General features: G+C 42.2%; 1 long non-coding RNA gene across 1 annotated transcript; it reads right to left on the bottom strand.

Moving 5' to 3' along the window:
- Positions 1–32,953: 32,953 nt before the first annotated feature.
- LOC147229268 (uncharacterized) lies at positions 32,954–87,379 on the bottom strand. Its single transcript, XR_015106771.1, has 3 exons — positions 87,346–87,379; positions 35,392–35,486; positions 32,954–32,973 (listed from the first exon to the last, which is right to left on the bottom strand). It is a non-coding gene; the product is annotated as an uncharacterized LOC147229268 (long non-coding RNA).
- Positions 87,380–113,571: the final 26,192 nt, after the last annotated feature.

Consider the following 113,571-nt stretch of genomic DNA (forward strand, 5'->3'; position numbering starts at 1 on the left):
TGCAGGAAAGGGGACTTTTCGGGATCTAAGACTTTTTTAAATTGAAAAAAATAATTCTTTTTTTTTTTTTTTAGATCTAACAATGCCAGCGCAATTATCTGTCATAAGTCATTTTCTCAAAAATACACACACACACAAATGCACAAAAGAAACAGGCACACATACAAACACAAAATGTGTTCTAAAACCAAAAAAAAAAACTGCATGTTGATGTTATTGGCACAGTTAAAACCTCAAGTTAGAATATCATTTGTCAGTATGCCTGATGTCGTTGCCTCTCTAAGCCTTTTTGAGGGTGTGGTGCATCTGATACGATCATTCTAAATAACTCAATAAAAATCCAGGGTTATTGTGCAGTGTGTGATTATCCTCAAGGCTCGCTCATGAACATCATCATAGATTCAAAAGTTGTCTGAAACTAATGTCTGTTCCACCCCGAAAGTTTCAGATAAGTTGCCGGTCTCAGACAGTGCGTTGGGCACAATGGTTGCCTTGTAGGTGGGTTGGAGCCGCTGCTGGAATACTGCTGATGCTCAAACGGTCTGCAGGAGTCCACAGTTTACACTAATCAACTGACATACATTTATTACTCCAGAAATCAGAGGCGGGCACAACCAGCAAGTGAATTACCGCTTTTTGGTAGCTATTTGCTTACAGCTGGCAAATAGTTACCAGGTAACCCTGCTCGCTATGGTTCATTCCAAGATAATAGCTGGTGATTGGCCCTGTATGCATGAAACTGTTAAAGCAAATGAGTGGGGAGGCAAAATGAATCTGCACAGTTTGAAAGAGGAAAAAAAAAGGAAAGAAATTGAAGTCATTTGGTTGCCAAGATACCACATGGTCCTATTTTATTTAAAAAGAAAAAAAAAAAAAATCAAAAAAGCAGAAGCTTTCCAGTTCTTGATTTGACTGAGACTATAGGTTTACCTGAGCAATAGCAGATCTTTTGAATACTGATCAAACCTCAAACAATGTCTGTTTACATACTGAATAGGTTGCGAATCTGGTGGAAGTTGAATTAGTTTATCTATTGTTTCTATATTACAAAAAAATAATGGACGATGAGCAACCCCCGGGTGTTGTTGTTTGTTTTTTGCTGAATATGAGCAAATGCTATTAATACCAAGTAGAACAATACTTTTCCGAGTGATTAACAAACCTTAGCCCGCAGAGCTCCATTTTGACGAAGAATTGTGTGTTTAAAACATTGTGTGGAAATGGCTTCAGGCATATTTTTTTTTGCAAAATTCCTTCCCTGTGCCAAATTACTGACCAAAGACAAACTGTTGCCACATGGCAGATGCTGATAACATAAGGACTGCTTGGTTTATTAACTGTAATGGACACAGACGCATAACTGCAGGGAAGGTTTAAGTGTAACGTACAAAACATTAACAAACCTGAACCAAAGGAGGCTAAGCATAAACACCTGAACAGTAACAGATAGTTAAATATTGGGGAGATTTTTTTTTTACACAACAATATGCAGTACACAGTGTACACAGTATACACAGTATACAGTATAAGACGTGCTGAAAAAATGGCTGTCATGGTGAGTTTTACCCCCCCAGACTGTTTGCTACCCCGCTGTCTGCAAATTGTGTTACCTCTTCCTGAATCGACACCACGTGACTGCGCTACCAGCGCATTTTCTTCCACGGCAAGCCCCACCCAGGCTCCAACATCCGGCACCCAGAACCCCCACAATCCACCCCACTACCCTGCTTCTCCTTTGTTAAGCCAAGCTCAGAGTGCCATAGACACAGATGAAGGCGTGGAGAAAACACATGCCAAAAAGGCCCCCCTGCCACTCTCACTCTAGCACAGCGACAATGATAGGCTGTCATCAACCAGCGATCAGCACTGTCACCCACAACATTGCCATGCACAAACACGCACACGCATATAGAAATGCACATATACACACATGCACACACAATATAAACAGGCATACAGGCATATACACACACACACACACGCACACACACACACACACACACAGGACCCACGGCTGTGAAAATCTGCACCAGCCTCAACAACACTGACAACCAAGTCACTGCTGTCACTTCAGTTATTTTTACACTGGGGCCTGACAACACATCAAAAATCCCTCTCGCTATGGGAACAACATGAGACCACTGCATCAAGCCCATTAGACGCCACGTGTCACATCAAATATCTAATTATCTGCTATTCAATATTCCCAATTAAGTTAGAGATGTTCTCCATACACATTCACACAATAATTAACAACAGAACTATGCATAAAAATTGAGATGATAAGGCCAGCTTGTCTGAAAGGAAAAAGAAAGAAAACTTGCTCTACTGCTGTACTGCAACCCTTGTATCATCGGGGAAGCTGAGGTTGGTCCAGGAAAGAGTGATCACTTTCTGTGGCTCAGTTCTGCAGAAAAAAAAAAAAAAAAATCTGACCAAAAAAGAAAGAGGAAGGAAGACTTTGAGAGAAACAGTTATTCCAGTATTTCTGTCAAGGCTGGAGCTGGAAGAGTTAACTTTTTTGGCCCGGGCCGCTGTTCGCTAGCAGAAGGCAGCTATGTGATGAGTCTGACTGGCGGCCGATGGCGGCAAGATCAGTGGCAGGGCTGTGCGATGGATGCCATCTTGGCCGGCTTGTGATGTGCAGTTTGTCGCCTGGGCTTCACGAGGAAGGAAAGCCTTGAAAATACTGCTGGCTGTCACTCAAAGAAAAATGTGGTGTCGTTCCAAAAAAAAAAAAACCCTTCACCAACTATCTTTTGTGTTTGCTTTCTTTTCCTTCTGCAGCCAATCCTACCGGCAGTATTATAACTTCAATATGAATAATACAAATATAATTTTGATCATTTTACCTCAAATTGCCTTGAAAAGACTTGCTTTTGATTAATTTAAAGCTACCACCAAAAAAAAAAACAAAAAAAAAAAAACTTAAAAATAATTCTAAAAAGCTTAAAATCAACTAAAAACAAATTGCATTTTCTGGGGAATTAATGTAATTGAGTAAGTTTTTAAACTAAAAAGTCTAAAAAGTGACTAAAAAGTTGTAGCATGTAACAGTCATAAAAGTCAGTAGTCATAAGTCTAACTCAGTAAAAGCGCTATTTATTAACAAAATCTATACCACTACTGGCCAGACTCTGCTCTCAGATTTATTCACAACCTTAAAATACCATATTTTACAATACCATACCAATACCAATCTCAAAAACATGCCAGGTGCAGCATGTTGGTCAAACAATATTAAAAATGTTAAACCCTGCCTCTGTTTTTGCCTCACTTGGTTGTAAAAGGCTGTCTAATTGAAATATGTAATTTATTTATTTTTTTTACGCTCAATAAAATCTTCTGGTTGTGGTCCTTTTTCCCAAGTATATTACTTGAGTTGGAAATTAAATGTTTTTATCGCCGTGATATCATCACATGGTTGTCCAGAGAAAACAGATTTTTGTTGAAACCACCAGGCAACTGACTTTCCACACTTCTGGGGAAAAACCATGTTCAACAACACCCTCCTCACCCCTAACTCTTTCACCCCCATTTTCCCCATTAGCCCTGTGTTTGTCACAACAAAGTGGGATTAAACACAGTGTAAAATGTTACACTTCTGAGGAGTTCCCCATTTACATTTCGCTACAAAACACGCAAATTGGGCCTTTGCCCCGTAAAGCCATCCCTCCCCACCCTTCCATCCATTCTCCCCCTTATATGTTCATAGCCCGAAGCAAAGATTGCAGATTCATCGCAGACAGTCGGAGGAGGACGGCAGGGTCAGCTCTGCCTGCAGGCACCAGGCCCCATGTAGGCACAGCAGCCGCTCATTTCAACCCTCAACTGACATCTATGAGAACAGAAGCCCTCTCTGCACCTTCTGACCAGGAAGTAACGCAGTGTCTTCATAAAAGCAAAACAGATAAATGAGGGACCAGTGCCTTGCAGAATGAGAGCCACTAACCTAAGATTGTACAGAGCAGACACTCTCTCTCTCCCTCTCTCTCTCTCTCTCACACACACACACACACACACACACACACCACACGTATAATTTCATGTTATATACTTTCTTCACGCTATAATTATTCGACAAGGGGCATATTTATATGACTGCGGTCCTTAATGAGGCTGGTGCTGGCTTTTAAAAAACTAAGACCAGGTCCTGATCAGACACTTTCCCCCTTGGGATTGTCACCCTTTGTGGAGTATGTTTCCACGTAAGAGAGATTTTCCTGACATAAAGGCATCTCTCGTCTATCTGCAAAGCTTCTTCAAGTGTTTATCCACCAGAACTGACAGAGAGCTGACTTTAATTAGCACCGTCTCCCTTTTTACCCCCACTCAGCCCCGCAACACACAAATACACACGGACGCACACACACACACACACACACACATATTCCACATGCACAGATGCATACACACATGTGCGCTTGTCAGATTGCATAACTTCGAAGTCAATGAATATCACGCTATTAGGTATTTTCTGGGATATTTTTGAAGGAACAATTCAAAGAAAGGGAGTGTGAGCCGGCTGCTGTATTCATTTATGGCACATAATTAAAACCAAATGACAATTCCACTCTGCCATTTAATTAACCACTTAGATAATGTAAACACACATAGAATATGCTACAGAACTGTATATATACACATTACACGCACTCGCAGAAAAACAAGCGTGCACAGCAACGGCAAGCACATCCAAAAGGCATACACAAGCCACAGAAGGAGGTCACACACCCCCAAAGTCTTATTAAACCCCATAATATTTCAATCTAGGGCTTTGCAGACTTTGATAACATTCAGAAGGGAAAACTGCCCCTCCTTGACGCTCTTTTGGGGGAGGGGATGTCAGTCAACTTGACACCCTGTAAATACTCTTTTGAGCTCCTGTTTCAGCTATTCCCCCCTCTGTCCAATCATTTGTGAGGTTTTCTCAGTGTTAATGATGAAGGGTTTAATTCATCATAACTGTATTCGCACAACCTCTAATTAGCGGCAACACTCGTACAACAATGCCAGTGTTATCTCCTAATGCAAATGAGCTCTCAGTCTGTTGCTTTTGCTAATTTTATGAAACGGCAGGGCGATAACTACACAGCCTGTGCTAATCTTCCCTGCGTTTAACCCTGGTTTTCTTTTTAATCCGCCATCCATAACAAACAAACAACAAACAATAATCCTATTATCAGCTTGATGATTCTTCTTCTTTTTACTTTTTTAAAAATGTTACTCCAATTTAATCTCAATTATGGGCTGAGAAGAAACACTGACAGACAAGTGCTTTTTCTCCGTTTACCCGAGCTTATTGAGCTCATAAAGTCCCCCCATAGAGGTCTAATCGCATTCACATAATATCATGTCAGAGAAAATGAATGGTTAATTATTTGCCGTGTTGTGCCTTATATCACCGCAGAGCCTTGAGTAAAATGAAGAAATTAATAAATCAGCACATATTCTTACAATTTTGTCAGATACTGGGAAATTATTTTTCCGAAAATGAATGGATGTCATTGCGTGCGGACATGAGATGTGCACGGGTGTGTGGTGTTTAGTGGTGAGGGCCTGCTTATTAAGGCCCTGGGCTCACTAAACTCGCCCAAAATTGACAACTGCTTGCAGCAACCGCAACTCTATTGTATCCTTGATGCTAGATCAGTAAGAGAATGGCATTGGCCGCTCGAGTGTGAGTGTGTATGTAAATACATGCATGTGTGTCTCTGTGTGTGTTAATTTGTGTGCTGTTGCACATTACATATTGTGATTGTAGGAGATATTATCTGATATTGTCTAATTTACCTCTGCTACAGTAATGACACTTTCGGTGTCTGTGGTCGTTTCTAGTCTAATTTGGCCATTCAAACACAAATGCAGGCACAGTGGGATACCTTCAGTTAGATTTTAAAACATCTCTTAGTCATACTCGATAGACATCTCAATTTGTTGCCAGTTGTGCATGTAAATGGTTGTGTATCAAGGCCTTGTTTAACACAAGCACTCTTCTGATGGGTTATAGCGCAGTTTTCACCAATCTTCTTTGTAAATTAAACACATGTAAACTCAGAATTAGGCAAAAAAAAAAAAAACGGAGAATTTAATATTCAAACTTTGCTACTTTTGAGCTGAAGCAAACAAGGATACCAGAAATTCACAAATCAAGCCATAACAGACAAAACTTCAGACACAGTTGTTTAAAGTCAGAACAGAGTAAGTAAATTTACTGTATGTAACAGGCCATTAGACTCATTCTGAACCCCACATTTGTATGGATTTCTGAACTGTGCTTGTTCAATGCTATATAGTATTAAGCGAATACACATAGTATAGTGTGGTAAGGATCATTAATTCTTTCACTGTCCCACCGGTTACCCAGGGCCAGGAAATCAAGCCAAATGTTCCCGTCCACAGCAATGCTCTTTAGCACTTCTTGCTGGACCCCCAGGTGATCCCAGGCTAGACAAAATTCAGTATATATTCTCTACAGCATGTTCTAGGTTGACACTTTCTAAGTGGACGCCCGCTGAACAGCTCTTATGGGAGGCATCCGGCCAGCGTCCTTACCGAATGTCTGAGCCACCTCGACAGACTCCTAAGGAGCATTGGCTCCACTCCAGCCCCCCCTTGATGCCTGCACTACTCAACTTACACCTCTACGGCTAAGTTCAGCCATCCAGCTAGCCACATGGCCTCTGACTGGAGGTCCCAATGGCTTTGCGCTCAGCCATATAACACTTCAGTGCCTGCTGAAGGTTTAGCCATGTTGCAGACAGGACAACATCATCTGCAAAAAGCAGAGGAAGAGTCCTTAAATGTCAAAATTGGACATAATTATCCCTATGACTATGGTGAGAAATTCTGTCCTGGAAGATCACAAACAGAATCCTGACAGAGGGTAACCCTGGTGGAGCCCGATGCCCATTTGAAATGGACCTAAAATCCATGCCTTGGACAAAAATCAATGTCAAAACACCATGTGGGTATAGATTGGACAGGCTGTAGCTCATAGTCACCCTCCTCTCTTTGTCCAAGTGAGTATTGAAGTCTACCAGCGGAACTATGGAATCACTGAGTTGCTCCATCCAAGAAACCCTCCAGTGACTCCAAGAAGGCTAGATACTCTGAACTGAGTATTTGGCGCCCAAAAGCAAACGCCTGTCCAAGATCCCCTTTTCTTCACAGGTAATCATAAGTACGCCACCCTCTCCTTGACCAAACAGTGAGTATCTCTGCAGCTGGCAAACTCCCCTCCCGAACCTGGCTTCAGGAAGCCGCTTGATCTGAAGAAGTTGCCTTGTTGCCTGCTTTTGTTGCTCCTCTTATCATTCTTAGTTTGAACTACTAACCGGGACCAGGTAGCATTTGGGAAACTGTACCAGGGGTCAATGTCACTCAGCTCCTCATAGGGACATGCAAATTCCTCCTGTGTGATAAAGTGAAGATTCCTGGGGGAATTGTGAAGATCGGGATACTACGAATATTCAATATTTTGCAATTGTTACTTGTTCTTTAAACATATCGGCAAATCCATTGACTGAATGTGCGCAATTTTCACTTCAATTCGAATTAATAATAATATTCAAATGTTTAATCACAAAGACACCAGTCACATGATTTCCATTATTAGACACACTCAGCATCCTTGTCTTTTGAGGTAAGGCCTTGAGATGACTTGTCAAAGCGTTGGTGTGTGTTTGCCTAACTGGGTCACACAAGATAATTATAGAGCTTTAGGGTGCTGGTGTGAAGGGTGAGATGCTAAAGAGTGGAGTGATCCTTGGGGGAAGGGGATGGTGGGTACGGGGTAGGGCATCTAATAGATAGAGCATGTATTGATACAGCCTCTGTCAACAGCCTTCCTTTTTCTGAGCCCACCAGCCATTCTGTTTAAGATGTAATGACGTCTCATTATTAGCATAATGTTCCAACTTGTGTACTGCTTTTAGCTATCATATTGCAAATGTCTGAGCCCAGCCAATTACAGCAGCAGTGTGAGTGAAGTGTATTTGTCGGTGTGTTTATAGACGGCATAAGAAAAAGTAAAAAAAAAAAATCAGGCGAGTCTTGACTTCCTTTTACCAACAATTGGAGAATAAGAGCTCAGTTTTTGCACACGGGCAGTTATTTAACTGATGTTGGCATCACGTCTGAGAAGGTTGTCACTCATTGATGTCATGGTCAATCATTAAATCTCATTGGGTCAACTTGGTTTCCTTCCTTAATCCGAGAGGCCTTTTCGGAGGAAAAACTTTCAGATGATAGGTGAAACGTTTTTGTATACGTCCATATATATAGCGTATACGTATGCATAATGCTCATACAGAACACCTTTTAAGATTAATTCAGATAACTGCTTTGATAACATCATGTCAAATATAGATTTATACGGATAAGCTGCAAGTGTGACCACTTGGTTGAAGTTGAAACCTTGAATGTGATTGTCATCATGTTAGTTTCACACAGTTCGGGGTGATTAGACCCAGTATTTGGATTAGACTTCATCATGACGTATGTGAAAGCCTCAAAATGTGTTCATGTCACAGATATCTGCCATAGCAACAAAACCTGAAGCATTTCCCGCTTTTTATTTTCTTTCCAAGTAGCATTTTGTTCTTGGATTTCCATAAAGTGCCATGGAAGAAATACTTGTTGAATTCTTCATGGATAAGTCACCTGTTAAGATCATTTAAATGTTGGTTATTTGTAAGACTCAGAGTTGTTTCATATCATCGGCCCTCTTTTGTGATGTAGTTTGTTTAATAGATGTTTGTCTACTTTAACTGGATGGGGCAAAACTGTTTCTCCCTTTAGCTGCGAGTGCTATTCTCATTTTGCATTCTTCATTTCCTTTAATGGCAGCAGTATAAACTCAGTATGTTCTTTGGGACATATTGTAAATGGATGTTGCGCCCCCCCCCCCCCCAAAAAAAAAAAGTCTTTCAACATTTGCACTGCTTAGTATCTCAGGAAGAAAATCCATTTGTTGCTCTAGTTCCATTTGAAATAATGTGTAGAAATTAAATCAAAGTTGTTTATTCCCGCACTCAAGATTGTGCTTTGATCAAATACCTCTGTACTGAATAACTACAATTTAATATAATCTAATACATCAGATTGTTATGACGTATTTTCCGACTACCACGCTTATACAGAGACAGCCGCTTGTCAGGGTGTTAAATAAACCTGCATCCAAAGTGTCATACACTAAATCCGCTCCATTTATCTGACTTTTTTTAATCCATCTCTATATTATTCCTGCACTCTCCCCCATACATCCAAGTCACGGCAGCCTTATATATAATGTATCCTAACAGAAAAGAAATGGATGTGACAGAGTCAGTAGTTACTATGATCAAATATCGTAGCTGGAGGCTAACTGGGCATCAGGGCCCACTGACAGACACAATCCAGAGGGAATGGAGGGATTGGGAGAGAGAGAGAAAGAAAAAGAGAGAGAGAGAGAGAAATAGGATGTCTGTAGTATAAGGTAAAGGATGGCTGTGTGTCGGTATAAATCACCATTACAGAGGCTAATCTCTCAGGGTCTCTGGCAGGATAAATACTTTGCTTATATATCCAACACGCCTCAGTCTCCGACACTCATTGGGCACGCTCAGTAGGCACAAGGCCTCCATGGGCATGGTGTTGGCTTTCCCCTTTAAATCATCTTTCATTCTCATCTTTTTTCACTCCCTTCTTTCAACATTCAGAGACTGGGTGGGTGACTGGAAGAAGAATAAGAGCAATATCGGTCCCATTTCTCTTTATTTCACTCCTCCTCACAGAAAATAGGGAAAGTCTATCTCAGTTAAGTCTTTTAATATCATATCTGATCTGAAAGGCTTAGTTTACTCAAACTGGAGGACAATGGGAAAAAAGGGAAAGCATAATCTTTGCAATTTTAACCGTCACACATTTTCTTTTGTTGCAAACAAACCATAATACACTATAGATAGAACAGAATATGCACAATTCACTATCTGGATCTGAAAAAAAAAAAGGAAAAATAAGTGGTCACGCCTCATTCGTAGTTTCTTTAATTTTTTATTTTTTCATTTCAAGCTCTCCCCGAATGGACACGTTGAATATTTTGCAACGTACCGGTCGTTCTAACTCTTTTGTCACTGGTAACGGTGAATGAAATTAATCCCGCCCTAATGTTTCCGCTGTGACGGGAGGCATTTTCTCATTTCCAACACAGTTCTCTCTATTGTTCAAACCCTTACATTTGCAACCAGCTTGCGCCTGATTTTGTAAATTTTGTATTTGCATGTCCCCTGCTTCACCCCTTCCAACTCATTGACGGTAAGGTAAAGACATTCTCCCCCTAACCACCTCGACTGTCTCTTCATCTCCACCACCCCCTTCATCCCTCCCTTGTTCCCCTCTCCCGGTAATCTGGCCCTGTCTGTAACAGTGGAGGTGCAGCCTGATTGAAACAAACGGCTGCTGATTGCTGATCAGCCAGCTGTAAAGCCTGGCAAGGATATGAGCTAATGAAAAATTGGACCTGATTTGAGAGGCACCGAGCGCCGCTCACCCTGCTAGCCTTTCTGTCCCCTGCTGTTACCCTCTATTCCCCCATTCCTCCCTCACCGTCCCGTCCCCTCCGCCCCCATCTCACCTGATCTACTCATCATTGTCAGCTATCTTTAGTGGGCGAAAGAGAAACGGAGACGGATGCAAAAGGCCCACTGAGACATGTAGATGTGGAAAAAAAAAAAAACTACAGAGGATCGACCTCAAAGAGTAAAGATGTGACTTCAAATTGCCTCTCTGTGTACGTATAGTACACAGTGTGTGCTCTTCAATTCCCACCCTCTGTGGTCTTAATGTACTCCTGATGTCATGTTTACAAAGATGACTACTTTAAAAAAAATCAGGACGGTCCAGCCTATCTTCAGTTGGATTGAGGAAAAACTAGCTGAGAAATACCTGGGAGTGTATCAGAATCATAATAATCATTTAAATAAAATGAATTAGAAACAGCCTATGGTCTGCTCAGAGTACAGTACAGTAGTTGATGTTTTTTTTGTTTTTTTTTTCGATTTTTTTTTTATATTACTTTAATATCCAACAAGTGTATGTTTACATTTGCTATAAGGGTGGGTGTGTGTATCAATGACCACAATGAACATCTTGTGTTCGTTTTTGCACATTGTGATCGTTTCCTTCTTTCTTCCAATTTTGCTGCATACAAAGGCACAGAGTAACACATCATGACCTCCTCATCGTGCAGGGTCAGCACTAAAGTGGGTGATAATTGCCAGTGGCATGTCATTAGAACTGGTGATTTGGTGCGAGTAAAGTGGAAAAATAAGCTAAACACACAAATTTACACTTGTAGAGTTTGCACACATTCTAAAACTAGCATGATCACGTACGCACAAATCTGCAGCATGTGTGTGTGTATGTGTGTGTGTGTCAAGACAATAAAGAAATCTTCATGACTGCGTGTACTCAAAATTAGCCACAGGGCCAACAGACCTGCATTAGAGCAGTGCATGGTAACAGAGAAGAACTCTAATTGGGGGTCATTATTTAAGCTGTGTGAGGGAAAAGTCTGAAGACTCTCATTTTCACTCCCTGTTTCTCCTTCTTTTTTATTTGACAGGTGCAGTAAATTAAGAAAGTGGTGATATTTAATAGCTTTTAACCTCCCTTAGACAGTTTCTGATCAATTACCAGAGCAGGCTGTAATTGTTAGCCTGGATAATGATTCCATATTTGAGAGAGCGGTGCTAAGATGAACCCTGAGTGCAATTACCTTAAACCCTTCAAGTGTACTGGTGTCTGGAGAGGACATTATGGAAAAAGAGATTTAGTAAGACAGGCGAAGAAATCGGAGAAAGAACAGTCACATGAAGTAGAAGATGATGTGTGATCATCTTAATGTGTGGTGTTAATACCCGCACATATACAGGTGTGTGTAAGAGTTTATACATACATGCATAAATATGATCAAGCCAGTTTGCTTGTATGTTCTTGCAGGCTTTTTTTTTTTATTCATTATTGTGTGGCGTAATGTGTTCATTGAGGATTATTGAGAAAAAAGATCGCCAACATCACAGTATAACATACAGCGTTAGCGTTGTTAATGTTGATTAAGGTGCTTCATGTGTTAGAATTCCTGAAAACATACCTAAGACCTCAAGAAGTATGTAAAGGTATTTACTTTCATTTTGAATTAACACAGCTTTATCTCACATTGAAAATATGGATGTTTTTGGATAAAACATCCCGTTTCGTCAAGATTCAGTGAAATCTAGATTCTACTTTTGGTGTGCTGGTGAGTGTCAGTAGCAGCATGTCCAACAACACCTGCTCAAGAACTCCAAGGGGGGACATTTTGAGCCACACACACACACACACACACACACACACACACACACACACACACACACACACACGTTTCACTGAGGACAGAAAAGTCAATTCAAATCTTTACATTTGCCAAAGATACCATGCCATCTGTAGAAATGAGACGAACCAGAAAGAAATATTAGAGTAGACGTCTGGTATCGAGATGGCAACTTTTACAATAATATTAGCAAATCTTATCAACCTTTGCAGTATTTAAAGCGCTTAACAATACTTGCCTCTTGCTTCCTTTTGCACACATACAAACTGAGGACGACTGGCAAGGCTGGCTGCTGTGCTAGTTGCCAGCTCCTGGCCATTAAGTGGCCCGCTATCTTGCTCAAAGACACATCGGGATCAAACTAATAACCCTTCAGTGGCCGATTGACTGTTGGCGCCATTTTTGAAGAAATGCCACCTCAGTGTAAAATTTGCTGTGACCTTGCTTCGAACTGTAATTCTCACCATGTGTTTAAAGGGGTAGCGAGTATCTCTTCTTCTCGTGCAGGTCAATGAATCGTGTTCAAACACTAAAAATCTAGAGCATTTATAGCTGCACCCAAAAAAGAATGCTGACATGATACATAACTTACTGCCAGTGGCCCCCGTGTAACCATAAAACACTCCGGAGAGTTGTGAAAGGAGCCAAACATACTACTGGCAGTGAACTTTGAATCTGTCCGGGATACTTTCCGCAGTGTTGTGGGAGTTGTGTGGCCCCGATTCGACCAGCGTGCACGCCGGAGGTGGGTGCGCTGTTGTGGATGGGTGTGTCTGAGCACAGCGACTCTCTCTAAAAAAGAAAGTTTGGTTTGCGAGCAGGAGTCTGGTTGTTTGTCCTCCAGGACAGCCATGTTATATGTCGGTGTGTGTGAGCTGATGATGGTGCTGAAGCATTAGATCCAAAACCAGCAGGCTAAAGATTGCTTTCTTCCAACTGGCCATCAAGCCTCTGAACACTTTATAAATCATCTTCCTCGGGCCTCCTCTACCCCCACTTACTTGGCCTCTCACTTACTGAGAGTTAAGGGTTGCTGAAGGACATATCACCCCTCACACTCATCATTTCTGTGCATGTTCATCTTATTTTCATGGAAACCTATACTTTGGTTTCAGATGTTTCTTTTTTTCTAATGCACATTGTGCTGCTGCTCCAATAATTTGTTCAACATTTATTTGGCTTTTTAGAGCATACCGTTGACAAAATTCGGAGTTTCTGAGACTCACTTACAAGCTGCGTTTCAATGTACATCCGGCAAATGATGAATAAACAAAATAGCCAGTTGTTTCTCTCCATCATTCAAAGGTACGGTTACCTGCAATGGCAACGCTTAATACCCAGGCTACCTTTAAATCACCCGATTGTGTAAATAGAGACCGGTGAATGCAGTTCATATAATTTTCATGAAATTGGATCTAGTGATTGACGTATAAAGACTCAACTGCCTTTTGTGACAAATGTGTTTTTGCATTTCAAAGCAACATAATTAAATGTTTAAGATATTCCAATAATGTTAATGGCAGGTGAAGAGAGAGAACTGTAACTGGAGTGAAGGGTATAATTACACGGTATCATACGTGGGCTCTGACACCACTCTCCCACAACAAAGCTTTGTTTCAGCAAAACAACCAATGCTTCCAACATGGCTTCAATACGAAAATCAATTTGTGTCAATTGGATTCACATTTGTGATAAGTGTGTTATCAAAAAGACCCAAAAGAGGACGTACTTTCTACGTCAGTCCGGGAAGGTCAGACGGCCTCAGAAGATGCTGATCAAGCTCTACCGCGCAGTCGTCCAGTCTGGTTTATGCAACTCTTCGATCCTCTGGTTTGGTTTAGCAACCAAATAGGATCGGGGACAATCGGGACTGCAAAGAGAATAGTAGGTTACAAAGTGTCCTGTATTCCTCTATTTAGGATTTACACTCTTTCAGACGCAGGAACCGGGCAATAAATATCACTGCTGACCCTTCACATCCTGGACGCAACCTATTCTCCCTTCTTCCCTCAGGTTGGAGGTACAGATCTCTGTTCACCACCACTACCAAAACACAGGAACAGCGTTTTCCGCACAAGTCATCACTCGACTAAACACAAAAATCCCAGACGCACCATGTCATTCACCAACAATAACATCTGTACCTGATCACCACATCCTCAATATCAAAATCAAAATGCAGACTTTTTACCGTCTTGTGTCACAACTCTTCCAATAACTGCTACTCATTGCACACATACTGTGCATCATTTTCCATATTTTATTTTCTCCGTGCACTGCCTTACTGAAACACTTTACATGTGTGGGATGCTACTTAATTACTGAACAACATTGCCAGTGATACCATATTGATGTGTATTGAGTTTATTTTCTTTTGTTCAAGGTTTGTTTAGCTTTGTGTCAGTACAATGTAAACCACAGCATCATTCCATGTTTGTGTGAACATACTTGACCGATAAAGTTGATTCTGATTCATTTGATTCAAAATAACCTCAAGGTGCTTGCCAGTGCAACACTATTATATAAGGGAAATCATTTCTAATTACATTTTCAAAGAAAAATACACAAAATTATGCAAACACTTCATCCCCGTACACAAACACACTCACTTAGACAAACAAGCAAACATGCACTTTCTTAAATTTTGTTAGTTTGTAAAAAGATAGAAAGGATTTCTGTTTTGCAGCAATCCTGAACAGGATTGACATTTTAAAAGATGAGGCAAAAGATCAAAGAAAAGTGGAATATCATCTTGACCAGTGAAAAATGGTCTGAATTGTATTATTATTATTGGGTTTATCAAAATTATTTACAAAGTGGTGTTTGAGCTCAGATCCATCCCTGTTTAAAATGTAGACTACTGTATTAAATCGATGGCTTCCTATCTCTGTAATATTATATGATTCCATGGAAAAATAAAAACTGGGCTACAGCAGTGCAAGCATAAATTATCATATTTCATGAAATTTACATGATAGAGCTTGATAAATTTCTGAGCCTCAATTTTTTTTTTCTTTTTTTTTTTTTTACTGCCCACCCTTGAACCGCACTCCACTGTTGTGCATAAAGTGCCAGGTTTATCAAGGGAGGTGGAAAGAATGTGGACAAACAGAGAAATTTCAAACAAACAGAATGCTTGATTTCTTCAAATATTGAACAGTTGGTGGTGTTATCTGGCTCGGTGACCCAGCACTCACAGCAGGCAGAACGGAGTGGCATGACCTGACCTCCTGTCTGCACCGAGGCTGGCTGGTGGCTGAGGAGAGCAGAAAGAGAGAGGCAGAAAGGGAGAAGAGACAGGCAGAAAAGGACGAGGGCAAATAAAATACCAGACGCCCGCACAAGAAACACACACAAACTAAACTCGCATGAACCTGCTGCCATACGCTCCCCCCACATCAAATATGTTAAGGCCATCTGTTTTTTTTTTACACAAGTAAACACCAATGCACTGTCAATACCAAAGGGGTTGGGCGGGTGCACTTGTTTAATATTGAAAGAAAAGAAATTACTGTTGTTGTAGAAGTTAAAGGTCCCAGATTTTTTGAATGATAGCCTTTCAGCTTGTTTTCTTGCAGGAGATTTTAATTTAACACATTTTCTGAAAAGGAACCACATTCTCTCCTCACCTCTCCCCGCCGCAATTTATTTTAATGTCACTTAAGAGGAGAAACATTTTGCCATCAAACTTACATGTTTTCTTCCTCTTCCTTTCTTCAAAATTTCAAGAAGGTTTTACACTTTACAAAACAGCTCATAAAAAGTACTCTACTGTTGTCAGAGCAATATAAAGCAACAACACCCAACTTCAAGCATATATACGTGGTTTATCACACATAACTCAAAAACAAACACGAAAACCTTTCTTTAAAACTTCATTAACTTTCGATGGCGTTTAAGCAGCCTGAATTGTTGTGCATTTTTGCATATGTGCTAAATCTGAAATGAATTAGTGATGAACAGCCATGGGTAAATGTCACAGTCACTGTCTAAATGACAAGGTGTGCGGTTGATAAACCACCAGACCGCTGTGTATGCTACAACTCTGACCAGCCTTCTCTGCTCAGGGGACGGTTCCAATCTCCTCCAGTTCCCGTCCCGCTGGCCGGAAAGCCAACCGGTTCCCTCGTGTTCGGAGTTATGCTTGGAAACGGTACCTCCAAGTGACCTCTCAGACATTCACTTCAGCATCTTTTGCTTTGCATGTGCAAAAGTCAAGTCAAACTCTGGCCCGCTCCGCGTTTTCCCGGCAGCTAATGATTAGAAACAGTTTTGCTTAACTCCATTTCTCACATTATTCACACACAATGTTGAATATTAAAGTTAACCTTTCTGGACAACGTGTGATTCTGTCCATGATGCACTGTAATTATTTTGATTTCCGTTTCAATCTGGAAAAAAAATGGGATGGTAATTACTTTTGTTTATCATTAAAAAAGTTAGAAATGATTGAGCCTCAGTCAGAATTGTTTCCCAGGAGAAATTGACTAATGAGTTTGGATAAAGTAACCGGAGAGCAGTTTTCACAAGGTCATTTCAACAAACAAAGTGTTAAACATGCAACATTTGTGGTAAGGGAGCCAGATGCAGAGATGGAGGTTTTTAAAGGAGATTCTAGTAATAGCTTCTCAGCTGGCAGAACCCGACAAAATAAAATAATATTCACTTGTTTGTTTTTGTCAACATTTTAGTGTACGATATTTTATGCGTCTCATGTTATGTTTGAAAAGAGCTTTAGAAGACTTGAGTACTGATGCGGCGCAACTGTGGGTTTGTAATTATTGAATCTAAATAAAACACATTTTAAACACATTTCAATATTTGACACAGGAAAAAAGAAGTTTAAGTTTGAATGACGACTATATCGATTTTCCCCAGCTTAAACTTTAAAAAATCTTGTTTATTTCTCCAGTCATTACTGTCACTCTTCTACCTGACCTGCTTTACTACTCTTCCATCCTCATACAGCAGCTGGATTTGTTTTGACAATGATTTCTGAATGGCAAAACTAATATTACTCACATGTTTGCTTGTTCCGATGTGTTGGGTGTTGAGGAGATGCTCCGGTGATACGCAAACTCCTTTTGGCATTAAGTGCAAAGAAAATCAGTTTTGTTTATACATCCATCCAAAAGCTTCTGGAAATTAGATTTCCCCCCAACCAGCATAGTCTCTTGGGCCTTGTCTGTCAAGCTATCGCACCGTTCGTCGGTAAAATTGTTCCCCCTGGAACTTGCGCACTGAGAAAAGTTCCAGAGTGCAAATTAGAACACGATTAAAATAGGTTAATTTTCTTAAACACATTGATTAATTCAATTAACTTCATTAAAAGTTCCAGCCCTGGAAGAATGACATTGAAAAAGTACTGGAGACATTTAGAATTTTTCTCTCCGGTCAACAAAAAGTCAAAAGATCTAGCAAATATGGGATAGCTTGGATTTGATATTATATATATAGCAAATTATTTTCAACACGACTTAAAAGTAGTCGCTCTCATTCTCAAATGATGGAATAAAACCTGGACAGCTGCCATGAGAATTGTTATATGCACTGCTTTTTGACATGGGAAACCTTTGCAAAGACAAACCATTCCTGCAGTGCATTGGTTTTCATGTGATTGAGCGTTTTTTTAATCTGATGAAATTCTATTACAAAAAAACCAACAACACCCAAAAAAAAAAAAAATCCAACAAATATATGTTCTTATTTGATTTTCTGAAGTGTTTGTAAAATGTATTATAACAGTCGAGTGACAGCTGGCTGGTGTAAGAGATTGAATTATGAAATAGCGCTGTAATCATAATGATATAGTTTGAGAAGAAGAGGAAAGACCTTGATTTTGTTACAGTCAGTTATATAGAGAGCATGATATCAGCAGTGCCACAACACCCCTAATTTACTTGACCATAATCCAATATATTTGACTTTGACTATGACAATGATTTAGGATGGCTTGAGACGCAGCATGAAGGGTGCACGCCGTGTTCTTTCATTTATTATGACCCTCTGAGGATGCCATAAACATTGCAAGGACCCTTCCTGGAAAAAGACCCTTCAGACAACAAACACACCACAATATAATTTTCATGTGCATCATGTGCTCCACAACCTAATTATTGGGCTGAAAAAAAAAAAAGCCTAACCTGAATACCTTTTGGTTAATTTTATTTTATTTTATTTTATTTTATGAAACAAAGTAAGTTATGGTCTGTGTGGACCCGATACCTTATGGATGAATTTGCTCGTCAAATAAACTTTATTTAGCTATTTTTAAGAAATGTGCTACTGATCAAGCAAGACAGTCTGCATCTGTTTGCAAAAGTGTGCTTTTTCCAATATCACTGATATCAACTAGGAACTTAAAAGGTGCATCAAAGTTGCAACTGTACAACTCAGGTTTAAATGCCAACATGCCCCCCCTCCCCACTTCCCCCCTCCAAATTCCTCTATAAAACTTGATATTTTGCTTGAGGAATCCAATGCCCTAAAAGCAGCGAAAGTACTGCTCTCCTTTGACAATCTATATGTCTGCTATGTTTTGTAACTCTCTTTCAGGGCTTTCTGGTAACGGAAGAATAAAAGAGAAGAGCATTACACATCCTCATCAAATCTGATGCCCAAGGTAAGTTACTCGACCTTTTACAAATTTATTTCTTGATTTATTTCACAAGCAACACTGCCTTTTGTAATGAACCTGCCTTTTGTTGTTTTGTTCTAGAACTGTCACAATGCCAGCAGGTCCTCCTCCTATAGGTCACAGGGATAAGATCATATTGTTGTTATATGTTACGGCTAAACTCAGCTCTTATTCATTAGGCTTGGAAACATGAATAAATGATAACACCATGCGACAGTATTAACCTATTTGGGCACCTTGTATCGAAATCCCACAAGTCTAACGATGAATCCTGTGGTATCCTAGGGGAAAGTGTGGACTCCCGCTGAGCCGGCAAATGTGCAGTCCACTAATTCCCAAATGATGTCAGAGCAACTTGTGTTCCTAACTGCCTTTACCCTAAAAACAAGTCCAATCTCCCATTCTCCGAGACATTGATTGCCGCATACTTTTAACAAGATGCGTGTTCGAGAACTCCTCGGGACAGGAATAAGCCTGTCGCGAAGCCATCTGATTATCTCCACTCTGTCGATCAGTGGCTAGACAAATAAGGGTCTCCACTTTCACAGCACACCGGTCTGCGGAGCCATGTTTGCGCTTTTCTCATAATTAGCTGCTAACTGTCCAAGCTGGCTTTTACTGGGGTTCTGTTTCTGCTCCACGATCAATAGTGTCAAGTTACCTCTGGCACCTGATTCACATCATGCCATTTCGTGAACAATAAACCGAGTGTAAGTTCTCTGGCCGAGACACTCCTGCAGCCTATACGTTTGCCAGATACCGCCTCCAGCATTACCTGCAGAATTTGTGCATGTTTTTGTCTGTGGCAGATGAGCAAAGCTTTAGGATATAACCCCTCCGTGATAGAAGTCTGGATAACATCAGCAGAAAGAATAATGAATGGGTCCCATCACTTGGTCATTGTCACACGTCTGTACCGGGCCATGAACACCACTGGAGCTGGAGCAATGTGAAATTTGATTCCCGCAAATAAATTGTATAATAGAACAGAAGCATAAGCGCCTCTAAAGCTGTAAACAGGCACAAATATCACCCCAGCCACAGTTTCAGGTAAATCAATAGCACCAGTTATCATGACAGACTGGCTTGATGCTTTTTCTCTGATCATAATAACATGAATCTATGCAACACTTTCTTCCACACCAACAGGCACGTCAAGTACATTACTTACAAATGTCCAAAGAGCTCAACATGCTACAGCATAAAAATGCTAACTTATATCGCCCATATGATAAAGGTGATAATATGCTTAAAAAAATGTTCATCTGTAAAGACAAGCCTTGATAATTGAGCAAAAAGCTATTTTACATATGCATTATTCCACTGTTAATGTGCCGGGGAGGAGTCACATAGTCTGTCAGGCCCACAGGACAGCTGCTTTCAGGCATTTGTGAGTGTGAGCTGGGAATCTGCAGTTGTGCAACACACACTCACCTGCTGAAAGAGTAGCTGTTTCATCTCTTACAGATACAGTACGTTAATGCTCCAATCGTAAGCTAGTGTTGTGACACATCCTGCAGGTCAGTTTATTACGATGTCAAACTGACTGAGCCTACTTCTCATGCAGAAGTTAGTTACAATTAAAATGGGGGTTAATGCGTTTAATGCTATTTTAAACAATTGAGACTGAATTCTTGTAAATTCTATGGTGATTCCACACACACTATCTATCTATCTATCTATCTATCTATCTATCTATCTATCTATCTATCTATCTATCTATCTATCTATCTATCTATCTATCTATCTATCTATCTATCTATCTATCTATCTATCTATCTATCTATCTATCTATCTATCTATATTGTTAATATTTCGATCAAATTAAGAGAATTATTGCTCATCATGATAGAATACTTGATGTTGTTTTAATACATTTGAGATGTATCTTTTTTATTTGCATTAATCTTTCACTTGTAGAAAATGAGGGTTAAGAAGCTTCTTTGTGTGAAATCCCAAGCTCAAATCTCAATGTTGTAAAATAAGATAATGTAGCAGAAACTGATACGGCGCGATGAGTTTTTGCCCTGTATTTCAATTCAATAAAGGGCCTCTGCAACAAGGATAATAAAAATTATAGTCAACGCATTTTATTTAAAGGCGCCTTACTCGACACACAGGGACACCATACACAAAAAAATAAAGATTTAACAGAAACAATGAGAATAAAAACGGTAAAAGTGATAAAGTGGTAAAAAAAAAGGACGACAAAAAAACATTATTGTTGCCTGAGTTCTTGATCAGTGCACCATATGTATCGGTCACATGAACTCAAACATAAATGGACAACAGTTCGCAGCTGTCTCGGCTGAAAAGTGAAGTGTCAGTGTCAGAAACAAGTCGGTGAACAAATACTTAACGTTCGATGGAGTCGAAGTCCCTTGACTCTCCTGACTTTAATAGAAACAGACGAGGATGATTTACCTTCACAGCCACTGAGATGATCCACACAGCAGATGTTTTACACTTTCTGACCATTTATTTGTGGAGCAGGAAAAGGAGGGGGATCGGGAGGGGTATAATTAGGATTTATGGAGTGAATCTGCAGAGTTGCAAAGGCGACTGATGAGCCCTCCTGTAAGAAGTGTCTTTGTCTGCTAGGTGAGGGATAACGGACGGCGCCATGTTGACAAGGGCAAGGACAAGAAGCTAGATGTTTTAACGTTGCGCACCATGGTCCCATGGCTTAGCTCAGATGAACACAGAGATGTGTGCAAATGCCCCCCCGCCTCCTCCCAGCAAGCACACAACACACATTGGTGTCGCTACATTCACGCGGATGTGTTCTAAACATGCACCGCTGTACCGGTATCGGCCAAAGACACACATACAGATCAGGGTTCAAAATCACATGATTGAATCTACGAACCGACATTGCGAGATATGCGGGATAGCCTGCGTGTTTTTAGACCCGAAGACACCCGACACCCCGGGTTTCGGCCCGCCACCGAGCGCGGCGACGCTCCACATTTGAGTAGGAAGTCTTTCTTGTGTGATATGTTTTTGCAGTGAGTTTCACGATAGTGCACGAGCTTGCCTCCAAAGCACCTCTGCTCAATTCGCCTAATGTGGAGTCAACCAGATGACTCCCATTTGTATTTCTGTTTCTCTCCCAGAGCCTCTGGCCTGCAGCCCGATATTTGCTAGCAGTCATTAAATTAGTTATTTACAGTAAACAGCACTATAATCCTATGACAACCGCTCGCCTTTCCTTCTGTAAAATCTCTGCCAATGTTTGATGGTGAGAGCAGCAAGTGTTAAATGATTATTCAAGTGACGTTATCTGAATTTCTTTTTTTTTTTTTTTTTCCTCTCCAGTGAATGTGGAGCAGGGTTTGTTTGTCTAAATGTTAGCACTTTGGAAGAGCTCCACAGCTGTGGGCGCCTAGATCACATTGGAGGTTTCACTTCACAAACACAGGCAGGCTCACATGCGCATACATACACACACAGAGTGCTCACTCACACTCTGACAGGCAGCCATGTTGGGCTGGCAGCTCAACAACACAAAGCTTTTATCTGTCAGTGGTCAAGCCTGACTGAACCCCAGCTACATTATGGGCACTCTGACACACGAATAGACTCTCTCTCTCTCTCTCTCTCTCTCTCTCTCTCTCTCTCTCCCAAACACACACTCGCACATGCACTTTGAAAAAGTGCCATTCCTATTTTTTTCTCTTTAAAACCTGGCTCAAATCTGCTCTTTTCCGGAAATTAGCCATCTGTGCCGTCCGTGAGTGACAGAATGTTCATATCAATCCTTCCAGGAGATGATGAGCACCCCGTCTGCACAGGCAACACACACACACACACACACACGCACACAAGGATGCGCGCGCACACACTAACACGCGCTAACACGCACTTGCACACATTTCCAGGAGCAAGGCATTTGTGAATTTGTTTCTATTATGGATAACAGCATAAAGTGAACCTTCCCTTTGAGACAGATGAATTTTGTATTGATTCCCATGGCCACTCACACAAATACACCACAGCCTCACTAAATATGACCGCATGCCAAACAAGACATAGTGTGTATGGGAGAGAAACCGGGAACAGACAAACACGCTTCCAGGATTCCTGCAGGACAAAGATGGCTGGTGGTTAATGAATCTTAGTTAACACCATTAGATTGAAAGATGAGGGCTGTCCGAATGTGCTTTCCTGTGTATTTTTTTTTAATTTGTCTCTCTCTTTCTGTCTCTTCCTCTCTTCCTCTATTTTTTCCGCTTCAATTTCAATGAATGGCTTTCATCAGCTAAGCACATCTCATTAGCAGCGATGATGCGCCGTATGTTGATCATCATCATTTGTGAGTGGACTGATGAGCGATGAATGTCAGCTGAAATGGAGGCGACAACGCCGCATCCCGTAAACCCACGGCAACACACTCACGCTAATTATTCCATATAGCACCGTTACCAGCAACAAAATGACTGCAGTGGCACCAGCAGGAACAGAACTGAAAATGACAATCATAATGAACCATATCAGGTGCATCAGTTCACTAAATGCAAGCTGTGTCTCATAATAAAGAAAAAAAATTGCCGCATAACATTTTGTGGAAACAAAGTGGAGAAGCGGAAATATTAAAAGTACGAGACATTTGCGCACAATTACAATTGCAGGTCAATGGCCTATATACATAGAAAGGAAGTTTTTTTTCGCCAAATTTTCTTTGTCGAACTCAGACACGTTTTTATGAAGCCACACATTCAGTACACCGCCATTCAAGTCACTTTGAAATATTATGCAAATGATTTGATGATTGAAGAACATAAAAAGCTATTCTTATTTGAGTAATAGCAACTTTCATTTTCAGTGTATCCTACACGAGTTCAAAAAACACAATCTGTGTATCTGTGGCATCAAAACCGCGTAAAACCTTCTTCAATGCTAGCCCATTTGTGTTGATGTCAGACACAAAGAGATAGATTGAGTCAGTAAATGGGTCACATACTAGCTCTTGCAACATGTATTCATCTCTTCTTTTCACGACGGCGAACGACCAATTCTTTGTTTACAACTGATTCTTGACAATGTAATGCTCACTGTAGTTTTTCATTTGAAGCAAGCTGTCACCTTTAACAATGCCTATCACTATAAAAGGTTTAGGCACAAAAAGCAAACGTGTGTGGCGACGCTGCGAGGGGCTTATTAAGATATGTATGGCCTTATATTAAAATTAATTGTCTACATACAGGGTCTCATGCAAACGGAAAAAGGCAGGTTGCATTTTTATATGACGAGGGCTACGACGAGTCGACGCCGCTTCATATAAAGGATGAAAGCGATGCATTTAAAGGTGCTATAGACAGTCGCGGTTAACCGTTCTTGATTTAAAACGGCTCACATAATGGATCATTTTTTTCCCAACAAAGCGATTTTTCAGCAGAGTTAGTTTGATCTGAACCTGAAACATAATTTTCAAAGTATGCAACCTTTTCTTACACCATTCAGGGTGTTTTCAATGGCTCTATGTTTGCATGAGGACATAGAAAGGAAACTAGATGTTAACGCAGTAAATCGAGACAGAGATTTCTTTTTTTTTTCAGATGGGAGCAAAGCAAACATTTTTGTAAAATTAAATGAGTCAAACCGTTGACGCATATTGTTGTAAAGGTATAAATTGAAAACAAAATCTAATTATTCAAGAGGCAAACAACTTCACAAATATGTCTCAGTTAAAGCGAAATCCTAAACACAGTTTTTTCACTATTGATTAACAATAAATAATATTTCAAAGTGGAAAAGCAAGCATCAAATCAATTTTACTCAATTAGCCATTTTTAAGTATACAGTTAACCTATAGATTTTATGGTTAAAGAGAGGACATTTTAATCTTTTAATTTTTAAAGCTAACTTATGAATTGCCACCGCAGCTCCGTCACATGTCCGTGTGGATGTCATGCAGGTGTCTCTTGTCACACGCTGCAGCAGACGACCAAAATTGCAGTATAGCTTGTGATTTTTCTGCCATTTGGCGATGCTGAACTTCATGCTGACCTGCAAATTATTGTGTGCCGGGTTAACAATAGCATGTGACTCCTGTGTCCTCCCACCACATCATTTGCTGCCGCTGATCCTGTGATTTCTGCCGAAATCCACTTTGTCTGTCTGGCAGCGAGCAAAGCCACCGTATCGAAAACACCATCACAGCTCTCGAACCCACACCGGTGGTCAAGATGGAAGCTGTGGGAGATTTTGGCAGAACAACTGTTAAGCAACTTCTAGGCGTGTGTTTAGGTGCGCTTTTCAGTGGTGTGTCCGTCTTTGTTCCGTCAGTGTTGTTATAGTAGCGAGTCAATATTGTGTTTGATCATTTTAATAAACTGACTAAACCACAAAGACGGAAAAAAAAAAAAACTGAGAAAATGAATCACTCCATTGACTGTGATTTATGAGCAGAAAGCTTCTCTGGAATTTCATATGCCGGAATCTCGGGATGTATTTTTCGTCTGTCTTTGTCGGAGCTCGTACTGTTTTGCACTGAAGGCGAACAATAAAAATTAGCTATTTCCAACAACATTCCTTTGTTCCTCACATGTGTGCTCGCCACGGTCAGCCGGCCTTTCTGGTGTTGTTTTGTTTAACCTGAAGTCTGCAACTTCTGTGAGAAAGAGTGTTGGAAAGAAAGAGTGTGTACCTCCGCTCCAGTTTGGGGAGATTTATGAGTGGACCAAACCAAAGAGTGTGAGATTGTATACTCAGAGAGAGTTTGGGAGGAGAGATTTACGATCCGCCGTTTGGGTCATAATTCAAAGTTCATGCTCACATATATCACATTTTGAATCACATAGATTATGAGGGAGAACAGATTTATCATACACACAGGTAGCACATGTGCAGGCTGAGAAAAGCAAAAACAACATGCTCACAAACTCATCCGCCAGATGGTTCTTCATTCTAAAGGCAAAATAATCCTTATTTCAGAACATGTGAAGTAATCTTGAAATACTGCCTGTCAGTAACTAGGGATGAGTATCATTGGATTTGATCATAAATCCTAAAGTCAGCGGTAACTTATTACTATTCAGTGAAACCAATAGAAAAGCAGTCTTTAGCACACAACTCCGGTCACAATGTTGCGACATTTGAAATCTTTGATCGGACCAACATTGAAATGGAAGCATTTTTTTCAGATTTTCATTGAATATTTAGGGGAAGAGAAAAGGGGGAGAACAACGTCCATGTCTCACCCGGTCGAGTGGTACCCTTTTAACAAGTCTATCCTGATGTAAACTTTACTTTTCTATTTCCTATGATTTACTGTTTGGAGTGTGTTAAATGTTTCATGCACCACAGAGGCCACTCTGCTGAAACCTATTCAGCTCTGAACACACAAGCCATCTATTTCTGGTCTTGTTTGTTAAATATTAACCACACATTCCCACTGTCTTATCCACTGTGGATAGCTGTGAGTGTGTGCGTGTGTGTGTGTGTGTGTGTGTGTGTGTGTGTGTGTTCAGGACATCGGAGAGCTATGTGTGTGACCTTTCTGTTTGTGCGTAGATACATGTGTGCATCAAGAGTTTTTGGGAGTGTGTTTGACCTGTCAGAGTGTATTACTTTCTGTAATAGTGAAGCCGACTTTAGTTCAGGCAAATTTTGTGACTTTTCAGTCCTTCTTATGTTCCCGTGTAACTTAACCAAGCAGGATCTCCATTTTAACGGTAAAGCCAAGAGGTCTCGTTAGATTATTTAAGCATTATAGTGCAAGAAATTCCAATTCATTTTTGAAATATGTCTAACCTACATCAGAACAAAAGGTATGATCGATAAAACAAAAATATCTTTCTGCACCAGCTGTACTGCAATATTCAGTGAGTCGGAGGCAAACATATACAATAATACATTCATTCCTTCATTCAGTCATTGTCTGTTGCTTATCTGTTGCAAACAAACGATAACAAACAAACAAAAAAAGAGGTTGAAAAAATGTTTTTACCCCAGAGTGGTCATCGCACTAAATTCAGCCCAACCGTGAACACTTGAATCTTACATACAGTGCAGCACAGTGCAATAAACACTTTTTTTTTCCCATTTTTCACTTTTTTTTCCTACATATTTATCTATTTATTCTTTTAGATATCATTTATATATTTTTTTGTCTTGTATGTTTTTCTGTCCTATAGCTGCTATTGTTGTATTGTGTTGTTGTATCCTGCCTCTTAAGGTTGTTTGTGTCTGTTTTTGATTACACTGAACCTGAGGGCTGCTATCTCTAAATTTCCTTGCACTCTGTGTAACGACAATAAAAATCTTGAATCCTTGAATCCTGCACACAAGGTTGCCAGGGGCTGGATCCTGTCCCCGGTGGCAGTAGGTGAAGGGCAGGGTTCAGTATTGACATATTGAACCCAGCAACCATTCACTCTCTCATTCACATGTCATTTAGAGACATTAAACCATTACCTCTCCTATTCAGGGGTGGGCAATTATTTTGGCTGGAGGGCCACATTTCTTATTTATTTTTTATGCGTGAGCCAATTAGCTATTATGTAAATTGAACAAAATTTTTTTCATTTAAATTTTTTGGCATTTTATTTCAATTTTAAAATCATTAATGATCATATATATGTACCAACATTATTTTGTATGTAGTCATCCATACAAAATCAAACCAAAGGAAAAAAAATAAGGAGTCTCCAAATTCAATATTGATTAAAAAAATACTTCTTAAAATGTTCAAAGAAAATAGTTGGCGGGCCAGACAAAAAAGCAAAACGGGTCGGGTGCGGCCCGTAAAATGTCCAGGTCTGCTCCTATTCATATGTCTGGGCAATTTAGAGTCTCCAGTTGATCTATTGCATGTTCTGGATTGTTAGAAGAAGGGAGCACATGCAAAGTCCATGCAGAAAAGCCCGCTGTCGGAATCTAACCAACAACGTTTTTGCTGCGAGGAGGAAGCGCTAACAGGGGTGCGACCCGTCTGCCCTGCAAACAAATCATTGAACTTCTTTGTGAAGTGAAGGGATTTGAAAGGGACTCTTAAGTTAACTTATTGCATTTACTTAAACCACTTGTTAATATATTTTAATATCGCCGGATAACCTGCCAGAGACAAATATGCCAAGGTTAGCTACATTTACTCTGCTTTATTCTGCATTCATTAATATGTCACCCTGGAGATGCTCATTGAAAAAAGGGTTATCAGGCCAAGTCATTGGCTCACCTCTTTGCAAAATGAAGAAAAAGCTCCCCCTTGCAATATCAAAGTCATGTGAGTGCTTCAAGTTATTTGGAAAAATCATGACAGTTTATGTTAGTGAATCAACAGGAATGTTGAATGTGCTGGAGGAATATGTTGAGACAGGTGAAACCATTTAATGATATGGCAGAAGAAGTTAAGCAGTCAAAGGGCCCGTCGCGTTCTACTCAGCATTACAGCAAATCCAATGAAAACGCACTTTGACGTTTTCATTTTCAATGAGATTTCAGGAGATGATGACATGAAAAAAAAAAAAAGCATGGTTAGATTTCATAAACAACATGGATCTCACGGAAGGGGTACTATCAGCTAATCTCAAACAACTGGAAGGGTTAAACCGGGGTTACGTTGCCACGGTGACACTAATTGCGTAATTGCTACTGAATGAGACAAGGATTCATCCGAGACACACGTCTCCAATTCCAGCTCATTACTTATTCAGACACGTGAAGCAAACAATGTGATTGTTAACTTACTCGTAAATAACGTTTCCCAATAGGATGACTTTACCTCCATCTGTAACGCTGACCAAAAAAAATTTAAAAAGGCAATGAGGAGTTGTCAAATATATTCCTGAAAATTGCCTTTGCCTTTGCCCACTCAGGCCTCTGAATAGTCTGTCAAAACTGTTTTCTTTTTCATTGTTAACAAAAGAAAAACATTGGTTATATACACTTCCCCTGATTTAGATCCAAAATTGAACGGGTTCTTCATTCAGCCACGATCCACCACTGCACCAAGTTTTGTGAAATTCTCCTTGTTATCCGACAATGCCGGTGAAAGACAAATGGCACTGAAAACATTACCTCCTTTAGGGAGGTAATAATAAGGTACACAACCTCAGTCTGGAAAGTAAAATATTGTTACCATTATAAATATTGTCAGATGTCTTTGTATGGTCTGTTGCATGAATGTGTTTGCAGCGTATAATTCAGACTGCCTGCCATTCAGTAAGGGGGAAAAAGCTCTTTATTCCAGCAGTTGAGCTTGTCTCAGGTAGAAGAAAACACTGAGAATCCCCATTTTGATGATGCAATGTTACTTTTTGTCTGAACCTCTTGCCGGCCTGCGTCAGACAATTAATGAGCGTGTTTTGTTTTCTGGAGGCACAGTTCTTGTAAAAGTCAGTATGATGAAGCTCTTGTTTTTTATCTTGACCTTGCTGGAGCCTCCATCACCCTTCCAAATTAATATTCAAAAGCCCTTAATTAAAAAAACCCGCCACCCCATCCTCTTTTGGAGCAGGATAAACAAATCTGGGGCTGTGTTTGTTCCCTTCTGGCCCATCCTATACTCTATTTTAATGATTTCACTTCAACCCCAGAAAAAAAGGGAGAAAAAAAAAAAAAAATGCAAGATGGCACGAAGCGGCAGAATGTGACATAAAAAGATGAAGACAAGACATAGCTGGGGGTGAGTGAGGAGAGAAGTGGCGGTGGCAATGGGGGGTGTACTGTATCTCAGAGTCAGAGTTAATTACAAAAAGCATTAATGTTTTATTAACCCCTTATCAGCAATTAATCAGAGGTCTTTGATGTAAAGTTGAGCTTACAAAAGCACCAAGAATAAAAAAAAAAATAAAAAAAAACCCTCATCCATATTAGCCCATTAGGCAGGCTGGTATGGACCAGTCTTGCTAACTGCAGAGTGCAGGACAGCCTCCACAGGCATTAAAGCATTTGTTTTGACAGCGCTGTTTGTTTTCTACTCCCAGAAGCCATTGCAGTGCACCTCCAACTCCCACTAGTCTCTCACCAAAAGAGCCAGTTTGCATTTCAAATATGATGGAGCTATTGCATATCGTGCACAAAATTATACTTTTCCCCCAACATTTCATCATGTTCCTGTATATAACATGTCACACCTGACTGGCAAACTAAAATCTTTTTTTTTTTTTTCTAATGCGATGCTGCATCGAGAACTCTTTCCACAATAACTTACCATATGTTATGCACAAAGATTGAGATTTACGGCGCAGTAATTTCGATTTAATCCCAGAAAAATCACAGTTTATTGCTTGGGAGGCGTTTGGCAATTAAATAAGTAGTTACGTGTCAGGAAACATTTATCTGCTGAACAATATGATTCTGAGAATAGGCTCATATTGAACAATAGGTCACGTAAGGTGCAGTGTAAACTAACATTAATTTACATGATAAGCCCATCTAAAAATCTTTCAGTGTCCATGAACATTTTTAATTTGAAAACCACTGTGTTTTATTTGAGGGAAAGCTTGATACATTTATCACATTATGATGATATGAAGCGTATTCTTACAGGCAACACATCAAACTGATTTGATTTTACCCACAACTGCAACTGCAATGTATGATAAACATTTTTACATTTCAACATTTTAACCTCATATTTAACTTCTTATCTGGAATACGAACTCTGCACTGACACAATATAACTACAAAGAAGGTCACAAGAGCATGACAATTAAGTTTTCTATGTGTGTATATACTGTATATATATATATATATATATATGATACATGTATCAAGCTTTTCTCTCAAATAAAACACAGTGGCATTCAAATAAAAAATGTTCATGGACACTGAAAGACTTTTTAGATGGGCTTATTATGAATGTTAGTTAACAATATATATATATATATATATATATATATATATATATATATATACATATATTTCTTTTTTTTTTTTTTCTTTATTTTGTTCTGTATTTGTTTTCTTTTTTTATGTTTTTGCTAAACTGACCAGTTGGCAAGTTAACATCTCAAAAAAAAACTAAAACTGAACTTGTATTTTGCACTGTTAAGTAATTAAGTAGCAAACTGTCTCATGTGAAAAAAAAAAAAGAAAAAGAAAAAAGAAAAAGAAACAACCTAAAACTCAAAGCTGTAAATCGCTAAAATATATGGTTTCACCCGAACTATCTTGAGTTTGGATACATATCCAGGGGGTAGAATTTAAAAGAATCCTGTCATCTCCCACCTCCACCCCCTTGTGTCACCATTAGGGTGCTGTCTGGGGTGATCCAAAGGTCAGGGGTGAAAAAGGGGCCAGCTGGACTGTGAGGAGGTGAGCTTGAGGTCAGTAGTCTTAAGAACTCTGTGATGTGTACATACATGTGTGTGTGTGTGTGTGTGTGTGTGTGTGTGTGTGTGTGTGTGTGTGTGTGTGTGTGTGCGTGTCTGTGCATGAGTCCAGGGGTGTTTTGGTGATGTTTGGGGTGAGAGTCAGGTCAGGTTGCTAACAGAAACTGAAACCGGGTTCTTCAGCCAGGGCCTCTGTTTTGGTCACTGTGCCTTATTTTGAGGAACTTTAATATTAGAAAAACAGAAAATATACAGTCTGTCTCTTCACCTGAATTTATCATTAGTTAATGAGCTGACAGCCAATATTAGAATCGCAGTGAACTAGATGTAATCTCTTGTTTTCGCTCTCTATAATGTAACACAAGTACACAAATACGACTTTCACCGCATCCAGGCATGTTATGCACTCTTCAAAAGACACTGGAGGCCATGTTACCATTGTTGATGCTTTTGTTGTTATTGTTCCTGCCCATGTTGATTAAATTAGGAAATCCTTTAAGTCGGCAGAAAAGAGGAGAGTGTTGTTTTATTATTAAAGAGGAAAGAGATACCCCAGCAAATGTTGTGCTGGTTAATGAGAAGTAAAGCAGAGTGCTTCAGGACTTGGAGATTTCAATAACATGGCACATCCACCTCCTCCACCCCCCCATACACAAACACACACACATACACACACACACACACACACACTCATATCTCTGTGAGGGGGATGATACAAAAGCCCCCCCACCCCTTGCAGAATAGATTCAATGTGCTGTCTGAGAGGCATGTGTACTTCTACACTTCCCCTGACCCCCCCACCATACCCTTTCCCTACTTTTTAAATTCAGGTTCATCACCACCGCATGTATCTGGGCTTGTGTCAAAATATTGATATTTTATTGCAAATTCTCTCAAGTAGTTGTCATGTGGATATGTTGTGCGCAGAGGAAAAAGAAGTTAACCATTTTCTCCTCTGCAAAAATGTATCTAGTATATGAGCATACTATATTTCATATCCCTTGAATCTGCGTTCACATTTTACTTTGTTGCTGTTTAGAACACATATATGTGAAACTATAAATGTTTCGTTGACAGGAAAAGAGTTAAATCTGCCTTTCGCGCTTTCATTTTAATTTGTTTTCTATCTCACATCACTCCCATTTTTTTGAATTTTCATTGTCATAATTCCTGTTATTCCAATTTATAACCAGTCCACTCATAAAGGTAGGTTTAAGCGGTATGGCATCGGGCATTTTCGGAGGCATATTTGATGGCTTTCGCCACCTCCATAACAGACTGAATTACCTGTAGTTGAAACGTACTTTAGATCATAAACCAAATGGTTTCACCGTGACAAAATAAATACGTGTCTTGGCTGTGCAGTGCCATTGTCATAGTAGGCTGGTATTTGTTGGACATGCACCCAATTTCGGTTGAGCAATGCAACTGCAAAAATTAATAACTTGTGACTTTTTGGAACAAATAAATGTATAATTTGCACAACACGGTGCATTGGCGTCTCTTCTAAAGCAAATATACTGAATTGATACAGCAGTTAGCTCTGTTGAGGAGGAGAAAGGCTCCACGGTGTGAACTTTGACCTCCCCCACTGGCGACTGCATCACATGATAGAGGCTTTACCTGTCAAGTCCTGCGTGTCTTTCTTAATTCAGGCTCCATAAATGAAATAAACTTGAAGATCTTAAGCTTGATGAGCTTGTTTTCTGCAATAAAAGTAGGAAAAAAAATGTTTCACTGCCACGGTTTTATTAAGAACTGGGGACAGTTGTTTTTATAATTTGTTATAATTGTTGAATAAATTACTAAGGAAAAAAAAAACAAACTGAACATTCTTGTGAGCTGCAAAACAGGTGGATAAACTGCATTTGCTACACAGGACTGTATGCGAGGTACAGATTACAGACTCCTTTTTTTAATACAATATACTTCTATGGCATTCCGAGGAATCGCTTTTTATTTTCTTTATATTATATTTTTGAGGCCGCATTTATTCCTTGAATGTTAATCGGAATAAGAATGTGTGTTAATCATGTGTATCAACATACTGCAACCGCATTGCCTCCTACTTGACTGCTCTTTTTCCATCTGAGAATGTGTGTGAATATCAAGACATAATATTTGCATGTGTAAACTCGGAGGCTTCCAGCACGCAGGGCAGTGAGCAGACAGCAATCATGAAAGTGTGTGGTTGATCCCTCACTGTGTTTCACACGTAGATCCAACAAAGGAAAATAAATCATTACGGCTGTCAGTCAAAGGTGGCACCACAGCATTACCTTTTTTTTTGCTGCATTTTAAGTGTTTGATACAACTTAGAGATGTTCTGAATGTCTACATATGCACAACAAAAAGCATGATTTCATGGCTTCAAACAAATCTAGGTTCACATTGGGACAAGAAACTGCAGCCCCTTTTGATGTCGATACCATCTGAAGATAAGAAAATTACATTCGTGTTTGGAACTAAGGTGTCGTCACTTAACTTATGCGGTATTATGCATGACTTTCGCCAACTGCAATTGTTTTTATGGTTGCACTTCCAATTAAAAAGATGCTGAATATCCCTAAATGGTAGGTGGAGATTAATATTTTACCAGGTAGTGTTCAAGTTTTGTTCAGCGGTAGTTGTCAGTATCATAAAATCATTTCAGGAAAGAGAATTTGGCCCAAGAATAACTTGGAATAACCGGGTTATTTTTTATCGAAGCTGCTTGCTCAAGCTAAAAGCATTAAGGATCAGTCATCTGCAGGGAACTTATTATGATTTATCCTATTTTCCACTATGTTGAGCTATTCCATTGAGGAATCTTGATTACATCTTGAATGTTTTAGGAAAAAGCAACGCTGGGCGGAATCAGCAACAAGTAAGGGTTCACATAGCAGTTTGTCATGATCATAGTATGTGACTTGTTTTAGTTTAGTGGCCGTGGGGACCGCATGGGGGTGTTATCAGCATTTCGTAGGTCACAGATCGAGCCGTTGACTTACAATGCAATGGAGTCATTGGCAGGCAAAACAAAAAAGTTTTTTTTTTTTTTGGCTGTATCTTTATGTATGTGTGTGAGTATTTATGTGTGTTTGTGTGTGTGTGTAAGTAAATAAGAGTAAGGTAAATATAGGGGGATACTTCTAACAGAAAGCCTGGAGAATAAAGAAAATTAGGTTTGTCTGAGAAGATAGACGAGACATTTGAGTTTGTAGTTTAGTTTCAGGCATCAGTCCAAGTTTTGTCTGAGAACAATCATCCTTCTGTTAGTAATAAAGGCAAAAAATACACATTCGGTTTGTCAAAACAGTATTGTCATTGAAACATGATGCCAATGGGCGTCTTTATCCACCCATGCGCACCATCTCTGGCCCCTTAGCATCAACTGCTTTTGTTCATGAAAAAAGACATTTCGTGAACAGGGACTCTTTTAATTTCTCTTAACACCTCGCTTCCTCATTCCACAGCACAGTTATCAGCAAAACACCGTGTCAAAGGTCAGACAGCAGTCCTCTGTGCGACCCCCGACCCTGCCATGACCCAGTGACCTCAGATTCATCAGGGCAGTGTTTCTGCCGAGTTCATTGGGGTCACGCTCTGTTCAAAGACAGAGATCCTCCAGTGGCCAAGTACTCCCTCAGATCATTGTTCCTAGAAGGCAAGCTCTGACTGTCGAGCGCTCTTGCCTCCATAGAATAGATAATACGCACTGTGGCAATATTCTCCTTGTCAACAAATATGAAATGTTGCATCCTCATGATCGACTATCTTATATTGCACTACAGAGGTTTGCGTGTTTTTTTTTTTTTTTTTGTAATACTTGAGCGTGATTATATGATATTTATTCAGGCATGATGACTATGTATTTGGCACGTCCTTATTATTTTCAGGTTGACAAATCTACAGAGGCCACAACTTGACCTTTTGACTGTGCAGAGCCTTATGGGTAATGATGATACTGATGGCCTGACAGCCATCTTAGCTAGTGGCCATCTGGAGTAGCTGTCATGATGGCTGATTGAGAAGGAAACCCACAACCAGCCATGTATTGTTTTTTTTTTTCCTTTTCTTTTCTTTCAGGAACCAGACCCCCCTCACAGGCTCCGTCTCCTACGATCCTTTTACATTGTACTCACCGTGAACTTTAACCTCCAAGAGGGTTTAGCCGGAGGTCACTGCCAAAGCCCATCTGATCCATCTCCACGAACAGTAGGCTTTTTTTCTGGACAGTCTGAGAATAAACACAAAAAAAATAAATAAATAAATAATAAATAAAATGAATTTTATTCTATTTTAAATGCATGAAACCAGTTTCCATAATATGTTCAAAAGATATATCCCACTATTTTGTTTTTTTTTTCTTCATTTGTTTGTATTTGCGATGGATCTTGAAGACAGAGTCATAATGAGAAAAGCACAATGTGCACAATTGTACTATCATTTTTTTTGTCTGTAGATCTTCATGGTTTGTACTGTGACTTCCAGAAACATATCAGTGTAGCTATATCCAAACTGATTGTCTTCGCTGTCTTCTAACACCTGATTCTGAAAATGCACGTCAGTTGTTTTACACTGTGAGATAATAACATTACTATGATCCCTGAGTGCCAGGTCTTGGCCTCCATTAAATCTTATGTATTATGTAAGCAGAGTGATAGCTATCTGTTGTTCCCAGTCCATCTTGAGCGTGAGAAAGAGCTGAGCAGGTTGCAAGCGTGGCCATCTTTTCCTCCGAACCCACCCCCGCCCCTTAAACATACACCTACACAACACATACCGCTGCTCCCGTACAGTGATCCGCATAATCCGACAGGCTTGGAGAGTGACCGATAGCTATTGTTGTGTGATAAAGCCTTTGTCACCTTACAAAGAGCTCTGGCTTTGGTCCTCATCCTTTTGCATCATCCTCTTCCTCATCCTCTCCCTCATGGGGATATGTAGGGACCGAGGGCCCCCGTCATGATGAATGATGGAGTCTGAGGAAAAGCTGAAGAGGGTGCGGGTGGAAGCACTTTCGGCGGCTACGTTCACACGGAACATAGCCACCGATAGGAAATTGTTATGAAATCGCATATCTAATTCCGTGCTATGCTTGTAATAAAAGAAGAAAATAAACATTTCCATTTTGACTAACTACCTAAACATAAGGATTGACATAGAGGCGGCTCGGACCAACAACAAGCACATTTTTGCAGCCCTGACACTTTTATTTTTGCTCATTTTGCTTGTTTATTGTCATGATAATGAAGTCACAGTGTTGGTGTCATCAGGAGAAATCTAGCATGTTGGCCTGGTTCCATTGCTAATGTATGCAAAGGCCACTTTTCCCTTCTCATCACTGTCAGCAAGCCGCTTGCCACCAAAATGGCACCTAATTGAGTGAACTGGAGACAGAGCCAAGGACAGAGCTGTTAATATATGAAATTCAGTACACATGATGTGGAGTTCTACATCAAGCTGTGAAATACGTGGCTCGGTGTGTTTCTGTGATCAGTAAATCACTACACGAGAAAAAAAAAAAAAGGTTTTGTTTTTGTGACAGGAGAGGATTTCAGTATAATGAGTGGGAGCAACTAAGCATTACTGACAAGCTTAAAGCATTATAAATTTTGAAATAATACAAAATGGAGGAAGGCACGGTTCAGATTTTTGTTGTGGTTTTTTTTTTTTTTCTCAAGGTAAAGACACATTTTCCTTCTTGCATTCATTCCATTTATCTCAAAGGCCTCTCGGTGCACTGCGGGAATAGCAGAAGCGCTTGCGCCATGTGTGAGACAAAAAGAAAGGTCTGTTTCAACACCATCAATTCCACAGTCCCACACAGTGATGCATGAGAGAGAGTCACCATCTGTGGATGTGTTTCTCCTCACTTAGCCTAAAAGTAAAACTGTACTCACTAAAAGTTAAAGTGTGAATGCCTCATTTGTCTGCATGTGTTGGAAATACCTCCCACTGTATTTTACATCGCCCTGTTGCTAAATCGCATGGCATTCACGATAGCGGTAATGCGACATCGTGTTTACTTATTGTTGCCTGTTCAAAATACAAAGATATTTTCTTTCTCCGTGAGTCTGTGTCACTTTGTCTCCACTGCTGCTGTCTGTTTTTCCCTCTATTTCTCTTTTCCCTCATAGCCTGTTCCTGGCTGCAGCGCAGCAGCCATTAGCTTTACAAATCCAGCCTTTGATCTCTGATTTGGGCGGGTGCCTGGGAGAGGAAGGGTGTGTGTGTGTGTGTGTGTGTGTGTGTGTGTGTGTGTGTGTGTGTGTGTGTGTGTGTGTGTGTGTGTGTGTGTGTGTGTGTGTGTGTGTGCGCAGCTGTCTATGTAGGCCATGTGAGGGCTAGCTGGCACTGCAGAGGAGGAAGGTTCACGGCCGGTCCACTTCTGCTGAGGTATTACAGAGAGAGTCGATTTCCAGGGAAGAGGCCATGATGATAATGCCACTTCATTTGCATTCGTACTGAGCGAATAAGCTGCCTAATGGTTTAAATATAACTCACTTACCTTTCACATGAAACTCCACTTCTCTCTCTTGTGTCACTGTTACACACACGCAGCACTTTACCCTTTCCTCCCCTACACGTTTCTAACCCTTCAGAGTCTCTCGTCCTGTCATATCTTTGGCTCATCTCATCGAAAAAACATCTCCTCGCTGTAGAGACATTAGAGCGACATCTATGAAAGAAGCAGAGGCGACTTTGAACCCTTTTTTTGGAAATAATCAGGAAACCCGAAGAGGTCAACTTTGACCACATTTAAATGTTTGTCAAGGCTAATAATTTGGATTTTGAAAATCAACTCCCATTACTGGTCTTGGTGGATTTTAACCAGGCTCATGTCTTTAACAATTTGCACCCGTGTATTTTCTAAATGTGTTTAGGAATTTAACAGAAAAGAAAGGTATCTCAGTGTTTTATCAACAGTCAGTACCGGAAGTATGACTTTTTCTCAAAATGTTTCACTTTGTTGAAACGGTTGTGTCATGATCAGTAATGCAACAAGGAACAAAATGCAAGAGACAGCATCTAAAAATTAAGAATTGACTCAAGGAATACAGGCTTCGCTATAAATCATACAAGGAAACAGCACAGGTAATAAACGGAATGGCTGCAGAATTTTTCATTTTCCGCGTGGCTTCCTTTTTTACAAACAGATTCAGGACTGTGATTGGATAGAATGTGGAAGGAGAGCCTGTAAAAATTCAAAATGCTTTGATTTTATTATGAAAACATTTACGTATCCCTTTCACCTTCCGGTTTTATTTCCTGTTTTATTTTCACTTAACTTTATTAACACTCTAAATGGCCATCACTATCATCGGTGGGGATTTTCTCTCTCTCTCACCCTCTGTGCATGTGTCCCTTTCTTTTCCCCTCCCCCATACACACACACACACACACACACACACACACACACACACACACACACACACACACACACACAGAAATTACTTCCATAATTATAATATAACTGAATAGAAACAGTTCACTTTTGGCCCGACAACAGAACAGCAAATAATGGTGTGTTTTGGTATTATGTGAAAGCCAAAATCACATCAAATCCAGACTTTGGGCAAGATTAATTTTTGCAAGCTGAACTTAAACCTAACCTTGAGCTCATCTGTTGTTTGGCAAGGTGTATCCATGAAATATAAAAATTCCCTTGGCTGAGTAGAGAACGCAATCTTGCATATTGTTGTTGTTCTGCTGACTATGAAGTCAGTTTTAAAAGTAGGGATCGCTCAGTCTGAGTCCGTAACGTGTTTTACAGCAGGGTAAAGAGCTGAGAGTCAAAGTGTTGAAACTGTATGTACCTAACTGGAGTTCTTTTCTGTGCCAAGTCAGCGAATACTTGCCTTGGCATGGGGCATGAAAGCATCTATGACGGGCATGTTTTGGGTTATTCATTTCTGGACAAGTATTAAAGAATATTCTACCATTAATTGTTATTAACATTAAGTTATTATTCATGCGTTTCCCAAAGTAATGAAAACATTTTGGTTCATACACTAAACAGATGATCTATCATAACAAAAACAGAGAAAAATAATTCAATGGTTCAGATAACAGGGAACGGTTTGACAAGTATGGCGATGACACAAATAGCAAAGAAGGGATGATGAAAACGACTGCCTAATGAGACAAATGTGACAACAACGAGTAGTGCACTAGGAAATTAAAATAAAAAATAAAATAAAATAAAATAAAATAAAATAAAATAAAATAAAATAAAATAAAATAAAATAAAATAAAATAAAATTAAATTGGATTAAATTAAATTAAATTAAATTAAATTAAATTAACAACAAAATATGATACTTCGGCTGGGTTAATGGAATACATGATGAAAAAAAGCAAAGAAAGAGATGAAAAACAATGCAGCTGGCCTTTCCTTGGTCCCATGTGTCTTGGTCAGTCTATCTGCTTGTCCATCTATCTATCCATTTACCTGGTCCCTTTACTCCGCTCCGCCCCTTCTCCTGAGCGGTAATGAATGATCTCCCGTAACTGCGGCAAATTCACCTGTTTCTACTTCAGCCTTTCTCCACTGCATTAAGTAGGGATTTATGGAGGCGGCTTCACATTGAACAAAACCATTTGTCTTCTAGTTTGGTTTAACAGCATTCTTTATTCCCTGAAGATTTAAGGATAGAAGGCTGGGAGAGAAGTGTTGGAGGGTGAGGGTGTGGGGGGTTTAACACCATTAAGGGCTATGGCCCTCCCAATTTCTCTCACACTTACACAGAGAAGGCAAACAGCCCTGAGCGGTCTGCTCCTAAAGAGACCTTTTGAATAGATAGATGCCTGATGGATCAAGTGCAGCGCTAACACATTTGGGAAGACTGTGTCCCATTTCTGCCTTTTTTTTTTAAACAAGTAACAACTTGCTTGACTTGAAATAGGAAGTCAGTGCAGTTTGAGTCCTCAACCAAGAATAGAAATGCATAAATGAAATCACTTTGGTGACATAGGGGACATGGCAGACGTAACAGTGGGCCACAGACATATTTGTCCCTGATTGTGAATCTATTACTGACTCCCTTATTGAAATTGAGCCGACATGCTAGAAACCCTCTAATATCATAACCTATAAAACTGTGATATTTTACAATTATTCTGTGGCAATGTATTCGGGTGAATCTTATAACTGCCGATGACTGTGTCATATGTAGCTGCATTAGCGTCTCATTACTTTGGTGATAGGGAGAAGATTCCTTAATGCCTCTCGACAGGCCATGATGTAATTACACAGTGTTTGTTGCAAGTCAACATGATAATTTGTGTTTCCAAGGGATCTGTCATACGCCCAGGATGCCGGGCGCATAAATGATTCTACCCCCCTGATTGAAAACAAGCTGTTACCCAAACCAGCTTAAGTATCTTGTCATCACATAACCTCATAGCCTTAGAATATACAGCGAAAAACTAAAAAGAAGGAGTAGTGTTCCTATAAAAAAAAAAAAAAAAAGAATCAACACAATATTTGGTGCTGTGAGGCAGAATTATGCATGAAACTATAAGAAGAGCTTACCTTTCACTTCCCCCTCTGCTTGTGTGTGTTTGTGTGTGTGTAAGAGAGATCCAGATAGGGAGAGTATGATGTGGTGAAAGTGTGTTTTGTGTACGTGTTAGACTATTCTGCAATTCTCCCGAGGCTTCCATTGTTGAATTTTACCATTCCCACCCTATGAGCTCGACCTAACAAGGATACACAACATCTGCATTGGGGCTGCGCAGTTTATGGTAGGGGAGCTATGTCTGCAAGAGGCATTGGCGTGTTTGTGTGTGTGTGTGTGTGTGTGTGTGTGTTTGGGGGCGTTGTTTTTTATGTTTTTGACTATCTGTTTTGAAATCTGTGTGGTGGGCAGGGTATATTAAAGGCAAAGCGAGGTATTCCTGCATAGCCGCTGGCTCTGCTGCACCTCTCAAGCACTCTGACTGTGACCCCAGCCTTCGGGTGTGTGTGTGCATGCGTGTGTTTTCATTCTCTTTGTACACACTCCCAAAGATGTTCTTGCTGTCCTCCTCTTTTCTCCTCTTTTTCCCTCCTCCTCTCCTCCCGCCCGCCTCCTTGTGTTCTTTGCAGAACAGAGCCCCAGATACAGAAGATATTGCCCCTGGTTTATTTGGCTTGTCTCTATTTCTCTTTCTTCTTGCTTTTTTACCATCTACGTCTCCTGATTCTCCTCTCTTATCTCCTTTCTTTTTCCCTTTTATTTATCTTCCGTGAGTCTTCTCACTTTGCGATCAATACAGGTTCCGCTTGAAGCCTCACAGCCAATATGAGAGGCGCTACAGGATTTTTGATGTTGGAATGCTAAACATGTTAAACAGCAGAGCTGTTTTGAAATTTTGTTATCATCGGAGAGATGAATTTGTTTTTCCCAGTCCTCAGCCACATACTGTACGCCCATCAGATATTATAGCTTTTTATCATCCATCTTTGATCTCTTAGCTTTTTTTAAATCATATTTCTGATTCCCACATTTGAATCTATTAAGGAATCGTTAAGTCCAACATGTAGCGCTTCTATTAACAAAATGAGGATGATATTTGCCACATTTATATATTTATTATCTGCTTTGAAAATCAGTTTGCAAACATCGCATCAACACATCTTCCCACTGTAAATTAACCAAAACAAGACAAACTCTACAGTCGGTACAGTTGATAAATAAAAGTGCCAGTTCAGTGTCATCATGGCTTAAATTGTATTAATAACAAACTTTGGTTTGTATGGAGGCAAAATGTTTCATTAAGCTACATCTTTGTGCAGTTGTGTGTGCATGCCTGTGTGTGTGTGTGTGTGTGTGTGTCCCCTCAAGCACCTCGAATTGTTTAACTCTACTTAAATATCGCACCATTGAGATTGATTCTCTCAATCTCAATGGAGAAAGAATGACTGAAATGAGAGAAAATCATTATTTTAAATACTTGTGCGGTTCATTTATCTCTCAAGTGCATAAATATATCATTCCATTACACGAGTTTGAAACTGTAATTATTCTATTTACTTGATTATGCTTTGGGCTTCAGAGAGACTCTGGAGTTTTAAACAGCTACTGTTTTGCACGTTTTCTCTCAGCACACTAAGTGGCATTTGTTATCACCACAGTGAGGAAACTGTAATGATCTGTATGCTGAGCGATGCATTTCCAGTCAGTGAATTACACCTCCGGTTCCAGAAGTATGCTGTCCTCCAAAAATGAGACAAATTTACTGTCAAAAGTCACTTAGCCTGGGCCTAAGAATTGTGTTGTGGGATGGGTTGAAGTTACTACAAACAAAATCACAACTGCCAACATCTGAGGCTGGTCTCTGCCTTCTCAGACTTGTTAAAGCACCCATATATGTTGTTTATTTTTCAAATTTTTTTCCATTTATTTAAGTATCTGTTGGCAGCACAGTGGTTGCAGTGGTTAGCACTTCCACCCCACAGTAAGAAACTTCTATCTTCATTTCCATTTCCAGGAGGCCTTTTTGTGTGGAGTTTGCATGTTTTCCCTTTGTTTTTATTGGTTTCTTCCAGGTTATCTGGTTTCCTCCCACTATCCAAAAACATTGAGCATTGTGAATGCATGAGTGACTAGTTATATGTGTCCATATGTGGCTCTGTGAAATGATTGGATCTATTTTATTTTATTTTATTTTATTTTATTTTATTTTATTTTATTTTATTTTATTTTACTAAAGAAAATAACCCAATCCACTTTCCAAAAGTGTGACTGTCCTTCCTTGGTCGATGTACTTTGGTCAACTTTGCATGTTGTTTGCTTCTGTATTTCAACAGTGACCCCTCCTCTTCTTTTCCTAAATACTTTTGTGAATTTATGCCGACTGAACAATTACTTTATTGCATTTCGGGTAACGTCGTATTGACCACATTTTACTACGGGTCAGGTTGTTTAGATGATCAGCCACACGTTGATTTATTCGTCAGACCTCCAACTGAATCCCATAAAACCTTTTTATGCCATGTAAAATAAAGCTCTCTTTATTGTCCTCATTTGTCTCTCCAGTCACTCTTTCCTGTGCGTTTCTGCGCCTGCTAATTTTGCTCCTACAGTCAGAGAGTCAGGTAGAAGGATGCTGCATCCCTGATGACTGTCATCAGCGCAGTCTGTCTGTCCGACCAGCGTTGATGAGCCAGAAGGGCAGAGCGCCAGCTCGCCAGACAGCCGGGCTGTGGAAACAAACGCAAACTGCCCTGAACCCCCCATTGCATCCAACTGTCAAGCAAATTTTATGCAAACTTTTGAAAGGTCACGTTTCATTGCATGAAATGTAAAAATTTGGCCCAGTGGAATTTATAAAATCACATGCAGCAGACTATCTATCTATCTATCTATCTATCTATCTATCTATCTATCTATCTATCTATCTATCTATCTATCTATCTATCTATCTATCTATCTATCTATCTATCTATCTACCTATCTATCTATATAATGCAATTAAAAAAAATTACTTTTTCATTATATTCTAATATTTTGAGATAGGATTTTTGAGTTTTCTTAAAATGTATGCCGTAATCAGCAATATTAAAATAATAAAAGGCTTGCAATATTTCAGTTGATTTGTAATGAATCCAGAATGTATGACATTTTTGTTTTTGTAATTGCATTACAGAAGATAAAGAACTTTATCACAATATTCTACTTTTCTGAGACAGTCCTGTATCTATAGGCTCTTGTTGAACATATTAATGACCCAGTTTTCCATCATCAATGTTTACATTCCTGATATACAGACTCAAACTATTCAACCACCTGCTCGGACAGATGGACGAGGCACGAGACAATAAAACAGGGATGTAAATCACCGACCCGCTTTCTCTCATAGGTCAATATAACGCCGCTACAGTGATTAATAAAATTAATAAATATTGTGTTTGAAAGTATGACACTGAATGATGGTGTGAAACATAGGGAAAAGAATGTAGGTTTGAGGACAGGGGAAGATGAAAATTGAAGAGTGACGAGAGAGAGAGAGAGAGAGAGAGAGAGAGAGAGAGAGAGAGAGAGAGAGAAAGACATATTCAGGCATCACTGCTTTTCCTCCAGGTGTCTTTGGCCTGCATGATTTCATCTGCAAGGCCATAATAAACTTCCTTAATGAAATAAGTAATTAACATATTATAATTGTGCGGCGGATGATTTTGACAGAGATCATTTTCCATATCTAATGCTATGCTAATTTAATCTGTTCCCCTCCCCTGCCCGACACGACCCTTTCTGTGATTAAGTTTCATGGCATCTCACTTTCGCTTTTCTTCACCTATCCTTCTTCATACGCCCGCCACCCCGTCCCCACCCCACCCCCCTTCCCCAAAACCCTCCAACCCACCCACCCTCTCACTCTCTCGCTCCCATAACTTCCTTTCCTTGTCTCTTTTTCTCTTTCTGCCGTGATGGATTGACTCCTCAGCGGAGGTTCAGGGCCTTGTTGTGGAGTTACAGGCAGAGGGACATGCACAGATGGCTGGGGAACTGGAGGCTGGGGGTGGAGGCCTGCATCTGTATGTGTGGTCTGATCCCTGCCTCTTCTGCATGGAAAAAGGAGAGTGCGGAGCAGGAAGCGTAGGAGGTGGGGGTAACAGTACTGATTGAAATATAGCCACAGGCTGTTGGTCATGTGGACTTGGTGCCGCCATGGTTTTTTTTTTTTGAGTTGGAATCTCTGAAGAAGGGGAATAAGTCATAGTTAAGTGACATTTTTGCATCTTTTAAGAGACATGAACTGCCAAGATCAAAAGCCCTAAGACTGCAAGAACAATATCCCAGGATTTGTTCTTATTATTAACATGATCAGCATGCAAAAAGTAAAATGTGATTGTTTCGCATTGCTACCGTGAGTGTGTTTTCTGGCGGTTGATATTTGCCGGCTTTTCTCGCTCTCAAAGACAGTGATTCGCTCTATCTCATTAGTTAAGTTAACCCATAACAGGCAGATGTTAGAAAAGGAAACACATTAATTAAACTCCCACAGGATTTAAAGGTTAGAAGGTTAATCTTGCAAACATCAAATCCATCCTAGTTTTTTTTTTTTTTTTTTTTTTTTCTTCCTGGAAAAGCAGCTAACTATCAACAGGCTGAATACTGAAATGACTGTGACCGTCTCCAGTCCGGGGCGACTGCTAAAGAAGACAGGGAAATGAAGTGAGGAGGTTCAGTGGGACACAAGGGTGGATGAGGAGAGTGGGAGGCGAGGGACAAATGAAATCAGCCAGCTGTGGTTTAATCTGTCCCATGTGATGACAGGCGACCCCTCTCCCACTCGGTCTGTTTAAACTCTCTCTCCTTCACTCTCGGTCCCTAAAGCTTCTGTCCCCGTGGCTTCCCTGAGTAGAAGGAGACACCCACCATTCCATTTTCTGTCACCCATTTAATGATGCATAAAATGCAAACTTCTGCCCCTGTACCCTAAATTCATATTTCCTGCCAAGAAATAGATCTATTCCCTGCACCAAGCCTGGGCCTGCGCGGTGCATACGGCACACACAGCGACTGCTCTCCGAGACGGTCAGAGATGCTGACTCGACCACTGAAGAGCAGCAGAAACCTCAAAACCTCAATAGATTCCAATTACCTTCTCACTGAAACTTGTGACTATCAGGCAGTGATTATGCTAATAGCATGGGTTAATTAAAAAAAAAAAAAAATCCAATCTCTTGATTATTGTTAAAACAATTTCCCTTGTTTAAGTTACTCACAAGTTACAAATTGGATCGGGATTTCAAATACCGCGTATTGATTGAATATTCAGCGTATCGTATAATTGTGTGTCTCTGTGAGTGTGTGTTTCATAGAGAGGGGGTCAAGTGGGGAAAACCGAGGATGAGTAATATATGAGAACTCATATTTGAACATGCTCAGTAACAATGGATGAGTGACAGGACACATGCTGCTGGGTAATGAGAGGTTCACACCTGCAGGTCTTACTTTTCTGGCTAAACTAGCCTTTTCCAACACAGCACCCACATTTTGAACACGGTGACAAGATCTGAGCCCAGCTATTTTTGACAATCCCCTTCAGTCAATTTGTTTTTTTATTGTTCGCTTGTGTTATTTCTTCATTCAGTGAACTTTGATCATGTTATGATTCTCCTCAGTGTCTTTCTTTCGTGATCTTTTGAAGCACGGAAAATATCCAAATACATTGGCTTGGCTTTCTTTTGTAAAAGAAAACACACAGGTTTACACACTTACACACGTCCTCCCACCCTTTGACCAGTCAGGAAAGCCAAAGATCTTCGTCTCTGACGACTCGCAGACAAATTCTCAGGCCACAACACCGGTAACAAGGTGACAATGAACCAAAATGATACTTTTATCTTTTAGTCAGTGTGTAATGTGTTAAAAGTGGGACATCTCAAACATTGCAAAAAAACCAAACAATTAAAAGGGTGATAAAACCTCAGCTTTATAACGGAATCAACATTGTCTTTGCACATGGCGTTATTTAGTGCCGCTTTGACTGCGCATTGGTGGTAGTTATGAAAATTAATAATCTATAATCACACGACAGCTCAGCATAAAGGGGAGCGAAAGTGAGAAATAAAACTACACAATTGAGAGAGTTGCTTGATAATGTTGCAGTAAAAAGTGTTGGTCCATTTGTTGAGAACAATTTGTTTCAGTTTGATTTATTTTTGTTTTACACAGGTTTAGTTTTATTCATATTCATTTCTCTAATAATAAAAAAATCTCAATCTGTCCTCGGTTGTTCAATAAATGGAAAAAGGATTTGTTTTATCAGAGCTCTACCTCCATGGTGAGACCTTTTAACAATTTGAAAGATACACTTTCAGAAGATAAAAAAATGTGTGCTCAATTTACTATTGACAGAAAATAAACGGGATCAGCAACAGAATTCAAAAGAATTTAAAATATTTCTCATTCTATGTGTGAATAATATTTTTAAATGAATGACTGATAATCCGAACCCATCAATATCACTCGACACTGGTGCAGACTTGGATTTGGTGAATTCAGAACGTTTTCAGGTTTGCACAAAATGCCATGCTTGTCAGCGTTCTTTAGTTATTTTTTTTGTACGATAAATAATTCTGTTTCTACAATCATGAACAAACATATACAACCACCATTAGGTGACTGATCCAACTGTCACTGTAAAACCACAGGAAAATCATGTTTAGGACTGAAATGAACAAAGCACAATAATATGCCCGCAATAAGCGAACTCCACTGCACCAGAAAATGTGTGCTTTTGGATTTTAACCAGGTGGTTCCACAAGAAAAAAATTGAATGTAGAATTTATCCAGTAAACAAAACACATGGCACGCACTTTAATGCTGTATTAAAAAGAAAAAAAAAAAAAAACACAAATAAATAGAAATTAATGATAAAGTTAGCATGTACAATCCAGTTACAAACAGCCTTCAGATTGGATTTTACAATTTAAGTGGGCAGCAGTCTCAGTGGTTTTTTTTTTATATACGGCAATGTAAAACATGGATCGGATAATGTGTAGCTGCTTGGATGAGCTTCTATCGGAAAAGGTTAAACTGGAGCAATAAGACCGAACTCACCACGCATGAAAACTCTCCACAGGCATGCAATCAACTAAATCAAGCGCTTTACTACGATACTTATGCGCAAGGTACTTTATGCAGAACAACACTTTATAAAAGCAAGTGATGAATTACTAATAACATTTCACTCATACATGCCTCACAAAATTCATATTACAAAAAAATTCCATTAAAAACAGATTATCTTTTTTTTTCCCACAATATAATCATCAAGTAACAGAATGTTACATGCAATGTTCACCTTTCACAGCGAGCGACTTTGAATGTTGGCAAACTAATAAAAAAAATCATTTCTGACTAATTTGAACTTTTCTCTCTGAGAACCCCACACACACACACACACACACATATACACACACGCGCTGTCTCTCACATATACACTAAGCCCAAACCATCTTTTGGTGTGTCTTTCGCCCTTGTTTCCGTCTTACTGTTTCTCTCTCGCTCAGCTCTGATGTTCATGGGCAAATCTCAACATCTCTAAATCATCATCAGAATGAGAAAGAAGTCCCAGGGCTAATGCAATGCAGATATGTTGTCTTTTGTGTCGGAATATGAGAAAAGGAATTTATTTGAGGCGCTCGGAAAGTCAGAATTCATTTCTTGCTCGAGCTTTTGCCCCGCAGTCAAACGTAAACTGACTGCAGACTCAGCTGGCTGACTGAGCGAGGACACACACACAGACATGTGCACAATAACACACGCAAACGCACCAAGACACACAGGCATGCAAACTCAATCCACTCAATACACACACAAAAACACACACACACAAGGACTCCCCCAGCACTCAGCACGTTCATACACTCACATTCACCCCAATAGTGTGTTTGCCCAGAGTGGCCTCTCCATCCTTGAGTGACAGGTGTACATGGGTGGAACAATGGCCGGCAATATTGTCCGGCGACCATGGTAACAATGGCTGGTCTCCAAGGAGATGTGGGGCACCGTAGACATTGGCCATCAAACATCTAAAGGGGAAATTTCAGGTGGCAGTGAAAAAAAATGAGGGTTTGTGCTAATCAACACCGCCGCCGGCAGGCGCTTTGATAGAGAAAATGGATTCTGATCCTTGATTATAATATAGAGCACACAATTGAAGCGGCTCGAACACACACAGAGACCCAATAAGCAAGTGAAAAACCAAGACTGTCTCTTCTTGACCATTAGCTGTATCACTGTGATCACTTTCAACATCTGAGGAATAAACATAAGTACTCATCTGACACAGGGCATACGCCAGGTATGCTGATTAAAAAATAAAAAAACAGATTTTGTGAAGTGCACACGTGACAAGAGGAGAACAAACAGGAAACACGCGGTGAATATTAATAGAGCAGGTCTTGCTAAATTTGCTGAAACATAGCCTTGATGAACTTTACAGATGACAGAGAGAGCTAACAGACAGCGTGCGAGTGTGTGTGTGTGTGTGTGTGTGTGTGCGCGCGTGCGTCGATGTAAGAGTGAGAGAGACAGACAGAGTGAGAGTAAGAGTGGAGAGTGATGTGCTCTTATCAGTCTTCCCAGTCCTCAGCAGCAGCAGATAAACAGAAGTGTGAAGGGCAGTTGCGCTGCAGGGGGCTGATTGGCATGGCTGGCGCCCAAAGAACACACACACACACACACACACATACACACACACACACACGCCTACACGCACACACACACACATAATAACTACCATGCACATTAACAGACAGTTGCCTTTTGCCATCTTCAGTTGTGCAAATATCCAAATGTATCATCTTGAGCCATTGAGTGATGCCAGTCTGGAGAATTTGGGTCCAAATCGCACCCTAAACAGTTTTGTGCTTGTTGACGCTCTTGACTCGAGGCAGGTTGGAAATGATTATCTGCACGAATTATCCTGAAGTGAGAGAGGTTAATATGGAGAATTTAAATGTAACTAGCTGGATCGCCACAAACATCAAACAAGTTTTTTTGGAGTAAATATAAAACTTTATATTCAACTCAATACCTTCCATGAGCGTGGCCACAGGTTTTTTAGAGCTGTGGTTTTTCAATATAAAACACATCTGGTAGAAACAGGATCCCGTAGCTGCATGCTGGGATGGCAAGGGGATTTCCGTCCCTATAATTGTATTTTGTGGCTAAATTGCTCTTTTTTGTGTTCTTAAGATTTAAAAAGTAAAAAAAACAACAAAAAAAAACGCATTTATTATGTTATGTTATCTTTGTGTTTTGCAAGGAATTTAGAAATCTATGCACCAAGGACAACACATTCACTCTAACTTCTGTCCGACAGTAAGTATCTGGGCTGCCACCTACTCCAAATAGGAATATTTTATTGACCTGTATAAAAGTTTCTTTTGTTTTCTTTCTAAAGCCCTCTTTTATCTTATTACAGAAAGGGCTTCTTTATCATTTTGCGGAAAGTGTCACAATATCGGACTTCGGTGACCGAGTCGATGGAATGAAATGTAATCAAAGAAGAAAATCTTCATTACAGGACTGTTATAAATCAATAAGATAAATCATATAAAGGCAAGATCAGTCTGGCTATGTATAAAATGGAGATAAACACTGCTGCAGCACTAGAAAGGAAACAGTGAATTCAAGAAGAAAAGAGGGGGAAAAATGTGTGACCCGTGTTTCTCAAAGGACGTCGACGATGAAAAAGCCGGAAAAGTCTTGACGGACAAGTCGAGTCCGAATCATTTGTTTATCTGATTTGTTTGTATAATTTTGTGTAGTGCATATACACCTTATTATGTCTCGCCAGCATGTGCTCATTGCTTATGCATATTGCTTTGCATCTGCCCGTGTGTGTGTGTATTTGTGTGTGTGTGTGTGTGTGTGTGTGCGTTTGTGCGTGTTTACTTGTGTGTACAGATTATTGAGTAGCCATGCCCTGTGGCTCCATGCTGTTTTACACCAAACAGTGAAACCAATACCTTTTTGTTGCTGATAAAACTGGATGGCCAGAGATAGACATGCATATTATCATGCATGTGCACAAACACATACACTCACCCGTTCGTGTATGTGTGTGTGTGTGTGTGTGTGTGCGCATGTGCAGATACATTGGGCTCGCAGGCATATGTTCGGTGTGTGTTATCGGTTCATGTGCGTAATACACTCCTACAAAGACACAGCACACTCTCCCTCCTACTCTTTTCACCTCCCCAGAGACAAAGTCCCAATTTCTCCATTTCCTGCAGTCGGGGAGTGAAGATGGAGGGGGGCAAGAAAATGGAAAGGAGAAGGAGAGAGTAAGCAGAGGTAGTGAAAAGAAAAACCCAGATGCTATCAGCCCGTGGAGTCATCAGGGTCATTGTCATGTGTCAGTCAGTGTAACACAATGCTCCCTGATAAGCCGGCCGATTGCGGTATTGGCTGCGACGGTCGACAGTACGATACCATTCTGTACCGGCGCTCCTGACGAGACATGAAATTAACCCCAAACGCTTTGCCGATAAACATCTAAAATGGTTTCGGCACCCCAGGGGCTAATGGGAAGAGACGGGAAGCTATCAAAATATCAAATGTGTGTGACAAGAGGCACGAGGACCGGGTCTGTCGAACACTCGCCTTCCGGAGAGCGATTTAACTCTGTGTCTTCCAGCGAGGCCCGACGAAACGGCAGCGAGAAACGAGCCAATTGCCGTGGCTGCCGATGATAGGTGGAGAAATATTTTAATAGACACATTTATTTAGTCGAAGTGATGCGGGCTCCCTTGCTTTTAATTAGGTAAACAGATCGTCGGGAGGAATCACCGACGATCCGCTAATGAAGGTCGGCCCGGGCTAATAGCGAGGCCATTTCTGTCACGGCGTGTTGAAATTCTCATGAAAAGGGCCGACCGCGGTTATCTTTTTCCGTCTAGTCGGGGTAACAGATAACTCGATCTCGAGCACAATGTGCGCAGTGTGGAGCTCTTTTTTGTTCAAGTCCGTGTCCTTGGTGAGATGTTTGAAGGACAGGAGAGTAAGTGTTGGTGGATAGAGACCGGTTTCTGTGTGTGTGTATGAGTGTGTGTGTGTGTGTGTGTGTGTGTCATGTGTCTGGGCCGGGTGACATGTGAAGGTGATGGGTGCCACCAGTGTCCCTATAGTCTGAGGGCATGTCTCAGTCTGCTGGCTCTGACACCAGCCTGACTGACTTATAATCAGGATTTATCATCTTGATTTATGATGAGCTTGTCCTCTCACAGCCGGGAAGATGTGGAAAGAGGGAGAACCGCTGCCCAAAATATAACATGAAAAAGTCCCGTAACATTAAACGTGTTTACTAGTTACATCCCAAGTCAGTGTGCGTGTCAATTAAAAAAAAGTGGGCGCTCCATTGAGATCACCTGTTTAATTTCTAGTCTACCGCCTTTTATTTCTGTTTTCTTTAAGAGGGGGAGAGGCTCAGGTTACAACTCAACATCCCACGTCAACAATCTCGCCAACATATCAATCATTTGCCCATCAATCTAAGAATCCAGTTCACCCTAAACAAGATGCAGGTCTGAGATAATCGAGGTATAAACAGGAGGACGACGGGGCTTTTGAGTGACAATAATCCTTTACAATCCGCATTCGTTCCCAAAACATGAATGAAGATTTTACACGATATGAACGTTTTTTTTTTTCTTCTTATTTTTCATTTTAATCAAAACACTCCGTGAACATTGAGAGGTCAGGCTATGATCGTCCTGCGATGCTACGCCCCGCAAACCCATCAATCGTATTCTCCGTCATATTTTCATGTAACAGCCGTGGAAGAGTCTTGACTATTAAATGCCAGGAGCAGGGACATGGGGGCTATTTAGTAAACATCTTTCAATTCTATGCCAGCCGGGCCGGCCGAGCTGCCAGGCAGCCTCTTAGCCTCTCCCTCTATGTTGGGATGCAGAGAAACAGGCCTTCTACAGACCCAGGGGATGGAGGGATGAGAGTAGAAAGAAAAGGAGGAGGAGGAGGAGAAAAAGACAGAAAGAGAGAAGGAGGGCACTGGAACACATCCACAGATTAACCCTCACGGAGGAGATGGAAAATAGAGCGGAACTGAACATAAGTGTGTGAGTGTGTGCATGTGTGTGTGTGTGTGTGTGTTTCGAGAGAGAGAGGGGGGCAAACAGTGACATTCAAAAGCGCCTGGGCAGGACAACACAAAAGTGCGCATTTTATGCCTCTTCTATGCTATGGATATGAAAGATGAAAAAAAAGCAAAAAAAAGTAATAAATATACATCTTTACAATCTTCGCCGCACCCCTCTAGCCGCCCGTCTGTCCCTCCCTCCTTCCTCCGACACTCACTGCTAATCCTCTCCTTCACATTTCAGAATTAAAGCAACAGAGAAGAAAGAAGAAGGCAGTCCTGGTGTTTTGCGGGGCAGAGACTGTGCTCAGTCAGTTTGAGACAAACCTCCATCTGCTGATCACAAAGTGGATTTCATAACATGAAGACATTTATTTTGAATGAACAGAACATGTCTCAATATTAAGTATTTTACAAGCGGAAAAAATATCTGCTCACGCTTTCGAGCGTAATGACCGACCGCTGTAAGATTCTCCTTTTTGAGTTTTAGAATTAACTCCGAAGATCCGTGTGTGGAGCTTCTCGGCCATCCGGGTCACGGTTAATCGCTGTCAAATCAACGGCTTCTTCAGACGGTTATTCAGGTCTGAACTACAACCGAACTGAAGAAGCCTCTCGGATGAGAGGCGAGACGTCTTCGAGGACAGAAATCGAGTCCGGTCTCCACGATAAGATTTGACGTTTAACTCGTAAGCTAAACTCAAATGGCAATTGGTGAAAGCGCTTTGCGTCGATAAAGCCAGTGGTTTTCTCCGGAGAGAGCGGCGCAATTTAAGCAGGCCGCTGTGACCTTTGGGCATCGCATATTCAGCCTGGAATTCTCTGCTGATCACCGTACTAAAACTTGAATGATTTCAACATTGACCTTGTGTCCGGCTGATCTTTTGATGTGTGACCGATGTGCATTAAAGCATTTTTTTTTTCTCCCACCCGTGTGTGTGGGTCCTCCGTCTACAACCGATATAATGAGGAAATGACACAAAGCGTCCTGTGCATCGTGTATTTGCAAGTGTATTTGCAGTCCCTATGTCCTCTATTGTAAGTCTATTATCGCTTTGGATAAAAGCGTCTGCCAAATGCAATGTAATGTAATGTAATGTAATGTAAACGCAGTCAGATGGGTGACCAGATCTACCAATACACTTCGACATGATAAAATCGATTCCAATACGAGCCTTTTCTTAGCGGTTTTAAACTCCTCGAGGCACGAAAGAGAAACCTGACATCGTCTATGTTGTAGGCAGAATTCCATCCATCCTTAAGCGACTCGGTAAGTGATCTGCATGATTGCTTATCAACCCATTAGATACTAGATGTGTCTGTGTGATTGAGTGCATGTGTTTGTCAATGATGAAAATTGAATATTTTAAGAGATGGCTTTGTGATTCCAGAGATCCAAGCTGCCACACCGTCGGAGCGTCTTTCTATTTTAGTTTTTTTTTGCGCATTTGCAGTTTGGGAGATATTCTTTTGATATCATACTACAACAAGAGCTAAACATCGTATGTCCGGCTGCTGAGACGTGTGTTTGTACGAGCATGTCGTTATGGGAACAGGAAGGGCCGTGCAGCTACAGAAACACAGTCAAAAACACAAGGGAATGAATGTGAGTGAGTACTGTTGGTTTGTTTGACAGGGACCTCTTACCCCCGTCTCTCACAGCTCAGATAGAGAGAGACAAATACACCGGGATGGCAGATACAGACGGATAGCAGGCGACTGAAAGAGGGGGAGAAGAGTGAGTAGAGAGGGAAAAGACAAAAAGAAAAAAAGATAGACCAAGAGGTGTTGAAGATGGGCCTGGGGAATAGGAGGCGTTGCATAAAGAAGCAACAACGAAGAGCCAAAGGAGGGGTGACAATAAAGGGTTGTTGAGAAAAGGAGAAAATTAAGGGAGGAGAGGGGTTACAAAGAGAAGAAGAGAGAAAGCGAGAGATGAGGAGGGAGAGAAAGCTTGGCACTGTACAGTGTTGTGGAGGGTTTATTATTCTCTGTAGCACTCAATCAAATGCCGGCCCTCTGAACAGAGAGCAATGCTGGCGAATCATCCTGGGGGCATTCGCTCTCTCTCTCTCTCTCTCTCTCTCTCTCTCTCTCTCTCCTTCTTGTTCTTTCTGTCTCTCTCCATCCATCCCTTCCTCCCCCTCCCCCCATTCTCTCCCTTTTTTTTTTTTTTTCCTGAGGTGTATGAGTGCTATCCATCTGTCAGCTGTCAGTGCCAGTGAGAGATATACAGAGCTGTCACTTCATGTCAGCCCGGGTTCGGGAGGCACTTTTTTTTTTTGCAGCTGCTGCTCCACGCATACTTTCCCTATGGCGGCACAGGAACGCCAACACCAAAGTACAAACACGAGTGCACGCGAGGACAACAAACACCGCTACTGTATTTCGCCGATATGCCGCTCAGCTTTTCGGCCTTCGTTTAAGAATCTCGGGCGTCATCGTTTGGAATTTACCGCCTTCATTTTTACAACTCCCTCCCCAAAGATGGATAGATTCCACTGGAAAAGTGCAGCGACATTGTCCTCGTTCCGCGTTTGAACTGTTACAAACAAACCTTCGGTAAAAGCTCACATACTTGGGTAGTTTAAATATATTGTTCACAGAAAAAAAAAAAAAAGAATAAGCTATGATAAACATGTGTGTTTGTGTCACTGAAAAGGATAATTGTGTGTTTGTGTGTGCACACACGCAGAAAAGAAAAGCGGCGAGGACTGAACGCCAATGCAGAAGAAGCTTGAAAAAGCCGGATGGAGGGGTAGGTGGGGTCGGGACACATATTCGCGCGTGAGGAGGGACAATTACGCAAATTAATTGTAGGCCTCCACTGACACAGCTCAGGATATGAAGGGTTTACATGTGCGCTCTATGACAACAGGAGAAAGGGGGATGTGTAGCCTCCTTCCTTCCCGGTCTTCCATTTGTATATGTTGACAAGATTGCCGGGTTTTTGTGCCTATTGTGCCACTTCTGCCATTCTGGCGCCAATTGTGTTGGGTTTTGGGGCCTTGTTATTAGAGGGTGACAGTTTCTGGGCGGAAACAAACATGACTCTGACGATTAACACCGTGTCACCGTGTCAGCTCATACTGTAATCCTGATATTCTGTCTATCGCACATGTGTGCGGAGAAAAGGAGGGGGAGGTGAGAGGAAGGGACAGTGAAAATATCATATAAAGAGAGGAGGAGAGAGAACGAGGCGCAGCCAAGATCCCAGGAGAGACAGATAAAGCTGTGTCTTTCATTGAGGACATTGTGTGTGTGGCAGCGTACTGTAATGCAATGTTAACATTCCCCCCAATCCTGGGCTCTCCACAGGGAAGAGCAAGGCCTGCTGGGGGATCTGTTTAGTTGATCAGACGTGCCAGTGCACTCACCAGGAAGGGGAATAGACTAGTGTAGGACACAATAGAAGAACGGGGTGTGACAGACTGGGATGAGATAAAGGATACTGCTGAGTAGAATACCATTGTACGGCTAAGCATGAATAACATAAAAGGCAGAGGTAGAGATAGCGGAGTTTAGTGCGGCGTTGAGTGTAATGAGCACAGTAGAGTAGGGTGTCAGAGATTAATTTACATTTGGTAATGGTAGGAGAAATGTCTTACTTTCCAACAATAGAAATGCTACAAGTTCAAACAAGAATAAAAAAAAAAAAAAAAAAAAGTTATTCACTATGCCTAATTAATTTGATATTACAAAATGCATTTTTTTTTTTAGTGTGCGCTTTTTCCGTATCGCATCGTAAGGGCTATAATTCACTTACTCTTAATAATCAGCAGTCCTTGGACAAAGCCCACGTGTACTGCGATTACTCTCGCCCAAATGACAAAATATGTCGCCTGCTCAGACCCTCCGTACAAGATGTACGCCATTATGTACTGCATAGCAGACACACGCGAGAAGCTTACATGGCTAGTCTAAACAATGAAAAAAAAACAAAAAACAAAGAGTCGTTCGTCTCCCGTCGTTTCTCGCGCAATTATCATTTTGCCGACAGCCATCTGGTCGGTACGGTTATTTTAAGAAGATTTACCGGTATTTCTAATAACTACAACTTTTGGTTGGCCGGTATCTTTTCTGGAAAATGTAGTCCGGGATAGGCATGTTATTTAAGAGTGATGTATACTGCTCATAGTACAAAGGTGTGGTGTGCTTGTAGAAGTTAATTTTATTCAAAAGGCTTAGAATCATATATAATAGCCCATATGATTTGATGATAGACCCTTACCTCTCATTTTCATCAGACTCTATATTACTCGGAATGTTTGCCATACAATCAACCTGACATGACTTGACAGGTGCGATAGCGTCGAGTATAGTGTTCCAGAGTCGAGGGGACTATGATTGGCGCCAGAATGTTATTATTGCATTGGACACAGTAGCTTTGCAAATGAAGGTGAAGCTAAGCCAGTTTATCTACAGGCATTTTTTTCCATCAGATTGTTACTCAGCAGCACTCCAACTGCAACTCTGCTGACAGATTGGCTTCACCTTCACACTCTCAATCAGCTTTTCTATCATAGAGGTGTCACATTAACATATATGCATGCACACATGCTATACAAAATAGATGACATCTTGCAGATGGGCATGTTTGTGTAAAAGTAAATACACACTCGTGTGCGTGCACGCGCGTACACACACACACACACACACAAACATGCTCTCTACTCCCTCCTCCAGCACCTCTCAAACCCATTATTGGCAGCAGTTCAGTGACGGCTGTGTGACTGCCAGTACTGCGGATCTGCTCCTGGAGCGAGCTCTCCCCATCAGCGCTGGCTTGATTACCCTGATGTATGCACACCCAGACACTTGACAATCTCTCAGCATTTACATATGCAGCCTCAGCACTCCACAGTACTTCTGATCTGAGGTGTATGTGTGTGAGAGAAGCTGTGTTTGTGAAATTTATTGTGGATGTGTACGGCGGAGTGCGAGCGTTCATAAGGCAAGTGGGGGGGGGGGGGGAGATGAGGAGAGAAATGGCAGCTCTCGCTCGCTAAACGTAAAACAAACAAACTTTAATCCGGCACCGAGCCCCTGCTCTTCAAAGACAAGACGGAGGTATGGAAGAGAGGGAGAGAACTGCCTCACCTAAGGGTGCGCAATGCCATAAACACACAAACAGAGCATTTACCAACCGGCCTGTTATTCACTCTCATGTCAAACACATAGCACTCAGAAGTAACTAACACACACTACCGGGGATAGAGCCGTGTTAAACCCTTCACAAAAGCCTGCACTTGACTGATGTTTTTCTTTCTTTTCAAATGAAAAATCATCATACAAACAACCCCCCCGTCTCCCCCAAACCTGATTCAAAAGGGCCTGCCTCTTGTTCTTTCTTTCTTTCCATCTCTGTCAACGTGAGGGAAGTGTCGATGAGAGGCAGAAGCAGAGCGAGATGGAGAGAGAGGAGGTCTGGGGAGTTGCACTGTGTCGATCCTTTTTGGCTGGCGCTTCACAGGGAAAACCGGGCTCGGCTGATCATCATTAAAAAACACACAACTTGACATGTTTATTTAATGGCTGCTCGCGGCAAAGACGGCAAGCTGCTGCTATCTCTCACCGTCACATGTTGATGTACCGCCGTGCCATGTGTGACTGCAAGTGTGTTAGAGTTGAAGTCTGTGTGGGTATTAAACTTCTAAAATATGTCTTTGACTTCCAGAAAACGCTATATATATCTATATCTATATAGATATATATATCCATATATCTATATAGATATATAGATATATATATACAATATGTGTGTGTGTGTGTCTATGTACATTCTATGTGTGCTACAATAGTAAGGTCGAGCCGCTTTTTGTTCACATCAAGTTGTTTGTGCTAATTATTTCTTGCAGCATGTACATTAGATTTACTATGCTTGCCAAAGCTGTTCCGCCCTGATGTTTTCCAGATTTCTGTAGTTCCTGACAGTCTCCTTTACCTCTGATGGCTGCAAATGTAGGGAGGTCTTGCTGGTCACTGAAGATCTTGATTTTCGGGCCTACACTGGGATACTTATCTTACTCTGATGGCTTTTTAAAGTCAGACAGCAATCATATGGACAACAAACACGGTGGAAATGTTTTTGATGAGCTAAAATGGCAAATCTTGTGTTATTCAGTTGTATCCTGAACTGACTAGAATATCTATTTATCCGCAAGATGCGTCCTTGATGACAGACCTTTTTGGACCGCAAGTCATGTTTGGTGTCCTTATGGAAGCATGCGTGTCTTTATTTTTATTTTTTGCCAATGTGGCTGATGTCATTTAAGTGTCTTACCTTTTAAAATAACATTGAATATCGATGCCCTTGTAATGTACTCTGAAACACACATCTGTATACTGATTGTTGCTTATCAAGGGACATGCACGCTATTTACATTTTTAAACCCTCTAAAAAGCAGGTTCCTATTTCTTCTTGAATTTTGGTTAATGGACAGCGATGGTATGTTTTGGAATACATAATATGGAAGGTTATGCTTTTATAGGCTGCATGAATGAACCACTCGCTGCAGACTGAGGAGGAACAAAGTCCTTGCAAAAACCTGTAAAACATTAAAATGCTCCAGTTTTCATGCCAAAACTCATGTAGATAATGCCTAGTTTATTATAAGCTGACATATAAAAGAATAAAAATACAGTACGGACAAAGGATTAAACATTAAGTAAATCACATTTAAATGATACCAGCAAAAGTTTGCTATGGCAATGTATGTATGTGTGTGTGTGTGTGTGTGTGGCTGTGTCTGTGTGTTTGTGGCTGTGTCTGTGTCAAGTTTTACGCTCTTTCTGATCAAAACTCAGGCTTTCTACAGGAGTCGGGTTGTTTTGTCATTGTGAAAAATCTGCCTCTTCTAAAGAACCGCGAGAAGGTTTATAACCTTCATGAATAAAAGTCTGGTAATACAAAAACTTGATAACTGCTGTAAGGCTAAAGCACTTGCCCCACATCCTGATGAAAGCGACCAGCCAGGCTAGCCTACATGTGCGTGACGGGAGAGCGGGGGTTTGTTGAATCAAAAAATCTCATTATACTAAACAAAATATCTGGATATAAACGCTTGAGCATATCAACCCCATACGTGGTTTCAGGCATTACATCTGCGAGTTGAACAAAACAAAAAATAAAAAAAATGAAAAAAACGGGGGTACAAAATATAGTGTTGGGCTGGGGCTTGTGGGTGATCCAGTAAAGAGAAAAGAAAAGTGAGTGAAGAGGGATCAGAAGTATAGAACAGAGCAGGTGTGTGTGTGTCAGTGAGTGAAAGACTGCAGGGCGGATTAAGGCGACACACTTCCTTTTTTGTTTGTTTGCGTGTGTAAACGCAGTTTTGATGAAATATTAATGGTGCCTTCCAAAATACCTTGTAGAGGATCCCCTTGTCTTTGACTTCTCCATCTGTAGCACCTCAGGTAGGCATTTAGTATGCCATTCTCTCTGTCATGAGGGAACCAGCAACCCTCCATGTGTCGAGCTGTCAGCGCAAATCCAGCGCCACCCCGCCCTTTCCCCCACCCCCATGACACACCTTTAGTCCCACAGTCTGGGAGTCCTCCGCCCCTCCCATCCAGCTCTTCGTCATCCCGCACTCCCCCGGTTAAACTTTTGAAACACTCGTTGTCGTACGTTCCGCGACGACGGGCCCGCGTCGAATAAAAGATGGAAGACGAGAGCCGTGTGAATGATTGATAGTTTTTGACGTTTAGTTTGTGTACCCCCGATTTGAAAATTTCTCTTGTCCTCACTTAATAATCTAAGACGCGCTTTCTTTTGAGGTGCGCGAGGTTGATGAGGAGCTTGATTTCGGCTGGCGCAACAGAGAGCCGCCTCGCCTTTGTGATTGGCAGCTGTCGAGGATCTGAGGATCGAACCCATCGAGGGCGCCCGCCAAAGTACGACGGGATTCCCTGCAGAGGAATCAGATACGCCATCAGACCCTTATCCGCCATTGCGCTAATGCCGCCTGACTGAGGACGAGTAAATGATAGTGGCTGTCGACAAACACGAGTCTTGTTTGTGGTTTTTGCAACAATGGCTTTGGGGGGGAAGGAATCGGAGTCAGAGGGCATCGACTGCGACACCCGTCGGCTCTCAGACTCTCGTGATGAAAGTGGATGCTTTGAGCTCGCTGTCAATCAGTCAGCCTGTTGTAATTACAAAGGTGAATTATCCCACAGAGTCATCATGAATGGTCAGCCAGACACCCACAAGGCTTCCTGTCACAGGAGATGGCTAATTATAGTTCTTACAATACATGTTGGGGGGGTGCTGTGGCATACCAAGCTTCATAATAGGCTTCATTTACAACATATTTCAATCTTGTGACTGGGGGCTTAGAGGCAGCAGGAGAGAGAAGAGCACAGCCCCTTTCAAACGGCGACATCGCACATTTAGAAATATCTTTCCTACGTGTTGTGCACGAGCTGTTTTCAAGAAAAATGCAAAGGTATTTCCCTGTCCCCAAGCGTCATACAAAGAATGCAACAAAACTGCATATACATGATACAAAAAGAGAGAAGGGGCGGGGGGGGAGGCAACTGTTGCCCAAGGAGGTATGGCTGTCATGGAAAAAAAAAAAAAAAAAAAGAAAAGCTGGTGGGATTTGTTGGTGTCACTCAATAAATCAGTGGGAGTTTAATTACCAGTCTGGTGTGGAGGAGCCGTAACAAGCAAAATGCGTGTGCGTATTCCTCTGTGCATGTGTGTATTTGCAGCTTCAGAGCAGAGAAGCCGTGACAGGCACTAGCTCTGTGAGTTAGCATTCCTCCTGGGTCGGACCCTACCAAAAGCTTGACAGGGCAGAGCTACAAAACTCTCACACACATACAAGACCGTACCATTTTAGGTAAACGGGTCGGAATAAGGTGTCGGAGTCGGAGGGGTCCGCCGGTAGACTTGGAACCCTGTCTCTCGGATTAATCCCCCCTACCTATGACGCACACACCGCTTCCACCTCCTCCCTTTTTTTGAACCGTGCCGGGCAGGAACTTTAAAGACTAATCTCTGCCTCATAGTCCAGTGCACACTGACTCTGACCCACAGCCCTATAATCCTGTAACCGGAGAAAAGAGTGAAAGACGCATGGGGAGAGAGGGAAAACAAAACAGAGACACACAGTCAGAGAAAAAGCAGGCAGCAGGGGGTGAAGCATGAGAAGAGACATGAAGCAAACAAAGCTGTAATGTTAGATAAATCCCAAATCCAAAATACAAAGTCAATGCCGGGCAATTGATGCGATTTGATCTTTTTTTTTTTTTTTTTTTTCTATCGCTATTCATTTAGCTTTTGGCTTTGTGTCGTGATGGAAAAAGCATGACACGTGATTACGTTATTAATCATTTCGATGTTTTTCGGCATAAAGATTAAAAACACGGCCGTCGGGCCGGCAAAACGTATTCTGCTGTGTCAGTATTGCACCGAGGCACAGATAATGCCCTGGAGTGAAGAACGGGTTACATTCATTCACGAAAAAAAGGAGATAGAAATAATGAAAATAATCAGGGGAAAGTAGCGGGTACAAGAAAAGGGCGGCAGAGGAGCAAACACAGGTTTGACAGAAGGAGTAGGGGTGATATGGGCGATGATAAGCGATACGTTTTGATTTTTTCTTTTTTTTTTTTCTTCGCTTCTCTTTGAGGGAATGTCCAACAATTTGAAGCTTCAATAGGCAAGATTACAGCTCTGGTCGAGATGAGTTGAAAAAAAAGAGGGGTGAGTTGTAACACTGTCTGCACCAAGTGAATGACAATTACACACACACAAACAGAGACACACACATGCACACACAGGCACACAAAACACAGCGGCCATCAATGGGCCTGAAATGCTGTTTGCTGTTATTGGCTGTTTTCAACTGTAGCACAGATGAAAAGCGTCAGTATTACAGCTGTCAATTCAGATGGAGATCAGGTGGCAAGGATGAATGAGGCAGCGGCCGATGGAAGCTCCGGGTACGCCCGCACGTATGCGCACATGCGCGCACACACAGAAGACGTTAATGTGTGCATGCATGCATGCAATGGCATTTGCAGATGCTCGCCCTCAAAAAGGAAAAACCTTAATTCAAACATGCCTTTTTAGCCGAACGATTCCGCCGTCACGTGCCGATATGCACCGACTGCTATTTTCACCTGCCTCTTTTCAACGACGACACAAAGACAACAGCGTGAGGAGCTTTTTCCTCGTGTCTAATCATTCAACACATAAAAAAACGTACGGATAGTTTTTTTTTTTTTCCTCTGTAAGTGAGAATTTGCCAATATTGCACACACATTTCATCTTTTGTAATTGATACAATTCAAAGTGGTAGCTCATACCTGACAACAAGAGAAATTTCCCAAAGAGAGTAATTAATTTTCCTGGCAGCGAGGCTTTTGAGTAACGGCGTACAGGCGAGAGAAACAATAAGTATAAAACAACACTTTGCCGCGGATTCTAAAGCTAAAAGACAGATGCCAATCTAGCTCGCTGTCTCTACCCTTTTTTTAGACATGTGTGCTTGTTGGCTGTGAGACATCAGCATTTGTTTTACCCCCCATCCCATGTGCTAGCGCCTCAGGCACAACAGTCAAAGAGACACCACCACCTCCTAGTATCTCATCTCATCTCATCTCAGTGTGTGTGTGTGTGTGTGTGTGAGTGTGAACACAAGGCGGGGAGACAGTGCTCTCGCTCGTACACATGAAAACACACACTGTGGCAATTGATATGTTCTGAATCGTTTGTAGAGCTCAATGCCCTGTGTGATTGGATTTAACATTAGAGATCTTTCATTTACATAATAAAATCTTTTAAAAGAAGACCTCGCTTCTCCTCGTCGATACTGCTCTAATGGATTGTCATGCCAATAAGGACTTCAGTTCTGCGTCTTTGAGGCCCTGCATGTCCACAATGTGGTGTGTTTGTACCAGTGCGCCCCCTAGCTTTCAGCCCAGGCTCATCCCGCTTTCCTTTTTTTCTCCTCCTCCTCCTCCTCCTCCTCCTCCTGTTCCTCTCTTGCCCTACATATCAGTCCCGGAGAGAATAGACCCGTCTAACACCCGGCTTCACAGAGACACTGTTTTGTCATGTTTTATATCATTCTACTAATGGCAAAAAGGCAGCTCCTTTGACTAAAGATTGCGGTATCCCTAAAGATCTCGGGTAACAAACGCTCTGCAAAAACGTGATGACTCGCCTAAACCGAGCTCTCTGTTCTAACCAGCAGAAAAAGCACTTGTTTTGTTAAGAGTCAGACAATAGCTGGATTTTTGATCCATACTTATAATAAAGGGGCAAAACGGAGAGGCGAGAATGAAGACAGGAATCAGAGGAGTGGAGGGAGGGAGAGATCCAACAGATGGTAGATTTGGCGAGGCCTCTGCCATGCAGTTTATGTAAAAGTCTGTCTGGAAAGAGCACAGACCCTGTAGCATCTCTCACATATTGAAGAGTCACAATCACGACCAGGTTGCAAAGTGAGCCTCCCATAATATTGTACATCACTCAAATTCCATTTGACCCGGGTGTTTCTTATAGACGGCGGAGGAAATGCTTTGAATCGTGTCTCGTATGACCAAATATTCACAGAAAAAAAAACGTGACAAATTCCAACAGGACAAATAAACGAAGGCAAATGCTGTTTCGCATATCAATACTTTGGCACACCGATTTAATTCCCAAAGCAAGGCAAATAACTCGCACGGCGATCGATGACACGTGATAGATGTGCAGAGTTTTCATTCATAGCTTTACAATGCGACGCACCTATTCATTTGTTTAAGCAGTTTCTTTGTGATTCAAATGATCATAACACCTCATTCAAATATTTTATATTTCATTATTACAGCATCGACAAACTGTTTGACACGGGGTGGGCCGGACACACATCTCCCCGCTCCCACACGCAGCCCCAAAATGACCTATTTGTAAGCATGTGTGACCCGCGACTGTCGATCAGTGCAAATTTGTGAGGCAATGAAGCATGCAGGAGAGTCCCGTCAGAGCAGAGGCCAGAAATCACCCTCGCATCCCTACAATCTAGAGGACGGTGTGTGTGTGTGTTTGTGTGTGTGTGGAGTGGTAGGTTAGGGTGGAAACTTTGAATTTAAAGCAGTAAAGAGCACGGAAGGAGAGTGTAAATAGAGGAAAGGCAAGTGAGGAAGTGGAGCCAGAAAACTCTGCCACATCAAGTAAAGTTCATCAAATAGGGTCATGTAACGTCATGTGAGAGGTTGCTACAGTCTGAAAATGCTGCAGAAAGTATTTCAATTCAAACCAACATATTTTCACTCCTCATCTTCTCTCTTATTTCACATGGGCCGCAGATGCCTTAATTGTGCTCGCTTTTCAAGGCAGCCTTTTCACTTGCTCTTGATAAGTCTTTGATATTCTGTGCTTCACTAATTGTAGTCGCTGCAGTACATCTATCTTTTTTCAATTTCCTGATAATTAGCCTCTAACTCTTTCATCTGTCTTTTCAAGTGCACTAAATCTCCTTCTCTAATGAAAGTTACACTGAACCCAACAAGGTTGACGGCTGGAACAGAGAAAAAAAAAAAAAAAAAAAAGAAAAAAAAAAAACTCTGACATCTCTCTCCTCCTATCTCTCCCTCCTGCTCTCTCGCCGTGGGCAGGCCCTGTCCTTGGGTTTCTAATGTAAAAATATTCAACCAAAAGAACACAGGAGCCATTTAATAAGAACATGCTTCAAAATGACTGTGGTTTAATGGATGGGAGATGTGAGGTGAGTGGAAGAGCTAACCTGGAGCGATCTGCTAAAAAGATCAAAAAAATTCAGAAATCACTCAAAGCTACGGCCGCACTCCCAAAAGACCGGAGTCCTATCGAGAGGCTCAGGGTAATGAGCTAGATTGAAATATTACTGTGTGTGTGTGCGTGTGTGTGTAGGGGGGGGGGTTGTTATGTATATGATAACATATTAGCACAACATTATTTGAGTGTGACAGCCCTTGTGCTCCAAAGCCCACCCTCAACTTCTGCTTTGGCAGAATATATTCTCTCTGCATATTCAAAACCAGAAATCAGAGCAAAAAAGATAAAATGCGAGGATGGTAGAACGATATAAAGGCTATTTGAAGTACAAGGAGCGTCGGCTCTAATAGTTTTATGTCCTTTGATTTAGTGTTTCCACGGTGGAAACGCGTTATCGAGAGCATTACGAAGAGAAATGCAAACACGGACGACATGAGAGGATAGGAGAGAGGAGGAGAAAAACAGGCATCAAAATTGATTTTTCAATCATGCTTGCTGTTTCAAGAGGGCGTCACATGTTCTAATGACCTCATCCCTCTTGTAGTGATGTGAGTTATTTCACACCAAGCCATTTTAAACTGAGACGACTAAGGTGGCGGGGTAGATGGGTTGGTGTGGGGGTTAGTGTAGCTGCTAAGTAGGGCTCAAAGCGGCGAGGGGCCGTAAAGAGGAGAGGTGGGGTGGGCTAAGGGAATGGTTAACAGGGTCATTTAGATTGGATGGGAGATCGATACTGAGAGGTAGAGAGGAGGTGCATCTCTGTCACTGTGATGTGTGGTTTCGGCGTGATTACGTACAGAGGAAGGGAAAAAGCAAGGGGAAGTGCGTGTATGTGTGTGTGTGTGCGCGCTGTGAACAAATGTGTCATGTCGTGTCCTGCCGATGATATAAAATACTTTTTTTATATTCTCCTACAGCGAAGGAAAAGAAATCTATACTGTTAAGTGATTATCATTTTTGTTCTTTTGAAAAATACCTTTAATCCAATGATGATTTTTGTTTGAGTTTTTTTTTAAATATATGCTATTAGATATAATGGGGGTTGGTGGGCGTCACGGTGGCGCAGTGGTTAGCGCTTCGGCCACACAGCGCTGTGGACCCTGCAGGGGGACCCTTCTGTGTGGGGTTTGCACGTTGTCCCCGGGGCTTGCATGGGTTTCCTCTCACAGTCCAAAAACATGCATCAGGCTAAGTGGAAAAAATGGGAAAAATGTGCGAAAGACAGAGCAAATAGTTGTCTGTCAGTCTATGTGATCCTGCGATTGACCGGCAATCAGGGCAGCAGAATAAGCAGAATAAGCGGTAGACAGTGGATGGATGGATGGATGGATGGATGGATGGATGGATGGATGGATGGATGGATGGATGGATGGATGGATGGAAATAATGGGACTGATGACCAACTAGCTGAGGGAGTGATGGGTTAATCCTGACCTGTCCTGACTTTCGGTTCTGGGTCATTGCTCTTATGGTGACCAGGTGGTGCTCCGAGTTGCATTTTCAACCAGTTTTTAAGTCTTCTATGTTTCTAGCTTAGTTTTTCGACATTCTTTTAAGATATATCCTCCTTTACACTTTCCTCATCTTATCCTCATCTCGGGTGTCTCCCTTTCACCTCACCTCCTGCTGCTTTTTGAAATGTATGTTCTCCCCCGATTGGCCCTCAGGGACAAATAAAGTTTTTTCTGATTCTGATTCTGATTCATAGTGAGTGAACACTCTCTCTACATACATATGATATATATATACATATACATATATGCATTATATATATTATATATGGATATGCCTAATTATCATTATTATTTGTCACAATCATTATTATTTTTGATGTTAATTTGTGTATTCAATATGTGCTTATTGCATCTCATTATTGCGTGTGTGTGTGTGTGTGTGTGTGTCTCATGTCGTGTAGTTGTATGAGCTCCAGAGTTGCCTGCTTGTCCACAGTGCCTCCTGGCCTTGCGGCCGACATGCAAGGCCTTGAGGTAAAATTCCTCATACGAGTGGGCGAATCTTATTTTAATCATGCAATGTAGCAGATGAATCTACTTTGAAAATTCCATGCAGAGCATCGGATGTTAAGACGGTTAAATACGTCCACTACTTGCGGAGATCACGTGGCAGGTCAATGTTTTCCAAGTCCCAAACTGCGGGCTTTGATTACAAATTGACCATAATTCATTATATATGAATGAATGCTGGGCAACATAAAATAGGCCAACAATGTGTTCTTTAGAAGAAACTTGTGAAAAGGTGACAAAGTTCTCACTTTAATAATTTTTCCTCTTTCTTTAATAATACAATAGGAACAAGTGATTGCTCAAGACAGTTTTCGTTTACATCTAATTCTTCTTAATTGATTTAACTTTAATTGATTGTAACACATTATTTCTAGGTTATTATGTGTTCCAGGTATTTAAAAAAAAAAAAAAAAAAAAAATCCAACTTCAAGAAACTTGAATTTTTCCGTCTTGCTTTTTAGACATCCTAATCAAAGTAATTCACGGTGCCGGTCAAGTATTAGAAGTCCACCACTAAGTTGTATATTGAAAAAAAAACATAATGGAAAACACAAGTGAAATCTTGTAAATCCTCACTGATCCCTATGGGAACACACAATGTCCTCTTGGCTTCACCAAGGTCAAAGGTCAGGGTCAGCAACTAAGCAGCTTGTAGGGACTGCAAGCTGTGTGATGATCAAAGAGTCCTCTGCAGGCAGGATGCTTGCTGACACAGCTGCTCAGATCCAACTGAAGGACATTTTCTGTCAACATGTTAAAAAAAAAAAAAAAAGAACATGACCCTCTAATTGTCATATTTTTGTATCGCACTTTCTCTTCTCCAACTTGAACGTAAACATCACCTGTCTCGAAGGATCACTGGCGTCAGCCTAGCCGTTCGTTTAACAGACAAAATAACACGGTACACCGGATGCTATGAGTCTCTTAAATTCATTGCCCCACGATATCAAACATGGTAAACGTATTAACCGCAGTTCCCAAATAAAACTTTAGACAGACTGTTGGGAAAAAGGCAAACAACAGTTGGCACAACTTACTATAATGTAGAGCATCATATAAAGTTTCGGTGCCCGTGTCGTTAAAGACTTAATCTCTTAGTAGGCCTTGTTATTTTCTCTCAGCCCAAGGTTCCTGCAGCTTACTAGTGATTCTGGATCAGAATTTTCTTCTATCTTCCTCTCTGTTATTTCACAATGAAAGTGTGGTCCCGCAGCAGGGAAAGCTTCCTGCATTAGTTGACCATTTATTTTCACCATATTACACAGTGTTTGTGATTTGGAAGTCCAGCGTGTTGCCCAGTACATACAGCCGGCACTGAATACTGCTATAATGAGCTCTTTTAGGACTGAACTTCATGGGACTCCGCAGGGAAACTGACAGAATTTCTGCATGCGATATAATCCGAAGCCAAAAAACGGTGACTTTCTCATCTCAAAACAATGTGATCGTTATTCAGAATCAGTATTAGTCCTCATCTAGATTTTATTCATAATTGACACGAAATGAAAGGTGAGATCTGAAATCCTCGACGGAAAAATAAAAGTGCCGATCAAATGGATTTTTGACACAAATTGATGATTAGAGAGAAATAAAAAAATGCATTATAAATGAGTGACAACTTGAGACAGCTCTGATTGACTACAAAGATCTTGTGGAGAAAATCACTATTTGATGATCACATCGAGTCAACATTTTTGATACATCAGCTAAGTTCTTTTGAAGATCCTTGAGAAATATGATGAAACATGATGGACCTCAGTCATGTTTGACAAAAGGTCAAAAAACACTTAAACGCATAGAATAGGCGCCGCAATCGCAGTTATTTCTAAACTGACACGTTCTATGATGGGCCCATGAGAGTACACGGGTAGCTGACAGTGAATGACAGTCATTTCCAAGTTTTTAACCACTCGGTGTGAAGCAAGGCATGTTTGAGCGGAGAACGCCGTCTCTCTCACAGGCGGCTTCTATATATCGCTTATTTTTAAACACAGAGGTCAGATCAGTAAGTGTCAGGTAATTGCATTGCACATAATTCATGGACCAAGTGGTTTTTCTTAGAATGTGTTGTGAAAAGTATGAAGGGGTGTTTTGACGGCTGTCGCCACGCAACGGGCTTATGCCGCTGCTCAAAGTGACGGGAACGCTGAGCAGCTATGGGGAGAAGAGGAAAAAAAAATGAAACGGAGTTGTGTGTGTCATAGCTTGATGGATGTTCACCTGGAATTCTTGGTCGGTTTAGAACAGAAAATGAGACGACCTGAAAACAACTCGGTTGTCAGACTGAACTTTTGAGGACAAATAGCTTCATATAATATATGCCATTTTTCCCAGCAGTTTTTATTTGAGCTAATTTAATTTCTTTCTCAAGGGTGGGAAAACTAGCTGCCTCTTCAAACTTTCAGAGTATGTAATTTGGTGTAAAACAGTAGCACTTTAGGCGTTCTCCACCAGTGAAATTAAATGGGACCCTGCGGGGTTGTGTTGTAGGGTATTAAGTAATGTTTATTGATGTTTATTCTCAGAGGGAGCTGCGTGGAAAAAAAAAAATCACTCTTCAGCTTTGATTAATTTCCCCCTCCCCCTATTTCTCCACGTAAACCATGGAGCTGAGGCAAAATTGCTCTTTAGCCATGAAAGAGAGACTACAAGTGGAGCATCTCTCTTCAAAAAACCCTCACGCCATTTTATGCGGAAAAAAAAATAAACTATGACCATGGTGACTTCAAAAAAAAAAAAAAAAAACTAACAACAACTGGAAGCTTGAGGCCTGACTTACAATTCATCACCTTTAAATTCGAACTGGTGGTTCATCTCGTTTTTGCAAGACATCGCGTTCAGCGAGTCCACCGTCTTAGTCAATAGTAGAATCATAATAAGTGTAAACGGATGATTAATGTGAGCGTGATTTATTGTCAGAGAAAAATCAAACAGGGGTGTTTGCATTGCTTTATGGAACTGAAAAAAAAAAAAGCCCCCTCCCCCTTTACCTTTCTTCACTTTCTTCAGGCGTGAGGAATATCAAAAATATAGCTGCTGTTTGTTTCCTCTCTGAATCACCTTTTCCTAAGTGTTCCTGTGTGTTTCTGCTCGACTGGCTGCAGGACTGACACCTCTCCCCAGATCCGACCATGTTCAGTCGCCGTCCTGCTTGCCCCCTGTGCCAGCCTGTCATCTTGCCGAACCCATCACTCTCTCACTACACAAGTCCCCACCTGTCTCTCTCTCTCTCCCTCTCGCTTAACCCCCCCCACCCACACACACACACACACACACACACACACACACACACACACACAAAAAGAAAACCTTCAAATGCAAGCACGCACAACACACGCACAGACAAACTCTTTCCCTTATACACACACACACACACACACACACGAGCATGCACAGAACATGTAACTTTTTTTCTCTTCACTCAGTGATAAAAAGAAAATGAAAAGCATCAAGAAAACAATATGACTGTTGCTATGACAACCCAGGGCTTAAAAAAAATGGCTTTTTCCCAATTGCCTGGTTTTGTTAAACTAGCTCGTGATATAAAAAAAAAGAGTGCATACATTCAAATTAAGGGCCACTTGTGTTCCTATGTGTGTGTGTGTGTGTGTTGGGGGGGGGGCATATGATACCGTTGCTACCTTTTTATATATTCATATGCTGCTCCTTATGACTCCTCATTTCCCTTTTCGCTGTAAAAGGTACTATTTTCTGTTAGCTATAAGAGAATAGAGGTAGTACTTCACGGTGTATTTAGAACAGCCAAGAGCCTCTGTGAGGTATAATGTGAAGTCAAGTTACACCCTCTAAGCCTAAAATCACTGTGGAGTGGCTTTTAGAAAAAGGCGTTATTCTAATGTTATACTTCAGCGGTCGATTCTATGGGAACCTAATTTATAACAATAACGTTACTCGATTCTAGACTCGAATAGTACAGACGAATAAAATGCATGAAAGACAACGGCAAATTATCTGGAGAGTTAACAGAGTCAAGAGGGTTGAATTAAAAATAGTCTCAAACAAGTTAAATTTCCCAAAGAGATGTATCTTTTTTTATATTTTTCTGTTTTTTCTGATAAGAAATTGTCACATGTGAAACGCGCTCGTAATGAAAATCGCACAATACACCTAATTCACACTTAATATCGGAGTTGCTACCGTCAGTTAGACAGAATTAAATAAATAAAGACAATAATAAATACAGTTTTGGGCACTTGAGGGAGTTAGGGGCTGCTGAGGCTGTAAACCTGCAACAGATGCTCCTCTCCAAGGTTGCAGTGAAGGCTTGGACAGTCCCTCCTTGCATTTAGCTGCACACACATGCACATTACTCAAAAGACCTCTCAATAAGAGACAGCTGTGTTGAAGGGGAGGGGAGAGAAATCTGCACATCACCCCCCCCCCCTGTTATATTCATCAGGGAGCCACCTCAGTGTGTGTCACATTGCCCCGATCACTGGTTCCTACAAGCTGGAATGTATAAAGGCCACATCCCAATCTATCTTCCAGCTGAAGGTAATATTTCATGTGTTCTGCACACATATTATACATTTTAAGCTTCCATTCATGTGACACAATAAGACTTTTGTCACGATGAAAAAGTCTTTTGAAATCTGGGGATCCTTGAAAAATTCTTTTTGGTTGCATGAAAAACCATCAAGTCTCCGTGTTCCGTCCCCCTTAACAGCTCCTGTCCTCAAATAACTTGCATCAGTGTAATATATATATATATGTGCTACTGTGACTCACAATGAAGCGCGCCGAGCTGAGCAACTGCGGCAACAGTCACCAAACAGAGGCAGAAATTCCCACAGCAAGTGAAACGGCGCAGCATCACATTACAAGGGAATTTCAGCTCCAAACTTTATTTTTCACAGGAAAATGAAAGTGCAAGTTGATGCGTTCTTTCTTTCAGGAGAGTGTTGCATCAGTCCTTTTAGTTTTGATTGTAGTCAATAAGAGGATTGTTGCCTCATGCCGTCCCCTCACCCACAACACCGTGCATTGTGGGATATCCCGCTGGTTCGTCTTCCTCCGCTACTTGTCTGTCGCTCGTCTACGTGTCAGCCTCGTCCACGTTGTGCTCGGCTCTGCCTCTCTCTCGGCCCTAAAACAATGACGGGCCTGTGAAAGCCCGGCTGTCGCGATCCTTCAATAGCAGCCGGCTAATTGCTGACCCTAACAGGCCCAATTAGCACTTACAAGCTTGGTGCGGGGGCCCCTGGGAGCCGTCTGTGCAGACGTGGGGACGAGATTTGGTCCCAGCTGCAGCATCTGAAGCACAAAGAGCAGCCACACGGCAGCACTGTGACCGCTCTTCTCTCTCTGTGCCTTTCTTGGCTTTATTACCCCAGTCGCCCATCTCTCCATCTCTTTCCATCTTTCACCCATTCTTTAGTCTCCGTCTGCCCGGTCGGGCTCTTAGCTGAAGCCCCCAGAGCCCTCCTCAGAGAAGTCTCTTGAAGTGCAGAGAATCAGAGGCAGAAGAGCGCTCTGGGAAAGCCGGCTGAGCGAGAAAAAAGGGGCTCCGGCGCCGAAGCCGGTATTACGACAGCAACAAGCGTGTAATCAGTCCTCTTTTAAAGTGGCTTCTCAAAGAGCATGAGGGCTAATGTGCACAACTTAGACTGATATTTTCGATAAAGCCCCACATTTAGTAACTGGCAAATATATCAGGCTGGATGTTCCCTTTTGAGTGTGAAATGTGATAAAGACATACATCTCCCCACTGATAAGGAAAATGCAGGGAGGAGCTGGAGTGGCTGGCACACAAAAGAGCTCTGTCAAGACATCGTGAGTTTGGTGATTTTTACCAGCCATAATTCTCCCGCTAAAGCGGAAAAAGAGGGAAAAAAGTGGGGAGAGGAAGATGATTAACGTGGGCTGGACTGCTCGTCCCTCATCTATTCTGTTATCTTCATTATTTGGAAGGCATTAAAAGAGGCCAGGGATGGCAGCTTGGGGAGAGGCGCTCAGGAGGTGGGGGAAGTTCTATGTGCTGGGATACTAATTACAGTGTCCACTAATAGCGCCTCAAGTAAACCAGGCCAATGCATCTTGCTTGATGAGAACATGCATCAACCAGCTTAATTGAGAGTAAAATGAGGCAGGCATGCCACAGGACCTATTAATCAACATTGATGAATGAAAGTGTAATTAGATGTGGAAATACAAAAAGGAGAGAGGAAAAGCAATCGGTTAACTTAAAGTTAAGGCTAGAGTTGTTAACTAACACGTTGCAATATTGCACACATTAGGCTTTATCTTTCTGACATGCCCCCCCCCGCCCCCCCTCCGCCCCCCCCGGTCCTAACTTTTATTTCTACCTTGAACAAAGAATGTCGAGTAAAGACTGTTTGCTCAGACATCATTTAGATGACGTGGATATTGTGCTTCCCGTCCCGCGTATTTCCACTCAGCGTTGCCGCACCTGCACTACAGGCTGCATCTGCTGCGGAATACTAATTGGTTTATTCAGAGCGTCTCCATCAAATACAGCACTTGATACATCCGTCGCCGCTCTTCTTGGCTAATGTGGTCCACTCTCTGTCATGTTAAAAAAAAAAAAAAAAAAAACTCTACTCGCAGCACTGGATTAACCAGGTGTGACACCTGAATTCGCCAAACTATCCATATAAATAATGTCTCGTCGGTGGCAGTGCACTCGAGGCGAACAACCATCATCATTTTTTAACATGATCATGTCAACACTTTCATGGGTAACTTAATGTCATGAGGCTTGGGATCTGCATATGATGTAGCGTGACATATTCAGCCTTAATCTATGTTTATTGTTCATCATATTTATCTTGTGTTGCAGCATTTTCGCTCCCTGACATTGACATTCATTGCCGGTCCTGCGCAGCCCCATGAGCTATGTGAATAAACACAGCAAACACAACACCCTTGAAACACCATAATCCCTTTTGTTTTGGTGGAGGCTCTTTTCGCTGTGTATGCAAGTGGGAAAGCCTCTCTGTCTTTCCGCACACGCGCACACACGTGCATTCTCATAAGGACATACAAACAAACGCCCGGGCACAAATCAACACGTGCCTGCGCGAGCGCGTACACACGCACGCACGTACGCACGCACTCACGCGCACGCTCCAGCCTCTCTTTGCTCACTTTCCCTTTCAAAAGCTCTTATCTATTTATAGACTTTGATATGTAAACCTATGAAATCTTTCCTCAGGCGAGACAATCAGGCCTGTTCTTCTTCAATCCACTGGAATCAAAAGACAGAAAGGGGAACAAAAAAACAGATGAGAAAAGCGAAACACAAAAGAGACACAATGTAAGAGGAGAGAAGCGGAGGCCTGGTTATAGTGTTGGTTGATAATTACAGCCAAAGACAAGGCAGATTAGGACAACATTTTCACCAAACGCTTCCTGAAGAGGAGACTGGGTGACTGACAGTGGAGGCAATGTGTTTTATTGTTTAGCCAAACGCTCGCATTGCCTCCCATCGTTTTGCATTAAAAGAACTAAAGCGCCGCTTTAGCTGGTAAGGGAGGAAAGGAGGCTGGCGATCTGTCATGGGACGGCGCACCCCGTCTCGGAGACACGCCATAAGGATGTGGACATCGGGAGGCGGAGGGGGGGGGGGTATAAATGCGTCAGATTTACCAAATTTGGAGAGCGAAAAAAAAAGTCCAACGCAGCATAGCAGAGCGGGGCATGAGAGGTCAGCTCCATTTTCTCCTGCGCCCACTGACATCATCGAAAATGGCCCGGCTGAAATTAGCCTCACCCCCGGAATGACATTTCTCTCTGCATAAGCCATGCGGACGCGACGAGCGGCTGAACATGAAATCCAAATCAACACATTGTTTCTGCGATGTCAGAAGCAGCCAGGGAATGACCATCACTCTCTGGCTTGGGGATATTTGTTGTCAAAATGGTAGCTCTGCAAACTGTTTGAAATAATCTAATCCAGCAAATCTTGACTCGTTTGGGTCATTATGCAGGCTTGACCTCGTTCTGTAGGGATGCATCTCACCACGCGGGATGGGAATCGCAAGCAGACATGGCTGTCCGCAGAAACACGTGGAACTTCCTCCGTCAATAAGTGTGACGCGTTTTGGCTTCAGAAACGGGTGGCTGCCTGGTGGAAGTAACACAAAACCCGTTCACTTTGGTGTCCTTTATGCCTCCGGCACAAAATAAGACAACACAAATACAGTCAGTTTTCACAAGGGAAAAACACACTGTAGAGCTTTAGCCCAGAGGGACCGAATGCAAAAGAAAGAAAGAAGGTGCATGCGTATATATATATATATATATATATATATATATATACATAAACATATGATTTATTTTATTTTTTTTATTAAACAAAATTTCTGGGGGAACAAAGTACTTGTGTTGACCTGATTTGAGGAGCAGGTGTTGCACAGGACAGAATTTCTACTTTTCTCATGGGAAATGATTTATAGTACTTTAAGGACAACAGGTAATGTATTAATTTTGTGATGATAGAGTGTCTTAAAATGAATTTGCATTGTCTAATATCTCCTCTGATACCTCTTAATGAGCAAAACCAAGCATGTGATATCACGCGTTGATCAAAATGAATCATTTAGAATTATTGCTTATTCCTCACAAATGCCAAGCAGGCAAAATGTGAATAAAATTGCATTCAAATAAACCTTCCCTTAGCAATATCTATTGCTCAAGGGGCCGATTTCACCGTCATCTCCATCACTGTATCCTTATGTGGCCGTAGGAAGAGCCAATCCTCTTTGCTGTCTCCTTGTGTCTCAGAAATAATAAATACACACTTTTTAATGGCTGACTTTATGTTGCTTTTGCAGCAGAGCTGTCACTTGGGTAGTAACACTAAAGATGCAATCATGGTGGTCGGTGGAGAAGATGGACGAGTGAGCGGGACAGGTGGACAGGTGAGATAAGGAGGGTTTGTGAGAAGCAGTCAGGCCTGGATTTGTGTGGCTGTCTGCTGCCGGACGCTTAATAGCTGATGGCAAGCTGTGATTGTGATGAACATTTTAAATCTCTGGTCCAGTTTTTCCTTGACCTTTTTCCTTCCTCTCCTCTGTTTCATGTTCCAGTTAGCTCATCTTTAGGTTTTTATTTATTTATTTTTGTCATTTTTTTTTTTCCGTTCTTTGCCGTCCCTTGAATCCTAACTCTGAGTTTTATTTAATAATTAAGGATATGCGGATATTTTGCACGTGTGCTTGTGTGTGTGTGTGTGTGTGTGTGTGTGTGTGTGTGTGTGTGTGTGTGTGTTTCTCGTGAGGTGTTTTCTCACCAAGCGGAATTCTTGCTCTCCTGGAAATGTTTTAACTGGTACTAAAGTGAATGTCTGATGGATGAGTCTGCCTGCTAGAGGCTACATTTTCTCATAATGCAGACTGTCAGTGTTTGTGTTCTTTTGTGGGTAATGTAGGCGCTACCTCTTTTTGGAAGGAAGAAAATATGTTTTAAACATATATGTATGGCCACAGTTTGTCAGTAGAACTTGAAATGGCATTAAAAAGTGAAATGAAAAGTAGTTTTCAACAAGTTTTCTGTTTCTCCAGTTCAATAGATTAGGGTCACAACTTGTAATTTTTTTTTTTTTTTTTTTGCATAAATTATCTAACCTAACTATTTGCTCAAATAGATATTATAATACAATTGTGTGTATAAAGCGTGTTTTTACAAGTTTTGGGAGTCCTGGCTGCAGCCAAGATCAACCTTTCCATGGTGCAGGTTGCAAGCTATAGAGTACACAGTAGTCTTGACGGGTTTTAGCATTTCCTTACTGACAAAAAGATTAATTCGTAAACACCTCTCTCTGTAATGGTATTAACACACATTGACTCTCATCAGAATCTGGCTGTGTGCTCGAGCGTTCAAATGTCTCATGAAAATGCCGCTGTTGTTGTTCATAGCCGCCATTCTTGGCAGATACAGAAGAGCAACGTGAGCAGCCCTTTACTGTTATACATCGACGAAGAAACGAACCCCGTCCGGAAGGTCGTAACCCGCTATGATGAGATTCTTTTTTTTGCATCCGCGATTCTCATCCAAACGGAGAAGCGCAGCTTTTTACATAGAATACACCCTCCAAACCCTCTGCCCTACATTGCATTAGAGTAAATACGCCAACATAAGAAGATGAAGGATCTCACACGGATCTCCGCGGTCACCGCTTTGAGATTTAAAGACGGACGAAAAACGGCTAAAAAGCACAGAATGTAAAGCCGAGGCTACAAGCGGTCCAAAGTCAACCTGAACAGTATCATCGGTCGGTACGTTTCCAATCCATGCACCCAGTCTCTCGCTGTTTAGCCTCTCTGAGAGTGATCGATGCACTCTGGCCCACTCTCTCATGAAAGAGCCGTCCTTTTGTTTTCTATAGCTGGTGGATTTGAGTGAAGTTTGATGGATGTGGGTGGACTTGTCACGTGTGGGTGTGTTATCTCTTTGTTGTGTGAAATAGAGACAAAAGAAGAGGAGTGGATGAGAAGACTGTGATTTTTATCTCTGAAGTGCAAAAATGTTTCGCAGCGCTATGTCGGGAGGTAGTGGGAGTAAGATTAGAGCTGTTGAGGAACAAAAATAGATTGATCAGATAGCACAATACGAATATCGGAGGGCTTTGTTTGTAAATTCTCATTGGGTTTTTTGTTTTTTTTTTCCCGTGTTGTGTTTAACGTTTCCCTGATCCTCCCCTTTCATTGTACCGCGGTGTTCTGTTATTTGATGAGCCTTAAATATGGAAACGTCTGTATTTACACACCACACAGTCATTACGCTCCTGGCCTCCATAGATTAAAAAATAACCTAATTAGGAATATTCTTTTGTTTTGCTTGGCTCCGCACCTGCGCTGCAGTCTGTATGTTTGTCTTTGCTCGTGCACGTACGTGTGGTAACTGTGTACGCTTGCCGGCCTCCAGGGTGGAGGTCCGTCTGCCTGGTTTTTGCTCCTCGCCCCAGGGCCTGGGTGACTCACGCACAGGAGTCAGACGTGGTGGGGAACACACCTTGGATTTACTCGCGCTTAATCCCCACGGTGAGGTCGGGCCTCTATTCGTGCAAAATCTCCTCCCATGCGACGATGAAAACACCTGCGATCCATTTACGTCTGAGAGCCGGTATTCACACAAAGGTCCCGAGGGACCCCGAGAAACCGTGTTTGTGTTTGTGTGTACGGGGGACTCTGGCTGTCGGCGGTGGAATTGTTTGTATTTGTGCATATTTATAAAAAAAAAAGGGTTGAGCCATATCCGCGTGCGACTGTTCGAAGACGCGAACGTCCGATCCGGCAGGGGAAGGAGGCGGGCATTGATGTACGGCAACAGGCGGTCCTGAAGACTTTTACGACTTTACTCGATCATCCTGAATTTGCCACGGCGGGTCTCTTTTCTTTGTTCGACCGATGAACTTTTTGCTGAAAAGTGACAGACGCGCAAGTAATAACGCCGTCCTTCCCTCGGCTTCGCGGACTACGGGGGCGCACGTCGACAAAGGTGCCAAAACCACCAGAGGACTCTGATATAGGTGATTTCGATGCTCCTCAGCCATTTAATGATGGATGAACCTGCTGCTGCGGGAACATTTGACAAGCCGCTGTCAGCTGTGACATGCAGGACTGAGTGAGCGAAGTACGCGAGCGAGGTAGGAAAAGAGCAGACGCGCACGGGGCATGCGGAGACAGGCCACAGATGATGGCAGATGGAAAGAAGGTGGGGATTGTGTAAAAAAAAAAAAAAAAAAAAACAGTGTTCAATCTGTGGCATTGACAATATGGTGTCAGCCTCTTGCTGTGGAAACGTGACAGGCTGGCAGGTGGGCTTCTGCTGTCTGTGTCACCGACTGGGAGATCAGGGCCAACACGCAGAGATTCCACTGCTCAGACTCCAGGTTGTGTATCTTTTGATTGCAGTTGAGGCCATAGTGACACATGAACTCACAGTGGCACGCACAAATGCGGGCGCACACACACATTTATGCATATACGCAGTCAGTGGGTGTAAAGTTACATTGCTATCCCTAATTACCGCCACAGTGCCAGTATTTGGAGCCGGGGCTCCAAATTACACGGCTCAACCACAACAAGGGCGACGTGCCCAGCAGTCATTTGTCAGACTAATTATTTGTCTTGGGCTTGTAATTGCGGTGAGAACAGGTACTCAGGTAATTGTGTGGTAAGCTGCAATGTTAAGTGATGCTTTCCCTCCATTTTCACACAAGATGAAAGGAGGAAAGGCTGCGGTGCTTAAATATGTGGTCCAATCAGGCCTCCCAGTCAGACGCGGATTCTAAAAATACGCGTCTCTGATGAGACCCGGCTTTTTAAGCGAAATGTGAACAACACCTTGATATTAAGATCATCTGCGTGGTAATGAGTCTCCGCATTAGCGCGGTCACTTTCAGAACCGAGTGCCCGTTGTTTGCCGTACGACACGTCCGGGAAATCCGAATTTCCCATCAGCGATTGTGAAATACTGCGGAGGGCGAATACTTTATATCAGTCTACGTTTCATATCTATGAGCAATCGTTGTGGTAATTCAAGGAAGCACCTTTCCTCTCTTTGCGGCATTGTGTCCCGGCGTACAAATATAAACACACAGGCCGCTGTCACTGCGATGACGTTGGGCTCCCCAAAACTGTCACCTATCATCATAATTACGACGGTGTTCTCTGTTATTCTTATTTTTAAATGTGCATCCCATGATTCCTCACAAGGGTTAGGCAGGGCCGACCGGACACGATGTCAGGTTGAATATTATAATGAGCAAAAAATAAATAACTCATCAAGAAGTAAAAAAAGAGGAATTTTAGTATTTGCCCTGAATCCAATAGCAGCCCCCCACCCCACCCCCACTGTCTGCGAGATTTGTCCGATCTGGACAATGGCCACTGAATTCCTGCGTGTCTCCCGATGAGCGAATCAGTCTCACCACGCAATTGTCTCCGGCCATCTTGCGCTGTTGCTCCCGTGCACATTATAGCCCGAGGGCTTCCTTGTTCTTTTGTGTCAGAGAACACGCAAGCCCTTGAAAAGGATCCATAACTATCAGCGACAGCCAAGGCCGAGCGCGGCCGGCCTCATGCAGAAAAGGCCACCTCTACATTTAAAGGTAGAGACATAAAAGAGTCCTCTACCTTCCCTTACCTTGGTTTAATACGGTGCGTGGCCTGGTCACGTCATTTTCATGTGCGCCGGGGCAAGAAATGTCAGCTCCGTCTTTAATATCAACAGGCGAAGCTGACAGCGCTGTTTGATAAACAAAATGTTCTCTCTCATGAACAGAATGTTTTTGGGTGTCCGTCAGTAATCATGCACCACCTTTAGCTTCCACTCCGGGACAAAGTGTTTAGCAGCTCTGTGCAGTCTGTGTAATGTGCATGATCAGTATGTCTGGGGAGGATGAGAATAAGGAGTAGGCGTGTTTTTTTTTTTTTTCTCTCTTTCTCCCTCCGTTCTTTCTCTCTCTCCTAACGGTAGAGACACCACCGTGCCATCTGCTTTGCATTTGTTTAACAAAGATTTATTGTGCAGCAAGACACTAATCCAAAACACTCACACACACACACACACACACACAGACACACGCAGGCACACACACACACACACACACACACACACACACACATCTCGCCTTCTTCTTGTCACAGGCCGCGAAGAAAAAAAGTGAGGGATGTGGGATTGGAAACGCTTGGCGTTCTCTTTGTCAACTCTCACTCTGATGAGAGGAGAAAGAGCTGGCTGGCACACAGAGGTAGGAATGCCAATTATGGCCCCCTCTGCCTCCATGTGGCGCACACCAACACGCGATTTTGAGGTACAATTATAAACTTGTCATACATGTGTTTATGGTGAGCCGGAGCAAGTGCACGACTTTGAGTAAAAACATATAAAGGACGGACTCAAAGCGAGGAAAAAAAAAAAAAAGCGCTCATCTGTGGCTCCACAATGACAGGATTCATTTGCAGCGCGGCGCGGGGAAGGTGCTACACTTCGGTACCGAAACGTGTTTTGCGAGGCGAGGATTATCGGCATCTAAAAAGGGAAAACAGGTCAAAGTGGCTCTCAAGAACATCTCTTATCGTGTCAGCTGAGGAAGCGGAACGGTGTAGCCGGGCATGTTGCTTCTCGATGTCCTGTTCGGACGAACCCTTGGACACATTGACTCCCTCTGCCCTCTTTGTCACCTGCGTGCCAGGTAGAAAAGCAGGGTCCCGAGGGCAGGAACTGTACAACCCTTGAACTGGCGAAAGACAATCAGAGGGGTTGGGAGGGCTCCTCAGATAAGACAGGGGTTAGAGGGCCTCGAGGATGAGACACCGTAGAGCCTGTCGAGTCACTTCTGAAACACTCGTCGGAGTGTTACCCAACTCTAAGACGGGGCCGAGGGTCTCCATCTGCCAACTGGTACTACCAAGGTATTTATCATTTATGCCTAAACACTGAGAGGCACAAACATGCATACAAGAGAGGCACAGATGAGCATGTGTTCTTATTTATATGCTCTTGTACAACCAAACGCAAGTACACACACACACACACAGACATATGCATGCACACACACACACACACACACACACACACACACGCACATGCACATGCAAACAGACGTGCGCTCAGCCGGGATCTATACCGGACCTCAGATCCAGTTCAAGTGTTCATCGCTGAACTCTCCAACCCCGAGGTGACGCCCCTGCCAGTTCACCTGCCAGTGCTGTACAAGCAGACCACTTAGCGCCCCAGAAAGGCCAGCCTCCACACACACACCCCGCCACACACACCGTGTCAGTCCGGGTCAAGGAGGCCTCACCCGTGCTCGCGTTCCATCTCTGCTAGGCATCGTGCGGTGTCACCAACTTCCAACGGTCCACAGTCTGCTTGTATGTCACAGTAGAACTGCTCCGTTTTTTTAAGAGGCTACTTATCTAAGCTATACAGGCATGTTAAAAGTAGTAAAACAGTAAAATAGAAGCATTAAAATCTTTATCGTCATCCTGGAAACAGTATGTAACACTCATGACAACATGCTCATTTCATAAAATTTTAAGAGATCTAAAATCCTCACGAGCACACGGAATATACGGAACAAATTGTCAGAGCCTTTATGGTGTGACTAATGGTGACTATGAATGTGTTTTATATTTCAAATAGTGAGGAATACAGTAATCAAATGACTCCATCTGTGTGGTTTTCTAAGCCAGAATTACTTAAGGTTGCTATTTATTGCCTTGAGAAAGAATGCCTCCCCTTCTTTCCCGGTGCTAAATTAGCCTGTTGTTGCAGCTCGGTGCACGCTGTGCAACATTATACCGAGGAGACGAAGGCCTGTGACTGGAAACAAGACATGTGAATGAGAAAAACGACCGAGATGAAAAGAAAGATATCCTCTCTGGGAATCCAAGCAAAGAGAGGATGTGGCAAGTTTTTCTCATGACCCCTTTGTTTAAAAAAAGCAGATGCTCTTTTTAATCCGAGCCTCGTTAATGACCAGAGGTTGTTGCATTTCATACGACATCACAGTTGCCATCAATCAAATTGAACACACAAATAGTTAAGTGACGTACATTAAAAGAGAGTTATGGTGAAGCCAGAGAGTCAGCTGCAGGGTGTTTCACAGAGCAAGTGTGCTTTATGAACAGGATATTATCAATTCCTTTAAAAAATTTGCATTTTAAGGAAAGAGGACTGTAAGAATATTCTATGACCTGTGGCGGTTTAGCGTTTGGTGGGCACAATGCACAGTAGAGGGCATAGTTTTCTTGCGCTTCAGTCACTCATGAGTCACAAGAATGGAGACACAAGTGTCTTTGTGGCCCCAACCAGAGTGAGGAGCGTGCATGAGATTCAGAATTAAAAACTAAAATGACATCGCCGTATCAATAGTGTCCCGGGTACCCAGAACACACAGCTTAAAATAAGTATTCTTTACGTAGCTGGATAATTATTGAGTAAAAAAGCCACGGAAGCACCTGTTAGGCCCCGCCGACTGCTGGAGGTTTGTCTTCTATCACCTGCATGCATACAGGACAACTCTTTTAAAGTCAAGTCAAATCTTTTTTTATCTAGCCGGAGTAGCCAAAATGTATCTGCGTGCATGTGGGAGTATTCTTTAGCGCATAACGCGTCACAGCAGCCCTCGGGCTCGAAGACCCGATTCGTGGTGGTGAATTGTCTCATCACAGAGCCCACACTGCAGCTGATACAAATGCACAATTTCCTTTTTTTAACATTTCTACTTGTGTGGGTGCCGATGTCTAGGACTTATAGTTTAACGCTGATTTTTTTGGTAGGTGGCGTGGATTTTATATCACCTTGTTGTGTGCGCTTCAGAAAGTGTTATCAATGTTACCCCTGGAGAAAGCAAATGTTGAACAGCTGTTACTCTAACTGATTAGAAATGTGATCCAAAAATGTGGATCAGGTGCCCAGTTACATGAAATGTTTAGATGTGCAAAGCACAAATTGAGTCCAAGAAGCCGCAGTTGTCTACTGGAAGCTAACTGACTAGCGGTGCTACGTGAAGGATTCAAGCATAAATCGAAATATACCCGGGCCTTTTCGGGAATAATTAGGTGTTCGGCATTGTGCAACATTACAATTCATTAAAATATCTAAAAGCGTGTCCCTGGCTGTGCGTGGGATTCTAAAATACAGTCTCAAAACAAATGTAAGACTAAGAAATCCAGGGAAAGGCCTGCTCAGCTTCCCGTACAGCATTTCTTATGAAATGCCATTGTGCGGAGGCAGGTTGAATTATTGGCTGAGTCACACATGATTAAAAATAGCAATGGTGCATTCCTTTTATACCTTGTAAGGGGAATAGTTAGGATATGTTGTCAGACACGAAATCAGAAGAATTTACAGTCTGCATTGCATATCGCTGACCCTGCCAACACTGACACATTCTGCTCCCCCTTTATCACTGACCATACATCGCCACAAAGGGGAAATTACAATCATGGGCAAAAGTTTCTTTTTTACAACCATAAAAATCACACAAGGCTTTGGCAACACCTATTCAGAACCCGGGACAGCGCTGTGCAGCCTCAAACGTGGATTTTTTTTTTTATTTTTTTTTTTTTGGGGGGGGGGGGTTGTTTTATTGCTGTCATCTTGCCAAAAAATTGTAGTTGTTTAAGCTATTTTCCTATGGTACTAAAACTTCAATTTCTGAGGTTGAAAGTACAACTCAGACCTCTAACCCTCTTTTGGCGTAAGGTGCAGGCCGATCGCGCAGCCTCTATCACGTTGCCAGCTGCAAGTTCAGATTGGTTTTGACTTACATGCTTATGACAGCCATTGCAGTGGGAGACCGCTGCTCATTTCCTGTTTTCAACCACGAGTCAAGACAGTTTCTTTTGAAACGTTGTTTGTTCCTTTTCCTCAAGCCAAACAAAAGGGCTTCTTTATGCCCAAACCATGATCTGTCTCAAACCCTAAATGAGAGTTTCTGTGCCTAAATGTAATGAGACTTCAACCATGGTGCTTAGACACCAAGACTTTGTTTCTCAACAGTGATTCTTAGGGGCCATATTGGGAATATATATTATTCTGGCTGAAAAAAAAAAAGGGTGATGTTTTCTTTAGGCCATAGCCCAAGTTGGGTTGTGGAAAGTTGAGTCAGCCGTGGGTTGACGTCGGGACACAGAAGACAGTTACGTTGATCGGATGACGACGGTGTGTGGAGACAGCCGAGGATATCGAAAGAAGAATAAAAAAAACAAGATTCCGCTTTACTAACATAACCTACATACTGTTAAACTGCTTCTGACTGACCAGGATGTAGTCCCTATATCGAGGCTTTTTGAAAACAAACAAAAAAAAAAAAAACTGCAAGCCAAAGGGGAAGATGGAATCGTACAAAGCTCATTTAGTTGTCAAGTCCGGGAAGGAAAAGTGAAACAGACGTGAAATGTCACGTCACGGGTTCTCTGTGAACATTAGCTGGTTAAAGGGAATCACATGGGATCCCTTGTTACGGCCCTCCTCATCCGTCTCACTTCCAAATCCCAAAATCGTCATCAGCCGCACGTAAACACAAAAGATCTTCAATCAAAACGACGGCGATAGAGAAACCCGGAGATAACTGACACGGCCTGCATTTCATCCATGCCGTTTATCAATTTCTTACATCTTGTTCCCGCAACACTCCCCGGTTGTCTTTACACTCCACTTCTCCATCTTCTGTTTGAGATTAACTTTGCAATCCTTTCTTTCTCCCTTTGGCACTTCCCTCCACTTATTTTCCCTCCAACCTGCTGCTTATGCCATGTACAGCTGCAAAGGGGAGTGCCGGTTAATGCACACTAATAATGTTCAGACTGAGAGGGTTTGTCAGTAATAATTACTTCCCACAGAATGAGTAATAATATTCACAAGATGTGTATTAACACCTACTGTTGTTTTGCCTAATTTCCAATCTCTAATGCAATATGATTGTCTCCCGGTACTAAGTAAATCATTTCGCTTTGTGTCACAGGTGCCCCTTTTCACATAGAGATGTGTCATTTAAGATTTATGCTAAAATGCGAAATTGCTTCGCGAGCGTTCGACCATTTACACAAAAGCAGAATGGCATAGTCTCTTCACAGGTACGCGCCAGACGCACACTTAAATAGCTCGTAGGGTTTGTGTTTGCGCGCATGTGTGTGTGTGTGAGCACGGACACGCGCGTGTGTGTATGTGTTCATCCGCGCGTGTCTAGGGTTGGCATGATGGGACGTCCCCTCAGAAGTGGATCAAATTCCAATCTTAGATTGCCTCCTTGGATAATGTGGAAATATTAAAGAAGCCTTGATCTAAAATGGAGCATGGAAATGAAGTGGCAGAGGGAGCCCTGAGGACAGGCGGCAGACACAGTGTTGGGCCAGCCATACATACCTCTGGGATGCTGCAAGCGAAGCCTGACTCTCCTATGTAAATGTCCCATTCCACACATTAGTCATACTGCCTTCGCTGTGCTAAAGTGTGTCTGCCTCCATGAAGATCCCTCGAATGTTCCACAGAAAAAAACCCTAGAGGCCCTGCCTGCCCCACCGCCGCCCCCACCTTTAAGGACCACAGCGCGGCCGATTGGTTCGATACCCCAGGTAAACGGCGGAGATTTTAATGAGATATTAGGATCGCCGACGTCAGCGACGAGAAAAACGATAACATCGGGGAACAAATACCTCGAGATAAAGACGATTGTCTTTGGGCTTCGATGCAAATATACCGACTTTGTTTTTCACGACGAATCTCACGGTGTAAAAACCCCGCGAAGATATATGATACCGTGACGCCAATATAATATGATATAAGGTGCGATGACGTTCGGGATTCCCACATTCACCGTAAGCATCGACTTTCGTATGAGTTTTGGATTTATTTGGGGTTATACTACACTTAGAGTCACGGTGCTTTGAGTTTCATGTAATGAACCGACAGAGCCGGGCGCACCACGGCAGCCCTATTACCCCGCTGAAGCCGTTTGAGCTCCACCTTATGGCCTTTTCTCCATGCCCTGCCTGATCCAACAGCTTCACGCTCTCCTCTCCCTGCTCTCTGTCTATTGTTGAGGGGCAAGGTCTAAGCCAAACAGGCTTATTTATTCCACAATTAATTGGTCTGGGGCTGTACGGCTGATTAAAACCCGTAATCGCTTACAAGGGGAAAGACAGGAGACGGGGATTTGAGGTACGTGTGAAAAAAAAACAAAAGATTGTATTGAGCATCTCACTGACCGGTCAGCTTTTGTCTTCTCGGGATGATTCTTTCAACCTTTAAAAAAAAAAAAAAGAAGAAAAAAGAAAAGCGTGAATACTGCAATTCCGTGGCGTTGCCGTTCATCATTAACACAATTGAAACAATAGTTTGTCCATTGAATGGATACTACAGCAGCCTGTACATGAAATTCTGATTTATGGGTGTGGATAATACAATTAGAATGGCATGGAATAATTACCATCCATATAACTTGTCTTGCTCAATTTGAAGCCGTGAGCTTGTCAGCCCTCTGACCGCAGCTTGATCTGAGTGTTTCCAAGAGAAAGTAGAAAAGTCAGGAGTCACATATCACAGAGATTAATATGTTAGGGCCATGATAGAGAGCTCTCTCTGTCATAATCAACTCAGCCACTTTAATCATTCTTTGCTGATTAATGCAGTCGGAATTTAAAATTCCCCAACACGATCCGATTGGTCTATTACAGCAGGTGGCGGTTTCTCAAGGTCACCGGCCGGTTGTTTGCTTTTTTTTTTTAGTGTTTTCTTTTTAATTGTCCATTGTGTTGTGCGGGCCCCGTGTTACGGTGCTTCAGCCTGATTGTTATTCTAATCAGCCTCTATATATGCCGGACTCTTGGCTCAAAACCTCCTTACTAAGTTAATGTCATTAAATTAATAATGAAAGATATGTATTATCTATCACTCCATCCAACATGGGATCGTCCATGTATTATGCATCACCTGCTCTAATTTATTCATTAAGACAAAGCGAGAGGCTTGTTAGTCTCATTTCTAAGACATGAGCTTAAGCCTTGCCATCGTGCAGTGATACACTCTTATTTATCCACAGTCGCACAAGGCCATAAGGCTGCCTATAGCCTGAACGACAAGTCCATTAACTAAAAATAAAATCAATACACGATGTGGGATGTTCTTTTCTCTGAATATAGGACTTTGTTTTTAGAAATCATGAAAAAAGACAAGGATGCGGCGGACGCTTTTACGTAACTCCCAAAAGGGAATCGAGAAAGCGGTATTGAATTTGAGCGTAATAGTCGTGCGTTTTGACGTTGCATAACTTTTGTTGCGTGAGATCAACATCCTAATTGTTATCATTATTATCATTATAGCCATTTGATTGCTTTTTACAAAGACACCTGAGTCATTGTATTCGAAAGGTTAAGGATTATGCGATCGGGGCGATGAAAATTATTCGACAGAAGTTATTGTCACAGGTGTAATTGTTAGTGAGTGAGATAAGAATTTCAATTGCGTGCTATTCATCACTCCGACTCACCGACAGTTATATCCGTGTCAAAGACAAAAGATAAAAAAACATTCGAGTAATGTAATGTGTCAATTATCGCATTTATGAAGCGGCTGTTTTTATCGGTTGAATTTTCATCGGCATATAGTGTGCTACGGCGGCGATGGGGCCCCGCAGTTATTTAGAATACATTGAAACAAGGCGTGTTAAAATGGTCTGATATAATATTCTATATTACATATAACAACGGCACGATGTCTCTTTAGAAAAAAAAAAAAAAATAGCATTCATCTTTATTGCTGAAGACGAAAAGCCTGCTCAACAGTCATGTTTCCGCTACTTATTATTTTATTCATTCATTTACGTAGTGATTTATTTTGTTTACTTTCCATTTATTTACGCGAAAGCCCGCAATCCCGGTCTCACATTTCCGCTCCACACTGACCAAGTGTCAATAAAATCCATAGCAGGTTAATCTCCCACCGATGGAAACATGAACACTTTATCCAAAGCTGCATATGCTTCACACCCAGGGTCGATTTACTGTATGTCAGGGGCGATATTAGCATTCATATTAGCCGCTCTGCCCATGTATGATATTCGTCATTGCCAACCCTTTAGCACACCAACACAGTTCAGGGATGCTTATCTCATGAGCCATAAATTAGAGGATGAATTTCCTCCAAAACAGTGAAGGCGAAGGATGGAGGATGGAGTCATTGTGCTGCGTGGTGTTTTGACACTGTAATGACACATGTTTTACAATCACCCCCTTCCCCTTTTCATTCGGAGGAGTGGACCTGTCCGCTCCTGCATGAGAGAAATGGGCTTCTCGGACATTACCACCCTCTCCCAGGGGAGACATAAATGAGCGACTGGCGATAGGGGGAGACTATAGAAAGAAGAGGAGGAGAGAAGCGGAGTGTGTCCAAACACCAAAGTCGGTGTGTATGAGTTTGTTGTGAAAGAGGAACGAAAGAAAGAAAGAAAGAAAGAAAGAAAGAAAGAAAGAAAGAAAGAAAGAAAGAAAGAGTGTTTAATTGCATCCTGGGCTGCTGCACAAGCACAGAGGTGCATCATTACGTACGTGACAGAGTGCCACAGTCACAGGCCCTCCCTAATAAATACTCATTACTAAAAACTTGAATGTAAATAAAGTGAAGGTCACGTCTGCAGAAGGTGTGATCCAGTCCGGGGACGGGTGTCTTACCCGTCAAGCCGGGCTCCACTCTCCCTCTGCTGCTTTCCTTCTCATGCGCCGTCTCTCTCCCTTGCTCTTTCTCTCTTGCGCTCATTACAGGAGAAGCCATGCAGTGCTGGTTAGGGGAACATGTGATGAGCCTTGGGAGATATATCCACTGGGAGGGAGAGAGGTAGAGAGACTGTAGGGGAAGGGAGAATAGATAAAAAAAATGCTGACTTGCCTTCAAAGGAGGCAAAAATAATTGAAATGGTGCGTGTGTGTGCGCGCGTGCGTGTGTGTGTGTGTGTGTGTGTGTGTGGGTGTGGTGGTGGCGGGTGGTGGGTGGCGGTGGTGGTGGTGGTGGAGGGGGGGAGATTGAGTGGCTCCATGTTTGAGTTGGTCATTAATTGAGGAGGAATGTGAAACACTGTGTGGTCCACCGCCAACACCCGCGCTGACACACAAGAGGAGATTGATAGAGGAAATGGCGTGATAAAGATATGAAAGGAGGAAAAGAGAGGGAGAGGATGTGAGGAGCGAAAACATAATAAAGTGGAGGGAACATTGTTGGAGTGGCTGAAACACAGAGGAGGGAGAAAGAGAGGGAGAGAGTTCAAAGTGTGCGTAGACTGAGTCCTGTCCTCGCCGTGTCCTTCCTCAAGCCCCAAGTCACGCATCGCTCATCTTGTCACATTGAACTCCAGATGCTCCTACCCCGGAGAACGCTCGGGCCACGGCCATTTTTCTTCATTCTCACTAACAATTTGGTAATGAAATATTGATTTTTAGTTAGATTCATATTGATGCCATTAGCTTTGCATTGATAAATCACGTTTGGCTGCTTGTCTGGTGTGGCAGAGCAAGAGCCGGGGCAGAGAGATTACAATCAGAGCCACTGATGTGTTAATTTGATGGATATTTCCCCTTCACCACCCTGCTACCCCCCTTATTTCTTTCTTTATGTTTCACTGCGTTTCATAACATTGTGTTTTTTTATTACAAAGCACCCCATGAGGATATTTATGTCCATGTCCATTTCGCCTGAAATAGCCTTTCAGCCAGGCTGCCTGTGGCAACAGTCTTAAAGTCATTTCATTTCAGTCCTTGTCTTATAGACCAGACAAGGACTGTTCAGCACCCGTTGAGTCAAATGAGGAAAATGGGAGAGAGCGCAGCTTTTTCTAGGCCTCTAGTTTTGACCAACAAAAGAGAGCAGTCTTGCAATTTAACCGGGGTCTCGTTGCATGTGATCATCTCCAAAGGGAGACGGATTCGGAGTGTCTGTTTTTCAGCATTTACTCCAAAGATATTGGCAATATATGTGAAAGCAGGAAAAGCAGCTGTCAGGACACGGTCCCTGCCTCGAAATGTTACAGCTCTCTTAAGCGTTCCACATGCAAGATTGGAGGGATATAACATTTGAGAAAGATTAGAATTATTTTCCAGATTAGGGCGGTTTTTCAATGAGTCTCCTGCCGCAGCTTCGCCTTCCAACTGCAATATGTGTCTGCACACAGTCATCTTAATGAAAGGAAATGATGGCGTTCGCTTTAATGACGTGCAGTTCAAGGACTGCTTATTGTTCTAGAGAAAAGCCATCTTTTTTCATGGTAATATGAGTCTTTCTTTTTTTTTTTCAGCCCTCTGCAATTTCTTTTTGAGACACCGAAGGTTAAATGTGCTTTATAAGTTGTCTAAATATGAGACACAATTCAGGATGTGAAACAGATATATTGATAACACCCCCTCTTACAGTTAGGGTTGTTTTGATAATATTTCATCTCGGCTACCTTTTTATCTTTCCGGGCGATTATGCAAAACTGAATATAATTGTAATTATTACGGACACGTTTGCAACTCCGTTGTGCTCCGGTTATAAAGTATCCCTACCGCAAATGATCAACTCTGCTTTTTCTATCAACACTTTGAAAGAAATGAGGCAACGGCAGTCCAAATCACAGCATAATTACGCCGCGTGTCATAAAACATCCCCCTGTTTACATTTATTCTCTAATCCGGAGCCCCGCGTGGAATCGGCTCCGGATATTTCGGTACCGAATGCGATCCAGTTTGATGAAATGACAATAACTTGTATTTAAGGGGAGGCCCACGATTCCAAGATGTCTGCTGGTGCTCTGACATTTACGTCCAATGCAATTGAGCCCAAGTGTTATGGCTTCTTTCGGGTTCCGGCGATCGACGCCGACCACCTCTGGGATAAAGGGCCAAGACGGGCTATTTGGGGAAAAGGCCAGTCGGGTCCGAATGAGGCCGGCGGAAGAACGCGAGCCATACTTTGACCGCGACAAATCAATCAAACCGACCGTCCCCCCCATTTTTGGCTTCAGCCTGGATGAAACCCGTGCTCCTTCTGGGAAATAACGGATGAAAAGCACTGAGTGATCTCGGTAATAATTTATCCAATGACCACCCAAAGGCGGACATTCCGACAAACTAGCTGAAGTTGAAGCTATTTCTGCGTCACGCAAATGTCATTTTCTTTATTACGCTATTTCCCAAAATGCACCCGTCTCCCCGAGAGTTCGGTCAAGCCTCCCAGATGTTGTGTGTGCTCCTCATTGATTGGGCTTACAGTGCCAACCTCTCTGGAGAAATACCCTCAGCTCAGGAGGATTTACTATTGATCCCCACTTCCTGTGCGGTGATGTACCTTCATTCACACACACACACATACACACACGTTCGGTTTTGACTTTGCAGACAAGGTGTGCGGCGGAGATATACCGAGACTATTACAAAAGAGCAGCGAAAGAAAGTTTTTTTTTTTTTTTTTTTGCTCAGAGACGCCACTAGGAGATTTGACCCCTCATTCAACTGAGAGTGAAACACCTCAATTTAGATTCTGCATGCTGCGATCAATAAGTCTCCACGTAACACTGCCCTTTACAGTATTGTACTAACAAGCCGTTATTACTGTAATGCCTTTGCGGTGATGTCATCCCGAGGTCATCCGCGGAAACAGATCCCGTAAAGTGGTGTTTTGATTGGCAGAGGCGCGGTCGCGGCTCGGCCAATGGCCACCCGGCGTGGCAGACGGTCGTCATGAGCCCAGGCCGGCGGGGGGAAGCAGTTTTGTTAGCACCTCGGTCATGCAATTGAATCAATACCCGGCCCGCAAAGCAGCGCTGTGTTCCCCCCCCCCAACCCCCCCGCCGTCCGGTCGGCGGGCGGAAGACAGGGACGCTCATGCTCGCTCTGCAGCTTCACTACCGCAGCTCACAGCCGATAAATGAGCGGGAGAGGGGGTTGGGGCGAGGGGGCGACGGGGGTAAGGGGAGCGATCTGAGGAGAGAAGACAGAGCAGTCAAACATTTCAGGGCCCGCCATTCCAGAGTAATGAAGCATAGCAAGAGAATATACCTCTGCAACATTTGATAAAGATGGGCTGACACACCAGTCCAAATAGGTTCCTCTGTACACCAGCACATGTCTATCCATCACCGCTCTGCATTACAGACAGGAAGAAGGGAAGGGGCAATGAAGGGGTTGGGTGCAAATAGAAAGCAAAAGAGTGAAAATTGACTGACAGTGGGTGAACAGGTGGGGAGGCAAGGGTGAGTGGATAGAGATAGGGTGAGAGGAAACAGAGAGAGAGAGAGAGCGAAAAAGTCTGCGTATCCTTGGCAGCTGGTGGATCCTATCAAGGCCGATTGGCTGGTGAATGAGGCTCGGGAGGCCCGTGTCCTTGTACCCACCGGTTTGTTTTCCGCTCTCTCCCTCACTCCGCTCCTGCAGCGAAAGACAATAAAGAAGTGAATGAGTAAACGTTGCACATTTTACGTCCTCATCATCTCTGCACTCTGTCTCTCCATCTGTTACTCCCTCACAGCGCAATGAGAAAAAAAAAAAAAAAAAAAACAGAGGCGAAGAGGAGGAGGAGAGAAGAAAAGAGACAACGGCCATGTTGTTTGCTAAGAAATTGACCATGATTTGCTTAAAGTTTTTAAGGTGTTTTAAGAAAATCCTTTCATATCTTGTTAAGACTGGCAATTTGCTTTGACGTCCTCTCGCTTTACACAAATATGACCAAACTTTTGGCCACCGCGATCTCGTACTGATGATTGTTTTGAAATTTTGCAGGGGACAAAACGGTTCGAAATAAATAAAAGGAGATTGAAATCTATCTAGTTGTCGATAACGCCGCAACAAAAAAAAATTCACTTCTCAAGACCGTGATTTGCTTAAAGTTTTTAAGGTATTTAAAAAAAATCCTTTCATACCTTGTTAAGACTGGCAATTTGCTTTGACGTCCTCTCGCTTTACACACATATGACCAAACTTTTGGCCATCGCGATCTCGTACTGATGATCATTTTGAAATTTTGCAGGGGACAGAACGGTTCGAAAAAAATAAAAGGAGATGGATATATAAATTCACTTCTTAATGCAACAAAACCTTAAATTAAAACCGAACAAAGCAGAAAACCGACACGTGTTTTTTTAGGTTGTTTTTTTTTTTTTTAGCCGTCCACTTATAATGATAGAGATTTATGACCTGTGCCTCGGACGACAACCAGGGGATAAAGAGATTCTCTGGCTTCACTTTGGACGAGCCTGTCACGTCATCCATCTTTATCTACACTTGACGTTCTTTTAGTATCGTCGCCGTCATCACTACCCGATGTTGTTTACGATTTTCAATCATCCATTTTACACAGGTACAGGTTTCATCGCAGGTTTTACATTCCGCTATCCAAAGAATCCATTGTTTTATGTTCCTTCCCTTTTTTGGGTGTATCCAAAATCTGAGCTCAGCAAGAAGCAAATGTATACACATGTTTGATATGAGTGCTTGAAATGACAATTTTTACAAGTAAAGCCAAAACAATTTGGATAATAAGTATCGCCGCCTGGCTACTGTACTTCTCCTCTGATATTCTGTTTGTTGAGAAGACAGGAATTATCTCCATCCCACAGATGGTCTTCATCAGGTTAAGACAGTAAAACCTACATTATTTGTGATGAAATGACAAATCATCATTTTGTCACAAATCGATATACCACAAAAAATCTTTTTTTTTCCATTGTGACCAGAAAATACTGTATTTATCACACCACGTACTCTATTTCTACATCTACTGTAGCACAACAATGAGTAATTTTACACGAGATTTTCTTCCCAGTCTACCATTTTATGTTTTATCAAATAAATCAGCAGACAGAAAACGTTGTGTCAACATATTACAGTGTCCTTAAATCTTGATAATTCCCTTGACTAACTCACTATTACCACCCATGGCATTATAAGACACAGCGTCCAGTTTGTCTCCAACCACATGAAGGCTATAAATTATGAAAGGGGGTAATTGAGCCCCATATTAAATGACTTATTCCAGCTCGTCGTCTAGAAAAAAAAATGTGATGGTACGTCATTAACTAATCAATGTAGGTGTGTATACACTATTTTTCTGCATTGTGCCTTCTACAGAAAATGTTATGAGTTTACACCCTCTGCCCAATCGGAGAGAACATCCATATGCATGTGCTTATTTCTTGGATGTTTTTGATTTTGGAGCAATATTTGATGGTCAGCGTCTGCAATTACACTTGAGTTAAATTATGGGACGGGTAGAATCCACAACTCACAGGATTAATGCTTTTGGAAAAAAAAAAAAAAAGGATGAGTCCACCCATCATGTGTCACAGTCGGGACCAAAAAAAAAGAACAGTTCCATCGGCAGACAGGCGTCGTCTCCTCACCGGCCACAGCTACTGTATCTGCATGACACAATACAAAGAGAAGAAAGTACTCTTTATTTGGGGAGTATCAATATAGATTGTCTGTATTGATATGACAAAACCCACAGTCCTCCTGCCCCTTTCGCCATGTCCAGTCTATTTAAACATGTTCTTAAAGTGTGTGTGTGTGTGTGTGTGTGTGTGTGTGTGTGTGTTGGGGGGGGATAAATAACTAAAATCAACCAAGCACTTAAATAGGGAATCCAGCTATAAATCATCAGAATGTGTTGTGTTGTTGGGTAATACCTGCAGATGTTGCAAAGCCCTGGACAAATAATTGACTGATAAAGCAATAATAAAAAAAAAAGACAACACAACTGAAAATATCATGAGAAAAATTGTGGTAGTTCTATGCAAGTTGCCTGCAAAAAAAAAATCTACTTTGGTTGCTCTTAGGTAGCAACGTAGTTACCTGGAACCGTGGAAGAAAGGAGTGAAAGTGGGGAGAATGAAGAGGGACAAATACAACAAATAATCCTTGCCATACCATAATACAACATGGCTGCACATCATCCTCAGGAGGTTGTATACAGAGGCCTGCTGCCTGCTGGCCAGCCAGGTACACTGCGTTGCTCTGAAGTCTTGGGGTGATTAATGAAATCTTAACGGCAGCCCAGACACAAATATTCATCACCTGGCTGCCCCTATTGTAATGCATGTGGAGAAGCCGGAGCGTGACAGAGGAGAGGGGAGACGAGAGCCGGCCCAGAGACAAAACACAACATGGGGCGCAGGGATTATTACCAGGCCTACGGAAACAACGCTTTTTGTTCTTCTCAACAAAATGGAGGCATGTGATTTATGGACAGTCAGCATCTGTTTGGAGCAAAAGGAGACACAGATTCATGTCTGCTATTATGGGCTGTCCATGTAACCAGGGTGAGAATTTGAAGGGGGTGAGGCGGCGGCGGGGTGGGGTGGGGGGTGGGGTGGGGGGGCACTCTGTCAGTTCCTTGTCATACTGTGAATCCGTGACATCGGAGAGCACGGGTGAGGTGTTGTATTACTTGGTATATCACAAACAGATGTAAGGTTATGGGCCACCCAGGCATGGTTTCTGAAAGAGCGAGGTGTGGAGTGGGTGGGACCTGGAGCCAGAAACACACATAAAAAAAAAAAAAAAAAAAAAAAAAAAGTTTGAACAGTCAGCTGATGATGCGCTTCCACATCAGTCAGCAGAGAGGATGAAATCGATTGTATCATCGTCGCCCGCGATAAATATGGCTTTGTGTGCAGGTCTGATATGATCATTTTGATTTATGACATGCATGCAAGACTTCCAGGACTCCCGGAGATTGCGTGTGCACTTTTTTCCATCCATGTGTGTATGTGTGTGTGTGTGTGTGTGTTGATTTTGGTGTCTTTGAGAGGAGGAAAGGTAAGGGGGAAACGACACTATACAGAGAAGGGGAACGAAATAGCCAGGCAATGGAAGTGAGACAGAGTGCAGTAGACAGTGAGGGAGATTGTGTGTCGGTGTGTGCAGTGTAGCATTGACTGCATGCTCCCAGTGATAGATAGTGTCAGGTTAGGCTGCTCAGTGGCAGGTCTCACACTGTCAATGCTATGGCTGTGGGGAGCACGAGGCCCTGAAATGTTTTAACACCCATCGCTGATCCCTGTCAACATACACACTAACACACATGACATCAGGCAGCACCGACTGATACGAGCTGTGTATATGTGCACCTGAGTGTGCGTTTCATGCGTACACGACTCCCACATGCTTCTGTGTCTGCAGGAATGTGTGTAACAGCACACCTAACATTCTTTCTGTCCATAGAATTGTCTCACACAGCCCCTCCTCCTACCTGGAAAAAAAAGCTTAAAATCTGAGGATCGCAACCTGAGAAAACAATTACACCAGTCCATTTTTTTTCTTTCTTTTTCTTTTTTTTTTTTTTGTTTTTTGTTTTTTTTTTCCTCTTGTTTTTTGTTTTGTTTTGTAAGGATTTTTTTTTCCTACAGGCAGCAACAGAGAGAGAGAGAGAGAAAGAGAGAGAGAGAGAGAGAGAGAGAGAGAGAGAAAAAAAGCCCTTATTGTTCCATTGTTCACATTGTGCCATTCTTTGCCTTGGAACAGCGATTGTTTGCTGCACAGTTAGGAACACAATGGTGTTCACATAAAAATGAGCCACTTAGCTCTCACACTAAATTAGCACCGCAGAGGAGAGTCAGGCTTTCCAAATTCGCTTATTCACATTTTCCGCTCCTTACCAGCACTATAAAACAAGCCACTTCTGCTGAGGTGGACAGAAGCAGTGACAGTCTGGGTGTACATTGTATCTATATCCTGTGTTTTGATAGAGTAAGAAAAGAGATCATAAATTACAAAGAGAGAATGGTATTATCATTTGCCATAATCACTTGGAATCAAAATCAATTGCCTGTTGCAAATGATATTGTGACAACAAAATATCGAAACCGAGTGCGAATGCAGACATGTGGAGCAAAATGCAAAAAGTCAAGGGTGCACCATGTTTGCTTGAACGTGCAACTGGTCGGACAGAATTTTAATGCATGATTGACCAAGTATTTTTTTTTTTTTGTTTCGTTTACTTTTTTTTTCAACTGAAGTAAAAATGTCACCGTTCAAAAACGAGTCACAGCTTTACATAAACGTGTCCCGGTTGATGTCTTGTGTGCAAAACGTGTCATCATAAATTCACTCAATTGGTCAATTGAGAAACAGCACACCTTTCATCCGTCTCGAATATCGTATTCACTCCAAATTTTAAGGCCGGCCCAAGTTGTGTCTGCGTCGTCGCGTCGGGGGAAGAGGAGGGGACGGGGGTAATGGCTTTAGGGGAGGCGGGAGAGGGGGGTCATTACCAATTCTGAAACCCGCCTCCAATGGCGAGGGGGGGGTCAAGGTCTTTGAGGGAGTGAGCTTGTGCGATGTCCATTCTATACGCTGCCAATAGTAAACAACAAAAGACAGCATGTTGCACCGCCGCCGCCTCAGGTCTGAAAAGCGGGCATAACGGGTTTCTAGTGAATAGTGACTGGAAAGTGTAGTGTCATCTGCGCGGACAAAAAAGTGCATAGAATTGGGTGTTTTTTCCAGGCACTGTTAAAAAATAGTTTTGCATGGGTGCCTTTACTCGCCTGTTACTAAAACACGTCTGGGAGCCCTCCTGCTGCCGTGACCAAGAATGAAGTACTCTCTTGGGCCAGACAAAATCAATTCCTCACTCGGGCAAATTTCCTCCTTCCCTGCTTTTTCTGTCCAGCTATTTGTTTTTAATGCTGGCATAGACTTATGGTTTGGGGAAGGCCGTTATGCCAAACAGTATAAACTACACCTCTTGACAAACATTCAGAATTGAACTTTCATTCATTTTTGGGCTGTCAGCCTCAACTTTCAAAGCCTTTGTTATAAAGAGGTAGTGCTGTGAATTTCACCATTGCTCAGATGTAGTACACACCTTTTTTAAAGCATACACATCTATCTATGTCTTTTCTAACCCTGCATTTATCACTGAGATCTGTTTATTTGAATGATCCTCTGAATGAATTACCCGGGCCAGTACATGCACAGCATTTAGAACAGATAGTTTCTTTTTTTTTTTTCTTTTCCCTGTGGGAAATCAGGAACCCTGAATCACGGCCGAACATCACCCATTAAATCAAGTATAATCCTACGTTTACCGCCACATGCTTGTCCCCGTGTTCAACACAGTCATCAATTCACGTCGCTCACTCAATAGTTGCAGTTTTTACAGGATGCACAGATTTTCGGGGGGGGGATTTTTTCGACTTCTCCGAATCCGCGCCGCTTCATTCTCAATAGTTGAAATGCATGTGAATTTTGAACTTGGACCATTTTGCCCTCCGACGCTCTTCTATAGATTGATTCAAGACTGGCACATGACTGTTGCAAATGTCATGTCACCGAGCCGTAAGCAAGAACTTTATACTCTCAGTGTTCGTAAATGCCAATTTGTAAGCTAAAGGTTTGAAATATAGTGTAAAACTTTGGCAGAAGAGGGAGACCATTGTGCTCGGGACAAACCCCTATTTGATAACGTAAAAATCCCCTTGTGAGCAATCATCTTTGTGTATTTGACCGGAGTTGGTTTCACACGGTTTTTCGGCTCCTCCTCTTTTCTTTCTGTATCAACCCGGGGTGATTTCCATGAGAATCAACGTGGCAATTAATCACAGTGTTCCTCCACTCCCAGATGTCATTCAGTGCCTTTTAAAGACATCAGTGCTCTGTGATGTTTATGAGAGAGGAGAGATATGAGCTTGGCAGCCCAGCCCGAAGACCCTTGTGCGATCTCCCTCGGGGACTCTCATACAGTCAGTCAGCTACTACTGTCCTGGATCATCCCAGGCGCAGTCAAATGTCGCAATCAAAGCGTCATCTTGACTGACATCTTCGATGTGCGTCCCTGAATATTTTACGAGGACGGTCCACCCTCACCCTCAATATATTTGACTTCTCGTTTGACTATTTTAAAGTTTAAAATCCTTACCAAGGCTGAAAACGCTGTCATTTTAGGCGAGAGATCGGTACACCTGCCCCGTACGACGGTATGAGGTACTTTATTGATCCCCGTCGGAGGGATGGTTTCAATCGAATTCAGGCATGTAATGGTGTCGCTGTTATTATCTAAACATACATGTTTGTATATCAATAATAATAATAATAATAATAATTGGCACTGCACAATCAAAGCTGTAAAAATACAAACAAATCCATTAATATAATCAACCTCCGAAACTGCATTTCCGAGGAAGAAAAAGACAAGTAAAACATTTTACACAATTATATGGCATGATGAAAAAAAAAAAAAAGGTGCAATTAAATGATATCGAGGTTATTATTTTCAATGAGAAAGTGGAAGCAAACTTTTTGGGTGTTTAAAATCACCAAGGCAACTACTGTCCTATTTTGTGGCAAAATACAGAAGCTTCCGTGAAGCATTGTGGCTTAATTGAACACAACAAAAGCAAGTGACAAGGCATTCTCTGACATGAACTGAGCTAAAAGGTTAAGAATCCCGAGCTCGAACAGGTCCCGGATAATGAAAGGGAAAGCACAGGCAAGTGATGTCTGTGTAAAAGGTGGTGGGTGGTGGGGTGAGCTCTGTTTAAAGAGTCTAGTGAAGTCAAAGACATGTTAATAAACAGTTATGGAGAGCCCCCGGGGTGGAGGAGAGGGAGAGGGCTGCCGGGGCTCCGAGGGCTACAAGGAACCAAGAGGGGTTTAAGGGGTTAGGGAGGGCAGAAGGGAGATTGTGAATGTGGCAGGGGTGATAGTGGGTGGATAAGTGTGTGTGTGTGTGTGTGTGTGGAAGGGGGGGCAGGATCATGATAGTCAAACCGCTGTTTCCTCCTGGTGAGAAGAAAGCAGTTAATGACACCCTAGAGCTTCCCACCCCCACCCGTCGTTCCTCCCTCTCCTTTATGGAGGGGGAGCAAAATACACAGCCCTCTCGGAGGTGAGGAGGCCAGGGAGACAGCCACGCCGTCCCACCGCCGCACAAGCGGGAGGATTTAACAAAAAGGAAGGAGGAGGAGGTGCGATAACTGTGATTATTATTACTAAATATAATATAAAACAGACAGTGCGGGGGCACAAAGAGAGAGATCCACCCATTCACCCACATGCCCCCTCTTGAAAACTGTTGAAGGCGCAAGGACAGGTTTAAAGACAGTGCATTTTCAATGCCAAGGGAAAAGGGAGGGGTTAATAAGGGGCCTGATGAGGGAGCTTATGGCAGGGTGAGAGGTTGGTGAGGAAAGAAGTGAAAGAAGGGTAGAGGGGAGGGATGCCTCGCCGCCGCTGCCGCCGCCGCCGCCGCCGTGTCAACGGAGGAGACGCTGTCGGGAGCAGACCTGGAGCGTCTCGAGACAAAGCTGAGGCGATAACACCACGAGCAACCCCCCCCCGAACACACACACACACACACACACAGAGTCAGAACCAAATATGTCACTGTGTTTTGGGGCGTAATTGTCGAAGAGGTGAAATTCATAGTTGTGTCTAAAACATTACATGAGATGGAAAGACTAACAAAGTAGCTTCCACCCGCTGTGCCATGTGGTAAAGAAAGGTGTAACAATGCCTTTTTTTCCAGGTTTCTTCCATCATTTCCAACAGTTTCGTGGAAAGAGGAATTGTGGCGTTTGAGGAGTAGATAAACAACAGAATAAATAAACTGAGAGATGGCGGGGTCAACGGTGGGCGTCGCCATCTGCACGGTGTGGTCACGGGAAGCCAGGGGACAGACGGTGGGTAAGTGCTGATGTTTTGCAGCAGCAAGCCCTCGCTATGAGCAAGAAAAAAAAAAAGGGGGGGGGCACTAAGTATAGGATGGTTCAGGCCGGAGTTTCAGGGCTATAAATCCCTCCTCTCTCTGTCGAAAATTCATTAATGGCCGCACAAAGTGACCAGTGAAACCAGATTGAGAGAGCGATGAGGGTGAGAAGGTGTGTGTGTTAGTTGGATTTGAGTGTGTGTGTGTTTGTGTGTTGGAAGGGTGCGTGGGGGGGGATCTATTCTTTGGATACAGCTGGCTGAGGTATAGGGTATGACTGGTTCCACTCCAGTGTATTGTGAAATTATAAACCGTTACCTGCTTTAATTTTCCAAATACAAATTAAATCCTCAGTAAGCTGACTTTAAATCAATAGTTTCATTTAAGAGACCGCATGATTTAACAAAAATGAAAACTAGCTGGCCTGGTCAATGAAGCCGGGTCATAAATCACAGGGCTTTGGGAGGCAAAAAGCCGATTTGACTTGTATATGGAGCGGCCAGCGGCCAGGGGGAGCACAGCAGGGAAATGAACTCACGCTTTATTAGGAGTCATATTGACCTGCATCTCTTCTCCCAGCACCACCTCTACTCTGGCATTGTAGCGTCATGCTGCACACACCCTCTGCTGAAAAACCAAGGTGTGTTTGAGCGTAAAGTATTTATTCCTAAAGTCATATCTCGCACTTGCCCGATTGTTGCGTTTGCTTCTAAAATTTCGTCTGGTCAGAGAGGAAATTAAAGAACATATATGTCGAGAGATAAAAAAGTGACAAACTTTCCCCAAAAGCGTGAAAGGTAAAGTTAAATGGAATCTGGAAAGAACAGAAACAACAAATATATTGTCAAAATGCAAGAAGAAGAGGAAAAAAAAAAAAAAAAAAGAAGAAGAAAAAAAACCATGTCTCACCAGTGAGGTTTTTATTTGTACATCAGTTGTGCATGCCAACATCAAACATTTAATGTCAGCATTCTTCAGAGACACAACAGACAAAAGGAAGAGAGATGCAAGGCTCACATTGTCATCTAACAATCAGTCAGTCGCTTTTCCAAACAGCTTGCAGCTCAGCTCAGCTGGCACCAGACACTCACATTACAATAAACATCTCTCCTAATGTTGTGCTTACACCATGCCATGCTTACACCGACACAATGCACACAGACATACAAAATAATACATTGTTTAATAGGTCGGGGCTGACAGCTGGAAGGAGGAAGTCAGAAGAAGCCACGCAAACTAACACAAACACACACACACACACATACACACGCGCATGCACAAACCAACGCGCTAAGATCGCTAGTTGTAAGCGGTTCAGTTCCACAGGATCACTGAGAAAGGCTGTGAATATTCTGCTTCATTGTGAATGGATGGTTCCGTGCACCCCAATAAATCCATTACCAAGTTGTTATGTCATACTTAAATTCACGCCCAATGTGTTCCCATATATCATGTAAGCGGTTCATTAGACATTTGGACAGGTAAAGCTTTCTGATTTCGGCCCACGGCTGACCCCACATTCTGCCTCTGTGTTCCACTTAAAAATAATGGACATCCCCTGTCCAGCATCCATCAATCACACGCTGAGAATTCCAGGGAAAACTAGTTTAGATGCTCAGGAATCACACTTACGCCAGCTTTTCTGACTGGCAATAGATTAGCCAGGCATTAGTGGTGTTTCATTAACCTTGCGTTTAGTGACATCCTCACATGATTAATGGACATTATTAACAAAAGGGAGATTGTATTTCCGAAAATGAACCTTTTTGTGAAATGTCTGCCGCATTGTTAAACGGTTTGTTTATTAATCATTCATAGGAGAGGGCCTTCATTTCTTAGGTAGTTAAACTGAAATGGTTATGAGTGAAGCCGACAGCAGCGCCGGGTCCACTTGTCGACAAGTATATACCATTTATTCTCCGTTTTCAACACTTCTTTCCTAATACCTTTTCATTTTCTGTCTGATTCATATCAAGCTTGCAACATGGACTTTGCAGCACAAATACGGTTATTAATCACTAAATGTATCAAAAAAAACGGGTTTAATCATTTTGGCTATGCGAACCAAGAGAGGGGGCCCCACCCCTGAGCGTTCACGCCGTGGTCGAACCGTCTGAGGTTTCGCCGTCTTATGTGGCGAGAGGCTGCAACGTATGGCCGCAGGTGAGGTCGTGCCGGGGGGAGCGTTTTTTTCCGGGGCCTCCTCTCCTCCCGTCTGCATGCTCTCACGGGGCTGCCGGCGTCATGGAGCGGTCTGATAACGCAAGACGCCGCGCACAACCTCTATGTGTACATTGGAAAATAAGAAGCGTGGGTTTGTTTGAGTGCGCACCTGTGGTTTGTGTGTGTCCTTGACTAGCATGGATGTTTGTGGGCTTCTGTCTGCATTCCTTCTGGGTTGACACACTCCAGCCTCCCACGGTTTAAACTGGAAAAAAAAAAGAAGAAGAAGAAACGGAATCAAATGAAATAAAGAATGTCTCGCTGTCAGGTACGACCAAATAAGCAGCTCGATCAACAGTGGCAATCAAAACCCAAAGCTGGTGTAAACACACCTCCACAGGCACAGCGGTGGTGCAAAAGTTTATAAACCATGAGAGGGGTTGCTTTTTTCTTTTCTTTTTTTTTTTTTTTTACTCCAAGTCAGCGCGTCTACGCGACTGTTAAAAATTCAAAACCAAATGCAGCAGAATGAAAATGTCTGCACGCCCTGATGCGAATAGCTGCAAATTTTTCATAGATGCAAAAAGCGAACTCTCTTCCTCATTGCCTTTGAGTTATCCTGTGGTGGAAAGATCTACCCCCACCTCGCCAAACCCGCCTCTCTGTCCTACAGCCTGCTGCTGGGCTGGAGAATGACTGACGCTGTCATAACGTCTGGCAGTCAAACAGGCCCACTCCTGACGGGTGGCAGTAAACGCAATGTGACACAGCCAGCAGTATCTGGTTTCTCCGGCACAGACTACATTTCATATGGCTCAGAGGGGCTTAGAGCGGCCATGGGGAGGGCGTCTCGATGTTTGTGCTTGTGTGTGTGTGTGTGTGTGTGTGTGTGTGTGTGTGGCTGTAGGAGGTAATCGAGCAGATGTCAGGAGAGAGTCGGAGAGGGGATGTGCACACTGAGGGACGACTGAAACCTGTCACTTTGATTTTCAGTGGTCTTGTAGCAACGGTGTGTGTGTGTGTGTGTGTGTGTGTGTGTGTGTGTGTGTGTGTTTTTCTGGAGTGTGAAGAATATAGAAGCAAGTCCACGTGTAAAGAGAGGATGTTGAGTATTTGTGTGCAAACACAGGAAGTGTAATCACACCGCTCTTGTGAAAATGTACGCACTTTCTGAGTGTGTCGTCAGTTGAAATACAATGAAATGAAGTTATTGACATTTATGTACACGAAAGTGTTTAAAGAATATGTTTTGATAGTAGAAGTAGGTTTTGCTTATAATGTATGTCAGCCCAGCAATGAACCATCATTTCACACTTTTAACATGTTGAATTTTTGCGATTATGAAAATGCGGTGACTCCCAATTAACCCCCCAAAAATGCGTGGCCGAATCATTCATGTTTGTCAGGAAGAAATTGTTTGGTGTAGAATTAAAACAGCGTTCGCAGCTCAGACGTGAGGGTTCAAACGATATCAGCAACACCATTTAAAAAGACAATTTGACCGGGAGTATTAAGGATGCTTCTTGACAAATTTGTTTAAAATGTGATGTATGAAGCTAGCTTTTTCATTCTCCTCTTTTCCTTTTTCGGATACCGAAACAATTAACCCATTCAATAAGTCAGTTAATTTATTTAATATCTGGGATATTAAAAAACGGCCATCCTCATAATATCCATTCTTTTCAGACGTATTCTCAGATTGCACTTAAACTCCACATCTTCTGCAGGCAAACGAAGCCGGGGGCTCTCGGATAAAACGCCACAGCTATTTATCCCCCAAGCTCATTTTGGTGTAAAAGTATCCATAGCATTGCCTATTGAGCAACAAGAGCAGACGCGTGACATCCGTGCACCTACCTAGCTCCTTCTTCCTCCTCCTCCCTATTGTCTTTGAATCCTGGATGCAGAAGATTCCCAGCAGAGGAAACACAGATGCTCTCCAGGTTCCAGGTTAAATACATACAACACATCCAGCACAACCCCCGCCATGACTCTCTCCCTCCATACATAGTGTGCCATCTTTTGGCTGCTCATAGTACTGCCTCTTCTTCATCCTTCTTCTTTTTCTTTTTTTTTTTTTTTTCCAAGCTACCAAGATCATAAAATCAGTGAAATAAAGTGAAATGGTTGTCTGGGGATGGATATGTCCCTTGCAACGTGAAGTGGAACTTGAGGAAATCGACAGATCTCCTGCAGCTTTGCAGAAGACTATTGCTGCAGGGGTCTTTTTCAACTCTCACAATTTATGCAGCTCTCCAGCCGTAAAAACATACATTTCTTCTCTCTGATGTTTCCACGCGCTCGCCGCTGATGAAAGGATGGATGAATGCAACAGACAAGAGCTGCAAGTAATTACGGAATTTAAATAACAATTAGACCTACTTGTTACAACTTTTAATATTAAATCACAAGGACTTGAGCGTGCATTTGTGCACACGTGTTGAGCGGAAAAGATATGCATGCACTCACTTGCACCGAGGTAAACACAGTGAGATAGAGATATTCACCTTCGAAGGGTCACTCTCCTTTCCCTGGCTCATTAAAAACAGCCCCATTAGCGGTGTTCCTTCAGAGCCTGACTGTCGACAGATATGTGAGTGTGCGCACACGTGTGTGTGTGTGTGTGTGTGAGTGTACACTGGATGGTTAAGACATGCAGTGTTTTTGAGGCCTCTGGGCTGCCGAAGAATATATTAAACAGCAAAGAGCCCCTCTCCTCTTCTTGACTGACTCCTGCTGGGACTACTTAGCATTTCTGGGGTGAAAACTTCTTCAGCAAGATTGTCAAACACTATATACAAATTACAGTTGAGCTAAATTGCTCCTGTATATGCTTATTTAACCGTTGTAGTGGCGGGTGTGTGTTTTTGCGTGTGTGTTTGTCTTGGCCTGTATTCCCTCGATGCCTGACGGAGGCAATGTCGCTGGGAGGGAAAGAGCAGAGATGGAGATTTGTAAAATTGTGAAAAGGATGTTCAAAGCGACAAGTCCCAGAAGAAACCCCAAAACAACTTTACAATGGTTAGCTCATGAAAATTCTATCAGTTTTAATGTGTTTTTTAGGCCACAGATGGCAAAGGGAAAGTAAAAATGTCTCATTTTTGCACTCATTGTATCTTGATCCTGGGGGATTTGAACTGAGAGATTTAAAAATAAATGCCTCATGGAACTTTGTCCGTGTTGTCCTAGAAAGCTAACAAGTTAGATTTGACTGACTCTAAAATATCTGCGGCGGAGGTTATAAAATGATCTTTTCTGCTATCGCATTGAAATAATTGGCTTTTACAGCGGAGATAATCGCGTGGTTCACGACTTAAAAATGTAATCCAAATAAATGAAATAACAAAATCAATCAATTGCCATCTATCGGATTAACCTCCAGATACGCTGTGGATTACTTTGGGTCATATATCCTACAAATGCGACTAAATTCACTCGGAGTTTCAGCGTATGATTTGCCACGACCGCGGACTTTCGGTCTTCGGGGGTCGGACTGCGGGCGCAGATGAAACAACTCAGGATGAATCAACGATCGAATCAACATTAGTCAATATTGGAATACAAATACATTTATAACAATTAGAGCACGTTTAATTCACGGCATTAAAGGGTTGGATGCAGAACTTTAAGGTGGCGTAGAGCACCTATTATTGATGATTAATGGGATGGAGGAGGTATGGGAAGGGTCAGTGAAGGACCTAAGAAGGACAGTGTGTGCGTGTGTGTGTGTGTGTGTCTAGGTGTACATGAAGAGATAGCTTGGAAGAGTGATCGCAGATCGCACAGCTGTTCCCAACCATCCATTAATACTGAACAAGGATTCAAATACTCCACCCATCAGAGGTGCCAATAACAAGGAGCCCCATAGAAAATTACAGGGGAATTTAAGTCTGCTGGCTAATGGCATTGGCACGACACTTTGCCAATACACATTTAGCAGTGTGGCAGGGCAGCTGGCCTGAGGTGCCGGTGGAGACTGACACGTCTCTCTTGAGTCTGTCCGGGAAGGAGATTGGCCTGTCCGTCAGTGGCCGGGGCCCTGCCATTACCCATGATCACCCCTCAGCTCTTCTTACCCTTTTAACCCCCCACCTCTGCACTAAAATACCAAATCCTTTCCCTTTTGTCCGCATTCGTCCACGTTTCCCCATTTCACTGCGGGCCCGGTGCTTCGAATTCATACGACGTCTTACAACAGTATTACCGCAGTTATAAACAAAAAGGTGTTTGAACTATGCCCCTCAGCAGAGAAATCTGTTTAAAAAACACTCGCTCTCGGATGTGTTGACCTTTTTATTCCTTTTTTTTTTCCTCTCTCTCTCTCTCTCTCTCTCTTTTTCTCTCCAATCCTTCCTTAACAAACTTAAATCGCTCTGACATCATTTGGCACAATTTCATCTGTTTATGTGTAACATTTAAATGACTCTGGAGTGGCTATCATAATACTGTCCCAAATGCTACAATGCTGTGAATAATGAATAAATGAAGTTAATGCAGTTCAAATTCTTATTCTTACTTTAAGAAAAGAGAGAGAAAAAAGAAAATGTAATGTGGGTCTTATTCTGACCTTTTCAATGTTGTTTAACCTCACTACCCTGGCTGCTTGTTGTGCTCACAATTTTAACAGCCGGGCTATGTGTGTGTGTGTGTGTGTGTGTGTGTGTGTGTGTGTGTGTGTGTTTCTTTGTCTGTGTCCAATTGGCCTTGCTTTGTCATTTATGAAGACGTTCCCAACATTAATAAAAATATTTTTCGTGTACGCCTCCGTTTCCTTTTCATTTTTGATTTTACAATGAAATAAGTGAGTTCCTACGTATAAAACTGAGGTCAGAATTTTTATAATGACATTATTCCTTCATTCCTCTTGATTTCCTTTTTTTTTTTTTTTTTTTTTTATATCCCAAAACACATTTGCCAATAAATGACATCCCGCTGTAGCAACGATAATCAACAACAATTTTGCACCAGTCAAGCTGCTATGGAGTCACCTTTGTCACTTGCTTACCAGGATGAATTGACCTCCCTATTAACACACATGAGTAAAGCTCCCTGCCCTTGAACAAGGTTGGGGACCATCACTAATCACCATGCAGGAAGGCAGAAAGCTGGCAGAGGCTGCCCTCTGATAGAAACACAATGCTCACTTTTCAAATAATAATCTCCTCCGTTCGCAGACACGAGCCAGAAAATGACAATAAAATGCGACCGTTTCTTCGTGATTCTCTTATATTTGGCTTTGCCGGGAGAAAACTACACCAAAGTGAGATCCGAGCTGCCCGAGGAAGAGATGAAGGGTTTCGGACAGCATTTGTTTCGGCGAGAAAGGCTGCGGCTGATGGAACAGGCGTTGAGCCAGGGAAGAGATGACCCCCCCACCCTTTTTTTTTTTCTTAATCTGCTGCAATGCTCATGTCAATTGGTAAAGAGGGTGTGACCGATAGAATAGATTCCCAATTTAAGGGCTTTATCACCACCCCTCCCCTCTTTAATTCTCATTCCTTGTTGTGTTCTTCCGAAGGGGCAGAAAAAGTCAAGTGGAAAGAAAAAAAAAAGGTCGACTGAAAGATATCGGCTAAAAGTAAAACGTGAAATTTAAGCTGCGAGAAGGAGCCACCAGCATTAGCTGGTTAAGTATTGGCAACGCAGAGGGCTAATGAATGTAGAAGGGGAGACATATGAAATGTCATTAATGTTAATTCTAATCACTTTTTGGCTATTAAGCACAAATTAGTGAAGGCAATGTTAAATGTCATGCTCTGTCCTGGGATTCATATAAAAGAAGGTGGGGGCCACAGAATATGTTCTCATTTACATACTTAAGATCCAACTTAATTCTCACAAGGGGTGACGGGAAATGAAGCCGAGCCATAAACCGATGACGATGACACGTAGGCTCGGGAAAACACAAACGTTTTCTGGCGGCTGATTCCTCATTGTTCGCGCTCAAGGTTATTTTCTTGAGCTCGTCGTCGAACGTCATTCCCTTGAATAATTCCACTCAGGCTTTTCCTCCCTCTGGCTTTAAGGTTTGTGCTATTTAAGACCAATCATGTCAATGTGAAGAAGAATTAATCCTGCTTAAAATATATTACATGACTAGAATATATGTTAACATCCCCTTGATTCTGTCTCCGGATATAGACTTTGGTCCGGGAGAGCGGGGGATACTTGAAGTAAATAATCATGCGGGCTACATATCAAGAGGAGTTCATTGTCGCATTCACTTATTTTCTCACGGTAGCTTGTTTTCTGTAGGTACGCCGTTCCTGTCAGGCACTCATATCCCCACCAAAAAGAAAAAAAACAAAACAAAAAAAACCCCAAAACAAATCAATGAACAATGAAACATTTTCGGAAAAAGTCCGGCCAAAGCCCCACGAACACTTTCACGTAATTCATTGCGATGGACAGATTAACCTCAGTGCACCACAGAGGCCTCTGCATTCTTGTCCACATTGTTCTAATGGCAGCCTACGGTTCTTTGGGAATATCCTGTTTTTTGCGCCTTTCTCTTTCTTCCCTCCGTGGCTACAGTTGACTGTGGTAGAGTAAATAACATTTGATATGCATAAACAGCCCCTTCCTATTCATTACTGTCAGAGCGTTGGAGTGCAGGAGGCGGAGGTCAGCGAGTGAAGGTCCTCCTCAGGCAGGAGAAACGCCTGTGGTAGCTGTCACTCCTCTTCTCCCCTCACCACCGCAACATCTCCACCCCCCTCCCCAGACCATCCCTCCGCTGCTCCTCTATCCTTCTGCCTCCTCTTCCTCCCTCACTCTCCTATTAGCACAGGCTCCAGGTCATAACCTTTCCGTGGCATTTTGTGATTCCGCAACCCTTTGATTAGTGCAATATTTACATATTTCACAGTGGAGAGGGCGTTCTTGTGTCGCAGACACTTGAAGTGTTGTAAATGCGTTTGGCCTTTTGCCTGGAAAAAGCAAAGGAGTCAGACTCTCTGGTGGTAACTGTGTAGTCAAGGCTGATGCACTGATGAATTCTGTAGCGCGTTTGAGTATATTTACCCGTCCGCCTTCCGTGCTGGTGTAGTCGTCGTACACGTACAAGTGCCATTCGGTCTCTGATGTGGCACTTGCACTCTTGAGAAATGCCGTTTAGCATCCATTAGAGAGGGATAGTGCTCCCTGGTGGCAGATAAAGATCACGCCCTCTGACTCGGACCGCGCAGCGAAGCTATCGGGGGTTACTTGTAAAAGGAGATGAGAGTTGAACCTCCGGGGATACGACTACAGTTGTTTCTTACGTGCGGCAAAGACAGAGGAAGGCGGAGAGCGCCGATGAATTTGAAACTAACGGAGGACGTGTACCTTTGCGGAACCTCTCACAAAGACGTCGTTCCTTTCGAAAACGCAGGTGGAACTTGTGTTCAAATCAGCAACTGCAATTGCAAAGTGTATTTTTTTTTTCCGGATTGGTTAAATTGGATGATATACAATTGATCCACAGCAATTTGTGCTGCATTGCATTATTCTCAATAAAACCAAAACATCATGGAAAATACTTTTGTTTTTTGGAGAGGACCAACATCTTTCTCAAATCTTAAAAATTCAATAAAGCTTCAGCCAGTTTGCTTTGAATAAATAAAAACTCGGGATTTATGGCCCCCCGCTAACAAATATTACGACATACTCCCTACTGAAATTAAAGTAAAGTTGTTTTTTAGATGCCGGTAAACAGAGACATATTACCTATATGCAGATTGAACCACATGAGATTTCTCAAGCTGCAGCTAATGGTCTTTACATAATTCTTCCGCATCTTACAGATGATTCGGCTCCAGCCATAATTCATTAAGCTTCCAGGTAGAAAACGTTTTTCTTTGTGAAGGAAATTTCGGAAAAAAATGTTAAAAGTAAGATGACTGGATGCTGTTAAGGTGAAACTTATTCACGGAGCATTTTAGGTTTCGAAAGAGCTCCGACAGTAAAAAAAAAAAAAAAAACTAGGAGAAGTAAAGGAGAGAGTAAAAGGAAGGGGTTTGAGAAATTTCCTCTGCTGAAATAGTGAATGACAGTGAATTAATTTGAAAAGAATCAAATGGGATCATGCATGGATTATCTTTGTGGCATATCTCATTAGAGACGCCCACAAATCACCACCCAAACAGCACAACACAATACCCGACTCCCGGGGATTAAAAGTGACCACAACGGATAAATATTTGCCAACGGCAGGAAATGTAACAACATTCACGACACCAGTCCGTCGGAATCAAACTCACAAACAACTCGACAATTCACACACTCATATAGCGACACAACCAGAGAGTTAGCCGTCAATCTACGACGCCACGTTCCCCCGCAAGTTCTCTTTTTACGATGAAGAATCGACTGATTCTGGCCGAGAAAAAAAAAAGTTCTGCATTGTTTTCCACGTCCGTCCTCCTCTTTGTTTGTTTTGTTCGGGATTTTGTAATAGTGCGTCATTCCTCTTAATTTTTCCACATAAAAACATGAAATAGAAAAGACTCTTTTCCCCAACACACCTATCCATCAAATTTGAATCGTCTTGACATTTGGCATATTTTCCATCTCAGTCAGTTTCTCTTGCCTGTGTGACAGAGAGAAGAGATGTCAGCTAACAGGTTTTTTTTCGGGGAGCTCAGGGCCGTCACATCTGCCTTTGCAGTGACAGATGAGGTTGGATAGAGTGACGGGCAGCTGTAGTCTTTTCTCAGCCCGCGGGCCTGCCTGGCATTAACGTTATGTGCCATGTTCTCAGAGGGAACCCGTCACTCAGCCGTCACTCAAACCGACAGACAGATGGTGCGCATAGACGCCAAACATGAAAGAGACTGGCAAAGTAGCAACAAATCCCTATGTGGTCCTTGGCTTGAAAGGTGATGGTTTCTCATCACCATTGCTTGGCAGTTTCACTTCAACTGTGTGGCCGCACATGGACATCATGATGCCGTCGGGCCCAGAAAAACATCAAAGTTCCCATCCATCAAATGTGTCACATACACTGAAAGGGAACAGCTTGCAGTATGGCTTTGGTATGGTGCGCTTTCGACTCGGCTTCATAAATCAGGACTACGCTCTCTTTTTGCTGCAGGTATATGGAAAGCACATGGTGCTTCAAACTGGGATGGTCCAAGGAAAAAAAAGCTGAGTTTTTCTTAAATCACCAAATAAAGAGCAGCAAATCGCATTTCCACTGTAAAAGATCGTATATTTGGTTGTGGTGTGTGTTGCTTCCCATTAAACACAAAGTAATTGCCATAATGGCAGTGTTGAAAAATCTGGCTCAGGCAGCAGATATTAGGATTTTATGTTTTTAAGTTGTACAAATTCCTTTTCTTAAAAAAAAAAAAAAAAAAAAAAAAAGATCATATCAGCATATCAGCAAGGAAGTCAATCCCCCTTTTGAATACATAAAAAAGTAAAAGTAAGTGAGGATAGTAGGGAACAACATATTAAACTCTCCTGAACCCAAAAAACACAAAGTTTCCCCTCAGCCTCTGTCTGAGTGACAGTAAATACAAAAAAATAGGTGGCCAAACATTTTCAGTGATATGAAAAAATAACTTTTGTCAAAAACAATAAATCAGGAGAAACAAAGATCCATTCATCCATAATGTCTG

This window comes from Fistularia commersonii, chromosome 11 (assembly GCF_037954325.1).
Source record: "Fistularia commersonii isolate RoL2024-O1a breed Wild chromosome 11, RoL_Fcom_v1.0, whole genome shotgun sequence".
NCBI lineage: Eukaryota > Metazoa > Chordata > Actinopteri > Syngnathiformes > Fistulariidae > Fistularia > Fistularia commersonii.